Genomic DNA, 121789 nt, shown 5'->3' on the forward strand with positions numbered 1-121789 from the left:
CACCGGCTCCATCCTCACCTCCTTGGGTCAAGCTACAACAACAAAAAAAAAAAAAAAAAAAAAAAAAAAAAAAAACTCATGGCTGAGCAGAATCGTTGGAGTTGGTCTCTGAACACAAGTCCATCTTCTCTCCAGACTGCTGGCTTTTCTGATAAAAGTACTTTCCTTTTCTACGCACACTTCCCCTCAAATTTTTGGTATATGAGGAGCGAACAGCTGAATCTGGGTTCAGCTACATTAAATCCCAAAAGCAGTTAGAAAAGATATTGTCCTAAAAGGAATGACAATTGTTGACTGGAAAGGTACAACCTAAAAGTTGAGAATTATGTTTTATTTGGTGGACAAAACTGAGGACTTGAAGATGGGACACAGCAACTCAGATGGCTCTGAGAGACTGCACTCAAGAGGTGAGGGAGGGGCTGGGATATGTAGGAGTTTTTGCAACAAAGACCAGGTGCTTGGAACATCAAAAGATTATTGGGTTTTGGGGTTTTTTGTTTTGTTTTGTTTTTTGCTTTTTAGGGCTGCACCCGCAGCCTATGGAGGTTCCAAGGCTAGGGGTCGAATCGGAGCTGTAGCTGCTGGTATACACCACAGCCACAGCAAAGCTGGATCCAAGCTGCATCTGTGACTTACACCTCAGCTCACAGCAATGCTGGATCCTTAACCCACTGAGCGAGGCCAGGGATCGAACCCGCAGTGGTACTAGTTGGGTTCATCACCGCTGAGCCACGACACGGGAACTCTGGCAAAAAGTATTACTTGAGATAACAGAGGACTTAACACGGCAGTAATCTCTCCTTCAAGAATTGCTTTAGAGTTTAAAGGCTCATTGGCATTTATTTGTTAAACATCGACTCTCATCACACCCGCTAGGAGGTCGTAGAGGAGGTGTCGCCAGTCCCCTTTTTACAGGAGGTTCAGAGAAGTTAGGGACGTGCCTAAGGTTGCAGAGCAGCAGAACAGATCTTCATCACAGGTTTCCTGACTCTAGGCCCAGAGTTCTCCCAGGTTAGAAAAGAAGAAACCTACAACCTGAGCACTGGAAGGAAAGTGCACTGCAGGGGTGGGTGGAGAACAGCGGGTAGAAAATGCCTGGAGAAAGCTGGGATTGGACCATGGACACAGCGGGGAGGCGAGAGGGCAGGGTGGAATCCAGCCAGTTTCGGAGGGACCGAAAGCCAGCAGAGTTCTGTCTGTCTTGCATGTGCAAGAAGTTTGCAGGAGGCCGTGTGCCTCGCCCCCCACGCCCCCCATGAAGCTCGACTTGGGACTAGAACCCTAGCGCTGAGAGATGCGAGCTCCGCCCCCGCCCCCCAAACCCGCGCACGCGCAGACGCCCACCGCCACGCCCCTGGCTCGCGTGCGGGCGCCGCCCCGTGCACCCTCCACGCAGCAGCCAGACGGTGGGCAGGCGCGCTCTCTGATGTCCCCCTCCGCCGTCCCCACCCACCTGGGTCGTTAGCCGTCCTGCCTGAGATCTCCTCCAGGTTCAAATTCGACTGGGTGAAGGTGGACCACAGGAAGACAGAGGCTCAGGAAGGACAGGTCCAGGAAGGCAGGAAGATTGAGTTCTTTTGGTGCGAAGAGGAGAAAGGCTCTGATGTGCTCAACTGAACAAGGATGGGGGGGCACGGATACAGACAGGGTGGGAGGCGAGGATCAGATAGATGGGCAGGGGACTTAGGCGGCAGGGTAATTGAAGGTAGGGAGGGACAGCTGCGGATTGAGCCGGTTCAAATCTCTTTTGGAAAGAGGTGGGGGTTGGTGGTCCTGGTTAGGAGCACGGGCTGTGGAGTTAGACCCCCCCCCAACCAACCGCCCCCCACCCCCACCTCCCCCACCTCCCCCTGCGGCGGTCCCCTCTGCAGCTGCCGATCAGATCAGCAGTAAGGCTTTGGGCTGGCCAGGTAGGCTCTTTAAACTCATCTCTAAAACAAGGGACCTACCTCTTAGCGCTGTGGGGCAGATTAAAAGACAGGATGCATCCTAAAGGCTGCCCGAAGCTTTGCACCATCCAGTCACTATTTTAACACGATATGCAGTCCCTGTTGTGTGCCAGACACTGCTTACTCGGTGTGCTGTGATCCACAGGGGAAAAAGGAGGCAGTGGCTCACAGTTCACCAGTCTGTTAGGTGGTGATAAGTCATGAAGAAAAATCCTGCCGAGAAAGAGGGGAGGGAATGGGGAGTGTGCTGGGGTGGGGGTGGGGGTGGTCATGGAAGACTGAGCAGGAGGAAGGAGGGAGGGAGGGACAGGGTTCTGGGTGGAGGGAAGAGCAAGTGCAAAGGCCCAGAGGTGGGAGCAGGCACTGCATTTAAGAAGTACAGAGGTGGCTGCTGTGTTCAGAGCTGAGAGAGCAAGGGGAGGGAGTGCAGGAGACAGCGAACCTTCTTTAAGGCCAGGAGGGAAGACCAGGAGGGTAAATGGATGCAGCCACACACAAGCATAACCAAGCAGACGGGGCTGCATTCTGACCTAGCTTTGTGCTTAATACATAGGTCCCTTGGAGTTCCCGTCGTGGCTCAGTGGTTAACAAATCCGACTAGGAAGGATGAGGTGGTGGGTTCAATCCCTGGCCTTGCTCAGTGGGTTAAGGATCCGGCGTTGCTGTGAGCTGTGGTGTAGGCCGGCCCCTTGAGCTCCAATTAGACCCCTAGCCTGGGAACCTCCATATGCCTCAGGTGCGGGCCTAGAAAAAGACCAAAAGACAAAGGGAAAAAAAAAAAAGTTTCCTGAGGTGGAGCTTCGAAGCCTTGGTTGATTGAGTGGGTTGGGGAGCTTCTGGGGGTGTTTGAGTCAAGTCAGGACACGCTCTGATCTCTGTTCTCAGTGTCACTCTGCCCTCTGTAGGGAGGAAGCTGTCTGGTGTGGGGACAAGGACAGAAGTGGGGAGACCAGTCAGGAGGCAAGAGGGGAGGGTAGCTTGACCCAAGGAGGTGAGGATGGAGCCGGTGAGCAGGGGGCTGATTCTGGGTATTCTTTTTCACTTTGGCTTTTTTTTTTTTTTTTTTTTTTTTTTGTCTTTTTGTCTTTTTGCCATTTCTTGGGCTGCTCCCTCGGCATATGGAGGTTCCCAGGCTAGGGGTAGAATCGGAGCCGTAGCCACCGGCCTACGCCAGAGCCACAGCAACACAGGATCCGAGCCGAGTCTTTGACCTACACCACAGCTCACGGCAACGCCGGATCATCAACCCACTGAGCAAGGGCAGGGATTGAACCTGCAACCTCATGGTCCCTAGTCAGATTCGCCAACCACTGCACCACGACGGGAACTCCTGGCTTTTTTTTTTTTTTTTTTTTTTTTTTTTAGGGCTATACCCACAGCATATGGTGGTTCCCAGGCTAGGGGTCGGATTGGAGCTGCAGCTGCTGGCCTACCCCACAGCCACAGCAACGCGGGATCCTTTAACCCACTGAATGAGACCAGGGATCCGACCTGCCTCCATCCTCATGGATACTAGTTGGGTTCATTACTGCTGAACCACCACGGGAACTCCGATTCTGGGTGTCTTTGGAAGGGAGAACAGATGGGGTCAGCTGATGGATAGCTCGTGGTGTGAGGGAGCGAGGAGGCAGGATGTCAGATGGAGCTGCCCTTCTGGGGGAAGCGAAGGATGAAGGCTGCAGGAGAAAGGTCAAGCTGAGGCCCCCTGGGGGTGGGTGCCAGGGAGTAAAGGGGCCCTCGGCTGAGCCCGGAGAAGAGGAAAAACCAGCAGAGGAGATTAGAAGGAGCCCAAAGGCAGGAGGAGGGGAGGAAATAGAGGTGGCAGCCTGGAGGCAGGAAGGCAGGGCCTCAGAGGGGGCCAAGTGGCCACTGTCCTGCCGCTGCCTCCTAGGGCTGATTATGGGGCTGGGGCGAGCCAGGCGCCCCAGGAGGTCACCTGGGGGGGAGCAGCTCTGGGGTGAGGGGAGCCCGATTGCGCTGAGGGCAGCAGAATGGGGTAAGTTAGGATTCGGGTGTGATAAGAAGGGGCGAAATGGCCTGAGTCCTGGAGCCTCAAGAGGGGCGTGGAGCTTTTTGTTCTTGTTTTTGTTTTGTGGTTTTGCTTTTTGTTTTCTCTTTGTTTTTTTGGCCACCCCTGTGGCCTGTGGAAGTCCCTGGGCCAGGATCAAACCGGAGCCACAGCAGTGACAACACTGGAGACTTAATGCCAGGCCACCAGGGAATGCCTTGCTGTTTGTTTTTAAAGAAGGGAAAAATAAGCACTTGTTTTAAGTGCTGATGGTCAAGAAAGAGGAAGTGTTGCTAATGGGAGAAGTGACTCTGGAGCGGGGGCAGGGCCCTGGCACCTCAGAGCCTGTGTCCTGCCCCCGGGGGCTGACTCAGCTCGGGGCTGAGTCAGCTTGGGGCCAGGGTGCTTCTCCTGATTCACAGAATGCAACTTTGGAGGCCGGGGGTGGCCCTGGGCACTGGCCTGGGGCAGGGGAGATGGGGTGACCCCCAGGGCGCAGAAGGGGGGCCAGACTGGGGTGGGACCCCAGGGAATGGGGGAGGGGCAGGAGAGGCTGTGGGCATGAGGCTGGCAATGGGCAGACCCATGGCATTTCTCTTCCGTCCTATTTGGTGGGCTAAGTGAGAAGCAAGATCGGTGCAGGGAGTGAGCGGAGTGGAGGTGGCAGAGGCGTGAGGACAGCAGAGAGAGTGTGAAGTAGCCTCTAGGAGGGTGGAGAGGACGGGACCAGAGTCTGATTCTCCAGCAGCCTTTGGGGTTCCTTGAGGTCCCTTGAGATGGAAGGTGGGAATTCCTGAGCAGCGGGGCCACCGTGCAGTCCTGTGATTTTCTTTAGTCACTTTAACCTGCATTGTGATTTTGCTGAGTGGGTGGCAGAGGGGGGCTGTTTATAATGCTGAATGGTTAAACTGCCAAAGGGGGCGGGGAGCCATCAAGGGGCTGGGGGCAAAGGGTGGTGGGGGCAGAGGGTCGGGTCTCATGGAGGGAGGAGCTGGGGCACCAGAGGGAGGGGCAGGAGAGATGGGCGCTGAAGCTGAAATTATGGGGGTCAGTTATCAAGGATAACAAAGTCCCCAGGGGGCCCTGGAATCAGGAGGTCGGGTGAAGGAGAGGATGATGGGAGGGAAGAAGCTCAAGGACCCACAGGCCGGGAATTGGAAGGATCGACCATGTGGATGGCGAAACCACCCAGAGCTTAGCAGGTGTGAGCTGAAGAAAGTGACAGTGAGCCAGGAGGTGAAATTTTTTTTTTAATTAATTAATTTATTTTTGGTCTTTTTTTTTCTAAAGCTGCACCTGAGGCATATGGAAGTTTCCAGCCTAGGGGTCCAATTGGAGCTGTAGCCACTGGCCTACGTCACAGCCGCAGCAATGCCAGATCCGAGCCGCGTCTGTGACCACAGCTCACAGCAGCACTGGATCCCCCGACCCACTGAACGAGGCCAGGGATCAAACCCGTGTCCTCATGGATCCTAGTCGGGTTCATTACTTCTGTGCCATGACGGCAACTCCAGGAGCTGAAATTGTCAAGGGATAAGTGATAGGACTTTCTTCCTGGCCTTCCTGGAGCTTGGAACCAGAGTGTTTTAGAGAAGAGGCGGGGAGAATGGTCAAGAAGTGGGGACAGGGCGCTGAGAGGGCCCCCTCCTTCCTGGAGGTCTGAGAACAGGACACCCCACACCCCACCCCCAGGCTGTGTGGGAAGGAGAGTCCTTGGGATCTGCCATCAGTGTTAGGAGTGGGTGCTGGAGGACAAAGGAATTACAAAGGAAAAGGATGGTATGGGGGGTGGGGAGAGGCAACCCCAAGGGGCCCTGAACAGCAGTTGAGGGGCTGGACATCCGGGCAGCCAGGGATGCTGGTGAAGGGTAGGGGTGGGGCCGGGGCTGGGCATGGCTGGGTAGGATCATAGCCTCTCATCAAACAGGACCACCAGCTGCGGTGCAGACCACAGACACTGCTGCCCTGGCTTGGCCTTGGAGCCCATGGAGCTGAGACCTGACGCCAGCCACAAGGAGAATGTCCTCCTGAGGCTGGCCACCCCCCTGAGGCCAGGCAAGGGGCGCAGGGGGTCTGGATCAGAGGTGACAGGAGCCGGGTCCTCTTGGGTAGCAGTTCTGAGCCCCTTTCCAGGGCCTTGCTAATTCCAGAGACCAGGTGTCCAGGGCCACCTGGGCCAGCACAAGGTCTTCCCAGCTTGGGGCCCGAGGGAAGCTCAGGAAGTGAGGTCAGGAGAAGAGGGGACCAGGAGTGGGCCTTGCTGGGGCCCCCTGGCTGGGGGGCTGGGGCCAGCAATGGTGAGCTGAGGAATCTCCCTGCTCAGGTGTCTGGGGCTTCCAGAAGGCCAAAGAGCAGGTGCAGCCAAGAGTGAGGGCAGCTTGAGAACAAGTTCAGATTCCCGTTCACATAGCTTCTCTGTGTTCTAGCTGTGTGACCGTGGAGCAGGTTGCTTAACCTCTCTGATCTTTAGCTCCTGTCTACAAACGTTCATGGCCCACACCACCTGCCAGGCCCTCCCAGGCATCTCAGCAGCTCCCAGGAGGCCTTGTCGCCCAGCTGTGGAATGGCCTGTGGGAGCTGGGGAGACCAACGGGGTGGGGGGCTCTTGTGTTCACCCCAGGTGCTGCCCCTAGCACCTCTTTGCTCCAGCCAGACCCCAGGGAGTTGTCCTGGATCCTTCTCCTTCCTTCACCGGCTTCTGGGCCTCTGCCTCCTAAGCTGATCTGATCTGTCTCCTCTCCACCCTCCTGCCACCCCTGATCCCAGCAGCCCCATCACCCCTGGGACCCCCTCAGCGGCCTCCCAGCTACCTCCCTGCTTCCTTCTGCCCCTGCCCTTCCCTGCCCCTTCTCTGAGTCCCTGCACTGAGATGATCAGGTCGCTGTTCTTGCCCAAGACCCCCCAGGTGTGTCCACCGGTCCGCCCTGAACAACAGAGCTGACACTGGCTCTCTCCTGTGTGGGGCCCTGTCTCTCCCGAGCACTGACCACCCCCAGGACATGACTGTCTGTCTTCTCTTTAGAGCAGCGGAGACTCCAGAAGAGCCTGGATGTCGGCCTGGCTAGTAGACATGGCCGGTGGGTGCCCAAGTGCCAGGCCAAGAAGGGAGGGCCTGCCGCCACACCCTCCCCGGGGGCAGCACTCCACCAGGATCCCTGGAGAGTCCAGAGCAACCTGGCCAGCACTGGCCCTGGCCCTGGCCCTGGCCCCAGCCCAGGCCTCGCCCTGATGGACACCACCGGCCGGCTGATCAACTCACGCTTCCAGCAGCAGCGCAATCTGCAGCCCCTGGGCGGGAGGCCCCAAGGGATAGCCCAGCAGAGTAACCTGAGCCTCAGGGGGACCGACCCCCACCTCTGGTCGGAGCCCCAGGAGAGCTTCCAGCCCCATGTGATGCCCTGGGGAAGCCCCCTACCCCAGTGGCCACTGGTTCGTCCATCCGCCAGCCTGAGGCGGTCCCAACTGCTGGCCAAAGATACCCCCTGCCCAGATGTCATGCCCAAGGCAGGCCTGGCCCCTCTCAATGGACACACATGGCCAGACCCCATATCCCGGTGTGGCCTGGGGAGCTGGACCCCTAGGCTCGAAGGGGAACCCCTCACCCTGGAGGATCTGGCCATCCCCACCCAGAGCCAGGCTTGGACCCTATCCCAAGCTGCCATCCACCAGCTGCTGGCCTCTGTGCGACGCCTGGAGCAGGAGGCGGTCCGTCTCAGGTGCTGGGCATCCCGGGAACCTCCAGCCCCCGCACGGCGGGGGCCCTGGACTAGCGGTGGCCAGGCACTCCCTGCTCGCCCCCAGCCCAGCCAGCCTGGTCCTGCTTCCTGGGATGAGAGGAAGAAACATCGCCACGCTCTCAGGGAAACTGCGGGTTTCCTGGGGATGCCCCGGGTCCAGGGTGGGCTCACAGACTCTCCGGCAAGCAGCAAGCCTGCATCACTGGAGACCGCTTTGGGGATGCTGACTGGGGATGCCCTTGACCCTGAGCAGGGAGTCCTTCCTGCCCACCCCCCAAGGCGCGGAGAGAAGTGCTCCTTAGGAACTGCATACGGCAGGTGGCAGAGGGGTGACCCCCTGCTCCCTCAAGGGGCGGGCAGCAGTGAGGCCAGACTCTGCTCTCCATCCTCCTCCAGTTCAGCCCCCGGCGTCCTCCAAGGGCAGGAAGGAGGGGAGGGGACCCCGGGGGAGCAGGTCAGTAGGGAGGAAGAGAGACCGGCTTCCTGTCCGCCAGACACGGCTGCTGTGAAGAGTGTCCTGCAGGTAGAAGCCAGATGGGTCTGGGAGTGGGAGTTGGGGGGACTCGGGGTCAGGGGGAGGGGTGCCCCCTCCTAGGAATTTTCACTCCAAGTTGCTCCCCTGTTACCTTTCCTCAGAAAGGGAGACCTTGAGGATGCGGGTTAAGGTCAGCAGATTAAGAACTCAGCTAGCATCTGTGAGGATGCGGGTTCGAGCTCTGGCCTCACTCAGTGGGTTAAAGGATCCAGTAATGCCGTGAGCTGTGGCGAAGGTCGCAGATGAGGCTTGGATCTGGCCCTGCTGTGGCTGTGGCTGTGGCTGTGGCAGTGTAGGGTGGCAGCTGCAGCTCCAATTTGACTCCTAGCCTGGGAATTTCCATGTGCCATGGGTGTGGCCCTAAAAAGCCAAAAAAGAAAAAAGGAAAGAAAAAGAAAGGGAGATTTTGGACAGGGGCTTGGCAGGGGCTGTCCAGTCCCGATTCCTCCTCGGCCTGAGAGCTATGTCGTGTCCCTTTGCTTTCCAGAACAGAGCCGGAAGCACTGCGGACCCGGAGTCTGAGCCAGCTGGGTGAGGCCACTGGCTGTGGGTTGGGGCCTGGGGCCACACTCCTGGGACGGCTCCTTTCCCATTTGTCTGGGGACAAGGACCTGGTGGAGAAAAGGCACGCGGGATTTGAGAGGGAGGACCCTCCTGGCCCCTAGGATGGGAACGTGGGGACTGCTGCTCCCAGGGATCTTCAGCTTGTGAGGCTGCCCCGCACTCTTGGCTGTCAGACGGGGCATCCTCCTGCCTCCAGGTGTGCTCTCGTCCAGGATTTCCCAGGCTAGCCATCCGGAGAGGGAAGTTCTCCCGCGTCCAGTCCAGCTTGCCCTCCTGCCGCAGTGTGGGGCAGCCCCTCCGTGCTGAAAGGCCACGTGGGTGGTCCCGAGCCCCTGGCAGCTCCCTGGGGCCGGGGGTCCAGGCCCATCCCCCTGATCGACCAGGTCTGTCCCCAGCCAGCAGTGGCCGTCCAGATGTTTCAGAGCATGGCAGCACTTGGTGCAGAGGCGGCGGGCAGTGGCTGCAGCTGTGGCGCTGGGCCGCCGGCAGCTGTTGCGCAGGGGCCTGCAGGCACTGAAGTGGGCGCTGTGGCTCCGGGAGGCCCAGCTAGAGGTGGCCTGGGGGCGACACACGCAGGCCCTGCTGGCCCGGACTTTCCAAAAGGTTAGGAGCCTCCAGGTTGGGCCACGGGGAGGTGATGAAACACCAGCGTGTCTAGGAAGGAGGCTTTACCAGGGCGCAGGCTGTACCTCCTGAGTGCTGGGTCCTGGGATGGGTGGGTGTCAGCTCAGATGCATGAACGAGCTCTGCCTGAGCTCAAATTCTGTCTTCAAGACTTTCTTTTTTCCTACTTTTTTTTTTTTGTCATTTTAGGGCCGCACCCACGGCATATGGAAGTTCCCAGTCTAGGGGTTGAATTACAGCTGCAGCTGCTGGTCCTCCGCAGCCACAGCGACCTGCACCACAGCTCACAGCAACGCCGGATCCTTAACCCACTGATCGAGGCCAGGGATCGAACCTGCATCCTCATGGATACTAGTCAGATTCGTTTCCTCTGAGCCATGACAGGAACTCCTTCCTACATTTTCTTGCTATGTGACCTTGGGCAAGTTACTTAATCTCTCTGTGCCTTAGTCTCAGTAGCTCTAAAATAGGATAATAATAGTATCTATCTCTCAGGGCTGTCATGAGGTTAAATTAATAAAATACAAGGGGAGTTCCCAACGTAGCTCAGTGGAAACCAATCTGACTAGTATCCATGAGGATGCAGGTTCGTTCCCTGGCCTCACTCAGTGAGTTAGGGATCCAGTGTTGCTGTGAGCTGTGGTGTAGGTCACAGACACAGCTTGGATCTGGCATTGCTGTGGCTGTGGTGTAGGCCGGTAGCTGCAGCTTTTATCCCCTAGCCTGGGAACCTCCATATACCATGGGTGCAGCCCTAAAAAGAAAAAAAAAAAAAATTCAAGGAACTCAGAACCCTGCCTAGCACATAGCAATCCTTCTGCTGTTTAAGAAGTTGCTATTTTTTTCACTAGCAGTTTGCCAGCCAGGCCTGGGAAGGCCCTTCTGGATCCTTTCCTCCTTGAGAAAAGTGCTTTAGGAGGGCTCAGCTCCAGGTTTTTTTCTCCCAAGGAAAACTCTGCCTCTTGGGCTCCATCTCCCCGTTCATTCATTCATTTGTTCATTCATTCATTCATTCTTCATTCGTTCATTCGTTCATTGATTCATTCATGCATTCTTTCATTCGTTCATTCATTCATTCATTCGTTCAGTCCTTCATTCATTCATTCACTCATTCATCCCCAAAGAGGTAGGAGAGTTTTAATGGTCAAGACCACAAACTTTGGAGTCTGGCCAAAATGTCTGACTCCTGCACCTGCCCTTCCTGAGGCCCCCTCTCGGGCACATTTGGGGCTGCAGCTAGCATCCCTCTTCCCCATCTCTCTTGACCCAGTGGAGAAACTTGATTCAGCAGCAGAAACAAGGGCAGCCTCGCGTCCAGGCTGGGCCAGGACCCTCACCCTCTGGGGGAGGCCAGGACCGAGGCCCCTCTGTAAGAAAACCAGCAGTGGACATCGCCCAGAGGAGCAGGTAGTTTTGGACACCCCGGTGGGGGTCCCTGTGGCCTGGGCAGTGCTGGTGGCTTTCCCTCCTTGTCTCCCGTTTCCCCTCCCCCACAAGAGAAGGAAGATGAAACCAGTAAGTGTGGACAAAGATTTGTGCAAAGAATGTCCATCCCAGTGATACTTATACTTGTAAAAATGTCAAAACAGGGAGTTCCCATCATGGCTCAGTGGTTAACCTGACTAGTATTCATGAGAACGCGGGTTCAATCCCTGGTCTTGCTCAGTGGGTTAGGGATCTGGCGTTGGCATGAGCTGCGGTGTAAGCTGGTGGCTATAGCTCTGATTCCTAGCCTGGGCACCTCCATATGTCGCGATGACGGCCCTAAAAAGACAAAAGACCAAAAAAACTCCAACAAACACTTGAAAGCAGTCGAAAGACCCAGCTTTGAGTGAGAAAATTGTAGTTAAATCATGTGATGAACATTTGGCAACTGTTCAATGTGATGTTTGTCACTGTTTTAAAAATTCCTCTCTTTTTCCTTTAATTTTTGCTGCTGCTGCTTCTTTTTTTTTTGTGGCTACACCTGCGGCATGCAGATGTTCCCGGGCCAGGGACCGAACATGAGCCATAGCAGTGACAATGCTGGATCCTTAACCACTAGGCCACCAGGGAAGTCCAGTTACAGGAGTGTTAATTAAAGAAAAACAGAAGGATAAGAAATCATATCCAAGATAAAGTTCCACAAACGTTAACAGTGCATAGAAAAAGACTGGAAGGAAAAATACTAAAATGTTGCCTAACAACGTGAATTACCACCACTGGACTGTTCACTTAAAAATGGTGACCATGGTAAATCTCACGTGTATGTTACCACCGTTAAAAATAAAAATAGGTAGGAGTTCCCGTCGTGGCGCAGTGGTTAACGAATTCGACTAGGAACCATGAGGTTGCAGGTTCGATCCCTGGCCTTGCTCAGCGGGTTAAGGATCCAGCGTTGCCGTGAGCTGTGGTGTAGGTTGCAGACGTGGCTCAAATCCAGCGTTGCTGTGGCTCTGGTATAGGCTGGCGGCTACAGCTCCGATTAGACCCCTAGCCTGGGAACCTCCTTATGTCGAGGATGTGGCCCTAAAAAGCAAAAAATAAATAAAAATTAAAAAATAAATAAGAAATGGAGTTCCCGTCGTGGTGCAGTGGTTAACGAATCCGACTAGGAACCATGAGGATGTGGGTTCGATCCCTGGCCTTGTTCAGGGGCTTAAGGATCCAGCGTTGCCATGAGCTGTGGTGTAGATTGCAGACATGGCTCGGATCCCGCGTTGCTGTGGCTCTGGTGTAGGCTGGTGACTACAGCTCCGATTCGACCCCTAGCCTGGGAACCTCCATATGCCTCGGAAGCGGCCCAAGAAAAGGCAAAAAGACAAAAATAAATAAATAAATAAATAAGAAATAAAAATAAGGAGTTCCTTGGTGGTGAATTAGATTAAGGATCCAGTGTTGTCACTGCTGTGGCTCGGATCGCTGCTGTGACCAGGGTTCAATCCCTGGCCTGGGAACTTTTCCATGCCATGGGCAAAAAGAACAAACAAAACCAAAACAAAAGTAAATAAAAATAAATAAATCTCATTTCCTCTTCCCCTCAAAAAGTTAAAATAGCAATAGTGCTTATCTCTGGAGCAGTGAGATTAAAAGTTATTTTCATTTCCTCAATTTTCCACTCCAATGTATTTTTTTTTTCTTTTTATGGCCTCACCTGCAGCATATTGAGTTTCCAAGGCTAGGGGTCAAATCGGAGCTATAGCTGCCGGCCTACACCACAGCCACAGCAATGTGGTATCCTTAACCCACTGATAGAGGCCAGGGATCGAACCCGTGGCCTCATGGATATTAGCCAGATTCATTACCAGTGAGCCACCATGGGAACTCATTGTTTTGTTATTTTTAAATAAAAAAAAGTGTTTAAAATGATGATTTAAATAGTATTTTAATACATGTTTGTTGTAAAAAAAATCTGAACAGTATTGAAGGGAATACAGCAGGTGCAGAACCCTTCCCCTAAGTCATGTGCATGCGGGCGGATGCGCGGCCAAGGGCAGGGCTGGCTGGGCTGGGCGGGGTTGGAATGGTGTGCCCTCCCTCGGCCCTGGGCATCAGTTTCTCTCTGGGCACCTTCACTCTCAGCCCAGGGAGTCTGAGGGAGGAGCCAGGAACCCAGCTGTCTGCACTGCGTTCTGGGCGGAAGCCAGATGGAGGAGACAGGGGAGTCCAGATCCCGCAGCCTCTGCAAAAGCTGGCTGGTGAGATGTGGGGCACTGGGAAATGGCGGGGGAGGGAGTAGGGCAGGGCCCGGGCCCCCACACTGGGCAGGGCAGGGGGTCCTGAGTGAGTATTTATTGCATGTCTACTCTGGCACTGTCCCAGACACCATCTCCTTTGAGTCTCATAGTGACCTTGGCACTATGGCCTGGGAAGGCATTGTGCCTATTTTCCTGATGGGGAACTGAGGCCCCAAGGGAGTAAGTGACCAGCTCAAGGACCCACAGTATGAGAAGTGCACATCCTGCCTTCATGTGCTATGGATGCTGGTATAGGCCAGGCAGAAGCTTGAGTATTAGAATTAGAGAGTTCTTAGGAGTTCCCGTTGTGGCACAGCAGAAATGAATCCGACTAGTATCCATGAGGATGTGGGTTCATTCCCTGGCCTCGCTCAGGGATCCGGCGCCACTGTGAGCTCTGGTGTGAGTCACAGATGGGGCTCCAAACCCGCATTGCTGTGGCTGCGGCATAGGCCAGAAGTTTCAGCTCCAATTGGACCCCTAGCCTGGGAACCTTCCATATGCTGCAGGTGTGGTCCTAAAAGAAAAAAAAAAAGAATTAGAGAGTTCTTAAACATGACTCCTCACAGAGTAACTGAGGCCCAGAGATGGACCGTGACTGGCCAAAGGCCACACAGCCTGGCGTCCCGGGAGTCAGCGCTCCCTCCCAGCCCTGAAGCACCCCTCCTCTCGCTCTCCTTCCTCTTTCCCTCCTTTTAGTCTTCCTCCTGGAGTGCCTCCAGAAGGAATGGGCCAGGCGGGAGAAGGGGGTCCCGGAAGAGGCCCCTGGGGCCAGGCTGAGGACCCAGAGGATGGAGAGGCCCCCACAGACCTGGCTCTCTCCTGCTGCACATGCAGCCTGGGCAGCCCCACTGGACCCCCAGCAGCAGAGAGCCTGGCTCTGCAGGTAGGGGGACATGGAAAAGTGGGCAGAGGGTGGGAGGCAGCTGGGAGATGCCCTTTAAGTCAATTTTTTATTTTACTTTTTTTCCTTTCTATTGAAGCGTAGTTGATTTACAATCCTGCATTCATTTCAGGTGTTCAGCAAGCTGATTTGGTTATACAGATATATATTATATATATATATATATGTACACAAATATATTTGGTTGTAGCTTATATATATAAACTATACATATACATACATATCCTTTTTTTCATTCTTTTCAATTGTAGGTTATTACAAGATATTGAATATAGTTCCCTGGGCTATAGAGTAAATCCTTGTTGTTTACCTATTTTGTTTATTTTATTATTATTTTTTAGGGCGACACCTGTGGCATATGGAGGTTCCCAGGCTAGGGGTCGAATCGGAGCTGTAGTCCCCAGTCTACACCAGAGCCACAGCAATGCGGGATCCGAGCCGAGTCTGCAATCTACACTACAGCTCACAGCAACACCAGATCCTTAACCCACTGAGTGAGGCCAGGGATCGAACCTGCAACTTCATGGTTCCTAGTCGGATTCGTTAACCACTGAGCCACGACAGGAACTCCATCATACTCCTAATTGGTCCCTCCCTCGGGTCTGTGAGTCTGTGTAAATAAGTTTTTTGTTTTTAGATTCCACATGTAAAGGACACTATATAATGTTTGTCTTGGTCTGACTTCACTTAGTATGAGAATCTCTAGGTTCAGTCCACTGGAGGATTTTAGCAAGAGAGTATGGTAATTTGATTTGAGATAGAGAATATCACTCTAGTTGCCGTGTAGGAACTGACGTGAGCAGATGCCACAGGAGACTGTTGAGGCCATCAGGCACCCAACAGTGATGTGTGTGGCCTGGGCAGATTACATGCCACACCATCCTGCTAGCAGCCCCATTTCACAGATGAGAAGGCTGAAGCGCAGAGCGGTGAGGGGCTTGCCCAGGGCCTCAGTGGTGGAGCTGCAGTCATTACAATTAGCAGCAGCTCTTTCTCTTGGCTCTCCAGGTGCTTTGGGGCCTGGCAGCGTTTCGTGCAAAGAGGGACGCGGTATCGGGTCCACGTGGCCAACCGCCAGGCGGGGACCCTGAGGATGTGCTTGCAGCGGTGGGTGCGGATGAAGCAGCTCCGGGCCTCAGATGGGGCGAAGGTGACCCAGCTGTCCCTTTGCCAGCCAAAGGCAGGTGAGCAGGTGGCAGGCCAAGGGGCTCCCTTTCCCTCCCACCCCAGCAAACAGCATTACTTAAGCTCCTTCTGCAGTTGCCTCCGTTGACTTACGGATTCTCATGGTGGGAGGTGATGAGATTGGGAGCTTTCTCGGGGCGCAGGCTGGCAGGCCTGGGAGGGTCTGGAGGGGTCCCTGGAGGAGCAGACCTTGATGGGTCTTATCCTGACCCCTGTCGTGAGCTCTTCCAGGCGAGAGGTCTGTTCCATCCTTCACCTGGAATGGATGTAACCTCTGTTCCCGACCAAAAACTGACAGGGGAAGATGGGACCTTTGAGGTGTCCCGGAGGGGAGGGTTTGGAGGCGGGGGGAGGGGGGCAGTGCCCACCAGGGGAGAGGTCCTCAGAGGCCTGAGGCAGCAGCCACCAATGGCTTTGAGCAGAGGGAGGTCACTGATTCATCTCTCGCTTGTTTCTCAGGGACCGTGGTTCTGCTCAGCTCAGCTGCTGCAGAGGCCACAGCCCTGGGCCTGGGGATGGTGTCTCAGGCCCAGACACTGCCCCAGGACCAAAGCCCTGGATCTCTGCAGGAAGTCTGCCGGAGACGCGACCTCCACTGGGCACTGCTGCTATGGAGGACAAGGCTCTCTCAGCGCCAGCAGGCCAAGTAGGTGTCCATGAGCTTGTGACCTGGGGCTGGGCCTGGGGCGTGGGGTGGTCATGTCAGTGCAAACTAGCCGGAGTGTCCCATAAGGGAAAAGGCCACATCTTGCTCCTCCCTATGGCCCTAGCATGGGGCTTGGTCCCCTGTGGTGCCCAGCATGTGTGGGGCCGTGGGGGGGGCAGGGACACCGAGACAGCTGTGGGGGCCAGGGAGTGGCCAGGGGCACAGGCACAGAGTCCTATCAAGGGGGCTGGAACCTGATGTTGAGGTTGGTTTAATGATCCCCTTGCTCCCCAGAATCAGGACCCACCTCTCCCCGGCTAAGTGGGAGCCTCCCGGTGGCAGGAACCACGTCTGTCTCCTCACCACTGCCTCCCAGCATCTGGCAGGTGCCCGGCCTGCCATAGGCACAGAATAAATACTGTAAATGAATAAGTGGGTTAGCCAGTTTCCCCTGCCCCCACTGGCCGTCTTATACAGCTAGAGAAACTGAGGGCTAGAGGGGTCGAGCAGCGTGCTCTAGATCCCACTGCACATCGGGAGCAAGGAGTTCCCGCTGTGGCTCAGCGGGTTAAGAACCCGACTTGCATCCATGAGGATGTGGATACTAGCTGCAGCATAGGTCTCCAATGTGGCTTGGATCTGGCATTGCTGTGGCAGTGGCGTAGGCTGGAGGCTACTGCTCTGACTCAACCCCTAGCCTGGGAACATCCATATGCCGACGGTGCTGCCCTAGGGAAAAAAAAAAGAAGAAGGTCCCTATAGTGAGAGCTTTGTGGTGATGCTTTTGTACAAGAGGGTCGCTGCTGGGATTCAGAGCCAGGCTGATGGCGGTCAGGAGCAGCCAGTCTCACTGATGGGATATCAGGAGGAGGGTGAGGCGGCAGCTGCAGGGTCAAGAATTCTGTCCTTGAAAGCTGCGTACCTGGCATCCATCAGCCTCACACACGCTTGGTCCACTTGGACCCTCAATTTCTCTCTCTTTTTTTTTTAGGGCCGCCCTCTCGGGATATGGATGTTCCCAGCTCCCAGGCTAGGGGTCAAATCAGAGCTGCAGCTGCTGGCCACAGCAATGCCAGATCCAAGCTGTGTCTGAGACCTATACCACAGCTCATGGCAACACCAGATCCTTAACCCCCTGAGTGAGGCCAGGGATCGAACCTGCGTCCTCATGGATACTAGACGGGTTTTGTTACCACTGAGCCACAACGGGAACTCCCCTCAGTCTCTCTTAAGGCTCCCCTGGAACTCTAAGGAGACTCAGTTCACCCTGATCCTTCCAAGGGTAGCCCTCCCTCCGCCAGTCTCTCCTCTGGCCTTTGGGCATCAGGGTGCAGCTGTATTTCCCCGCAGCCTATCAGGGCTGTCCCGTGGCCTGAGATGAGTACTTGGAGATGAGGGCTGGAGTTTGGACATGTCCTTCCCCCAGGCATCCGTTTCCCCAACTTAATAACGGAGCGAAGGCAGAAATACTGGGGAGGTTAGACACGTGGGCTCTTGAGTCTTGGGGCCCTGAGCCTGGGCCCAGCTCCACCCCTCCTCAACCACGTGGCCCCTGCCCCCCAGGGAGTGTGGCGGGGATCAGCCAGGTGATCAGCGCAGGTAGAGCTGTAGCCTAGGGTCACCCCAGGGGCTTTGGGAAAGTGTGGAAGCCCAGGCCACATCCAGGCCATTAAATCAGAATCTCCGGGGGATGGGACCCCAGTGGGCATCAGTATTTCTTAGAACCCTCAGTGATCTCAATGTGCGGCCCGTATAGGAGGCAGCGTGCCAGCTCTGGCCCCGTGGCACCCTTCCAGCACCCCAGCCAGAGGTGAGGGGGCCCTGCACTCACCTGCCCCTTCCTGTAGCTCTTTCTTCCAGGACGTGCAGCAGCGGGCGCTGTGCCACATCCTGAGGGGGAGGCGCATGAGGACACAGGATCCCGGCACCCTTCCCAGGACCACCTTGGCCCCCGTACCGCTGGGCGGCATCCTGGGAGGGGAGGCCTGGCGGGGCTGCAGCTCACCCCACAGCTCACTGGAGAAGGTGAGGGGCCGAGGGTGGGGAGGAGGGCCAGGAGTAGGAGGGAGAGGGTGGAAGGGCCAGGGCTTATCACAGCCCAGAAATTTCTGAGAAAAGGACTCCACGCCTCCTTCCCCAGGCTTCCAGGGCCCCCGCTCTCCTGGAGACGCTTCTGGTGAAATTTCTGTGGACAGCTGGGCAGCGGCAGCAGGGGCGGTGCCTTCTGCTCTGGCAGGCGCGGGCCCAGCAGTCCCGGGGCGCAGCGAGATGGCACCTGAGCACCCTTCAGAGGCGGTAGGGACCCCTCCCAGGATGGACCCCTCCCCTGTGGACTTCTGTTTCCCGTGGCCCCCTGCCCATCCCATTGGGGTCCGCATCCCAAGAGGGCTCCCTCTTATACCCCAGACTCAGAGCTTTTCCTGCCTTCCCAGGATGCCCTGCTGAGAGGTGGGGGTGGGGAAGCCACTCTGCAAGGTGATCATTTCTCAGAAATTTCTGGGCTGTGATAAGCCCTGCTTTGCTGCTCACTGGCTGTGTGCCCTTGGGCAAATTGCTTAACCTCTCTGTGCCTGTGTCTCCTGCTCCACTGCAAATCCACGAGGTGGGGCACGTGCATCCCCCAGCCAGGTGCCTGGCATTGGTGAGCACTCAGCTGATAGCAACCTTATCACTAGGGGCTGAGCACAGCACCTGGTGTTGGGGGTCTGGGTCCCATCGTCTCCTGGCCCCCTGTCATTGTGACCCTCAGAGTAGCATTTAAACCCTCCAGCCCCCTGCAACCCACTCTCTCCATAATGGAAAGAGGGTGAAGAGTCAACCCAAGCCCCTCCCTGCTGCCAAGGGGAGGGCAGGGCCAGGCTGGTCCAGGGTGGCAGTGACCTCCTGAAGGTGGACACTCCATTTCTCAGCATCTTCCTTGGCTGGAGCCACTGGGCAGCAGCCCAAGGGGCCCGGAGGGAGCTGGCTGCCCGCTGGGCCCAGGATCGGTGCTGCAGGGCAGTGCTGGGCCTGTGGTGGCGGCGGCTGGTACAGCAGCGGGAGGCAGAGCAGTGGGCCTGGGAGCGGAGCCGGAGACTGCAGCGCCGTGCCCTGGGCCACTGGCATTCCTGCTGGCAGAGTGAGTTGGGGACTGGGACGGGGCCTCAGGGGTGAGGGGACACCCGGAATTCCGAGTCTTCTAATAGAGTCCAGTGATGGGACCACCCCTGCCCTCACAGGGCCCACCCAGAACCAAGTGGCAGAGCAGGGGGTGTGGACACCACAGTCCTGGGTTCGCGTCTCCGCTCCTCCATTCCCTGACGGTGTGAGCTTTAAACAAGCTGCTTAACCTCTCTGAGTCTCAGCGTATCTGGAAAATGGGGATAAAAGTGGAATCCCCGCTCCCAACACACACACACACACACACACACACACACACACACACACACACACACACACACACACCGACTGTGGGGATTCTCACCTGGCCTTCAGCAGCCACAGGGCTGACAGCTGAGTCACTGTGCCCTCAGCCCAGCCCAGAGTGCAGGGGTCACTGGGGGTCATTTTGGAGGTTTCCCACTACTCCAACATATTCTATCAGTGGGCTGGCTGGCAGGTGGGGGCTTGGTTTTTCTGGAAGGCTCATGCCTGACCCCTGGGGACAGATGCTTCTCCAGCCCAAGGTTGCCCAAGAATGTTGGCCCAGTGTTGCCAGACCTTCATTTTTACAGAAAAGCTGGGAATCTATATTTTTTATGTGAATTCTCTTGATTCCCAACCATCTTCAAGAACATTTTTAAAAACTTTATCAGTTGGTTGGTTTGGTCACCAAGTAGGATCCCTGCAATGGAAGGTCTAATGTTAACCCAGGCAGTTGGGTGGCCTCCGCTGTTGCCACTTGGGTAGAGGCCCAGGCTGGCCGAGCGGGGGCCCATGGTTTCTCAGGGCCCTGGAAAAGGCTAGACCTTCAGCATCTCTCTGGTCACAGGGCAGCAGCTCCTGCGTGAAAAGTACCAGAAGTGGGTGCAGGGCCGCCTCTGGGGCCTTCGGGGGGCCGTGTTCCGGGGCTGGCGGCAGGTGGCCGCTCATCGGAGAGCCACGGCAGCCAGTCCAGAGCAGGTCCTGAAGCAGAAGTGAGTGGGCCTGGGGGTGGAGAGTGAGGGGGTGGGAAGCTGGGAGGGGGCCCCTGCAGCTCCAGGGGCAGGCCAGGCTGGGGGCCTGGGACCCAGGAAATGGGGGCGCGAAGGGACCCCCAGCTTAGAGTCGTAGAGCCATGACCACCAACCTCCCGTTATCTGTGCTGATCAGCAGGTGGGGAACAGCAAGCCCCTAACCCCACCCGGTGCCCTGACAAGTCCAGGACTCCACCTTCTGGCCGGGTCAGCCCTGGGGTTTCAGAGTGTTCACAGTTAAGATGGGGACACGGGAGTTCTCCTGTGGCGCAGCAGGTTAAGGATCTGGCGTTGTCACAGCGGTGGCCTGGGTTGCTCCTGTGGCACAGGTTCAGTCCCTGGCCCGGGAACTTTCACATGCCTTGGGTACGGAAAAAAAAAAAGGACGGGGACATCAACTCCCTGAACAGCCACCATAATGTGTGCTCCGATTCACATGCCATTTGGGTCACAGCCCAGGGGCTCCGTAGACGGTCAGAGCAGAGACCATCCTAAATAGAGAAGCTGTAGTCAAGTGTGTCTACTGTTGCCTGATGCCCCTTTTGAAGCAGAGGGCACGAGTGATGCTTTCTCCCAGGGTTGGTACAGGATAAACTCGCAAGCCTTCACAGGGGCCCCACAGGGACAGCGAGCCAGAGTGGCTGGCGTTTTCTTGGCCCCTCTGGGAGTGAGGGTCCGTGTCCCCCCTCACTGACCTCGTGCCCCAGAGTGGCCCCAGAGGGGCCGTCAGGGTGTGGCTGATCCCTGTTGGAGGGGGCCTGAACCTGCAATGGCTGGGTTTCCACCCACCCTACCCCCGCCACCCCGGGCAGCCCCTGACCCCCTGAGCTCGGGGGCGTGTGTGCCAAGGTCCCTAAATGAAAGCCAGAGCTTTCACCTCTTACATATCAGTCCACACAATTTTTTAATCCTTGTTTTTATGTTTGATCTATACATTTTTAAGGACTGGGCTGTATATGTGAAACTGTATATAACCTGTGAGGATTTGTAGGGAATTTTGGGGTGTAATTTTTTTTGTTTGTGTTTTCCTTTTTTTTTTTTTTTGTCTTTTTGCTATTTCTTGGGCCGCTCCCGCGGCATATGGTGGTTCCCAGGCTAGGGGTCGAATCGGAGCTGTAGCCACCGGCCTACACCAGAGCCACAGCAACGCGGGATCCGAGCCGTGTCTGCAACCTACACCACAGCTCACGGCAATGCCGGATCGTTAACCCACTGAGCAAGGGCGCAACTTCATGGTTCCTAGTTGGATTCATTAACCACTGAGCCACGACAGGACCTCCCTTTTCTTTTTTTAAGGCCGTACCTGCACCATGTGGAAGTTCCCAGGCTAGGGGTTGAATCGGAGCTGCAGCTTCCATCCTACGCCACAGCCATAGCAACACAGGCTGCATCTGTGACCTACACTGCAGCTCACAGCAAGGCTGGATCCTTAACCCACTGAGCAGGGATCGAACCAGCATCCTCATGGATACTAGTCAGGTTCTTAACCCACTGAGCCACAACAGGAACTCCTGGGGTGTGATTTGGAATAAATGTGACTTTTGACTGTGAAGCCAGCTGTGCCCCTCCTCTGCATCTGTTCTGCAGCCACTTCCAGGCCCGGGGTGGATTCGTGAGAGACATAAGGACCCTCCAGGCCACATGTGCAGCCTTCCAAGATGGCCTGAGACAGGCTCCAGGGGCCACATCTGCCATGTGGTGGGAAACCCCAGTGGCCGCAGCCCGGCCTCAGGCACAGCACGTGGCTCGGGCCTCCTTCTCCTGGAGAAGCCACGTGCAGGGACGCCAGATGGACGGGCAGCTGAGGAGGGCCTGGGCACAGCAGGCCTCTCTTGCAAGGTGAGTGGCCCCGGGCCAGTGCTACGAGGCTTGCCTGCAGACAGCGCCCAGGCCCAGGCCCTGTGCTAGACACTGTGGGTGCTTGAGTCCTGCCTACGTGGACTCAGCCGAGCCCATACTGCTAGGAAGCTGAGCGCCAGGTGGGTGCCCATGGCCTGAGGGCAGTCTTGCACTGGGCATCCAGCTCCGGCCTTGGGCTTATTTTTGGCTGCCGTAGGTAGAGGGTGTTTGGTGGCCGGTGCCAGGGCTCAGGGGGCTGGGGGTGACAGGGAGAGGAGATCCTGGTCATCGCAGCTGGTCCTAAGGTCAGATTCCAGCTCTGCACCTTGCAGCTGTACCACTGCCTCTTTGAGCAAGTCTAACTTTGAAGGTAAAAGGAAGATAACAGGCCTGCCTTCAGGGTTGCCGGGGATCAGGATTAGAGATATAACGTGGGCTCAGCTCGGCCCAGAGGCACAGCAGGTGCTCAGTAAACTGGGGGTGGGGGTGGGGAGGATGGGAAGGAAAGAGCAGTTGGTGGGCCTGCTTTATCTCTGTCCCCTAAACAGGATGCCTGTCCCCATCGTGTGAAACCCTGCTGCTCCCCGTGCCCATTTTAACCTGATTTCTGCCGAAGAGGGATGGGGGAGGAGGAGCACAGGCACAGGGCTTTGCCAGGTCCCCACCTGCAGAGCACCGGTGAGGGCAGAGAAGGGCTCCCTGCAGCCCTCTGTGGAGTCCTGGCCCTGCCCTGATGGCCTCCTCCCTGCCCCCCACCCCACCCCGCCCCGCCCCGCCCCGCCAGGGTCCTAGAGGCCTGGGCCCAGGCAGCAGCCCAGGGCCGGGTCCAGAGAGCCGTCATCATCCAGTTCCAGCAGGCTGGGCCCAGGCGTCTCCTGCGAACCCACTGGGCCCAGGGGAGGACAGCGCGGCTCAGAGTGTGGCTGGAACCAAAGGCGGAGGCCCGCACAGCCCAGCCCTGGCCCAGGGCTGCCCTCGGGCACTGGCCCAGGTTGGCCACCAGAGGGCGCCTCCTGGTGCTCACGACCCCTCCAGCCCTGAGAAAGCAGGTGAGGTGGGGCCCTCCTGGGGTGGGAAGCCCCAAATTACCCGAGGGCCAGTGGCCTCAGCATCAGTTTGATTCAGCCCAGGTGGCAAGGGTGGTTGGATGCTTTTCCAGGACCCCAGTGGCCTGTGGACACCCTCCCTACCAGTTCTCAGACACTCACCCTAGTCTGGCAGACAGCCAACTATGGGTCCATCAACAAACATTCACTGAGCACCTACTGAGGACCAGCCCAGTGCCAGTCCACCACAAAGATGTGCCCTGGGCCATGTTCATTAGGGACATGGGCACCTGGACTCTTAAGTCATGGTGCAGCCTAGGATCAAGATAGGTGATTGGAGTCAGTAGAAATTTTTAAGTTTTTTTTTTTTTTTTTTTCTTAATGGAAAATGGAACGTGCTCACTTCAGAAAAATCAGAAAATGTAAAGTAAAAAAAAAACTCTTTAAAAACTTGCTCTAGTTAGTTCTGACACCAGCAAATGGTGACAAGAACTTGGTGGCTTAGCAGGAGGGAAGAGGCCACAATAAGTTCAGGTGCAAGGAGTGACACTGCATGGCAGCCAAGAGACAGGCTGTGTGTCATTCCAAGACACAGCCTGAGTTGCTGGCAGGCCACATAGTGTCCCTCAAGGTGAGCTGGAATCATCCAGAATCCTGTTTCAGGCTGCCAGGAAGTAGGTGGTAGACTCTAGAAACGTTCTAAGAAAAGAGAAATAAAAATTTTATTGTAGTTGATTTACAGTGTTATGCTATAAAGTGGTTCTTTACTAATAGAATTGAAAGTCACAGCTTTGGTTATTTGCAGAATCCACGTATGCACATTCGGCGGGGCTGTGGCAACTGCAGATTTTGGGGTCTCAGGGTCTTTTATTTCTAGATCTGTGCTTCAAGACAAATTTGTTTTCGGAGCATGTTTATAAACCCTTTCATGCCATTCCTGTCCGCAAAGGCAGGCAGGGATTCGCTTTACCAATGGAGGAACTGAAGCTTGTAGAGACAAAGAAATGCCAGGAATGGTAAATGGTAACCAGAGCGTTGAATTCCAGGCTTCTTCCTACCACGTGCACACACGTGCCCAGGCAGCCTGCACCTGACAGTGGGAGTAGGCTTTATGCCATTTCCCAGTGGCAGAGAGCCCCTTAGGGAGCCAGGCCGGAGCGGGAGGGTGGGGGTGGGGTGCAGCCTCAGGCTCTGGGGTCAGACAGCTCTGGAGAGGTGGGGCCTCAGGCAAGGAATTTAACTGTGTAAAGCATAAGCAGTACCCGCCCCACAGGCGGTGCCTGGCCCAGGCAGGCGCTCCCTGGGTGGTAGCCATCACTGGTCCTCTCATCTGTGGGAGGAGGAGGAGGAGGCAGAGGCCTGTGCTGATGGCTGTCACTACTCTCAGGCACCTTCTGTCTCCTCTGGGAGCCTTGGGGCTCCCAGGAGAACCTGAGATGCACACGCAGAAGGTGGGAGGGCAGGGCAGGAAAGGATGCCTGCAGCTCACCTGGACCCCTGGAGGTCCAAGCCCACTGGTTCAGGTTTTCCTGTCTGGCTGTTCCCTCAGACCCGCAGCTGCAGGCCACAGCCCGCAGGGCCTGGGCTGCCCAGCCCAACCCAGCACCACAGCCCTGGTGGACAGAAGCAGCAGAAAGCACCGTCCTGGGCTCAGAGTAAGGAGATCTTCCCTCCTGGGATAAACAGTCTGAGGTGTGAGCTTGGAATTAGCTTCAGGCTCCTCGTGAACCAGTTTGATATATTCACTCTGTGTTTCCCCGTCAATCTCCTCTTCTGGATTTTTTTTTTTTTTTTTTTGGTCTTTTCAGGGCTGCATCCACAGCATATGGAAGTTCCCAGGCTCCAGGTCTTATCGGATCTGTAGCAGACGGCCTACACTCCAGCCACAGGCAGGAGGGATCTGAGCCGAGTCTATGATCTACACTGAAGCTCGTGGCAATGTCTAATGCTGGATCCCCAACCCACTGAGCAGGGCCAGGGATCGAACCTGTGTCCTAGTCAGGTTTGTTACCGCTGAGCCACAATGGGAACTCCTCCTCTTCTGGAATATTTTACCATTTGGAAAAATTCCAATTTTTCCTGTCTCAGCTGTTACTGCTTTTGGGGCCGCAGGCGGCTTTGGCAGATGTGGTGGAAAGAGGGACACAAGACTTAACTCACTTGATACCACATTTTTTTTTTGGCCTACCCATGGTATGCAGAAGTTCCTGAGTCAGGGATCAAACCTGTGCCACAGCAGTGACAAGAGACTTCTTAACCACTAGGCCACTGGGGAACTCCCCAACACCATTTCTTGTTCACCCTCTTCCTTATGCTCCACTTCCAGGGGCACCAGGCGGAGTTTGCCCTCCTGAATGACAATTTAACCTCTCCCCCCTGGACTCTTTCCAGGAGACAGAGACCCTCCCCTCTGCCCCACCTCCCAGCTCCTGCTGCAGCAGCCCAGAGACCCCAAGGGCAAAGGCGAGGCCAGAAAAACGTGGCTGAGGTAGGAGCAGAGCCTGTGTGCGGAGAGCAAGGGGCAGGGGTGGGGGCCAGACCTGGGCCCATGGTCCTGCCCTTTTTCCTGGCTGTGGAGGTGCCGTGACATCCTTGGCCATCAGGATGCACAGCAGGGCCTCTCCCCCCAGAAGGAAGTACCTGCAGCGCTGGCGCCTTGAGACACTACTTCGGAGGCTCCAGGGCTCCCAGCAGGCCAGGTGCCTGGCAGCCACATGGCAGTGCTGGGTGGACGCTTGGGAGGCAGAGCAGCTGGCATGGACACTGGTGAGTGGGGAGGCCCCTTCCAACCCTCGGGTTGATGTCCCATCTCGCATTCCCAGACCTAAGCTCTAGAAGTGTCTCTCAAAAGTAAAGACCTACCACGCCTGAAACCTTGGGCACAGGCGCAGGAGTCTGCATCACTAACATGCCCTTGTCACATCCCTTCCACTTGGTGCCACAGAGGTGCAGGTGGGAGAGGCAGCAAACGGGCTGGGAATACTGGGGGCAGCAACAGGCCCAGCTCAGGGTCACCGACTGTCCCCATAGCTCAGGCAGTGGCACCTGAGACGGGCCTGGCGATTGTGGCGGCAGCGGGTCCTGCGGCTGCAGGTGGCTCAGCGTTTCCAGCAACGGGAAGACAGCTGGGTTCTTTCCCAGGTACTGGGGGGCAACCCCACCCCCTCGCAGGCCCTTCCAGAACAGTGAGACCTGGACATCTGGAGCTCTGGCCCTCTCTGATGGCTGCCCCCAGAACCCTTCATTTTCAGTTGGAGAAAACACAGCCTGGCTTCCCAAGCCTGTAATTCAGCTGGTGATGATGTCCTCAGCCCGGTCCCACCCTGTTGATGGTTTGGGAACCAGGCTTGGCCTGTGGCACTGCAGCTGCTCACACCAGCCCCTCCTTATCATGCCCTCAGATCACAGCTTCCCAGACCTCAAGTCCCCTCTATTCCGAGCCTGTGCATTTGGCCTGGGGCAGAGGGAAGGGCCTCCTTTTCCCTGGGGACAAAAGGAACTGGGCCCAGGTGTTAGCCCAGTGCCGACAGCACAGGCCCAGGAGGGAGCCAGAGAGCCTGCCCTCCCCCGCCCCATTCCAGGCCTTTGAGAGGTGGCACCAGCGCCTGGCAGCCAGGGGCCTGAGGAGCAGAGCCAGAGGAGCAGCCGGAGGCCTAGGATAAGGCCGGGAGCAGACGAAGCTGCCAGATCCTCTGCCTGTACTGGCCCCGGCGGGGAGCAGGGGGCCCAGCTGCAGCTGTAGCTCAGGCCCAGGGAAAGAAAAACAGACCGGAGCCCCACCCATCTGGGGAGCGCCGCGGGGCACTCAGGCCGAGAGCTCTGAAGGACAATAAAACACCCCTGGTCCCAGTGGCTCCTCTCTGTCTCTCTTGCTGGCCCTGCCCCGGCCAGCCAGGCTGTCCTGGCACTGAAGGGCACACGGCTCTGACCCACTTCCTCTGCCATCAGGCCGCTCTTTGGATGCCCACCCCCTCCTCCCCTGAGCCACTGAAGACGGGCAGGGCCATGCGCAGGGACCGGCCTAGCACCTCTGGGCGGCAGGGCTTGAGGGCTGCTTCCTGGGGAGCAGTGCCAGGCAAATTCCGGGATAGGGTGCCCCGAGGGGAGGGGGCAGCTGGCAGGAGGAGGTCTGGCCTGAAAAATAAGCCAGGAAGTCCACCCTGCTCGAGCAAACCTCACCTGCGCCCTCCATGGCAGCAGGCAGGGCACCCTTCAGCCTTCGCGGCCAGGGGAGAAGGCAAAGGCCACGGCTCCGACTCGCACAGGGATTCAGACACCTCTGACCCTGAAGAGGTGCTTTCTTGAGCCACAGGAACACAGAGACAGCTGTGTGAAAAAGGCGTGTAGAAAAGGAACAGTCCAGCTGAGCTCTCGGCCAAGAGCGGGCAGGGACCGTGATCAGGTTTCAGCCCCAGGTCCGTCCAGGGTTCGTGCCCAACGGGGCGTTGGCAGGCAGTGGTCACTCCTTCAATCGCAAGCGGGGGTGCTCGGCTGCCAACGCCTTGGAGGCGGAAGGGTGCGGTACCTTGACTTTGTCTCCTCCGCAGTGCCAGCAGTCCCACTGTGCCTGCTGCGTGCTTGGTGTCCCCATCCCACAGGCCCCAAGAGCAAGGTCACCGCAGCCCCAGGCCAGCTCCCAGGGGCTCTGTCAGCAACACCCCTTCTCAGGGAGGACGGCATTCTGCCCACAGGGGTCCTTTGTGGGGGTCGGGGGGCTGCTCCCCACCAAGAGCCCAGACTCGGCTGAGCGGGGAACACCAGGCTCCCATGTGGGGCGGACTCAGGTCCAGCCAGAGCCGGAAGCCCCCCAGTCCAGCTGCCAGCATCATGGGGGGAGGCCAGGGCTGGGAAGAAGCGAAGAACAGGAGTCCCCAGAAGAGCCGGGACGGGGAGGCGGAAGGTGGGACACGGTAGCCTCACGCGAAGGGTCTCAGGGCGCAGGGTCACTGGCCTCGGGCTCCTTCTCGTTGTGGGGGGGCCTGTTGAGAAGCTCAAATGTGTCCTCCACCACCTGCCAGAGGCAGTTGTCCAGCGGAAACTCGTTGTCCACCAGGTTGACCAGGAAGTAGTTGTCGTGGATGTACTGGATGAGCATGCGGGACGGGGACTCCTCCTCGTACAGTTTGCCCCACTGCTCGATCCACAGCGCGAAGGCCTCGTCCTGCATGTGCGCCACCCAGGCACGCAGACAGGCACACGCAGAGACGCACAGAGACAGAGGCTGGGTGAACAGGGTTGCCCCCGGGCCAGGGCTCCATGCCCAGCACCCCGAGGGCCTCTGCTGCTGCCCAGCAGGATGTTCCCCAGAGCAGAACGGGGCCCCCCAGCCAATGCCACCCCCGGTCCCCAGCCCAGAAGGAACCACCATGAGTCAGAGTCAGGGTGCTGTTCAGCCCTGGTCCCACACTTGGGACCCAGCCCCACGGCCCACCCAAGGCCCCAGAGGGGGGCAGGGCAGGCCTACCCCCGGCCCCCTTACCTTCCAGAACATGAAGCTGACCGGGTCCACCACCGTGGGCTGGATGATCTCCCGTCCAGGGAAGATGCCCCAAGTGACGGCATTGGGCTGCAGCTCGGGCGCGTTGGTGATGTTTTCACCCTGGGCGGCGGTGAGGGGGTGGTTGGGGCGGCTTGGGGTGCAGGCAGCTGTGGTGCTCTCACCGGGAGTGCACGCAGCCCCACCCCACCCCGGCTCTGCAGCTCTGTGCCACTCTCCCTGTGGCCCCAAACCCAGAGGTCATCCTGGGCTCTTCCTCCGCCCTATGCTCCAATCAGCTCCACATCCGGGGGCTCTGCTGGCTTCCTCTTGTGTCCAGCCTCGTGTCTCGCCTGGCCAGGCCTCGATGCTCCTCCACCAGGCCTGCCCTGACCCTGCGCTGCTCACAGTGTCCACTGGGACCTGTCCCAACAAAACCTGGAGCCCGCCTCCCTCTTGCCCATGGGGGAAGACCCAGATTCGAGGCAGCACGGGGAGACCCCTGGACCTGGCCCCACTCACACCTGGGCCTCACTCTGACCCCATTTGGCAGCAATGCCTTTGCATGCTCTCCGCTTTCCCCAGAATGCCCTTCTCCTCCTTGTCCTTAAAGACGCAGGCCATGGAGTTCCCATTGTGGAACAGTGGAAACGAACCCGACTAGGAACCATGAGGTTGCGGGCTCAATCCCTGGCCTCACTCAGTGGGTTAATGACCTGGCGTTGCTGTGAGCTGTGGTGTAGGTTGCAGACACAGCTCGGATCCTGCGTTGCTGTAGCTGTGGTGTAGGCTGGCAGCTGTACCTCCGATTGGACCCATGGCCTGGGAATCTCCATATGCCGCAGGAGTGGCCCTAAAAAGCAAAAAAAAAAAAAAAAACATTCCGGCCACACAGGGCCCCTCCAAATGCTTCCTCTGACCTGGCTAATTAGACATCCCACCCCTGGGGCCCCGGCCTTTCACACGGAACTTTACTGTTAGAAAGTACACTGCTGGGAGTTTCTGTTGTGGTACAGTGGTAATGAACCCAACTGGTGTCCATGAGGTTGTGAGTTCGAACCCTGGCCTCGCTCAGTGGGTTAAGGATCTGGTGCAGCTGTGAGCTGTGGTCTAGGTCGCAGATGCAGCTCAGATCCTGCATGGCTGTGGTTGTGGCCAGCAGCTGTAGCTCCAATTCCACCCCAGCCTGGGAACTTTCAAAGGCTGCAAGTGCAGCCCTAAAAAGCAAAAAAAAAAAAAAAAGAGAAGGAAAAAAAAAGCGCACTGCTTACACCTGCTCATGATTATCCACGAATGGCCTCTCGTGCCAGGCTGGGAGCTCTCAGAGGGCAGGGGCCTGGCTCTGTCTGCGTGTCTGTCTGGCACAATGCCTGGATTGGCGGGGCGCTCCGTGATTGCCAGATGGTGGCATAAATGTGGCGCCCTCGGACCCGGTGACCCAGGCTGGCCCCTACCTTCACATCCACGATGTGATAATTCACTCGGAGCTCATACTTCTTCAGCACCTGCAAGAGCGCCTCCACCGTCTCCCGGGCAGTGAAGAACTCCAGGTAGGCCTGCGGGAGGGAGATGGGCGCCTGTCATGGAACCCACCCTTTGCTGGACGCATCCTCTGGATGCTGCTGAGCATCCTGTGTGCTCCCACACCAGACATCTGCTCTCCTGACTGTCCCGGGAGGCACCCATGAGGACACATGTGGCAGGACACATAAGGTGTTGGGCGAGTTCCCTGGTGGTGTAGTGGCTAATGAACCGCTGTTGTCACTGCTATGCTGTGACATGGGTTGGATCCCTGGCCTGGGACCTTCCACAGGCCACGGATGTGGCCAAAAAAAAGGCATTGGGAACAGCGGTGGCCACTAGCTGGAGCTGGCAAATAACTCAGCAAAGGGGAAGGAAGCCGGTCTGGACGGGTCCAAGGGATGCCTGCCACCCTCCGTCCAGTTGGGGAGGCTCCGTGGAGAAGTCTTTTCTGAAGCTGCACAGGGCACCCAGGTTGGCAAATATGGCGAGACAGACACATCCCACCTGCCCATCTCCATCAGGGATTAAGCCGGGTTCATTTAAATCCATCTGCTACAACCCTCATACAACCGCAGGGAGGGCGCTGTCAGCCCCACTTTACAAATGAGGAAACAGAGTTCAGGGAGGTTGAGCGACTTGCCTGCACTGATGGTAAACAGCAGAGCTGGAACAAAAACCCACATCCTTCTAACCCTAGGGCCCTGGCGCTTTAGAAGGTAAAGTTAACTGCAGCCGCCCTGGGTGAAAAGCGTCCACAAGGAACAGTGACAAGAGCTCCCAGTTAGGGGATGCGCCCCAGGTGCAGAGTGCTTTGCAGGCTTTGTCAAGTTTCATCCCAGGACACGTCCCCATTTACAGAAGAGAATGCTGAGGCTCAGCGTGGTCATAGGCTCAGCCCACCCAGGTCTGCGTGACTCTGAGCCCGAGCTCCTGTCCACCCCGATCCCCTGCCACTCAGAACAGAAAGCCCCAGAGACGAAGAGCCTGCAGTCCCCATCCCGGGGGCGCCCGTGAGTGCCAGTCAAGAAGGGCCACACCTTCTGGAAAACGTAGCCCCCGCTGGGGCCCCAGCCCACGACAGGGTCGGAGGACGGCTTCCCGTTGATGTTGGGCTGGGAGTTGATGGTGAGGATGCCCCGCCGGTTCACCCGCAGCAGCTCCTCCTTCATCAGGCTGGTCTCGGCCGCCAGGGGCTCGTCATTCCAGGGCAGGCAGGTCACCTGAGGAGGGGGAGCGGGGCTGGGGGTCATGGCCCCATCTGGCACCCTGGGCCCCTCCCTGTCCCCGTCAGAGACCCAGCTTGGCTCTGCCCCCATGAGCCCCTTCCAGACACCCCACATGGGGACTCCCCAGCTCACTTTCTCCCTCTGCCGAGATGCCGAGCCTCAGGCTGGGGCCATCACAGCCCTGAGGTCCGGCCCACGGGGCGAGGGGAGGGGACCAGGGAGCCGCCCCAGCAGCACTCACTTTATAGCCATTCTGGTTCGGCTCCCCCGAGAGGTAGTGGGCAAAGACTTCAAAGACGCTCTCTTCGCTGGTCAGCTCCTGCCCCCACATCTTCAGCAGCTCTTCCTTCGGGGACTTGCTCTTCAGGTAGAAGAGGTAGTAGTCCTTCAGCTCCCCAAAGGCGGGAGAGGAGGAGTTGCCCCTGGCAGAGCAGGTGCCAAGGTCAAGGCACACCCTTGACCTTGACCTCCAGACAAGACCGTGACAGCATCCACCCGCCCCGGGGTCGGGGAGGGGGGCATCCCTGTGAATCCTGCTCCAGAGGGTGCAACCATGATCTGTGTCCCCCACCCACCCCCGCCAGGAAACAGTTCATCCAAAGGGACTCACCAGCGGCCGTTGGGGAATTCATCCCACTCCTGGGTGCGGTAAATGTAACTCTTGGGTCTGGAGGCCCAGAAGATGGGACGGACATCTTCCTCCCGACGCTTGGGGTGGGCGCTGACAGCCCAGGGCAGGGGGCGCCTGGGTGAGAACCAAGACAAAAAGCCTCAAGGAATTGCCCTTGGGAGCAGTGGGGAGGGGGCACCACCGAGCCTGGGTTCTTCCATTCAACTCAGATACATCAAGCTGGATGTGGTGTTCCTGCTGACACCGGAGCCCCAAGGGTGCCATCAGCCAGGGTGGCTGGCGCTGCTAGGGCGAGCTGCTCGTTCTGCGACCTCTCCCTGACTTTTCTGCCCGCCTGACTCTCCTCTGTGGCTCCTGGGCCTGAATTTGGGGCCCCTGGCCTCACCTGGGGTCCTCGATCCACAGGCCCAGACGCTTCAGCACCTCTGTGGTGGCCACCTCGCGGTTGAGGGTATAGAAGTGGAGGCCCGGCACCAGGCCACTGGCCAGAAGCTCCTGGCACAAGCTCACAGCCTGCTCGATGCCATAGTTGCGGATGGCGGCGTCATTGTCTTTGATGGGCTCGATCACGTCCTTGATCTGCTGCGGCACCTCCAGCTTGGACAGCTTCACGAGCTGCCGGAGGGAGTGGTAGCCCTGCCCGGGACACGAGGGGGCAGTGGGCGCCATCTCCCAGCCCATCTCTCACCCCAAACACTCATCCCCCACCGGGTCTCCTGGCCCCCGTAGTGTGACACACCGTGACCCAGGAAAGTCAGGCCACATCGTGCGAGGACCCGCCTGGTCCTGCTTTTAAACTCTGCAGAGGACAGACCTACAGCATTCCTGCCGTTGGTCTGAACCAGCCCTTCGGCCCCTACACGTATTTATCGATAACATGTGGTCACCTGAGCCAGTGGCTCCCCATCCTCACTGATGAGCGGATCACTATGTTAAGAACTAACGTACAGGAGTTCCCGTCGTGGCGCAGTGGTTAACGAATCCGACTAGGAACCATGAGGTTGCGGGGTCGATCCCTGCCCTTGCTCAGTGGGTTAACGATCCAGCGTTGCCGTGAGCTGTGGTGTAGATTGCAGACGTGGCTCGGATCCTGCGTTGCTGTGGCTCTGGCGTAGGCCGGGGGCTACAGCTCCAATTGGACCCCTAGCCTGGGAACCTCCATATGCCGCGGGAGCGGCCCAAGAAATACAAAAAGACAAAAAAAAAAAAAAAAAAAAAAAAAAAGAACTAACGTACAAATTCCCAGGCTTCACCCTGAGAAACTACTAACTCAGAACCCCTAGGCAGAGGATCTGGGAATCTATCTTTCAAAAAGGCTTATGAAATGATTCTGGAGACAGCCAAGTTTGGGAAATACCGATTTTAGCAACATTTATGAGCGTTATAATCCCTTTTAGTGACTCTGACCCGTAAGCCCCACCAACAGGTACTGTCGCTATCTGGGGGGACATCAGAGTTGATCAACGGGGTGGAAAGACAACACTTTGCCAGGACTGCGCGTCTGTCTGACGAAAATCTAATGGGCATCCAAGAACTCTGGCCTGTGCCGGGACAAGGGGCCGGAGGGAGTCCACTAGCCCTCCCGGGACCCTCACCTGGATGGGGAAGATGCCCGGGAGGATGGGGCAGGTGATGCCCATCTCGGAGCAAGCCTTCAAGAAGCGGAAGAACGTATCAGCCTCGAAGAAAAGCTGGGTGATGATGAAGTCGGCTCCTGCCGCCACCTTCTCCTTCAGGTGTTTCAGGTCGGCCTCGAAGCTCTCTGCGTCGGGGTGGCCTTTGGGGTAACCTGCCAAGAGGGAAGACAGTAGCGAGAGGCTTGGCTCCGCCTGCCTAAGGTGGGTGATGGAGAAACGAGAGAGCGAGGAATGGAGAGCTCCAGACTCGTCCCTTCCAAGCCCTGAGCAGGGACGGGCTGAAGTGACGGCTGGGCTCGTCTGACGGCCCCCTCGACCTGCAGGTGACCCTTGGAGGGAACCGGCTTAGAGCCACCCCAACCCCGAGAGTGGGGGCGGGGTGTCCCCAATCCCCACTCTGCCCTGCCTCACAGCCCCTGCCATCAGCCAGGCCAATGCGGCCTGCATTTTGTGGCCTCGGAAAAGAGAAAATGCTACATTTAGGCTGGCTGGGCAGCCCTGGGGGAACGGGCTTGGCTCTAGGTACTGGATTAAAACAGTGCCTTTAATTTCACATAAAAATTACTCATCACAGTAAATCAACTATACTTCAATACAACTTTAAAAAATGAAAAAGAAAAAAAAAAAAAAACCTCTAAAAACCCTAAATAAATAAACAAATAAAATCACTCGGGTCCAGGTCAGTGCCAAGTCGGAAAGCGTGTTACCCAAGGAGACGTGAGGAGGGTGGAGACGGCCCGCTTGAAGAGAATAGCAGAGGGGGTTCCCGTCACGGCACAGCAGAAGCGAATCCGACTAGTATCCATGAGGTTGCAGGTTCGATCCCTGGCCTCACTCAGTGGGTTAAGGATCTGGCATTGCTGTGAGCTGTGGTGTAGGCCAGCAGCTGCAGCTCTGATTTGACCCCAAGCCTGGGAACTTCCACAGGCCATGGATGCGGCCCTAAAAACACACACAGACATACACACAAAGAACGGAGAGAATACGGCTCTCTTTTTTTTTTTGGCGTGACCACGGCATGCAGAAGTTCAAATCACCATAGTAGTGACTTGAGCCACAGCAGTGACAATGCCGGATCCTTAACCCACTGAGCCTCCCAGGAACTCTAGGAACTGTTTTTAATTTCCCAGGTCTGTCACTGGGAAAATGGAGTCACTTTAGTCGCATTTTCTATTAGTCGGAGTCTGTGTTGCTCCAGGTGGCGGAACCAGGGTCAGTGTCAGAGGGCTGCTGACAGTGGAAAGAGCAGCCCCACTAAGTAACAGACTCCTGGGGTGTGAAAGCACTGGGGCAGGGGGACAACCAGCTGTCCCCTGGGTCCTCATCAGCTCCAGGAACTGGGTCACTGATTCCCTAAGGACAGAACTTAGCAGTGGCCCTGCCTGCACAGAAGACTGAGGGCACAGAGTGCTGGCTTCTTCAGCTGAGTCCAGGGCAGGACCCCAAGTCAGGAAGGGGCAGACCCGCACCCACACTGTTGGGCAGCCAAGCTGCTTTGCGGTGATTAGACAGTTTCGTGCTTAAGAAACCCTGAGTCATCAAAAATGGATATAAAAACTACTGTTTCAAGGATAAGGGGGTGGGGAGTTTAAACACCAGAATTTTATACTTTCAGTAACAAGGCTATTTTTCCAGCAGGAATTTTAGAAATAAGTGTTAGTAGCCAAAACACTATAAAACCTCAACAGCACCCAACCAATCCAGCAGCTGCTGACACCCAGATCTCACTCAGCTTTACTGCGTGCTTGTCCAAGCACAGCCAGCTGGGGTGCCGGCTCCTCCACCATTTCCCTTCTCCACCACTTTCCCAGAAGCAAAGCTCCAAACCGCTTGGCAACCGAGTGCTCATGGCTCTGTGGTTTCCACTCTTGAGCACCCAAAGCCCACTGCCCATGGGCACCCTCCGCAATCAACTGACTGTCTTGTCGAGAGCAACGACACTGAATTCCTACTCCTCTGGGCCTCCCACACCCATCCACGTCAACACCCTCTTCTCAATGCTGGGAAGAGTACGGGGCCTGGGGACTAGCCCAAATCCCGTAACAAGTGATTTCCTTGCAGCCCTTTGGTTTTGTTTGTTTTGCTTTTTAGGGCTGCACCTGCAACATATGATAGTTCCCAGGCTAGGGGTTGAATCGGAGCTGCAGCTGCCGGCCTACACCACAGCCACAGCAACCCGGGATCTGAGCCGCGACTTCGACCTACACCACAGCCCATGGCAATGCCGGATCCTTAACCCACTGAGCGAGGCCAGGGTTCGAACCTGCATCCTCATGGATCCCACTCACGTTCATAACCCACTGAGCCACAACGGGAACTCCCAAATGCAGATCACTCTGATTTGGTACTCCACAATGCAGTCATGTATGTTTTCATAAGGAACAGTATGATTTTCTCCAAACTACCTGCAAAAAATGTTTGTGGCAAGATGATGTGTCAGACTGATCCCCGGATCTCTTGTGTCCCTGGCACATGCTGCCCCATTACACCCAAGCCCCTGGTTGGGAAGCTGAAGGCCCAGACCCCCTGAGCCAGGGCAGGAGGGAAAGCCACACCATCTGGTTCCAGCAGGTGAACCTTGTCTCCAGGCTGTGGCTGAAGGAACTAGAGCTGAGCCGATCTAAGCCTCTCTCCTGAGGATTTGGAATTGACAGAGGTCTGTCAATCAGTCCGGGCGACAGTGAGGAGCCAGTGGCAGGTCAGGGGTTTACCATACACACCGGGGACAGGAAGAGGGCACCTGTCAGGTGTACTGAATGAGGCGTGGAGCAGCGGGAGGCAGACGCGGGGCCCTGCGGCTCCAGAGGGGATGAGGGAGGGCCTCGACTCTGTCTGCCTCCTGGTTCCAGGGCTTAGTGAGGTCCAATGCCATTTCCTGACCTTGTCCTGAGATTCCTGCCCCCAGAATCTTGATCCATATACCCCTTTTGTGCTTTAAAAGTAGGGCTGGGAAACAGATGAAGATCAAGAAAAGGCAGAGGAACCAAAACTTAAGGGGCGGGGGCGAGCCAGGGAGGGGAGTGGAGGACAGAACAAGAGGACAGATGTCACCGCGGCACCTCCCTCACCTGAACTGAGTACCTTTCACCCTGCCCCTCTCCGGCCCCACCTGCTGGGACGCCCCGGCCACTCACCTGCCACACAGACGTCGAAGTAGTCACCAAACTCGCTGCGGATGTGCTTCACCAAGTCTGCAGCGTAGCTGAAGCCTCCTTCCTCTGCTTCCCACTGGTCACCTACAGGGTCTGCAGGGTTGGAGGTCTCGGTGCTGGGTCTCACTCGCCCTCCAGGCAGCCTCTCTGGTCCTTCTCCCCACCCACACCCAGGACCATGAGCGCTTCGAAGGCAGAGCCTTCCTGTGACTTTAAGTTGGTGCCTCTGCCTTCTCACTGAGGATCTGGTAAACTGGGAGGAAGATGGCAGCCAGCCTATCAATCGCGGAGTCCTTGCTCTGCGCTGCGGGCTGCAGTGGCCGACAGGGAGCAGCTGCTGCTCTCCATCCAGTCTGGAGCACCAGAGACCCGGTCCCTACTCAGACCTGCCTGCGTCCAGGCCCCCTCACCCAACTCTGCAGCTCCCTCTCCCTGCCCTTAGAATCCTTGTCTGCAAGGGGGTATCTCCCTCCGGTCAAGGGGGGAGTGGTCTTTGGGGCGGGGAGCCTGAGACCACAGGTTCCCACCAACGGGCTCCCATGTCCCAACGTTTATGTGGCCCACTGACAGCAGGGGCCAGAGGCATCGCCGGCTCTTCTCAGTCCTGGGACACAAGCCAAAACTGAGCTCTCTGATTGGGCCAAAACCGGCTGCAGCCAGCGATCTGATCAATGAAGCTGCGTAGAGTCAGGACAGAGAGTTATCAGACGCCAGCCCAGTGCAGACTCAATGCCTAGAGTGAGGTCAAGAGGTCAGGAGGTGGCTCCATCTGTGCCGCCCACGGTCCTCCCGACCATGATGCCCATGGATGCTACCGGCAGGGATGGGAGCCTGCGTGGACTCAGTGTGGGACACGGAGAAAAGCAAAGGGCCGTTTCAGGGACAGAGGAGGTCTTCGGGAAAGCAGAACCCCAGAGGGCCGCGGGTGGGCTCCGCACCTCCCCTCAGCGCCAAGATGTTTTTCAGGCCCAGCCGCTTGGCCTTGTGCAGGTAGCCCGTGACCTCCTCCCGGCTCTGATGGCAGCAGGTCATGTGCAGTATGGTCTCCAGGCCGCAGTAGTTCACGGCCGTGCTGGCGATCACCATGGACGAGGTCTCCTTGTCCGAGCCAGGGTCCCCTGCTGGGTGCCAGGTCACATCTATGAAGAGAGGGCCGCCTGCCCCCATCCGGTCAAACCTGCGGGGAGTTTCTTTCTGAACAGGGGCTCCTGGGGGCGCACCACCCTTCACCCCCTTCCCGTGGGCTCTGGGAGTTAGAGAAGCATCCGGTGTTGGTTGGAATCCGACTGACCTGCATCCACAATAATAAATAATAGAAATAATAAATAAAAATCAATCAATCTGGCTTTGGTGCTTATAAGCTGTGTGACCTTGGGAGAATTACTTAATCTCTCTGAGCCTCAGTGTCCTCATTTCTGCAAAGTGGCAGCAGCCAGTGAGTGCCACATTCATAAAGACACTCTGAGGATATGGTGCTAGCTGGCTCTACAGCTCTTGCAGTGCTGGGTACGCAATGAACGTGCAACCAGGGTGCTATGACTCTGGTGACTTACTGTGGACGTGATATATGAGAACAGCGAGGCCACTCTGTGCACAAGCAGCACTTTGGACTTTTCTAAGTGCTTGCATGTTTATTACCTCGGGCGAGTTAAGACATTTTGATGGTCAGGTGTTGGGGAAATCCTCAGAGGGGCAAGTGAGGCCTCGTTCTGGGGACAGAGAAGGTCCACAGACACAAGTTTCTTTCATGCTGCCCCCTAGTCCCGGTGCAGGGGCCAAGAGTCCTGCAGGCCACATTTCCAGACCTGGAATCAAGAGCTACGACAAGCCAAGCCGACTGGATTACATTAGCACTTCGAGAATCGCATGAGAAGCACAAGTGGTTAAAAGCATGAACCTTAAAAAAGGAACTGCGATTCGTGAAGTGCTAACGTAATCCAGTCGGGCGTTTTTCGATTTCACGGGAATAATCCAAATTCCTAACTGGCTGCAAATGCTCTCCAAGTCCCCAGTTTGTAACTTCCTACAATCTACTCAGGATCTGGCCCCAAGTTCCGCTAAAGAATGCAGTCAGGGAGAGTCAACATTTTTTTAACCCATTGAAGAGCGGGTCTAAACATTCCAGGTGCTTGGAGGGACTTTCACAAACAACAGAAGCTGCGTATATCGAAGGATCTACCCTGGCTTGGCTTTTTTTCCACCTCTTTTTTCTGCCGGGTCAAAGTGCAGCCCTGCCTCAGGGCTGACAGCTCACATTCCCCCCAACCCACGCCTCCATCCCCAGCTCCTTATCTTACATCCACTCACCTAGAGATGAGATTGACGGCGCCCTGAGCAGTTCGAGGAGGGAAGAATTCTAGGGAGAACCACTTGTCACCTGACTCCATCCTCCGCTTCATCTTCTCCCTGAGCCTCTCGTGACGCTCGGGGTCCAGCCCCGGTGTAGAGCACCTTGAGCTCTCCTTGGAGCTCTCGCTGCCACTGCTGCTGCCCTCACAGCGGGGGCCGGGGCCGCCGTTCCCTCTGGGTTCGTTCACCATGGCTGAGCTCCTGCTGCATGGGGTGAGGGCGGGGGTGTGAGACGGCAGGCGGGCAGCCGAGCCCCAGAGTAGCAGGGTCAAGTGAGAGGCGCTGCATTTCCACGCAGGAAGAAGGCCGGAAAGGGTATGGGTGACAACGGCCCCACCCAGTGGCTCCACGAGCCACCGTCAAGGTTGTCTGCGCAGCCTCGCTCCAAGCTTTGCCCTCCGCGGCTCCCCGACTCCATATAGGGCTGCCCCCACCCAGCACAGACACACACTCCTTCAGCCCCTGGATCCTCCGTGACCGCTACCTGATGGCGGGTGGCACAGAGGACCTCGAGATGCCAGCCTCCAAGGCCCGCACTCCTAGAGAGGGGCAGCACTGCCCAGCTGGGAGGCCCTTGGCTTTTGGACGGTCCATTTCTGCTAGTTTAGACTCAGACCCCAGACCTCTGGGGAAGAATCCGAGGAAACTTCCCCAGCGGGTGTGTCCGACTGGGCGGAGCTGTGACAAAGGAAAAGCTCAGAGCTGTAGCTGGGCCAAGCCGTGCAAGGGGGCGGGGGCAGGGCTTCCAGGCCAGCGGGAGAGCTGAGGCTCTAGTGGTCGAAGGCGGATGGAAGGAGGGGGATGTAGGGCTGGAGGCAGCCGGGTTTGGGCGGAGATGGGGCTACAGACAGATGTGCACTGGATCACTCCAGAGAAGGAATGGCTCAGCCACGGAAACGCCTCCTGCTAGTGCGTTTCTATGTACACAGGATGGAAGGGGTGGGGGTTTGACAAAGCAGCCAGATTTCTCCTGAGTGTGTGCTTCTCCAAAAAGACCATGGATTAGACTTGACATTGGCTGGGTTCCAAAAGTAGCCAGACCCAAGTTCAGTCAGAGCATGGATTTACATCCAACTCAGAACAAAGGCTGTCCAGTCTGTGCCTGCCTTCCAGGCTGTTCTTATACACACCACTGAAGTCAAAGTAATTAGAGTGACGACAGAGCCACCAGAGTCGAAGCCCTGAACCATGGCAACCACAGGCAGGCCGACAGAGGGCACAGTGCCACTGGGCAGTTTGGTGGGGAAAATAAAGACAGAAACTTTCTAAGGAAACGCTACTCTTGTACAGGAAGGTGCAAGCACATAGCAGTGAAAACCCAGGGGATGGGGACATGGAGCACTAGAGGGACAACCAGGCCAGGTTCATGCCTTTCAGGAAATGTCCACTGCTAAGCCAGTGTTCTTAACCATTTTGGGGTCCTAGACTCTTGAGAAACAGGTAAGATCAATTGCTCCTCTCCCCTAAAACACACAACAAGTGCACATAACACACACTGGTCCCTCCAAAGTCAAGGAGTTGAGGGAGTTCCCACTGCAGCAAGTAGGTTAAGGACCTGGTGTTGTCACAGCTGGGGTGTATGTAGGTCACAGCTGCAACTCAGATTTGATGCCTGGCCCAGTGTGCCACAGGCTCCACAAAAAAAAAAAAAAAAAAAAAAAAAAGTCAAAGAGTTGAGCCCAGACCACGCTTTCCATCCCTAGGGAAGCCCATTTTGATTCTGACCTAAAACTCCAGTTTCTCCGTGGGGATTAATGTCAAGAATGAGAAAGGAGAGAGCCTCAAGATCAGCCTAGGCTGGTCTTTCTCTGGAATTCAAGAGAGTGCCTCATTAATTGCTGGAACAAACCAAGAGAGGGGAAGGAGGCTGAACCACAGACAAATCAGAGCCATGGACAAACTATCTATCTGCTCTTTGTTCAATAAGGACTTACCTCATTCCTAGCATGTGCCAGGCACTAGCCTTCTTTCAACGTTTTTTGTGTGCTACCACCTACCCATTTCAAGCTAGGGTCCCATCGCACCCAGGGCTGTAATTGTGGGCTCACAGGTTTGCCTGCGCTCCCTCTTCTCAGTTCTCTGAGACCAGGGCAGGGTATTCTGTCCATGGTATCTCAGTGCCTGGCATATGGCACTAACAGCCAGCACTCCTGAGCACCGACCCACCAGGCACTGTCACTCTGTTCTCAGAATAATCCTTTACCATCTGCTGAGCACTTACTTAATCAGTGCCGAGCAAGGGGCAGTGGGGAAATACGGAGGCCACCACTCCCAGAAAGGTCGGGTGGGCACCCGTGCGCAGCCCGATGCAGTGGACGCCGGAAACAGGGCCAGCGGACCACCGCCCTTCTCCAGGCGCTCGGCGGGGAACCGGCGAAGAGTCTTTGGCGCCCGGGTGGCTCGGGGGCAGTGGATCAATTCACCGGGTCACCGGCTCATGGTCGGGGTGAAGAAATGAAGGCCCAGGCGCAGTCCGGCACGGGGACACCCCGACTCAGGGCCGCCTCCGACTAGGCCGGGAAGGAAAGTGAGTCTTCGCTTCGCTGCTGGGGGTCGTGCAGGAGGCAGCCATTGAGGATTACATTACTCTCTCGGAGGACGAGCGAGGAGGGGGCGGGCCGGCCGCTATCGCTCTCTGCCCACAGGCAAGAGCCCGCCCCCGGGTGGGTGGTCCCCAACTCCTTGGTCTCCCTCCCTGGCAACCCCGCGACTCGCTGTCACTCACCCTCTGGTCGCGGATGACTCGGAAAGCGTGCCCGCCGCAGCTGCGTGGACGCTGCGGGGCCCGCCGGAGGAGGGGGCGGGGCACGAGTGGGGGGCGCGGCGCAGGTGTCAGGTTGCTAAGGGAGGTGCGAGCAGAGGGCGGAAACCACCGACCCAGGCGCCCGGAAGCCCCGCCCCCAGCATGGCCGCGCCCAGAAGTCTCTTTGGAAGCCGTCCCTCCGCCGTCATGTGACGCGAGCCCTCGCCCCACCCGTTTGCAGCCACTCCCAGTCTCCGTCCCCAAGCACGAGAGGGCCACGTGACACTCCCGGAGCCAGTCACGTGAGGCGCGGATCCTGGGCGGGAGGGGGTTGCCAGAGGGGTCCAGGGTGGCAGTAAAGGAGGAAGATGGCGGGGTGCAGGGGGTCCCTGTGCTGCTGCTGCAGGTGGTGCTGCTGTTGTGGTGAGCGTGAGACCCGCACTCCCGAGGAGCTGGTGAGGAGCTGGCGGAGCGGGGCTGGGCAGGGGGCGGTTGCTAAGGGACCGGGGAGAGGCGTTGCCGGGGGTGGGGCCGGGCCGAACATGGACCGCAGGTGGCAGCGGGTGGGGCGTGGGGACAACAGCCTGGGCTCTGGAAGCATCTGCCGGGCTTCACGCGTACAAATCTGGGCTTTTGTGTGTGTGTGTGTGTGTGTGTGTGTGTGTGTGTGTGTGTGAGTGATCATAACCCTTGCCTGGAATCTGAGGGAGAATCCAGGCCTGCTCCAGTGCATCCCGTCCTCATATGCTTTTATTTCCATCTGAAAGGAGTTTTGAATGAAACAAGCGTTTTCAGAAGGAGCTCCTCCACTGGAGTTTGTGCAGATCATGCAGCTGAGATTCTCCAGCCCTTTCTCTATTTCCTCACCTTTTCTGGGTCACTGATATTCCAGCTTCCATCTGCAAAGCACTCTGGGAAAACTTGAGTTATGTCCCCAGAGTTGACAAGTCCCTCCTGGTTTCAGACTTGGCATGCTGTCAGGTGGAACCTGAATATTTTCCACCTTAAGCTGGCAAGGGACATCTTTGAAGTGTCCTGAAGACGAGTGATTATTTGGAGAATGTTCTGTAGGGATGAAGAGCTCAGTTGGATGAGGGTAGATCCCCACCCATGGGTAGAACCCCACCCGCTCCACCCCCATCCCAAAAGGTTGTTTTTCCGTCTAGTTCCCATTTGAAAATGACTTCAGATGACTTAGAAACTAGCAGTTGATTTCAGTACATATTTCTGCCTCATTCCAATTTTTTTTTTTTTTTTTTTGCCTCATTCCTCTTTAAAAACCATTAAGGAGTTCCCATCATGGCTCAGTGGTTAACGAACCTGACTAGTGTCCATGAGGACATGGGTTCGATCCCTGGTCTCACTCAGTGGGTTAAGGATCCTGCCTTGCTGTGGCTGTGATGTAGGCCGGCAGCTACAGCTCCGATTCTGCCCCTAGCCTGGGAACCTCCATATGCCTCAGGTGTGGCCCTGAAGAGACAAAAAGACAAAAAAAAAAAAAAATTAAGAGGGTCTTCCTTCTGTGGATCTGTTCTTCTAGACCATCCTTGGAGAAACACAGGAAGAGGAGGATGAGATCCTTCCAAGGAAAGACTATGAGGTAAGATTCTTAGATGCTGTCTTGGGTACCAAAAGTAGTGAGTGACCTGCTCACTTCAGACCCAAGCATTAGGATTCCAACCAGAGATGCTCTTTGACCTTTTCTCCCAGGAGATGAGTAGGTAAGAGGTAACTTCTTTGTGGAAAGGAGACTGTTTAAAAAGCCCTTTTCTCACCTCAACCCCAAGCAGGGTCTGAGTGTGTCTCCATGTTTTCGTGGATCTGTGGTACCTTAATCTGGGTAGAGTATGTGTTTGCTATTAGATGTTTTCTTTTACAACCTGCAGAGACCCAGAGTCAAAGCCACTGAGTGTGTGCTCCTAACACGTGAGGACAAGAAGACTTTGCTTCTCTTCTGAGTGAACTGAGTTTTCAGATGATTGTTTCCTGTCTAAGCAGCTTCTCTCAGAAATGTTAATTCTTGAGTGTAGTTCTCCATTTCAGGCATGGAATTCAGAGAGGAGGGGAGTGTGTGTGTGAGTGGGTGTCTGTGTAGTAAGGCCAGGCCAGTCCTGCGGAATGCTTTTCTATTATTTAACCAGTTCACGATGACATTTCTATGACTTTTGCAATGACAAACACAAGCCACAGTTGTGATAGAGGATTTGTAAATGATTTACAAAAAGAGGCTAGAGAAAAACCCACAACCCTGATCATTGAAAGATGATTATTCACTAACAAAACATCCTTTTCCATGTTTTTTTTTTTTAAGTAGCAAAGTAAGATTCTACTAAATACTCTATTTTAACATATTTTCTCCCTCCACTGGGTGACAGTTTTTATATCAGTAGCTGCTTTTCTATAATATCTTTTCAAATAGGGGAATGGTATTTCCTTATGGCACAGTTTCTTTAATCTGATTTTTCTATATTGTGAACTGCATGGTGGGGGCCATCCTTTCTAGATCATCTTTAATTGGTTCTTTAGGATTAATTCCAAGGAGTGGAATTAATCATGTCTGTGTTTAATGCTTTTTAAAAATATGTTGTGCAGACTTTGAAAATTCAGTATTCTAAAACAATAACATACCCAGGCTAATTTTCTTTTTCTATTTCATCTTACTCATGCTGTAGAATTTAGTGTAAGTACTAATGATTTGTAGTGTAACATGGAATTTTAAAAACCTTTTATTCTAAAGAATTTCAAACATAGACAAAAATGGACAGAATAGTAAGAGAAAGCCCCTGTACTCATCACACAGCTTCACACATCATTCAGCTCATGCCCAGCCTTGTTTCGTCTATTTTCCCATCCACATCCTCCTTCCTATATTATTTTGAGAGAAATTCTATACATCACATCATTTTGTCCATAAATAATTCAGTGTGAATCATTAGTGGGTAAGGGCTTTCTTTTTAGCGTAACCCAATACCATTTTCATACCTAAGAAATTGACAATGATTCTTTAAAATCAAATATCCAGTGTTGAAATTTTCCAGTTGTCTTATAAATGTCATGTACTTTTTAATAGTTTGTTTGAATCAGGTTCCAAATAAATGGTCCTCACATTCATTTGTTTGATATATCTTTTTAAGTCAAGTGTATTTAAGATGAAATAGGTTCCACCTTCATCTTTTTTTTTTTTTTCCTTGCATTTGACTTGACAAAATAATTTGAGGACTCTGGAATTTGCCAGGTGGACCACAATGATGTAGTTTAACCCGCCTCTCTGATGCGAGTGCTTTTAATCAATCAAAAAGCACCGTATTTTCTCGTATTTGTTAAATACTTGTTTGCCTGTGTGTAGTCAAGAGATTTACGTGAATTAGTATAAAATGGTCCATATCATGTGGTCAGTTCGAACCCCCTCATTGAGCCTGATGATATCCTATTACCATGACTGACGCAGTCTCAGCCTTTATGCTTCTCTTGGGAGCTCAGCACAGCATCTCTGCTCCATTGACCTACTGTTCCCCAGGCTCCTTTCTTCCTTTGACTAAATTGCACTCATATTTGTAATGCATTTCCTTTCAGCTGATATGCATATTTATATAAATTTTATGGGTTAATATTCTTTTTTGTGAGTCATTAGTATTTCCAAGTAACCATCTCTGTGTATGAACTCCCTCAGAGCATTTGCTGTGTGTAAGAGCAAATTTAGCTAGGCACTTAATCAGAAAATTTGCTTAGATTTTATTTACGAGGAATCAGCTAGAGAAACCTGTTGTACATCTTTCTAAAATGTGCTCCTTTTGTCTTAGTGAAAGTTCATTGCATATCCTTGACTCTTTCTCTGAAAAGTTGGGGGTCTTACAAGATGTTAGACTCCCATTTTGACATCCAGTCTCCTTATAGGTGGCTTGAAAAATAACAACTCCCTATGTGTGGGAGGGGGTAGTTAGCAAACACCACTGTTTTTGTGCAGGTCACAGAGCCCATAGTGCTCATTTGAGTTGGAAAAAGGGCCCCTCAGAGCCAAAGACTTCAATAAAAGGCTATTGCAGCACCCCCAACTCAAGGCCCATTGGCAGTGCTCTTTGTGTGAACCCTAAGGTGCCTGTCCTTCCTGGGGGAACTTGGGCTACATCTCAGGCCCCATTTCCCCCATAGCCCTGTGCCGTATTTGCTCCTTACCATGGGCAGCAGCCCTGCAGGCCACCTGTACGAATTTCAGTTTCTAAAAAGTTGTTAGTCCTTCAAAGCAAAGAGCAGCATATACAGCAGAAATAAAGGAAAGTTGGTCATGGCAAAGAAGTAAAAATATCTGGGGATTTTTGATTGTTTCTTTTTAAGAAAGTTAGACTTTAGCATCTCCCACTGTAGTGCAGTGGGATGGGCAGCGTCTTAGGAACCCTGGGACTTTTTCCTTGCAATTTACTTGACAAAATAATTTTAGGACTCTGGAATTTGCCAACTGGTTCGATCCCTGGCCTGGCACAGTGAGTTAAAGATTCAGGGTTGCTGCAACTGCAGCTTAGGTCATGACTGCGGCTTGGATCTGATCCCTGGCCCAGGGGGTCCATATGCCATGGGGCGGCCAATAAATGGAAAAAAGAAAGAAAAAAAAAGAAAGTTAGACTTTATCCAGATTTTATTTTATTTATTTATTTTTCATTTTTATTTATTTATTTTTTTGGCCACACCTTCAACATGCTGAAGTTCCCAGGCCAGGGATCAAACCTGCACCACAACAGTGACCTGAGCCACTGCAGTGGCAACACCGGATTCTTAACCAGCTGTGCTACATGGGAAGTCCAACAATACCTGCTTTTAATAACAGATCGTATAGTTCATTGGTACTTGTTTACCAAGTGTCAAACTTTCAGCTAGTATTTTTTGTTGTTTTTTTTTTAAGAGAAATGATTGGTCTTTTTGGGGGGTAACTGTTACTAAATCTTCCTCTTAACAGCTTTATTTAACTGTAATTCACATTCTATACAGTTTACCCATTTAAAGTGTACACTTTTTTGGAGTTCCTGCTGTGGCGCTACAGGAACAGTGGTGTCTTGGGAACCCTGGGACGCAGGTTCAATCCCCGCCCGGGCACAGTGGCTTAAGGATTTGGCAGCTGTGGCTTAAATCTTGACTGTGGCTCGGATCTGATCCTTGGCCCGGGAACTTCATATGCCGTGGGGTGACCAAAAATGGAAAAAAATAAATAATAAAGTGTACAGTGTCAGTATATTCACAGAGTTGTGCAACCATCATCAAATCGATTTCAGGACATTGTCATTCCCCAGGAAGAAACCATACACCTGTTAGTAGTCACGGCCTGTTCCTCTTGCCCCTAACTGTGGGCAGCCACTAATTTGCTTCCTATCTCAGTACCTTTGCTCATTCTGGACATCAACAAACCTTTTATTTTTTTAATTTTAATTTTTAAGGCCACACCCACAGCATATGAAGTTCCCAGGCTCAGGGTTGAATCAGAGCTGTAGTCGCTGGCCTACACCACAGCCATAGCAACACCAGATTGAAGCCACGTCTGCAGCCTACACCACAGCCCACGGGAACACCGGATCCTTAACCCACTGAGCGGGGCCAAGGATGGATACTAGTTGAGTTTGTTACTGCTGAGTCACAATGGGAACGCCAGCAAACCTTTTAAATGTTTATGGAGCCATACCCTTATTAGAACCATCAAGCAAATAATTAATTGGTTGGTAATTTTTATACGTATTTGGTATGAAAGATCGTCATATTTTTCAACGTGTTAATTTTTTTCCCTGTTTGTTCCTAAAATGTGATGTCATTTAACTGATTAAAAGATATATACGTGTGTGTGGGTATACATAGAGTTGACCCTTGAACAACATGGGTTTAAACTGCGCAGTTCCACTTCTATGCAGATTTTTTTTTCCCATGAATATAGTGCCTATATTTTCACTTTACAGATTTTTAAATTAAGGGGGGGGAGGTTTGTGTTCTCTTAGAGATTACAGTATATAGAATCAGAAGAACTAGGGTTTGAATCCTGATGCTCTCCAGACAATTTCCCCTTCTTGCCCTTGGATGAGTCATTTATCAATTCCTTCATTTTCGAGGCAGAAATAGTGAAGTGCAGGTTCTCAGCTGCTGAGAAGTCACTTCCTATAACCACTGCATTGTTCGAGGGTCAGCTGTACATTTGTATGTGTGCAGAATACATGTGTGCACATGCATATAAATATACGTTATGTATGTGTTTATTTATTTATTTTGCTTTCCAGGGCCGCACACGTGGCATATAGAGGTTCCCAGGCTAGGGGGCAAATAGGAGCTACAGCTGCCAGCCTACACCACAGCCACAGCAAGGGGGGATCCAAGCTGAGTCTGTTATCTACACCATAGCTCACGGCAACGCCTGATCCTTAGCCCACTGAGTGAGGCCAGGGATCAAACCTGCAACCCCATGGACCCTAGTTGGATTCCTTTCCACTGCGCCACGACGGGAACTCCTACATATGTATTTAATCATTCATGGATCGGTCTAGTGTCCCAGCGGAAATATTGTGTACTGATTTTTTTTTTTTGTAATCAGAAAAGCAATTTTTTGTTATAAAAAGTGCATGATGTTTGCTGTGAGAATTTTAACCAAGATCCAGATGTGAATATCTTCTAAAACATCACCTCCGAGACAACCACTGATAGCAGTTTTCTCAGATGTTTTGCATTGTATACTGACGTACAAATAATCTCAGTTTTGTTTAATCAAGATAGGATCATATACATTTTATTCTGCATCTGCCTTTATTTTGCATCTCGCTGTTTTTACTCAGTTTTCTCACATTTTCCACCTCTGTCTACATAGACCTGGCTGCATAGTCTTCCGTAGTTGGGTGGATGATGCTTGATTTGATCAGTCACTTGTTGAGACTCTAGGACCTTTTTAAAAGAGGAATTTGGACTTTGGGTAGTCATGTAAATGGAATAAATTGTCACATGTCACACCTGTGTTTGGCTGACTGTGAGCCCCTGCCTGGGAGTGTGGCCACCAGGCCAGTGTCCAGTTTGTTCACTCGCTGACGTGTAGGTAGCAACAGATCATGGGGAGAGAGAGCACATGGCAGGCTGTTTTCCTTTGGTGCCTTTGCTTCTCACGCAGGACGCAAAAATAAAATAATTTCCTTTGAATTGTTTCTCCAAATGTCTCTGGCACACCTGCACATTGTTTGCAGAAGAGCTGTGTTCTGTGTTCTGTGAAGTTTAAGGAGCTGTTTTCGGAGCTGGGCTGAATCTGCCTCTTCCTAACACAAACTGAAAGTTTTTTATATAGTCTCCATGTTTGGCTCATGACTAATCTCTTTTTCGTAGATATTTACTACAGAAGAAAATTAAAATTAGACTTTCTAAATCAACTGTGCTTTAAAAACTGTGAATAAATAAATTGGGAGTGCCCGTCATGGCTCAGCGGAAATGAATCTGACTAGCATCCACGAGGATGCAGGTTCGATCCCTGGCCCTGCTTAGTGGGTTAAGGATCCTACATTGCTGTGAGCTGCGGGTAGGTCACAAACTTTGATCGGATCTGGTGTTGGCTGTGGCATAGGCATAGGTGGGAGGCTACAGCTCAGATTCAACCCCTAGCCTGGGACCTTCCATGTGCCGCAGGTGCAGCCCTTAAAAAAAAGACAAATAAATAAATAAATCAAACTTTCTAAGTTGATTTGGTTCTGGTTCCTGAAGCTTTTATTCATCTAATGGAGTAAGTTGGGTAATACTAGTGATAGTTGAAGGTCTTCTAATGTTTGGCAAAAACATGCCATTTTAAAGTATATAACTTGGAGTTCCCGTCATGGCGAAGTGGTTAAAGAATCTGACTAGGAACCATGGGGTTGCGGGTTCTATCCCCACCCTTGCTCAGAGGGTTAACGATCCAGCGTTGCCGTGAGCTATGGTGTAGGTCGCAGACGTGGCTCAGATCCCTCGTTGCTGTGGCTCTGGCGGAGGTTGGTGGCTACAGCTCCAATTGGACCCCTAGCCTGGGAACCTCCATACGCCGAAGGAGCGGCCCAAGAAATGGCAAAAAGACTAAATTAAAAAAAAAAAAAAAGTATGTAACTTAAAACTTCCTAAAGCATGAATTATGCACCTAAAGCGGTACTGCTGAAATATCCCTGTAAAGAAAGTACAGACTTCAATACGGCAGGTCTCAGGGGTCTGCGATTCTGTGTTTCTAACAAGCTCTTCTCGGGTGCTGCTCTGCCCATCTGCCCTCTGAGTGACAAGAATCGGGAGTTTTATCCCCTTCTGGGTTTTGGTAATTCTTCCTTTCTGGTTGTGATTTTTTTTTTTTTTTTAACCCACATGTCCCTCTTTCAGAGTTTGGATTATGATCGCTGTATCAATGACCCTTACCTGGAAGTTTTGGAGACCATGGATAATAAGGTGAGTCCCTTATTGATCTCTTGGGACTAACTAGGCCTTATGACAGCTTCGTTTTCTGTTCTAAATACTCCGGTAAGTTTCTTTACCCCCTTGGCCTCTTAACCCTTTCCCCGAGCTTCCTGCATGGATTCCTCAGTCCTCATCCTGCCAGCCGTACCCACGATCACTGCGCCTGGCCCAGCCCCTTCATATTTTTCATTCTTGCACGTTGCAAAGCACCCGCCATGCCACCCATTATCACCAGGCTTCTGTCCATATGGGATGGGATCTAAACCCGGTTAGCCAACATGTTTTCCTTCCCTGCTGCCAACCTACCCCCGTAGTCAATTGAGTCACTCTTTTTCTTTGTGAACAGAAAGGTCGCAGGTATGAGGCGGTGAAGTGGATGATGGTGTTTGCCATTGGAGTCTCCACTGGGCTGGTGAGCAGGTGGCTCGGGGAGATGGCGGGCCAGTGGGTGGAGGGGGTCAAGGGGCAAGCTCCAGCTGTTTGTCATTATAACAGAGACTGCCTCTTCCTTGTTCCTTTTTTTTTTTTTTTTTTTTTTTAATTAATAATCCTGACACTTTTTCACACTTGCTTTCACTTGATGAAATGAAAGTGAGCCGTGCAACTCTGATGCCCTTTAGAGCACTCGAAGCCTTGGTCAAGCCTGTCCCTTTGAGTGTGGTCCCATCAGATAGATGGCATAGGGGGTGGGGAGAGTGCTCAGTGGATGTTGAGGTCACTCTGTCGGGAAAAAGCAAAGTAATGGGAACAAGACTGTGGCCACGATGCCCTTTCCTTGAGCACAGCGTGCCAGTAAACAGGACACCCTGATCCCATCATGCTACCCACCTTCCCTGCAGGTTGCTCGTTTTGCCTAGAAGGTAGTGGCCTCTGCTTGAATGCACAGGGTTCTGGGTCAGTGCGTTCACAGATGAAACTGCAGGCAGGAGGAGATTAAGACACATGGCCAAAGATTGTCGTAGCAGCAGTTGGGGACTGTAACTGCTGACTCCCCACGCCTAAACCTGGAGAAGAGAAGCTGGAAAAGTTAGCAGCCAGTCTGAGTGACACATGTCAAGTCTGACTTTCTATCAGTACAGCATTAGAAAAGGGCATTGTCTTAGTGCATTCAGACCACTGTAACAGAAACACCATAGACTGGGAGGCTTAGACCTCAGACACTTATTTCTCACAGTTCTGGAGTCTGGAAGTCCACGACCAAGTGCCAACAGATTCCATGTCTGATGAGGGCCCAATTCCTGGTTCACAGGTGGGCACCTTTTTGCTGTGTCCTCACACGGCCGGAGGGGTGAGGGAGCTCTCTGGGATCTCTGTAGGGCACTAATCCTCTTCACAAGGGCTCCACTCTCATGGCCTAATTGCCTCCCAGAGGCCCCACCTCCTAACACCATCGTATCGTGCAGTAGAATTTCAGCATAGGAACTGAGGGGCACAGGGGACAGAAACAGCAGTCCATCCCAGAGTTTGTATGTACCCTTCAGCAGTAGCCCCTTTATACCACCTTTCTCAAGAACTAACCACAGGTCTCCGGCTTCATTCTCCATGATCTACCCATTAAATGTAAACATATATTTAAATGTAACATGGCCCATAAGGGCTGACCACAATTTTTATTTTCATGGCACTCGTCAGATTTTTACTGTAGTGTATTCAGAGGTCACGGAACATCTTACTAGTTAAGATTAATGGCAGGTGGGAGGCCTCTGTAACATTCTGATACCATTGTGGGGGCAGCTGGGGTTGATGTCATTGTTTTATTGAAATTTCAGAGTGTGTTTTGCTCGATAGGTTTCTGGTTGCAGAGTTCCCCCTACTAAGTATCGTCACTAGCCATCTGCTGTCGGTTTACCTGCTACTTTCCCATCCGACTCCTTGGAGCTGCCATTTATCAGTACCAGCAACTTTACAGAGCACCCTCACCTTCTAGGAAGGCGGACCTGCCTTCATAACATAGCAGCCAGCTCTTCTTGCTGCTGGCTCTCTTATTCTTTGATCTGTCATCATTTATTGTTTCAATATTTAAAGGCCTCTGGGCATTGGCCTGAGGCAAGGCCATAGTTAAAGGCACAAAGCCTTTGATCCTGAATCCATAAAATCAGAAATCTTTGTTAAGTCCAGAGCTTGGGCTTCTGAGAGTGGAATAGTGGAATAGGAGTGGTTTTCTCTTATTTTCTTACTTACCAGGCTAACCGTTGGCTATAAGATGGTTATAAGTCAAAATTGTGACTTATGAAATATAAAATAGTAACAGATATGCAAAAGCTGTATGCTACACCCAAGTGAATGTTGTTTTTGAAAGTAATCTAAGCTCCTCTGCTTATCCAGCTCAGCATCACTGAAAACGTGATTGGAATTCTGCTTGTGAAATTGCCCTTGGAAAGAGTGGAGCAGGTCCTCACACATCTCTGTACTGTGCCTCTCTAGTCATCAGCGGTCTTCCTTGGTCTCAGATTTCTTCTGGCATCCTTTCCCGTCTTCGTGTTTATTCTCCTCCTGTCAGCTTAGCTGCGCACCCGCTTTTGTCCTTAGAGGGCCCGTGCTTAGGTGGGGACCTTCTGTAGCCAGGGCAACTCAGGAAAGCCCATTCATACACGGTCTGTTGGTAACTCGGGAGCGTGTGGCCAGGCAGAACAGGCGGGGAGGGGGAGGCGGTGCTCCGAGGGGACACCTGGGGGCTGGCTTATTTTTCACAGGTGGGTCTCTTCGTGGACTTCTTTGCGCGCCTCTTCACCCAGCTCAAGTTCGGAGTGGTGCAGGCCTGTATCCTTTTCACGGTTCTTGGTGTTCCCGGATGTCAGCACTTGCAGTCTGCTTTCCTGTGCAGAAATGAGCTTACCAGTAAATATGATCTCCGAAGAGCTATTTATTCACCATTTGGGTTTCAGGTATTTCATTATCGTCAAAGAACACAAGGGAAGGACTTTCTTTAATAAATAGAGATGCACTCATAGTCATGGTTCGTAAGACACAAAGCCCAGATACCTCTTTTGCCTAATTTATAAATTCAGTGTGGTTCCAATGAAACCTCCAATAGGGTTGTTCCTAGACTTGGAAATTCTCTTCTTAAATTTGCGTAGCAAAGAGCCCAAAGTAGCCAAGGCAGTTGTGAACAGCAAATTGAGACTGGCTGTATGAGAGGTCAAGACTTAGGTGATTTAAGATACAGTTATTGAGGAGTTCCCACTGTGGTGCAGCAGGTTAAGGATCTGGCATTGCTGCTCCCATTCGGATTTAGTCCCTGGCCTGGGAGCTTCCATATGCCATGAGTGTGACCAAAAAAAAAAAAAAAAAAAAAAAAAAAAATACAGTAATTGAAACAGAATCATGTTCGTGCAGGAACACCCAGTTAGTCCAGTGGGAGATAATAGAGAACCGGAAGCTGGCTCATGCATGGAGAGGGATGCTGTGGATTGCAGAGCTAGTGTCAGACATCAGTGAGAAAGGATGGGTTAGTTAATAAAAGATGATGGGACATCTGGAAAAATGCAAATTTAGCTTCCTGCCTTGGAGTATAAATTAATTCCAGACGGGCCGAAGACGTAAACGGGGGAAGCAACATGTGAAGAGGCGCTGTCAGGTCAAAGAGTAAGGAGTGCTTCCATAGGACTCCAGAAGGTACGGCGGGAAGGGGAGGGTCGATAAACTCGACTGCCTTGAAGTAAATATTCTGTTTTTACAAAAAAACAAAACCGCAAACAACAATAAAACACCATAAAGAAACCGAAAAGCAAAGTCTTATTCCCTGTGCATCTAACAGAGAAATAATTCGTATCCAGAATATAAGGAGAACTGCATCTCAATAAGAAAAAAGACTAGGAGTTCCCGTCATGGCGCAGTGGTTAACGAATCCTACTAGGAACCATGAAGTTGCGGGTTCGGTCCCTGCCCTTGCTCAGTGGGTTAACAATCCAGCGTTGCCGTGAGCTGTGGTGTAGGTTGCAGACGCGGCTTGGATCCCTCGTTGCTGTGGCTCTGGCGTAGGCCAGTGGCTACAGCTCCGATTCGACCCCTAGCCTGGGAACCTCCATATGCCTCAGGAGCAGCCCAAAGAAATAGCAAAAAGACAAAAAAAAAAAAGAAAGAAAGAAAAAAGACTAAACATCCTCAAAGAAAACTGAGCAAAGGATGTGATCAGGCAGTTCTCAGGGGGAAACATTAGCCAGTCAGTAAACCTATGGAAAAGAGCCGCCTTCATACCAGCAGGGAAATGCAAGTTAAATACGTAGGCCGGTACGCCTTCCTGACTCTGGAATTTCTGTCCTGGAAGCAGCCCTCAGACGTGCTCAGAGATGGTGACTGCAGCAGCTCTGTGACTGCGAAAGGTGGAAGTCACACCACAAGGGAGGATGCGAAAATCGATGTTCATATGATATAATTTTACTCGGAAGTTAAAGTAAATGAACCAGAGGTGTTGTATCAACCTGGCTGATGCTCAGAATGTGTTAAGGGAGAGAAAAAAGGACATTGTAGACCATGCATGAAAGGCACTGCTGTTGTTTTAATTTCAGAAACACATAGAACAGCGTGGATGCAAATGGAAACACTCGGGCGAGGATGTGTGATCCTTTCCGGTCAGTGGTTTCTTCCAGGGGAGAGAGGGAAACACAAAGGGTTTTGTTGTTGTTGTTAGTGGTATCTAATGTTTTCATTAACAACAACAACAACAACAACAAAACTCGGGAGTTCCCGTTGTGGCTCAGTGGTGAACAAACCCAACTAGCATCCATGATGACGTGGGTTCCATGCCTGGCCTCGCTCAGTGGGTTCAGGATCCGGTGTGGCTGTGGCTGTGGTATAGGCCGGCAGCAACAGCTCTGATTGGACCCCTAGCCTGGGAACCTCCACATGCCTCAGGTGCAGCCCTAAAAAGACAAGCCAAAAAAAAAAAAATACTTGGAGCAAATATGATGCAACACTGAGGTTTGTTAAAGCGTGCGCTATGGGGAGTACAGGTGTTTGTACGTTATAACGTTTGAAGTATTTCATCATTTAAAAATGATTCCTTGGGGTTCCTGTTGTGGCTCAGCAATAATGAACCCTACTAGTATCCATGAGGAAGTGGGTTCGATCTCTGGACCCGCTCAGTGGGTTAAAGATCCAGCGTTGCCATGAGCTTTGGTATAAGTGGATCCCGCGTTGCTGTGGCTGTGGTGTAGGCCGGCAGCTGCAGCTGTGAGTGGACCCCTAGCCTGGGAACTTGCGTATGCTGCAGGTGTGGCCTTAAAAATATAAATACGTACATATATACATAAAATGGTTCCTACTCTAGGAGACATCTCAGGCAGCTGGGGTTTTTTATAAAGTTTATCTACAGGGACAGAAAGATGTGCAGTAAGCAGCCACCATGCTGCAGAAGAGAAAGGTGATGGCACGACCTTCCCCGTGGCGGACACGTTTTTCCTTAACCCAGTGTCTGTAGCGGTGGAGGAATGCAGCCAGAAAGGCTGCCTCGCCCTGTCCCTCCTTGAACTCATGGGTTTCAACTTGACCTTTGTCTTCTTCGCCAGCCTTCTTGTTCTAATCGAGGTAAGTCACTGTGAGGGTTGTCTTCTTGCTTATGAGGTTTGGGATTCCGGCGCTCACTTTTCCCCATCTCCATTTCCCAAGTGTCAGGAAACTGAATTAAACATACTAGAACAGATTCCTGGAGTTCCCATCGTGGCTCACCAGTTAATGAACCTACTAGCATCCATGAGGATGCAGGTTCAATCTCTGGTCTCAGTCAGTGGGTTAAGGCTCCAGGGTTGCCATGAGCTGTGGTATAGGTAACATACGTGGCTCGGATCCCACGTTGCTGTGACTGTGGTATAGGCCTGTGGCTACAGCTCCGATTTGACCTCTAGCCTGGGAACTTCCATATGCCGCAGGTGCGGCCCTAAAAAGACTATCTATATGTACATGTATGTATATATGAATCTATATGTATATCGATTCCTGTGGAACAAGCAGCCTCTCGTTCCCTTAGAGGTGTTTCTGAAAGTCAAGGTCTCAGCCTCTGGTGAGATTATAGAGGAAAAAATCGAGATTAGGAGGGCAGTTCTCAACCTTGGCAGCACATCAGAAATACCTGGCGAATTCTTAAAATGACTTCAAATAACTTTCAAATACTTCAAACTTAAATACATTAAACTTCAGAAACCTTTAAAATAACTAAAAATGACTGCCCAGAGGAAAGAGGCGAAAATCTCAGGAAGTGAAGTGCCTGCTCTGATGGTTGAAAGGCCCCCAGGTGATGTGAATCACTGGGAATGTGTTAGGAATGCATCAGACCTCCTGAGGCAGGAACCCCGGGGGGGCGGGCAGCATCTGGTTTAATGGGCCCACCGGGCGTTGCTGCTGCTGGTGAAGAAGCTCAGTTCATCCTCTTAGCGGGGCTGTCCAGGGTGAGCCGTGGAGCTGGTGGATTCTGAGTTGTGGCTGCACCTGCTCTCCCCATCAGCCAGTGGCTGCAGGTTCTGGGATACCCGAGATCAAATGCTACCTGAATGGTGTGAAGGTGCCGGGAATCGTCCGTCTGCGGACCCTGCTCTGCAAAGTCTTCGGAGTGCTGTTCAGTGTGGCTGGAGGTAAGGAGGTCTTTCTGACTTTTTGTTGTTATTACTCAATGAATTTTACTATATTTATAGTTGTACAATGATCATCACAACAAAATTATAGCATTTCCATCCCAAACCCCCAGTGCGTCCCCCCACCCTCGAATTTGTCTCCTTTGGAAACCGTAAGTTTTTCAAAGTCTGTGAGTCAGTGTCTGTGGTACAAAGCAGCTAGCTCATCGCGTTCTTTTTTTTAGACTCCACGTGTAAGCGACCGCATGTGATGCTGGTGGGTCTTCCTGACTTTTATCCCTCAGGCATCCAAGGGGCGAAGATGACAGGAAGCGTTATGTGTGTACACGAGCTGGATGTGGATTTGAAGCCTCGCCTTCAAGTGGATCTCTGTACCTTTTATTGATGGGTTATTTTTAAAATGCAGACGCTGTTAATAAGTTACCATTCAGAGATATCTGAGCAACACACCATTGAGTTTTGAAGTCTAGTTGGTTTGTGGTGTTGGCTTTTAGCAAAGTCAACAGGCTTTTTGTGTAAAATGCCAGATAGTAAATATTTTAGGCTTTGTGGGCCAGGAGGCAAAATAGGAGCCATTAACTTAAACTTATATAATCACTTATTAAATGTATCCATGTGAAAATGTAAAAACCATTCTGAGCTCTCAAGCTGTGCAGAAACAGGCAGCAAGCCTATCTTGGGCCACAGGGCATGGCGTGCTGACCCCCAATTTAGACTTTCAAGATTATTTGATGGGCATCTCCTCACTCTTTCTCTTATAAAGTCACTTGATCATCTCTGTTTTACAGTTGTCGAGAGAAGGGTCAGTGTGACAGAGGCCTCCTGACCCGAACTGTTCTGTGCTGACTCATGGTCTCCCCTTTTCCACCTGTTCCCAGGGCTCTTTGTGGGGAAGGAAGGCCCAATGATCCACAGTGGCTCGGTGGTGGGCGCTGGCCTCCCGCAGGTAAGGGTTGACGGGAGGGAAGTGGGGGTGTCCCTCAGAGTGGGCTCCTAGTTAGGGGCCCGTCTGTGGTTGAATTTGGGAAAAAATCTGTTGGGAGCAACCTAACATGGCTTTGGAATCTGACGTGTCAGTTTGGGCTGATATGAAAATGATGTGGTCTCTTTCCCTGGAGAGCAGGTGGCTGGTACCTCGAGGTTTTAACGAGGTCCTGCTGAGTCCCAGGAGCAGACGTGGGATGTAGAGGAAGTCTGCTCAATAGGAAGTCACCTGCTGCTCCCACAGCCTTTGCCGGGCACCTCTGCCCAAGGTCGTTTGTGGAGCATCCCAGGGCTGCCAGATCCCTAGAGGCTGGAAGCCTTGGCTGAGATGGTTTCAGGCACAGTCTGTGCTGGTACCGCTGGAGGCAGCAGGAGGGTGATGGCTGTTCCTTGTCAGGTGCTGTCTCGGCCAGCCCATCTCTATACCAATTCCTTTCTTCAGAGGTACCTTGAGGGTTTTGTTGTCCTGCTCATCGTCATCCTTTGATGAGGAGCTGAGGCTCGGGCTCCCTGACTCCCATTCTCCTGGGCTATTCCACGTTGAGAGGTCTCAGTTCCTTGTAAACTGTCACTTACTGACATTCGCATCTCATGATCTAGGAGCAGGGAGTTTCCTCCCTCCCTGTGATTGTGAGCAAAGGAGTGGAGGCCATCTTTTGATCTCTCTCATTCCTGCCTCATCTGGTCCACATCCAGCACCCACCTCCCGGAAGTGAGCTAAGAGGTGGAAAGAGGCCCAGCTTGGACAGGGCAGCAGCCCGAGATTTTGTCGAGCCATTGGAAGGTTGGCCCTCCTGGCCCTTCCTCTGCGGCTGCCCTAAGCAGAGCTCACAGTATCTTCTGCAGCAGCTTTCGGTTCCTACCAACCCTTTGCTCAGCTGTTTCCTCGTTTTCTTTCTGACTTGTTGACTGTGTACACAATGCAATTTCTTTCTTTTTTTTTTCTTTTTTGCCTTTTTAGAGCTGCACCTGCAACATACAGAAGTTCCCAAGCTAGGGGTCAAATCAGAGCCGCAGCTGCCAGCCTACACCACAGCCACAGCCACACGGGATCCAAGCCACAACTGTAACCTACTCCACAGCTCACAGCAACACCAGATCCTTAACCCACTGAGCAAGGCCAGGGATCGAACCTGCATGCATCCTCATGGATACTAATTGGGTTTGTTACCACTGAGCCAAAATGGGAACTCCCCAAATGCAATTTCTGAAGAGCCTAGAAATTGGGGGCAGAAAAAGAACTGCCTCCCCTGGAGTTCCCTGGTGGCTCAGTGGGTTAAGGATCTGGCGTTATCACTGCGGTGGCTCTGGTTACAGCTGTGGCGTGGGTTTGATCACTGGCCCGGGAATTTCTACATGCTGCAGGCACTACCAAAAGAAGAAAAAAGAGGGGCCTTCGTAAAGTCACTTCTCGTTTTCCAGTCGCGGTCCTTGACTCCTTGCGGTGTGCTGCCCAAGTGCCCTCAGGCCCAGCAACTCCCAGCGCTGAGACTCCTCAGCTCTGACCCTCTGACTCAGTTTTCTCTCGTTCCAGTTTCAGAGCATCTCCCTGCGGAAGATCCAGTTTAACTTCCCCTATTTCCGAAGTGACAGGTATGGGAAAGTTAGGAATGTTGTTTTTTTGGAAACAACAAGGTATTCATTTGCTGCCTCTCAGACCCTACGCTTGCTCTCGCCCGGGTCACAGCCTCTCCTGCGGGGCAGGCGGTACACGAAACCCGACCCTTAGGAAGCAGGAGATGGGCTTTGAATTATTCTTCTGAAAATAAGGAGCACGAGGGCCAAGCAGACCCAGTGGCTTCTCTCTTTGTCCTAACATAGGGCCTAGAAGCATCTCGGACAATGAAGAACATGGTCCAAGAATATACACGTGACCAAAAAAGTCCTCGAACTTGTTATCGAGAATGGAGTTTGTTGGCTTGGTCAGCTGCCTCTCGGGGTTGGAGGGTCTCTTTGGGGTACCCTTCACCTTGCGGGGTTTGCATGGGTTACGTGCACACCAGCAAGGCCCTCGCAGTCAGGGGCCCAGGGTCAGGGTTGTGGTCTCCCTTCCTGCCTCGGTGTTCCTGTGGGCACTGTCGCCTGCTCCTCTGCCGGCGGCCACACTTGCACATTTTCTCTGGCGCTGGGCTTTCTGGAGCATTTAGAATCTACCAATGTCAGGGAGCCTGTGCTCCTGCTGGGGCTCCAGCGGGGAGGGCGTTTGGGTCATAGGTGAACCGTGTCCTCCTCCGCAGAGACCTGCCCTTCACGAGCCCTGACTGTTCGTGGGTCTGTGGATGCTAAAACGTTGCTGCATGAGAGAGTGAAAAACTGCCTTTTGCAGCCCGAGAGCTGTTTCTCAGCTACACAAACCCTCTCTCTCCTCAGGGACAAGCGGGACTTTGTGTCAGCAGGGGCAGCCGCGGGAGTCGCTGCAGCTTTTGGGGCCCCCATTGGGGGTACCTTGTTTAGTCTGGAGGAGGGCTCGTCCTTCTGGAACCAGGGGCTCACATGGAAAGTGGTGAGGCCACACCCCCAACGTTCAACTGGGTATCTCCTAGTCCTTGCGGTTACTGGCGGTTTTTCCCCCACTTTCACTGGTTTTAAGAGACATATTTTATATACAGTATAAATATCTGAAAATAAAAGGAGCTGGAAAGGGATATCACGCAAACACTGACCAAAATAGGGCTGGGGAGGAGTTTATTAAAGTTAAAGGGGACTTTGAGTCTGGCGGGGGAGGGTTGCTAAAATGAAGGACATTTCACAGTGCTAAAAGGAACAGTTTAGTCCTTCGTTTTTTGGGTTGTTTGTTTGTTTTTGACTTTTTAGGGCCGCACCTGTGGCATATGGAGGTTCCCAGGCTAGGGGTCAAATCGGAGCTGCAGCCGCTGGCCTACGCCACAGCCACAGCAACACGGGATCCAACCTACATGACAGCTCCCTGCAGCGCCAGATCCTTAACACACTGAGCGAGGCCGGGGACTGAGCAAGGCCAGGGATCGAACCTGTGTCCTCATGGATGCTCGTCAGATTCATTTCCACTGAGCCACAACAGGAACTCCTAGTCCTTAGTTTCAGTTAACCAGTAGTTTTGATGAGACCAAGAGAATTTGCAGTATTGGAAACTCACGGCTGCCGGCCCACACCACAGCCACAGCAACGCTGGATCTGAGCCGTGCCTGCGACTTACACCACAGCTCATGGCAACGCTGGATCCTTAACCCACTGAGTGAGGCCAGGGATCGAACCCACCACCTCATGGTAACTAGTCGGATTCATTTCCATGGCACCACGGTGGGAACTCCAGACCGTGGACTTTGTGTCCCTCCCCTGGTGATCCCCTTCCTGTCCTGTCACACTGCTGTTATCCTCTCCAGACGAACCATGGCCCCTGAATTGTGGGCCGGCCGTGGTCCTGAGGCGGGTGGTAGCAGAGCCACACGCGAGCCCCTTCTCCTCCCTCGGGGAGCACATCTTCCCCTGGTCCTTATTCTTCTTGGTTTGGCCCAGGGTCTGGTGTGTAATAGGCTATAAATCGAGTAGTCCTTCACGGTAGGGTCTCTGGGAGTTCTGAAACCACGAGAGGTTAAGAATCTGACTGCAGCGGCTCAGGTCTCTGCAGAGGCACAGATTCAACTCCTGGCCCCGCACAGTGGGTTAAAGGATTTGGCATTGCTGCAGCTGTGGCTCAGATTCAGTCCCTGACCCGGGAACCTCCATATGCTGTGGGTGAGGCCATAAAAACAAGTAAATAAACCAAAAAATAGGCTGCCTGAATGCAAACTTCTTGCAGCCTGCTTTCCAGCTCCTCCCCCTTGAGGTGTACTTGCTGCCATGTTTCCCAGGCCCAGGGTTTGCAGGTCTCTCCTTGGAGCAGCAGGTTTACGGGGACGTGTCTGGCAGAGAGCAGGGCTTGTCACTCTTCAGTGTTCTAGTGGGAGCTCCCCAGTGGCCTAGTGGTCAGGACTCTGCTCCTTCACCACTGTGGCCCCGGTTCAACCCCTGGTCTGCAAACAGAGATCCCACATCAAACAGCTGCGTACGGTGGCTGAAAAACCTAAGGCAGAAATGTTCTTGTTTTTGTCTCCTGTCCTCTAGCTCTTTTGTTCCATGTCTGCCACCTTCACTCTCAACTTCTTTCGTTCTGGGATTCAGTTTGGAAGTTGGGGTTCCTTCCAGCTCCCTGGATTGCTGAACTTCGGCGAGTTTAAGGTACGTGTTGTCCTTGCCCCCAGAATTTCTTTCTTGACCCGTGAAAATTGCTCCTAAGTCAAGTGCCAGGGAGCAGCAGTCGGAAGGGTAGGTGCCCGTCCCTCTCTCGGGTCTCCCGCAAGCCTCTGCTCACCAGGGCCGCTTCCAGCGCTGCGCCGGCTCCGGTAGAGAGCAGGCGGCCTGGCCTCTTGTCTCTGTCTCTCGGCTCCTGTCCCTTCCTGTTCTCATGGGCACTCTGGTTTTTCTCTCTCCCTCCCTCGCCCCTTCTCTCAGTGCTCTGACTCTGATAAAAAATGTCATCTCTGGACAGCTATGGACTTGGGGTTCTTCGTCGTGATGGGGGTCACTGGGGGCCTCCTGGGAGCCACATTCAACTGTCTGAACAAGAGGCTTGCAAAGTACCGCATGCGAAACGTGCACCCGAAACCTAAGCTCGTCAGGTACCCGTGCAGCGCCTCCCCCGCCTGCTGCAGCTCCTGAGCCCCATGTGGACCGGGCCGTCTCTCCCGAGGAACGGACCCCGCTTTCCCAACCAGCTTCGATGTCGTGTCCTTGCCCGAGATTCCTCAGACCGGCCAAAAGGCCGAGGCCGAGCTTAATTTGTATCCAAGCAGCCGGCTGGCCCCCGCCTCTCTGGACTTGGCCACTAAGATGCCTGGCAAGGCAGCCCTGGCCCCGCCGAGGGCCGAGCTCTCATGAGCCTCCTGCCTAGCCCTGCAACGGAAGGCCCTGCCCTTCCTCGGAGGGAGACGGTGTGGCCACAGCAGCCCGTGTTACTGGCTCGTCACGTTTCACGTACGCGTTGCCAGCCGCAGCCAGTGGCTGATGAGTTCCGCACAAGCGCTGACTGCCCGGGGCTGCTGGGCCGGCTCTTGGGGGAAGGGCGGGTGGGGGTAGGCCGTTTTTGAGTCCCCAAGACCTGGTGACCTCTCCTCTGTGGTAACACTGTGCGTTGCCCCTAGGGTCTTGGAGAGCCTCTTGGTGTCCCTGGTGACCACCGTGGTGGTGTTTGTGGCCTCCATGGTGTTGGGAGAGTGCCGACAGATGTCTTCGGCGGGGCAAGTCGGCAACGACTCCTTCCAGCTCCAGGTAACCCCAGTGCAGCCGCTGCCTTCATCCTACACCAGAAATGTGGGACCTGCCACTGTTTAGAGCTGGTAGATGTGTTGGGGTCCTTGTTCCACACATGCATCATCAGATTGCTGAGAGGATGTGCAGCGGATCCCCACTTTTTCACTCTTGTGAACAATCCTGGGCGTCGAGTTCCCATTGTGGTTCAGTGGTAACGAACCCAAGTAGTATCCATGAGGACGTGAGTTTGACCCCAGGCCTCATTTACTGGGGTGGGATCTGGTATTGCCGTGAGCTGTGGTGTAGGTGGCAGGTGTGGCCTGGATCCCTCATTGCTGTGGCTGTGGCGTAGGCCAGCAGCTGTAGCTCTGATTCGAACCCTAGCCTGGGAACTTACATAAGCCGCAAGTGCAGCCCTAAAAATCAGAAGAAAAAAAAATCCTGGGCATCACAGAGGAGACTCCACTCCTTCCCGCCCCGTCTCCCCGCCCCTTGGGAAGCTGACTGTCTGCTCCTCCTCCGAGCCTCAGTTTGCTCTTCGGCTCCCTCCACCCCTGAAATGTGCCCACCAGCCTGGCCTGGGAGGAAGGGGTGCCTGTCTCAGGGCACATGTCTCTTGGCCCTTCCCTCATCTTCTGGTTCCTGCTGGGTTTAGATCATTTACTGACATACTTCCTTTTTGTGTTTCTCCTTTTCCTTCCTCCAGAGTATACATTATTTTCTACAACTTTTCCCTGAAGAGCAGGGTCAGTGAGGCAGACATTGGAGCTTACATTACCCTGTGTTTTTCGGTCCAACCCAGTGAGCCTGAGAGCTGGCCTCTAGAGTGGAGGCTGGAGGTTCTGCCACTTGGTGCTCCGAGCCCCCTGGGGCTTTGGTCTTGAATGGCTGCCAAAGGGAACAGTCAGTGAACATCTAGGATCCGAGGTCAGCAAATTGCAGCCTGTGGGCCAAATCTGGCCCTTGGCAACTGCTCGGTTTTGTTCAACCCCCAAGCTAAGAATGGTTTTTACATTTTTAAAGGGTTGGAAAGAAAAAAGAAAAAACAGTAGGAGAGTATATGACAGAGACTGCATATGGCCTGCAAAGCCTAAAATATCTGGTTCTTTACAGGCAAAAAAGTGTGTTGATCTCTGCTCCTAGCTGTTCCCCAAGGCCACCTTGTTACTAGACCAGTTTTTTCCTGAGTGTGTTCTGAGGACCACTGATACACATGATGCAGGAGGAAAAAGGTTCCATGATCAGGTGTGTAAACCAGAGCTAAGTAGGTTTAATACAGGACTTCCCAGGACCTTTGAAATTCCAAGAAGTGGTATGAATGTTTGGGATGTTTGTTGCTGCCAGGTGTTCCGTCAGCCCTGCCCACACATCCCCACTTGATCCTCACCACTGCCATGTTGGCCAGTGTCACCCCCATTTTACCGATGAGAAAACTGAGGCAAACCAGGATCTTGCCCAAGACCCCTCAGCTGGTAATACAGGCACACGGTAGGAGCTGTTCCCATTTCGTAGATGAGGAAACAGAAGCTTCGCAAAATGAAATAACCTTTCCTAAGGTCCCCAGATTGTGGAAGCCGGAGAGTCCAATCCATCTGATCATGGAAGCTGTTCTCTGCTCTTTGCAGACACTGATTTCCAGCAGGCGCTGATACTTCTGTCCGCGTTTGACCATAGGACTCTGCCGAGCCCCTTCAGGATGGGGGGTCCTGCAGACGTAGTTTGGGGAACACTGCACGTGTTTGTTTTTCAGGGGTCCTCTCGGCTTGTCCACCCTTCACTCTTCTGCCCACACGTCCCCTTTGCCAGCAACTCCCTGCCAGGCGCTGCCGGTAGGGGGCGCTCTTCTATTTCCTAGAGCAGCCTTCACCCGGCTGGTAGGGTTACACAAGCCCAGCACCTTGTACCATTAGCAGTGTTCACATGAGGGCGTCCTTCCAGCGTCACTGAGAGAATCGAATGCAGGAGCAGTCATCTCCCTGGGTAGCTTGGCAGTAACATTCCAGTTGTTGGCCCACTGGTAGGTACGAGGTCCACCCCCTGTGTTCTTGGAAATCACCAGCCAGAACACAAAGACCTCTGATGAGTCCAGCAGTGCCAGGTTCTCGCCTTCCCCCAAAGTGATGAGGAGAACGGGAGGGCTGGAACGCGGAGAGAAAAGCTCTTTTCCCAGCTGGGGTTTTGTTCAACCAGGTCGCGGAAGCCGTCAGGAGCACGGTGTCCGCAACAGGCCACGTGTACGTGGGTTTTCCATTCAGAATGATGTTGGGGCTTTAGGTCAAGCTGTACCCTGGACACTCCTCCACAGACACCTGTCCACTCCCGGCCACTTGTCAGTCCCTCACCTCGTCCTCCACAGTCCCTGGTGCCCTCGGGCCGGACTTCCAGCAGCACTGCTTACAGAATTGGTGCTGGGAGAGGAAGCAGAGCCAGGCCTATGGTGAATCAAAATTGCAGTCACATTTTTGTTATGAATGTGGATGAACAAGAGCCCTCTTCCTAATTCTCTCATTCTCAAGGTGCAAGGAGCACAGTGTCACAGTCGGCTGCTCTTGGGTATTAATCTGGGTATTTTTGTTTTGTTTTGTTTGTCTTTTTAGGGCTGCACTCACAGCATATGGAAGTTCTCAGGCTAGGGGTTGAATTGGAGCTGTAGCCACTAGCCTACACCCCAGCCACAGCAATACCAGATTGAAGCCGTGTCTGTGATCTACACCACAGTTCACGGCAACGCCAGATCCTTAACCCACTGAGTGAGGCCAGGAATCCTCAGGGATACTAGTCAGATTTGTTTCCACTGCGCCATGACGGGAATTCCTCCATCTGTTTTTAACTGCCTGTTTAATTTATGGGTAGAGCTTGCAAGCCAGACTCTTTGGACCGAGCTGGAGGCATCCCCCTTGAAGTCTCACGTGCCCTGGTCAAGGGCCCTTACATTAACTTTTGGATCCTGCCCCTCAGGTCACATCAGAGGATGTGAATTCAAGTATCAAGACCTTCTTTTGTCCCAACGAGACCTACAATGACATGGCCACACTCTTCTTCAATCCCCAGGAGTCGGCCATCCTCCAGCTCTTCCACCAGGATGGTGAGTTTCTGGGGGATTGGGTTTTTTGGCAGGAAGCAAATGATTATTCCTCTGCCCCGCCTGTGGATCCTTAGATGCAGCCAGGCTTGCTCTTGGTTCTGAGCGAGAACAGGACTTTTAATTTGTAATCCCAACCCAGACAAGATTCGGGTTTCTGCCTCTGGCACTGCAGGTGAACCTCGGGGAGCCGAGGCAGCCGTCTTAGACTCTGTCGGTCTGTTCTTGCTTTGCAGGTACTTTTAGCCCCATCACTTTGGCCTTGTTCTTCGTCCTCTATTTCGTGCTTGCGTGTTGGACTTACGGCATTTCTGTTCCCAGTGGCCTTTTTGTGCCTTCTCTGCTGTGTGGAGCTGCTTTTGGACGTTTAGTTGCCAATGTCCTCAAAAGGTACTCTGTGTGTGTGTGTGCGTGCATATGCACGTGTGTGACCCGTCCCCCCCCAGTATGATCCTAAGCCACCTTCTTGGTTTCTTTCTTCACCAGCTACATTGGACTGGGTCACATCTACTCCGGGACCTTTGCCCTGATTGGCGCCGCAGCGTTCTTGGGCGGGGTCGTCCGAATGACCATCAGCCTCACGGTCATCCTGATCGAGTCGACCAACGAGATCACCTACGGCCTTCCCATCATGATCACCCTGATGGTGAGCACGCCCCTCCTGGCCTCTTCCAGGTCCAGGGCCAGGTCTGACACCGTGACTGCTCGTCAAGGCTGCGCTTTGCGTTTCAGGTGGCCAAGTGGACCGGGGACTTTTTCAACAAGGGCATTTACGACATCCACGTGGGCCTGAGAGGCGTGCCGCTTCTGGAATGGGAGACGGAGGTGGAGATGGACAAGTAAGGCCGTGTTGCCTCATCATGTCCTAGTTCCAGGGTTTACGGCTTTCGGGCCCAGGCGTGTTGCCATAAAGTAGGGAAGAGTAAGTCAGAAATTCAGGTCCTGGGTTGGAAGAAGGTGAAATGGTAAATAGCAGCAGGAAGGTCCTTCCAACAGCAAACACGTCTGTCCCCAGGCATGTTCGGGACAGTGGAGCGGCCCCATGTGGCTGGGGCCTGGGGCGGGCGGGGTGGCCCTGTGGTTTGTCTAGCCGCTGTGGCCTTGTGGTTAAATAGGTGTTAGGATCGAATGTGTAAATTAAGGGTCTGAGCCCTGTGAGTCAGTCACCTGCCTCGTGTGCGCCCGGTGAGGTGTCGTACCGTCAGCGGTGGTGACTCGGGTGGAATCGCCAGCCTCTCCGTTGGCTCATGGATAGTTCAGGCCTCCCATGCTGGGTAGCATGCAAGGCGCCTAAAGTCTAACATAGAGGTCAGTCACCTTCTGGAAAGGGCCAGATAGTAAATGTTTTTTGGCTTCGCAGGTCACATGGTTTCTGTCACAACTAGTCTGCTCTGCTGTCATAGTGCAGAAGCAGCCATAGGCAGGATGTAAACGAGCGAGCGTGACCAGATGGGACCTATGGCTGACAGTTGCCATCCCTGGTCTCAAGGGACACCCAGACATTACTGTGTTAATTCCAGTATAAGGAGCAGTTCAGCGGTCATTCATAGCATGTGCTCCGGGGGCCTGAGGAGGGCTGGCCAACACCCTTTGCACCCAGCAAGTGGGTGAGAGGACCTTTGCATTGAGCCGAGGGCCTTGGGCCACCCACCTGCCGAAGCGGGGAAGGGAATTCCAAGCATGGGGAATGGCATGTGCAAAGTGGGGGAAGTGCCAGGGAGCGCTTGTGTTCAAAGATCCGCTAGAGAAGGTTCAGAAGAGGGGCTGGGGGCCGAGGCAGTGCAGGAGAACCAGCGCAGCCCCATCACCCCTCCTTGTCCGGGTGCCGTGGGCTCTGTCGTGAGGCTGGACGGCTTCCCTCCCTCCCTAGACTGCGAGCCAGCGACATCATGGAGCCCAACCTGACCTATGTCTACCCGCACACCCGCATCCAGTCTCTGGTCAGCATCCTGCGCACCACGGTCCACCACGCCTTCCCGGTGGTCACGGAGAACCGGGGCAACGAGAAGGAGTTCATGAAGGGCAACCAGCTCATCAGTAACAACATCAAGTTCAAGGTAAAGAATGCAGCTCCAGCGGAGAGGTGAGGGGTGGACAGGTGGTTCCTCGATGCTTATGCTGATCCCCGGCCTGTCGCACCCCGTAGAGGGGCTGGCCCTGCCTGGCTCCCGTGGAAATCAACACTCTTCTCATTGTTTGTGACAACAAGTACCGACAGGCGAGTAGAGAGGTTGTGAGGCCATCCGGACAGTGTTCGTTCCAACTCCAGTAGGCACGGGGATAGATTGTTGTTTCAGTCAGTGGTCTTCAGTATTCAGCGCGAGTTGTATCGGCGAGGGTTCTGAGTTGCCAGCAACAGAAATGGACTTGGACCTACTTAAGAAAGAAGCAAGTCCGAGTTCACTTCATGGTTCAGTGTTAATGAACCCAACTAGAATCTATGAGAATGTGGCTTTGATCCCTGGCCTCGCTCAGTCCGTGAGCTCTGGTGTAGGTTGCAGACGCGGCTGGGATCCTGCGTTGCTGTGTCTGTGGTGTAGGCCGGCAGCTGTAGCTCCAATTGGACCCCTAGCCTGGGAACCTCCATATGCCGAGGGTGCAGCCCTTAAAAAAAAATAGGAGAATGGAGATCCCGTCCCCAAATCAAAGGAGTGGAGGTGTTGGGCTGGCCAAAACCTTGGGCTCTGAGAGGTTCCTTTGAATCACAAGCCTCTGAGCCACCGTGAGGATTTCTTGGAGGTCGGACACGGGCCTGTGCCTTGACCCTCGCCGTCCTCCAAATTCTTACCTGAGTGGACACTCAGGTGCGGCCATGCCCAGCCATCTGCCATCATGCCCCTCCCACCCACAGAAGTCCAGCATCCTCACCCGCGCCGGCGAGCAGCGCAGGCGGAGCCAGTCCATGAAGTCCTACCCGTCCAGCGAGCTGCGGAACATGTGCGACGAGCACGTGACCGCTGAGGATCCGGGCGAGAAGGAGGACCTCCTGCAGCAGATGCTGGAGCGGAGGTGAGGGAGGGAGGGAGCGCGGCTGCTGGTCCTGCCCCCGCTGCCTGCAGGGCCGGCTGCTCAGCCCCCGCCCCCTGGGCGGTCCCTGGGGTCCGGGACGTGGATGGGACGCGATCCTGCTGAGGGTGCCCTAGGCAGCGTCTGGTTTTTGTGTAACAGATACACTCCCTACCCCAACCTATACCCTGACCAGTCCCCGAGTGAAGACTGGACCATGGAGGAGCGCTTCCGCCCGCTGACCTTCCACGGCCTGATCCTGCGCTCGCAGCTCGTCACCCTGCTCGTCCGAGGAGTTTGTTACTCTGAAAGCCAGTCGGTGAGTCTCCACTCCTGTCCACACTGCGATTCTGGGAGGCTCGGGGTGGCAGGAACAATCCCTGCGTCTACTGTCGAGCAGTGTGTGTGGTCCCACAGCCCAGCACAGGCAGGGTCCCTGGGGGGGACGCCAGGCGGGTGTGATGTCCCCTCCGGTGCTTCTCCCCTTCGTCTCTGCCCCTGATGCCGAGTGTCCCTTTGACCAGCAGGCTTTCAGTATAATTTCTACTCTTTAATCTCTGCCATGCGTGAACTTTGTCACATGTTACATCAAAAAAAGACCGTTCTCATTAATTCCCCTGTAGTTTCCTTTTTCACTTTTGGGGGTTTTGTAGCAATAGTGGGGCTGGGTAGGGTGTGTTCAGAGTGTCCCTGTAGGGACCTGCGACATACTTTACCCCTTTGGCTGGAGCTTCGAAGAGGAGACTGGAAAAGTCCCCCTGGGATCTAGTGTCCGAAGCGACCGGCCTAGTCTGGGTCTTGCCCGTGGGCGGCCAGCCTGAGGTCACTCAGTCTGACTGGCCTGCAGAAGAGACTGACGTGGGCAGGACAGGAAGGGCCATGGGTGGAGTTCCAGTTGGAACGGGGTGAAAGTCGTCTGGAGCGTGACGTGGGCCGGACCCCACAGGGCCCTGCCTGCGTTCAGAAGCTGGCCGGAGCTGCCTGGGAGAGCACAGGGTCAGCAGTTGGATGGGCAAGGCTGTGTGCATGGGGAGTTAACGGGGCAAAGATTGGGGCAGGCCAGTGACACCAGCACTTGTGGTCGCTGTGCCCAGCCTGAGAGTTGGTGGTGGCAACCCAGGTGCCCAGTGAAAATCCAGAAGGCTTGGGATGCGGGAGCAGTAGCAAAGCTGCTGTGAGTTTCCTGTGGCTGTCATTTCACCACAGAGCAGGTGGCTTCAAACAACAGAAACTTACTCTTTGACAGTCAAGGCCACGGACAAGATGCAGGTGTCCGCAGGGCCATGCTCTCTCTGGGGGAGGGTCCTTACCTTGCTCGTTTGTGTGGGTGCCAGCTGCCCTCGTGTTCCTCGCTGTGGGCACATCGCTTGTGTCCAGACCCTTGTCACACGGCCCTCCCTGTGCCCTCTCCTCAAAGGACACCAGTCACAGGGCTTAGGGCCCAGTACAAGCTCAGCTTAACTTGATTACATCCAGCAAGGCCCTGTTTCCAGTGAGGCCGCGGGCCCAGGTACCAGGCGTTAGGACCCAGGCATCTTTTGGGGGGACACAAGTCAACCCTCGCAGGTACTGCTCTTCTCACTGAAACTTTAGAATAAACGTCCACTGTTTTACTGCTGGGTGGCAAGTTCAGAGACATTAGGAGCCATGCCTGGGGGAACACAACTAGGAATTGGCCGAGAACTGGCTTTGGATGACCAGGTCTCACTTCAGAGCACCTGTTCGGGCCCCTGCTCTGCCCTGTCGGGCTCTCAGACCTGGAGGGGGAGGGGACTCTGCATGGACTCTGCCAGTTGCCACCTTCAGTGCAAGGACAGTGTCTCGGTTACGGTTGCAGAGCGCCAGCCAGCCGCGCCTCTCCTACGCTGAGATGGCCGAGGACTACCCGCGGTACCCTGACATCCACGACCTGGACCTGACCCTGCTGAACCCGCGCATGATCGTGGTGAGAAGGGCTTCCCTCTGGGGTGGGGCTGGGCGAGGGCGGCTGCATGGTCCGCGGGTCACCTGTGTTGTCTCCTCTGCAGGATGTCACCCCATACATGAACCCTGCACCCTTCACTGTCTCCCCCAACACCCACGTCTCCCAAGTTTTCAACCTGTTCCGGACGATGGGCCTGCGGCACTTGCCCGTGGTGAATGCGGTGGGAGAGGTGAGTCCGAGGTGCAGGCTGGGGACGGAACCCGTGTCCCTACAGCCACGCCTTCTGGGAGGAAGCCTCTGACCACGAGGCTGTCTGTCCAGGAGGCAGGCTTCCCACCGGGAGGAAGCAGCAGAGTCCCACGGGGAGGCTTCTCAGCCTAAACCCGGCCCTGCTGTTCCCCAACCCAGAGCAAGGGGCAGCGGGGTTGAGAGCGGGACTACTGGGGTAGCTCTGCCTCCTGGGTGTTCTCCTGTGTGGCCAGCAGGTGTCGCACTGGCCTTCCTTTCTGTCGGCCAGAAAAGCTTAGGGCTGGCTCTTCATCCTAAAATGTCCCTCTTCACCCGTGACCTGGTGGCGCCTCCTTGAGGAGGGGTCCGTTCCCCATGTGCTAAAATAGTAGTCATTATCACTATGATTTTTTTTCTTTCTTTTTTTGTTTTTATTTTGTTTTTTTTTTTGCTTTTTAGGGCTGCACCTGCAGCATACGGAGGTTCCCAGGCTAGGGGTCGAATCAGAGTTGCCTCTGCCGACCTTTGCTACAACCACAGCAACAACACAGGATCCGAGCCACTTCTGCAACCTACACCACAGCTCACGGCAACACCAGATCCTTAACCCAGTGAGCGGGGTTAGGGATCGAACCCGCAACCTCATGGTTCCTAGTAGATTCATTTCCGCTGTGCTACGACAAGAACGCCTCTGTTTTTTTCTTACTAAACAAACGTTTGATTGTAGGAAGATATGAAAATATAGATAAGGAAAAAAAGAAAGAAATGCCAAACCTCTACAGAAGTAGCCGCATTAACTTTTCAAGGTCTGTTTTTTATCTCTGCATCTAGGAATAGATTGTATATATCAAGCGTTAATGGAAACACTATTCCTATTTATAGTGTTTAATACCCTAATTTCTCAATTAATATGTAGGAAATGATTTTCCATGGCAGAAAGTTTTCAGTTAGGACATTTTAACATTTCAATAGCATTCTATTATCCAGTCACTCAGTTGTCCTGTTGTGGGATATTCAGTTAAAATTTCACTTTCGTGGTCACCGTTTTTAAAATTTTATTTATTTGCTTATTTATTTATTTTTGCTTATTATGGCTGCACCCGTGGCATATGAAAGTTCCCAGGCCAGGGGTTGAATCAGAGCTGCAGCCACTGGCCTACACCACAGCTCATGGTAATACGGGATCCTTAACCCACTGAGTGAGACCAGGGACCAAACCCGCATCCTCACGGATACTAGTCGGGTTCTTAACCTGCCGAGCCACTATGGGGACTCAGCTAAATTTGTCCCACTGGCCTCCAGCGTGTGACCCCAAGTGGTCTGTCCCACTCCATCTAGAAACCAGGTAGCCTTTGAAGTAAGTGTCCTGATCATGTTGGCAGGACTGTCCCAGTCCTTCTAGGACCAGATCCCGTCCACACCGCTTGTTGAGACAGTCCAGGGGAGTGCTGTTCACTCCCGTTCTCGTCCCAGTGGTGCCACTCTGCAGGTGACTTGGGTTTTTTTTTTACCTCGTCCTAGATCGTTGGGGTCATCACGCGACACAACCTGACGTACGAGTTTCTGCAGGCCCGGCTGCGGCAGCATTACCAGACTCTCTGACGGCCCGGCTTGGCCTCGCCACCACGTGCAGGCCTGTCCCCTCCGGGAGCCGCCCGGGGAGGCAGCAGCTTGTGCTACGTCGTGGCCGGCCGGGCAGGCTGTCCCCAGCACGGAAGATTCCCAGTCTCCCACCCGCTTGGAAAGCCTACAATCATCGGACATTCGGCCGGTCAGAGATCCTGGGGCAGCACTGGACCACTGGACTTCAGACCTGTCTGACTTCTCAGCAAGTACCTTCCCGTCTCCTCCTCCCTGTGTCCCCACCGTCCGTGGTGGCGCAGCCCCTCCTCCCCGCCGCACTAAGACCCACCCTACTGGAGGGTGACACTCTGCTGCTTTCCTGGGGACCCAGCTGTTGCCTTACACCGTCATGGGAGGGACTCTGACCAAGGTAAACACTGGGGGGACGCCAGTCATAGAATGAGATGGGTGACTGAATTGAGGACTTGGGCCCTGAGCAGATCACCCGTGTTCCAGGGAGGCCCCCTTCCGTGGGGCTCTTAAGTTGGCCTCTTCATCAGTTCACTGGAAGGGAAGTTCTGCTTCTGGGTGTGAGCCGGTGGTCTGGTCTCACCCCGGCCGTGTGACTCTCCTTAGAACCAACACCCTCCAAAGCACAAAGCATTCAAATCCCACTAATAATCTCTCAGCAGTGAATCTGACCACGGGGTCAGGTTTGCCTCTGCCCTTGTTTCGCCCAGCATTTCGGCTTCCTCTCTCCATTTTCCACATTAACGCTCGGCCTTCTGGTGCCACGTCTTCACCTGGTCCTTTTCTCCTCCATCGAATTATCAGACTTTCCTTAAGTTCTACCGACATCCTTCTGGTGAAGCAGCCGCAGCCCCAGAGGGTCTTGGCATCAGCCCTAAGAGCAGGGGACCCCTGGGTAAAGCTGCTTCACCTGAGTCTGCGGAGTGGCAGTTATTTGTAAGATGGAAAGGCGAGAATCCTGACCCAGTGACCACTAATGTACATGATGTGGCCTAAGAAGCCAGCGTGTGACATAGAACAGTTCTTTATTCCAGGAAGAGCGTGTCGGCCCTTCACCAGCATCTCCCTCCCCTGCCGCTGACCATCCCCAGGCTTCTGAGAGGCTCAGCAGTGGAAACTCCTGGGATTGTGCCAGGGAGGGGAGATGCATCCTGCCAGCACGCGCCCCAAGGCTTTAGCATCAAACATAGGAAGCCTCCCTCTCCGTTTCAGTGACTAAGCTTCCCCCCGCTGGCTGGTCCTCTCTGAGCAGGCACCCAAAGTAAACATGGGGGTGGCAGGCCTTTGCACCCACTTGGCTCTTCTCTACGCACCGGCAGCACCTTAGGCCCACGGAGCAGCCCTGTGGCTGATGTGCTTCGAGACTCACTCCTGTGAGTGTAGTTAGGTTTCTTCTCAGACACAGACGTTGGCTGAGGGCCTCCGTGCCCGGCCCCGCAGAGCCGTCGTTCCCTCCCTCAGTCTCCCAACTTCTGATGCCCAGACTCCCTTTCAGCCCGGGCGTGGGCGTCAGCCGGCTTTGCTGGCTCAGGTCTGTGTTCCACGCCATCTCGGGCCCTGCTCTGCCCACGCCAGAGCCTGCTTCAGCGTCCTTCCCAGCTGACGCGGGCCCCTCCGTTCTTCGTGTTTTCTTATCTCTTTGACCTATAAAATTTCCAGCTTCCGTGGGTGGACCTGAGTTACAAAACGGAGATGAAACTCCCAATAAATAGTTTGAGAATTCACATGGACCAAAAAGGCAAGGCCTTCTAATCGTGATTGTGTTCGGCCGGTTGCCACAAATTTTAAGGCAGCATTCAGAGCTTGACCACCGTATTTTTTCTTTTAATTAAGAAGGAAACCAGGAGTTCCCATGTGGCTCAGCAGGTTAAGAACCCGACTAGTATCCATTAGGTTGTAGATTCAATCCCTGGGCCTCACTCAGTAGCTTAAAGATCCAACATTGCCGCAGGCAGCAGGGTAGGTCACGGCTGTACCTTTGATCTGACCCCTACTCTGGGAACTTCCTTATGCTGCAGGTGCGGCCCTAAAAGGCCAAAAAAAAAAAAAAAAAAAAAAAAAGGAAGGAAAAAAAAGGAAGGAAACCAATTGCCCAAATCAGGCAAATGGCGTGACCACCCATCCCAGGAACCTGCTCCCCGCTTCCCCCACGCTTCCCCTTCCTAAAATTGGCAGAAATGAAGTCCTGCAGGGAGTCCCACCTTCAGGGGGCAGGGTCACAGGCCCTGAGTGTTGGGATTTATCCCTTCTGCATATCACGCTGTGTTTAAGTCAACAGCTATTGTGTCCCCATCCGTGTGGCCCAGAGACACGGCAGAGTGCAAACGCCCACTCCCCCAAGCGGACCAGACGGCCGCCAAGGACGACCCCACCCAGCCGCCACCCCACCCCCTGGGAAAGATGCCTTATTTCCTGTCCTCTTTCGGTATCTGCCCTTCCCAAACAAGCCCAAAGACAGCCACCAATCCACCGGGAACAAAGTCCCCGTAAGCCGCTCTCTTTTGATTTCTGCTGGTTAGAAACTCGCATTTCCACAACTCACCTGTTACCAGCCCAGTCACCTGCCGGGGACACGGCACCTCAGTAAGCAGAAGCCTGTGGGGCTGGGTCTAGGGTTGGCCAGCGGTGGTTTTCTGTTTCTCCAGCTGAGGTGAGGGGGACAGGGGTGCAAGAGTGGACCTTTGTGCTCTGGGGGTGATGTGCTCATGACCTCGTTTAATGGACACTTGCCTGCTGGACCCAGCTGACCAGATGACATATCTCTTGCAAAGTCACATGCTGATCTGGCCCTCCTCGGTGACAAGACAGATCAGACGCCCCCCCCCCCCGGACCCCGCAGTATTGACAGGCAGTAGTGCCCCCAGCTTGGGGACCTTGGTCACTTCGACAGTAGCAGCTTCCTCTTTTTTTGTTTGCACTGTTTGTTTATACAGTAATGTTAGCTAATTCCACTGTGTATATAAATTGTATTTTTTTAATTTGTAAAATTCTATGTGTATTTGACTGTTGGAACTTGGAAGTTCTCGTTGTAACCGTAACACATCAGAATAAAACGTCTTCATCCGTCTCCGTCATCCTCTGGGCTCCACGCGCGCTTTCTCCAGGGGCTGCGTGCTTGGTTTTTATCTCACCCCCCTCCTCTCTAAGATACAGAAATTGCCCCACTGAAGAGGGGCTCTCCGCCTCCGGTCTCCATAGCTCCCAGCAGGACTCTGTTTGAGAACGACTTTGGTCCTGTGGGTCTGAGCCAAAACCACGCTGCCCGCCCTCTCCCACTCCGCCTGCAGATGGACAGTGCTGGGCCGTGGGTACAAATCCTCACCTCCTGCCGCCCCCTTGGCCTCGCAACCACTGGGAACCCATTCTGATTCCTGACCCCTACGGCGTCCTGACGGTGCTGCATTTAGGAAATTGCCCCAAGGGCAGGTTCCCCTGATGTCCAACCAGAAGGGATGGACTCGGTGCAGGGTTGAGACCTCGACGCCCGCTTCTGTCACTGCCATCTGTCATTGCTCTCTGCTCACGATGGGTTCTGCCAGAAACAGAAGTTTCTTGGTCTCTGGTTGATCTGCTTCACATCAGGTTCCCATCAGCAGCAGAAATGGCCTCAGGGGACTCAGGCCCCTCCACCCAGCCCCCACCTACTCATTACCTCCTCCACCCACCCCACCCCCCCGCCCCGCTCATCCCCTCCTCCACCCAGCTCCCCCTCCATGCATCCCCTCCTCCACCCCCCCTTCCCCCCACCCCACTCATCCTCCACCAGGCCCCCCCCTTCCCTCATTCCTTCCACCCAGTGCCCACCTACTCATTCCCTCCTCCACCCAGCCCTCCCGCACACCATCCCCCCCACCTCACTCACTCACCCCCAAGTGTCCTCTGGGTTCTGGGGTGTCTCCCGTGAAAATCCGCTGTGTCATTGTGACATCTTGGCGGCAAGCCCAGCTCCCAGGCCTCCCCTCCCAGCAGCTCCACTCCCCCAGCACCGGACCTCAGGAGCCAGCTCTGGACAGAAGCTTCTTCCTTCCTCTCCACCCTCTGTTCACAGTCCACATAACATTTTTATTGACGTAGTTACGTTAGAGTTCTTCGGCCAGCTCCCTCCCTAACCATCCTTCATTTCCCGCCCCCCCTTCCCTCCACCAAGAAGCAGATTGCTACTTTATCTCCTGTTTTCTCAGTTTCTGTACAAGATCAGGAAAATTGGAGCCTCCGCCGTGCCAGGGGCTGCTGAAGGTCCTTTGCCCTCAAGGAACTTGCAGTTGAGGGGCACGTACACAATTGCACATCCAGGCAGAGTGTGGTGTGTGGTGTGTGCTGATAGTCATATGATGGTTGTAACATGCTGCCAGTGAGGCACTTTGCTTCGTCCTGGGTATGTGCAGTCAGGGAAGGCTTCAGGGAAGAAGTGGCGTTCTCCACGAGCCTTGAGGAATGACTAAAATGCTCTTGGGGGCACTGGGTAAAGGCTGTTCTAGGTGAGGGGCACAGCATAAATAAGGGCTGGGAAGCGAAGGTGGGGGGAGGCATAGAATCTGATCGGAGAATGAGGTGTTGGGGGGGAAGAAGCGGGCAAATGGGTCAGCACCGCTCCCCATTGTGGGTGAGCCCAGGACCTGGCGTGTAGGCAACACCCCTTTCAGAAGCAGGCACAGAGAAATGACATCTCCTCCAGTGGCCCCCACCTCGGTAAAATTTCCAAGTCCAAATGCTTTGGACCCGAATTTGGGAAAGCCGGTGGCTAATCTTTCAATTTAGTGCCCAAAAGGCACATGAACTTGCAGTTGGTCAGCATAACAACATTTCTTTCTTCATCTTGCTGTTTTTAAACTCAAATACTCTGCTCACTCTTCTTAAAACTAAAAGTGTGGAGTTCCCTAGTTAAGGACCCGGTATGGCCACTGCTGGGCTCGGGTTCAGTCCCTGGCCCCAGAACCTCTGCATGCCTTGGGCTTGGCAAAAAAAAGAAATAAAAAGTAATAATAACCAGGGGTTTCCATCGTGGCTCAGTGGTAACGAACCTGACTTGTATACATAAGTACTCGGGTTCAATCCCTGACCTCCTTCAGCAGGTTAAGGATCTGGCATTGCCTTGAGCTGTGGTGTATTTCTCAGACTAGGCTTGGATCCCAAGTTGCTGTGGCCGTGGTGTAGGTTGGCAGCTACAGCTCTGAGTCAACCCCTAGCCTGGGAGCTTCCATATGCCGAAGATGTGGCCCTAAAAAAAGAAAACAAAAAAACAAAAAAATAAATAAATAAAAGTGCCATTCACTCAGCTGCAGCACTAACTGAAAAATGTGTCGGAGAACAGCTAGGGTTCTCTTTTTTTTTTTTTTTTTTTTTTTTTTTGCTTTTTAGGGCTGCACCTATGGTATGTGGAATTTCCCAGGCTAGGGGTCGAATCAGAGCTACAGCTGCCAGCCTACCCCACAGCCACACCCATGCTGGATCCAAGCTGCATCTGTGACCTACACCATAGCTCATGGCAACGCCGGATCATTAACCCACTGAGCGAGGCCAGGGATCGAACCTGCGTCCTCATGAGCACTAGTCGCGTTCCTTTCTGCTGCACCTCAATGGGAACTCCCAGGATCCTCATTTTAAATATATTGTCTCTAAAAAAAAAATAAATAACTGAAACCAAAAAATACTAGGTGCAAGAACGATCTATCAAATACGAGCTACTTTAGATGTAATTAGAAAAAAAAACCTAGGTGCTCCTGTTGTAGCCCAGTGGGTTAAGAACCTGACATAAATGTTCGTGAGGATGCAGGTTCAATCCCTGACCTCGCTCAGTGGATTAAGGACCCAGAGTTGCCACAAGCTGAGGCATAGGGCACAGATGGAGCTGGAATCCCACGTTGCTCTGTCTGTGATGTAGGCTGGCAGCTGCAGTTCTGATTCAACCCCTAGCTTGGGAACTTCCATATGCCACAGGTGTGACTATAAAAAGAAAAAAAAAAACAAAACAAAAAAGCCCTGATATTTGTAACTTTTCTTTTTCAATAAATAAGTACCCTAAATGTGAGCACATCTGAGTAAAGATAAATACCCTTTGGGTCTCCTGGGGATTTTTCAAGATCCATGGTGAGGTGGCAGTGAGCATGAAGGCAGGTTAAGAGCTGTGTTTTGAGTCCCCAAGCCCTAAACACACACACACGCAAACACCCATACACAGAGGAATGAAGGGAGCCCAAAGTTGTGCAAACCCATTGAATATACACCACTAAGAATGACCTCTCTGTGAACTGTGGACATTGGGTGGCTCTGCTGTGTCAGTGCAGGTACGTCGATGGGAACATATGTCCCACTCTGGGGGGGGATGTTGATAATTGAGGAGCCCGTGCATCGGGGGTGGCCAGGGTTACATGAGAAATCTCTACTTTCTGTTCAGCTTTGCTGTGAGCATAAAATAAAACTGCACCCCAAAATAATTTTCTTATTTTTTACAAAGGAGGGGGAAAGGAATTGAGCATTCTTTACTCTGAGGAAAGGTAAAATGACAAGGAATAGCAGACTAAACTCCTTTCGGGAGTTGAAAGAAATCAGACCAACCACAGCCTTCAGCGTCTGTCCGTGGTGCTGAAGTTTATTGGTTTTGAAACCAATGTCATTAACAGGTGACTAAAATTTAACGCAGGAGTGGGAGAGGTGGAGAAGCCGCAATGAAATCACTTTACATTTAGCCTAAAATGTGAGACATGTTGACAGGAGGCTGCCCCTTGAATCGGGTGCTCTTCACACCTCAACTTGACAGCAACGAGACAGGACAAAGATGAGAGAGAGACCCCAGGGGATGAGGGTCTCTCCAAGTCTGGCCGGGGCCTGGCTCGCCTTTTCCTCCCTGGGGTTATCTTCGGTACTACAAAGAGAACAGAAACGTGTTTGGCTTGGGGACCTGGCTCTCCTGGAAAAGTCAGCTTCACAGGACAATTCTTACTTCCTCCGGCCCCCTCTCTAGCCCAACGACTGCCTGAGTTGCATGAACTGGTAAACGAATTGACATGAGGAGCTAGTAAAGTCGATCCTGGTAAATTTCCATTTTGGGGGGACCTGACAATTTGGGGAGGAGCATAAAATGCCAATCAGCCGGAAGAAGGTGAATTTTTTAAGTTCCCAGGGCTCATGGCAAGGAACTTCTTTTTTGCCTATCATTTTCTCAGCAGGCTCTAGCTGAGGATGACGTCATTGTTCCGAGAGTCACGGAGCTCCCACCCAGCTAGCGCAGAAATTTCAAAGAGAATGTGGTTTTTTGGTTTGTTTGTTTGTTTTTGTTTTTGTTTGTTTGTTTGTTTGTTTGTTTGTTTGTTTAGTGCTGCACCAGAGGCATATGGCGGTTCCCAGGCTAGGGGTCGAATCGGAGCTATTGCCACCAGCCTGTGCCACAGCCACAGCAACGCGGGATCTGAGGCTTGTCTGTGACCTACACCACAACTCACGGCAACGCTGGATCCTTAACCCACTGAGCAAGGCCAGGGATCGACCCCACAACCTAATGGTTCCTAGTTGGATTCATTCCTCTGCGCCATGACGGGAACTCCCCAAAGAGAATGAGCCTTAATGCTGATCCCTCTCCTGCTGAGGGCATCCCTAGTGGTACTCTTTCACAAGGCCTGAACATCAATGAAACCCCATGTCCTTCCTCCCCGTCCCATTTCCACCCCTGGTTTCTCTTACCCGGAAGCTGTTGCAGCCCAGTCCACTCTGTGCTCCAATCCTGTCCATCCTACCCCCGAAGCAGCTGGACCTCCGCAGGCTCCGAGGGGCAGCAAGCAGTGCCCTCAGCTTGCTCTTCAGAAGGGCAGATCTATCGGAAGCGTCCCAGGGGCCCCGCCCCAGGGCACCCCCATCTCTCTGGGCTGGGTTCACCTCCCCGGTCCAGGGAGGTACCTCCAAAAGGGGGCTGAGAGGGGCCCCCACTTCCTCATTCTGCTCGCTTAGTACTTGTGGGGGCATAGCCTCATCTTCTAAAGGCATCTTGTCCTCCAAGTGGTCCAGCAAATTCTTGATAAAAGGAAGAGCGGGAAAGGGAGAGATCTCACTGACGGGCACCAGGTCCCAAAGCCCCCTCACCCCAGACTGTGCCCCTTTCCTGGCCCTACCTTGAAATCCATCAGGTCTGCATTGGACACGGAGCCGTACACAGGGTTCGCTCTGGTTTGCCCTGGGAACTGAAACACCAGAACGAGGAGGAAGCTCACGGTGATGGTGGAGGAGCCCATGCTGGCGTCGGTCAGGGAGTGGTCTGCCACTTGCTCCTCTTCCCTCTCCTTTCTGGTTTCCCCCTCCTGGCTTTCGTCCGTCTCTGTCTTCCAGCTGCCCTGAGCCACCTCTTTTATAGCCCCCAGGCTCTCCGAGAGCGCAAGAGGGATGGAACCCTCCCCATTCTGTCACTTGCAGTGATAAAGCCGCTGAGTGAGGAGCCAGCAGAAGATGCCCTTTTAAAGTTATCAGTCCAGCCAGCTTGTCACAGCCCCTCCACCTTGAGCAGCCCCAACAACCCCCGGGACCCTCAGCTGCAAGAGCCACATTCTTGTTGATTTGCCTCAAGAGGTTCCCACTTCAAAGGTGTGAGAAGAGCGAAAAAGAGTCCTTGGTTATCTCCCAGCGATGCCTCGGGCTTCTTTCTCCTGGGCAACGGGACCCAGGCAGGGAAGCACAGGGTGACGGCTGGCTGGCACCCAGCTCCCCTGCTGGTTTGCGGCTCAGCTGTCAGGGGCTCCAAATAAGGGCGGGAGAGGAGGAAATGGCAGGCAGCCAGCGGCTAGGGACAAATTAGTCCAGATGCTCCAGCTGACCTCACACCTGACTCCTGGGTGGGGAGGGCAGGCCTTTCCCTCCACAGGGCTGCCCTTGCTCCCTGGCTGTCACTCTCAGCCATCAGGTGAAGACAGAGGACTTTTTTAGAGTCCTAAGTCAGCCGGAACTAAATGTGACAAATGTCCCAAGAACCCTGCTCCCAAATACAAACACCCAGAAGAGTTTGGGGAACGTGGTCATCGCTCTGCAAATCTCACCCCCGCACAGCTCCCTCCGAGGTGCTGCAGGAAATGGGCCCTGAGAGGATGCTGGCATTTGCCTTTTTTTTTTTTTTTTTTTTTTTTTGTTGCTTTTAAGGGCCACACCTGCATCATATGGAAGTTCCCAGGCTAGGGGCTGAATCAGAACTGCAGCCGCCGACCCATAGCCACAGCAACACCAGATCTGAGCTGCATCAGTGACCTACACCACAACTCACGGCAACAACAGGTCCTTCACCCACTGAGCAAGGCCAAGGATCAAACCCGCATCCTCATGGATAATAGCTGGGTTCATTGCCACTGAGCCACTGTGGGAACTCTCCGGCATGTTCATCTGGAGAAGCTCAGCCTCTGGGTTTGAAGCATGGAGGGCCTCACACCTTCCAGGCAAGCTCCCAGGCAAAGTTGGCTGATGGAGTGAGGGTGGGAGACAACCAGGGTCCATGCAGTTTCCCTTAACGCCGCCCACGTCCTTCTCTGAGGCTAAGAAAGCGATAAGCCCCTGAGGCCTCCATTTCCGCCCCCACCCCCAACAAGAGAAACACCAGGGGGTGAGCTTGTCCACGTTTAAGGAGGGGCCTCCATTCACTGCACTCAATGCTGCACACTCTTTGATGCAACGTATCCTGGGGGCAATCCTGCACTTGAAGGGAGGAGAGCCCAGCAGTGCAGCCCCAAACGCGGCTCCAAAGAGCTATGAATAGGTGAGCAAATTCTAAAGTGTGAATTACTATCTAATTGCATGGCGCTCACCACGGTTGTCTTTATTGGTTGGGTGGAATGTGCCAGACACTGGGCTGAGAGCTATATGTGGATTCTCTCCTTTTCATCACCAGCTCCGGGATATGGTCCCCATTCACAGAGGGACAGAACTGAGACGGAGAGGGTCTGTTCCCTGCCCAGCGTCACTCATCACCGGGCAGAACCAGGACTTGAACCCTAGGTCTGACACTGGTGTCTTTATTCTCCACCCAGTTCACAGGCCCTGCTGCCTCTTTGTAGGATGCTTCCTTAATAAGCCCTTTAGACACAGTTCCGATTAAACCCTGCCCTCGTCCCGGCCCCTCGGGATGCCTCTGTGCACCTCCTCACTTTCCCCCGACCTGGGGCTGTAGCTTTGCGTGCTTGGCAAGTGTGTGAGTATGTGGACTGGCTCAGGAAAGCACCACGCCCAAGCTCTACCACCTATTCTCACACCTGACATGTCTCAGTCTATCCCGCAGAAACCCAGGAAATGCGGGTGGAATGACCAGCTCTGTCCCGGCCAGACCCTCCCCTGGCTTTGCTCACTCCCTGGTACAGTGAGAGGGCAGGGAATGGGGCACTATGTGGCCAGAGGCCACCTGGGGTGTCCAGGGATGTTCTATTCTAGAGGAGAAAGGCGCCCTCTTTGCTAACTGTTTGGGGCCAAGCAAACTCAACGTGAAATCTAAAATGGGTGCCATTCTGAGTAGGGGCTCTGGGGGCTGAGAGCCGCCGTCTCCGGATGCGCCTCTGGAATGTGCTCACAGCTTAATTGCTCTGGCACCGGCAGGGTTATTATTAGCAGAGGATTCAGTGAGCAGGCGCCCTGGGGAACTGATGCTCCTTGCCACATGCGTCACACAGCTGGTCCCCTGGAGATGCCCTTTGAGAGGCTTTGATGTGGGCATGACTTCCAAAAGGGCACCCTGATGGGTGCCCTCTGCAATGGCTTGGCCTATGAGGGCTGATGCTGTTCCTGTGTCCTGTGTCCTGTGTCCTGAGCCACGCCTTCTGACGCCCGTAGGTGACCCAAGAGAAAGCAGAAGTCCCATCCAAGGTTCCAGAAGGAGAATTTCAGAATTCTCCTTAGCTTCTTTCATTAAAATTACTTTTCCTCAGAGTTCCGTTGTGGCTCAGTGGGTTAAGAACCTGACTAGTATCCATGAGGCCAGTCAATCCCTGGCCTCGCTCAGTAGGTTAAAAGGTCTGGCATGGCCATGAGCTTCGGTGTAGGTCAAAGACGTGGCTCGGATCTGGCATTGCTGTGGCTGTGGCCTAGGCTGACAGGTGCAGCTCCGATTCGACTCCTAGCCTGGGAACTTCCATGTGCTGCCCCTGTGGCCATAAAAATAAATACATAAAAATTAAAAGAATAAATTATTTTTCCTCTTCCAGAGTGAAACTGGAGTGGGACACGAGTGTCGTTTATTGAGTTTCTTCTATTGGCTTTGGTTTTTTGGCAGAGGGCGTGTGGCAAGAAAAAGAATGTTCAGGTTTGCTGCCCTGCGGGCTTTGTATATAGCCAACACCACCTCCTGCGTTAACAGGGCCCAGGGAAAACACAGACAATTCCCCAACACACATGCTGCCCCAACCCCCCAACCTATTAACTACCCCAATCCTATTAAAGCCCTTGATTTGAGCCTGAAATGAGTAACAGCTTCATTTCCGTGCCCATGCTCCCCTTTGGGGAGAGTGTGTGTGAGGCGGTTGATATTTAATAGGGTGCTTAGAAGCCAGCCTGTAGGAGTGAGAAAAAAAAATGTAGCTAAAGGCACAGAAAACCAGATCCACCTCCCACCCCCACCTCTCCCACTTGGCTGAAAAATCAAAAGCCTTTTTTTCCTTCCTTATTACTGGAAAGAAGTGGTCTTAGTCATATGAGGAAATGAAGATTGCAAATGGGTGGGAGAATCCCAGAACTGGGGTGTCTCCAGTTTCCAGCCGAGTTGGGTTTCATGACCCTCCATGAGGATGCTGTGGGCTGCTTCATGGAGCCATGAGGGCTCAGCCATGTCATGCATGTGGCAGAACTGGTATGGAAAACCCATCACATTCATGGCAGGAGTCTCTCAGACCTCAACTGTCTAAAGCAGAAGCTCCCGTTAGGAAAAATGAGTAGGACACTGGAACATATTTAGGGGTGGTGGCTTCTGACTTTGAAAGTGATGTTCAGCGGTTCCTGTTGTGGCTCAGCAGGTTAGGAACCCAACATAGTGCTTATGAGGACATGGTTTCAATCTCTGGCCTTGCTCAGTGGGTTAAGGACCTGATGTTTGCTGCAAACGGCAGTATAGGTGGCAGATGGGGCTCAGATCTGGTGTTGCCATGGCTGTGGCTGTGGTGTAGAGAGCTGTACCTCCAATTCGACCCCTGGTCCAGGAATTTCCATATGCCGCAGATCCGGGCATAAAAGAAAAAAAGAAAATGATGTTCCATTTCTTTGGTATGATGTGGAGGTCACTAGAACTGGAAAAAAAAAGGCCCAAGGCAAAAGTTCATTTGCTAAAGTTTTATCAGGGTTCTAGTTCAAGAAAAGCAAGAATGAGGGGAAAAGGAACATGAGGTAGTGTATTAGTCACCTATCGCTGGGTGACAAACTACCCCAAACTCTAACAACCTAAAACCACACACCTTAGGAGTTCCCACTGTGGCTCAGTGTTAATGAACCTGACTAGCCTCCATGAGGATGATGGTTTGACTCCTGGCCTTGCTCAGTGGGTGAAGGATCCGGCATTGCCGTGAGCTGTGGTGTAGGTCGCAGATGCAGCACAGATCCTGAGTTGCTGTGGCTGTGTCTGTGGCTGTGGCTGGCAGCTACAGCTCCAATTCAACCTTAACCTGGGACCCTCCATATGCTGCAGGTGCGGCCCTTTAAAAAAAAAAAAAAAGATAAAACAACAACAGCACACATCTGTTATCTAATAGTTTCTGTGCACCAGGAATCTGGCTCTGCTTGGCTGAGTGGCCCTTGCTCAGAGCTCGCATAGGCTGCTATTAAGATGTTAGCCAGGGCTGTGGTCCTCTCAAAGCTTGGCTGGGTACCTGTTCTCAAGCTCGCCCTCTGTCTGGTGATGGCCTCAGGCCCTTACTGAGGCTGGAGGTGTCAGTTCCTCGCCACCTGGGCCTCTCCATGGCGATGCAACTGACTTCCTTTACGTAGAGAGAGACTGTACAAACCACCACCTCTGTGTAGTCTTATCTTGGAAGTGAGTCACTAGGTCCAGCCCATGCTTAAAGGGAGGGGATCACCAAGGGCATGAATACCAGGAGGTGAGCATCCCTGGGGTCGGTCTTAGGGGCTGCCCACCACGGGAAGGAGAAAGAACAACCACAGAGTGTTATGTTACCAAGCTGGTCATAGCTTTGCAAAACAGCTTAGTGGTTATTTGGTTGGTTGGTTGGTTGGTTGGTTGGTTGGTTGGTTGGTTGGTTTACTGGTTGGTTGGTTGGTTTACTGGCAGGTCATGCTGGACATCATCAGCGGACTTCATGGAATCCAGCACCTTGGAACAGTCTATGAGGAGAGAAAAGGATGAGGGTTCTTCACTGGATCTTTAGGGCTGGTATAACGAAATACCACAACCTAGGTGTCTTAAAACAACAGAGTATACTGTCTCCCAGTTCTGAAGGCTAGAGTTCAAAAGCAGGGTGTCAGCATGGCCAGGCTCCCCCTAAACCCTGTAAGGAAGGAGGCTTCCTTGTCTTTCACAGCTTCTGGTAGCTGCCGGCAACCCTTGGCATTCCTTGACACGCAGGTGCATGGCTCCAGTCTCTGCCTCTGCCATTAGATGGCCATCTTCCCTCTCTGTGTTTCTTTGCTTCTTACAAGGACACCAGTCATACTGGATGAGGAGCCCACTCTACTTCAGCCTGACCTCATCTTAACTAACTACATCCATAGCGACACTGATTCGCCAACATCCCTGCCAGCACAACAACCAGGGACATACCTGAGTGCCCACCCCTGCACCTTGCCCTCCCTGGAGGCCTACGTGGAGGGGGAGTCACCCTCAGGCTAAGGCATGACGTTCCTGCTCTCTCCCCCTGATGCAGGGAGAACCAGATTGGAGAGCCTGAGCCAGGGAGGCCAGTTAGGAAGCTGATGTGCCAACATCCAACCTTGGCCTAAGTGGTGAGGGAAGGAGGAGTAGACATACCTGCCTGGGTGGTCCAGCCAAAAAACAGAGTCAAGAAAGATTCCAAGGGCTGACGTCATCAAGGGTGGAGCCCTGGGAGAAGGTTTACTCATTCAGGTGTGTCTCCGTTTGAGTTCTCCTGAATCTGAGACAAGTATTTGAGCAAAGCAGTTTGTTTTGGAGACAATCCCAGGCAATATTGGCAGGAGAATGGGGAGCTGACCACAGAGAAGGTGTTTAGCGATCACTGTGAGCGGTTCGAGCTTAACTCCCCACCCCACCCCCCAGAGAACCCTGGGCACCAGCAAAAGAGGCACACCACCTGTGTGGGCTGAATTCTGCTCCTGGTCCATGTCAGTTCCCCAGCACTTTCTGTCTGCCCTCAGGAACTGGGCTCCAGCTTCCAGAGAAAGTCCTCAGGCAGGAAAGGACGATGCTCTGGATGGAATTAGGGCTGGTGCACCCTGAAGCATCGAGGGCAGGGGCTGTGCTTGGCACTTCTGGAGAAAGGACACCAGAGGCACAAGACTGGGAGCCAGTGCCATTTCTCAGAAATGTTCCAGGATGCCCAGGCAGCTGTACAAGGACCTGTCTTTTCACTCCATGGGGAAAATGGGCCATTTAGTGGAAAAGCACTGATTGCATGAAAAATCCTCCAGACAGGAATTGAAGGCTAAGAACTGCAACATGAACAAAGGCACAACACCAAGTTCATGATTTTGTTTAGACCTAGTTCTGCGGGAAAATAAAATGCATTTCTTTTTCTTGCCTCGAATCCTCCACAGAAGGGTCAAAGCTGCCACAAGCGGGGTAGAGAGAGAAACGCAGAATCATCAACATGAGGTGGCATGTTCAGGCCATCAGTAATCTCGACACTGGAGACCCAACAAAGCCAGTTTACCCTCTGCTGAAGCTCCTTCCCGCTGTGAAGCCATGAGTTTGGTCTTCTTGTGTCTGCGTCCACCAACATATCTTTCTGTGTAGATAACTCTGACAAGCATCCACTGAGATACATAATCCAGCAGCGTCTTTGGAGGACGAGGTTGATGATAGGGAAGTCAGGGCGTTAAGGTCATGGCTATAGCTACACGGGGATATATTTGAAGGGGTTAGGGTCAGAGATTAGGGAGGGCTGGTTTTGGTTGTTTTTTTTGTTTGTTTGTTTGTTTTTGTTTTTGTTTTTTTTGCTTTTTGGGGGCCACACTTGTGGCATATGGAGGTTCCCAGGCTAGGGGTGGAATCAGAGCTACAGCTGCCGGCCTACACCACAGCAACACAGGATTGGAGCCATGTCTGCAAACGACGCCACAACTCACAGCAACGCCAGACCCTTAACCCACTGAGCAAGGCCAGGGATCGAACCTGCAACCTCATGGTTCCTAGTCAGATTCGTTTCTGTTGCAACATGATGGGAACTCCCAGGGAGGGCTGATTTTAAAGGGCATCCAGAGACGGTGCAGGTGCCACAATGCTGCCCACAAACACCTAAACACAGGGGGAGCTCAATGTCACGCCATTGGGTACATCAGGCCACCCACTCTCCACCCTTCAGAAGTCACATCTGGTTCCTTCACAGGTTTTTGTGGGGTTTTTTTGGGGGGGTCCTCTTTCCTGGACCTTTGCCTGGGGAAATAGTCTTGCGTAACAGGCTGTGTCTATAGCATACACACAGACTCTACCACCTGAGCCCTATTTAAGGAAAAGCTGGACTCACCTAGAAGAATTCTGAAGTGCTGGCTGGGTTTGTACAGTGGGTGTTCTGGGAGGGGTCTATCTTCATCACTTGAGCCAGAGGAGGGGAGGGGACTCTGTCTTCACCTGCCGATAGGCAACAGCCACAAATTGCAAATGTTGAACTGAGTGACGCCATTAGCAGGGTGACCTTGCCTCCCACCAGCAGTCCTAATTCACTGACTTGGGAGAGGCTGGGCTGTGCAGGGGTTGGGGGCCTGGGTGCTGGACCAGCATGTGTGGGCTTGAATCCTGGCTCTGCCTTTTTTTTTTTCTTTTTAACTGCGTGACCCTGAGCAAGTCACCTCACTTCTCTGTGCCTCGGTTTCCCCGTCTGTAAAATGAAAGATAATGAGTTCTTTCTCAGAGTTGTGAGGACCAGTATGAGTTCATGGAGCTGTGCCTGGGACATAATGTGGCCTTTACAAATGTTAACTATGCTAATTACTCATTGCTGCCCTGGGTCAGAGACACTAGGCAAAGCTGGCTCACACTTACACTGGACAGTATGTTGCTCCCCAAACCTTCTTTTTTAAGTCTTAATCTCACTAGATATCTGTAATCTCTGACGCACACTGGGTTAAAATGACCCACTATTTCTGGCTCCCTCTCAATCAAAGAAACATCAAACAAGAACAGCAGAAAGGCTGTCACATGCAATTACGGCCAGCAGCACTGGCCCACGAGTCACTGAGTCTCACTCCAACCCAGCGCTGGCTTTTAGCAGCTGTATGCTTTCAAGTAACATGTTTCTCTTTTCTGGGTCTCAGTTTTCTTATCTGTAAAATGGGGAGATCAATGGTCCCATCCTTTCTGCTGAGCTGGGATCTTAGAAGACATTCTAGGCAAAGGGAGTGGCATCAGCTGAGGCCTGGGAGCCTGAAAGCAGGGGCACGTTCAGCAGCAAGACCTGGGATGCCTGGAACCCAAAATGCCAAAGGCGCAGGACCTTGGGGGGACAGAGCAAGGACCCTGACCAGGACTCCCCACTGATGACGGCATCACTGTTGGATTCTGGTGTTGTCCCCTTTTCTGCCTGAGAACGAAGGTCTTCTCCCTCTAGGTAGAGGGGGAGTGACAGTGTGGGGGCCCAAGGGAGGAGCACCCCAAAATGCTGGACCTCTTATCAGACACTCCCGAACTTGCAAGCTCAGAAAATGAACATGCTTTTCAACTCAGGGTTTTGAAGCTCCTTTCCAATATGACATTAGGAATTGAAGGTTTGAACCTGAGGTTTGGGGCAGGATGGGGGCTCGCCTCCATCAGGAATGCAAATGAGCCAATGTGTGGGTGTGTCTCTCCCTCTCTCTCTCTCTCTCTCTCTCTCTCACACACACACACACACACACACACACACACACCCTGCCCCAATCTCTGAGAGCTTCGCTTAGGCCTTCTGGAAACAACAAACACAGGCAGAGTCCTTTGATGGCAGAATTCCAGGCAGAGGAAAGACAGATTCCTTGACACACACCCTCCTCTCAGAGGGTTACACCAGGGCCCATTCACCTCCCAGGGAGAAGCTGTCAGGCTTTGCAAAGCAGTTTCTGGGAAGCGGCTCAAGTGTTCCATTACTTAACAGATATTTTAGAGCAAGAAAAACCCTTAAAGAAAAAAAATTCCCCCCACCAGCTGCTTGACCGGCCCCTGAGGCCGTGTCCCCACCCTGCCATGAGGACACCTTGGGGACCTTCGAGAATTCTGATTGCTTCTTAATGCTGGATTCTTTTTCAAACACGGAGGCAAGTCAGTTTCAAAAGACAGAGCTCTAATGTTGACTTTATTTCACCATGGAAAAAATGTGCTCACAAATAAGAACCGTCTTATATACAACCACCAAATAAATAAATAAATAAATACATAAATAAAAACAGGAGTTGCTTTGAAGGGGAGCAGGGGAGGGGCGTTGGAGAAGCGGACACAGAGGTTGTCAGCCAGGACTTCTCAGTACCTCCTGAGCACTGTGGGGGGGAGAGAGAGGGTGAGGATGACATTAGGGTGAGAGGCAGGCAGGACCTGGGCTTCCCCCCACCACGTGCCACCCCTGCCACCCGCCTTCTTCAGCAGAACTGGATGTTTGGGGCTTTGGGATAATCCATCTCTCTGGACCTGAGTTTCCTCCTTGTAAGCTGGGACTTGTCATCACCCTGGTGATCCTGCCCTCTGCCTTTGCAGCCACAGACAGTTGAGGGGAAACCAGGGGGAAGAGGTTTAGTTCTCTTTTTGCTCCCAGGAGCGGCAGCCAGGCAATGACAGAATTTACATCCTAAAGTAATTCTGCCGCCTTGGGTGAGAGAGGCAGGGGCTGGCGAGAAGGTGGGTGGGGACTCATAGTCATGCTAGTGAATGCTGTCCAAATTTAATTTTTCCAGGAAGGCGCTCCTTGGCCTTGAGGACTGGCAACAAGAAAGAGTGATATCCAGGTGTCCTTTTCTCGGAGTTTGGTCCCCAGAGACATCAAACCCAGAAGTGATGCTAACCGGGGCGTGCAGTGGGAATGGGGGTGGGTGCTCACCATTGCAGCCCAGGCCGCTGAGGGAGCCGATCCGGTCCAGCCTCCGCCCAAAGCAGCCAGAGTCACGCATCGTCTTGGGGCTGCGTATTCCCCGGAGGACTTGGAAGATGCTACTGCGGGGCCCAAGAACCCCCGTGGGGGCTGCTTCCCTCGCCTCCCAGGCTTCTGTGAGGCCACGGTCCTGCCGGAGGGGCTCCAGGTCCGTCCGCTCCGCCTGCAGCTCGGAGACCCTGTCTCGCAGGCGGTCCAGCAGCTCCTGGGATGGGTGGGGGAGCCCGAGCCTCAGGAACTCGCACCTGGACCCATCACTCTTGATGGTGCTGAAGCGAACCAACTGCCTTGGGAGCGGGGTCCTCACCCCCAGCCTGGCTGCCTTCTAACCCCTTATCACTAGTTCCCAAAGGAGGTTAGAGCCCTCTTGGAACAGTAGGTGGGGACCCGTTAGTTGCTGCTGTCCGCGCCCTCCCAGCCAACCAAGTCTAAGCAGTTCATCAGGGCTCACCTGTATCCCTGGCAGTTCTGAGGCCAGGCCAGCGCCACCCAGTGGATAGGAACGGCATCCTAGCAGCAACAGGTGCAAGAACAGGAGCAGGAGCACGCGGGGAAGCGCCATCCGGGGGCCCATGTGGCTGGAGGAGAGGATAGAGGCTGCTGCCTGCTGCCGCTGCTGCTGCCGCTGAGCTGGGTCCAGGTTCACTTTTCACTTCCTAGCAGCCTGCAGGCGCTCCCCTGGATCCTCCGGCAATCACAGCCTTTTATTCCCTGTCCTGGGAGCTGGGCCGGCCCTGCCCCTTTGGGTTATCTCTGATTTATCGGCCACATTCCGGCTGGGCCCGGTGAGCTCAGGGCGGGGGAATGCACCTCTCCGCGCCGAGGGGTGGAGGCTGGGGAGAACAGGCCTTGTATAGGAAAGGGCCTGGCCGGGGGCGGGAGTTTGCTGCAGTGGGGGAAGGGGGGGATGCGGGGATGCGAGGTGGGAGGGAAGGGGGCGAGACACCTCTCTTGCTTTCTCCTTTCCTGCAAAAACCTTAGGGCCTTAGCTCCTTCCTCTTTCCTCCCCACCCCTATTCCTGGAGAGGGCAGAGAGAATTCCAGCTTTCTGAGACCTGACGCAAATGCAGGGTGCACTGGGTGACTCAGAGGGAACAGCCCCAGCCAACACCCCACCACCGCAGTGCGTCTTCTCGCCCCGCCTGTAGCAAGACACCCGCCCATTACTTTCTGCAGGCTGCCTGGCTGCGCATCTCCCAGGCTCCCTGACCGCTGTCCGTGGTTCTGATCACTCTGCTCCAACAATGCAAGAGGTTTCACGCACCTCAACCCAGATCTCACCAGAAAGACAAGCCTCTGGCAGGAGCAAGAGAAAGTCTGACACCCCCCTACCCGCCCTCTCACACTCTCCTGCACTAGGATGCTAATTCTCCAACGTCACCTGATTAAAAAGTCTGGGTATGACAAGGAACTCCTGGAATGCTGACCCTTCTTCCATCTCCTAAAGGGTCGAGTTGATTTGACAGGAATTTTGAGAGGCAAAGCCCAGAGATGAAGTCATTCAGGAGTGCCTTCTGTCACATTGCATCCAGGTGCCAACACCTCCTCTCTCCCACCAAGCCGACACAGGAAGGAAAAAGCAAGGATGGCTGGAAGATGGTTATCTCTTTGGTGGGACGCCAGGGATGTGACGAGTTCCTTCCACAATGCCTCCTTCATCTGGTCATCTGTGATCTAATTCCACTTGCTAATGGTCTGAGCCTCTTGTCTGTGATTACAAATAGGGTTCCAAAGCGGGGGGAATGGCTCTGGGAAGAGACACAGCAGATTAAATCCCCTCTAAGGTGTGCATGACTGATGTCGCCACCCCTTCCAGATAACTTGTGTTGGCGAGCACCAGGATGAGGGAGCAGGACTGTTTAGGAAGGGAAATGTGTTGTGACAGAGGTGGAGAAAGGGACATCGAGGAGCAGAGGGGGGACCGCTAGGCAGATCTTCCCCCAAAAAGAGCATCGTCCAGGTCAAGTGAGGAAAGTACTATATGGCTCCTCACTTTTCAGATAAGGAAACTGAGCTCAAAGAAATTAATCTGCTTTCTTTTCTCTTTTACACCTAAATTGTTAATTTTGGTTTTTTATTTGTCATTGACATGTAATGGATTTATAACATTATATTAGTTTCATGAGGACAACATAATGATTCGATACTTTTCTAGGTTATATCCCATTTGAAGTTATGATAGGTGTTCCTGTTGTGGCACTGTGGAAATGAATCCGACTAGTATCCATGAGGATGCCTGTTGGATCCCTGGCCACAATCAGTGGGTCGGGGATCCAGCATTGCTGTGAGCTGTGGTGTTGGATGCAGATGCAGCTCAGATCCCGCATGGTTGTGGCTGTGGCTGTGGCTGTAGGTCGGCCGCTGCAGCTCCAATTGGACCCCTAGCCTGGGAACCTCCACATGCCACTGGTGCAGCCCTAAAATATTATGTGTGTTCCCTGTGTCCCACATTACATCTTTGTGTCTTATTGTTTTATACCTGCTAATACATCTCTTAATCCCTACCCCTATCTTGTGCCTCCCCCACCCCCTCCCCACTGGTAACCACTAGTTTGTTCTCTCTCTGTGTTTCTATTTTGTTGTATCATTCATTTGTTTTATTTTTCCAATTCTACATATAAATGAAAATATACAGTATTTGTCTTTCTCTGTCTGACTTCTCTCATTAACCACTAATGCCATTCACGTTGTTGCAAATAGCAACGTTTCATTCCTTTTTATTATATATATATATACATACACATACATATATATATACATATATATATATATACACACATATATATATACATACACACACACACACACACACACACACACACATCTTTTTTATCCATTCATCTGTCAGTAAACACTGAGGTTGCTTCCATAACTTGGCAATTTGTAAATAATGCTGCTATGAATAGTGGGGGGCGTATGTCTATTTGAATTAGTGGTTTCATTTTCTTCAAATCCACACCTAGGAGTGGAATTGATGGATCACACAGTAAGCCTATTTTTAGGTTTTTGAGGAAACTCCGTACTGTTTTCCATAAGAGCTGCACCAGTTTGTGTTCCTACCCATAATGCATCGGGGTTCCCTTTTCTCACATCCTTACCAACATTTGTTATTTGTGGTCTTTTTGATGATTGCCCTTCAGACAGGTGTGAGGGAATATCTCTTTGGGGTTTTGACTTGCATTTCTCTGATGATTAACAATGTTAAACATCCTTTTGTCTATGTGTTGGCCATCTGTATGTTTTCTTTGGAAAAATGTCTACTCAGGTCTTCTGCCCATTTTTTCTTCTCTTTTGGTCACACCTCAGGATATGGCATTCCCAGGCCAGGGATCAGATGAGAACCACAGTAGCAGCCTATGCCACAGCTCTGGCAACGCCGGATCCCTTAACCCACTGTGCTGGGCCGGGGATCGAACCTGCATCCTGGCGCTGCAGAGAAACAGTCAATCCTGTTGTGTCACAGTGGGAACTCCTCTTCTGCCCTTTCTTCAATTGGGCTTTATAAATATTGACTTGTATGCACGGTTTATATATTTTGGGTATGAACCCCTTATCACACATATCATCTGCAAACATTTTCTCCCATTCAATAGATTGTCTTAATATATTTTCTTAAGGACCCACAATTGACAAGTGGTAAAACCTGGCTTGCAGCCCAGGCAGTCTGATTCCAGATCTGAAGCTCCTAATCACTGCCAGGGTGATTGAAAGGTGTTTTTCCTAAAAGAATATGATTAATCTATTGTCATCTCTACAGAGAGCTGTGCGGTGAGGGGTGTGCAAGTCGGGGGACTGACACAAAGCCTGGCTAAGATGAGCATTCTGCAGATGAAGATAAAGGAGAGGTAAGGGCTGTGTAAAGATGCCAGTCCTGGGAATATTCTAAGGGCCAGGGCCCGTGTGTGTGTGTGTGTGTGTGTGTTGCATTCACGTGCTCACCCCAAGAATATCCAAAGATTAAATGGCAGAGAGAGAGAGAAAGAACAAAAGCCAGCCAAGAGCAGAGCTGAAAGGCTGGGGCTGCTGGGGGGATAGGAATCCCTAGAGCTGGGTGTCCTGAGATGAAGAGTTGGGAGCAAGGCAGAGTCCATCAACCAGCACTGATGGAGAACTTACTCTAGCCTGAGCCTCACTTTACTGTTCTGCCAAATGGACATGTGCTCCTTCCTTGCAAGAACTAAAAGGGAGAAAAGGGTGTCCATGAAAGCCCAAGGCAGTGGAAAGAAGAGCCAAAGAATTCAGAATCCAAATGAGAGTTCATCCTTGGCACAAAGGAGATTGTGTCTCTCTCAGGAGAAGAGCCCCCCAGGGAAAAGGATTAAGTGCTGAGCATTATGACAGAGGCTCATCTTCCCCTAGTGGGGGGCATTGGAGGAGAAGACTTTGGGGTAGACACAAGACTGAATATATACTCCAGGGCCTTCTGTCCAGGGAAGGGGGGATGTTCTAACACAGCGTCTCCACAAATATTTACTGAGTGCCTACTACATGTCATGCACTTTCCATTCCTATTTAATGGAGCTAATCATACTATGACACAGCATTACCACCCAAGGATTAAATGAGATGGTATATGTGGTAGGCTGAATAATAGCCTCCCCCCCCCAAAAAAAAAGAAGTCCATGTCTGAATCCTCAGAGCCCATGAATGTTACTTTCCATACAAACTGCTTGGCAGCTGTGATTAAGCTAAGGATGCGGAGGTGGGAAGATTATCATGGATTATCCAGGAGGACCAGACAGAATTACAAAGGTCCTTATAACAGGGAAGTAAGAGGATCAGGACTAGAGAGAGAAAGCAGAAGGATGGAAACAGAGGTCCCAGGAGAGTGGCCATTACCCTGGTGGCATCTGTGAGGATGGCTGTGAAGATGGAGGGAGAAGCCACAAGCCAAGGAAAGCAGGAGACCTCTGGAATTTGGAAAAGGCAAAGAAATAAGTACTTAATTACAGCCTCCAGAAGGAGCACAGGCTGTCTGCCAACATCTTGATTTTTTAAAGATAGATTTTATTGGAGTATAGTTGACATAGAAAATTGTGTTAGTTTCAGGTGTACAGCAAAGTAAATCAGTTATGCATATACATGTATCTGTTCCTTTTCAGATTCTTTTCCCACCGAGATTATTACACAGTATTGAGTGGATTACCCTGTGCTATACACTAGGTCCTTGTTACCCATCTATTTTATATACAGTTGTGTGGACCTGTCAATCCCAACCCCCTGACTTATCCCTCCTGCCCCACACTTCCCCTTTGGTAACCATGAATTTGGTTTCAAAATTTTTGAGACTGTTTCTATTTTGTAAGTCCTTTCTTATCTTTTTTTTTTTTTTTTGGCCTTTTAGCACCTCACCTGTGGCATATCGAGGTTCCCAGGCTAGGGGTCCAATCAGAGCTACAGCTGCCGGCCCTCACCACAGCAACACAGGATCTGATCCATGTCTTCGACCTACATCACAGCTCAAGGCAATGCCGGATCCTTAACCCACTGAGTGAGACCAGGGATCAAACCCACATCTTCTTGGATACTAGTCGGATGAGTTTCTGCTGAGTCATGACAGGAACTCCCTGTATCATTTTTTGTTTAGATTCCACATATTAGTGATCTCATATGCTATGTGTCCTTCTCTGTCTGACTTACTTCACTTAGCACGATAATTTCTAGATCCACCCATGTAGCTGCAAATGGCATTATTCCGTCTTTTTATGGCTAAGTAATATTCCATTGTATATATGTACCACATTTTTATCCATTCATCTGTTGATGGACATTTAGGTTGCTTCCACATCTTAGCTATTTCGAACAGTGCTACAATGAACACTGAGGATGCATGCATCTTTGTGAATTGTGGTTTTCTCCGAGAGATGCCCAAGAATGGGACTGCTGGACTGACACTTTGATTTTAACCCCACAAAATATATTTCAGGCTTTCGATCTCCAGAAATGTAAAATAACTTGGGTTGTTTTCAGCCACTAAGTTTGTGAAACTTAGTGGCTGAAACTTTCAGGAGAAATAGGACACTCATACAATATGTGTAAAATAGAGAGCACATTGCGTGGCACTTAATGAGCCCCCAGGAAAGGTGGCTGTGGTGGTAGTGTGGGTTCTCACCAGTGTCAGACCTTAGTGGGGTGCTTGGTGCTGGCCGTGCTGGCTCCAGAGGAAGAAAGAAGACCCTTATTTCCCTCAACAAACTTTCATTGAAGGTCTGGCCTCACAGCGGTCCGGAGTCCAGTCTCTGGAATCAGATGGCCTGAATTCAAGCCCACCTCAGCTTTTTGCTACTGATCTGACCTCAGGCAAGTCGCTTCATCTCTCATCCTGTTTTTTCATGTCTTACCTCATAGGGTTGCTCTGGAGGTGAAATGTGACCATGCAAGTAAAACCAAGCTTTCTGCTGGGAGGTGGGGATATGGACCAGACTAGACAAATCTCACGTTTGTGGAGCATACAGTGTGGGGAGGGAAACCGATGCAGCCACAGGCCCTCAGGGTCACCTGGTCACTGATGCAGCAGTGAGACCTGGGTGCATGGCAGGAATGGCAGGAACGTGAAGTTGAGAAGAGAGCTTCCTGGAGACGATGCTTCTGGGCTAAGGCCTCAGCCATGAGAGGAAAGATGAGGAGGGTTCGGGACAGAGCCAGGGGCAGGTTAACTGCTCAACCACCACCTCGAGCATCTTATCCATTCAGGCTGCTGTAGAAGAACATTGGGTGGATTAAACCACAGAAATTATTTCTAGGTGCTAGGAGATTCGGTGTCTGGCCAGAGCCCCCTCCCTGGTTCATAGGTTCTTTTCACTGTCACCTCACATGGTAGAAGGGGGAAGGGAGCTTTCTCTGTTATTTTATTTTATTTTTTTTAATTTTATTGAAGTATAGATGATTTACAAGGTTGTGATAATGTCCACTGTACTGGAGTCTCTGTTATAAGGGCACTAATCATATTCATGGGGACACCACCCTAATGACCCCCCAAAAGCTCTGCTCCTGAGACCATCACCTTGGGGGTTAGGTTTCAGTGTGTGAACTTGGGGGGGACCACAAACATTCAGGTTATAGCAGAAGAAAGATGATGCAGAGAAGGAAAGTTTTGGGGCAGTTGGGCCCATCAGGGGAACTGGTGTAGCTGCAACTGGGCTGAGCTACCTCTCTGCAGCTCCACCTCTTATCCCCATCTCTAGCCCAGGCATGGGAAGCTGTGGGGCAGCCTAAGAGCACTGGACAACTGGAGAAAGGGGAAGGAGGAAGCAGGGAGCCCTGCCCAGGGAGTCAGCAGGTAGTAAGCCTCTGCCCACTGCTGCCTCACTGAGCGGCTTCATGCAAGTCCTCTCTCTGCTCTGGGACTCCACTTCCCCCTGTGAAGGAAGAAGGATTTTTTTTTTAATTTTTGTCTTTTTAGGGCCACAGTTGAGGCATATGGAAGTTCCCAGGCTAGGGGCCAAATTGGAGCTGCAGCTGCCAGCCTACACCACAGCCACAGTAATGTGGGATCCAAGCCCCGTCTGCAACCTACACCACAGCTCACAGAAATGCCAGATCCTTAACCACCAAATGAGGCCAGGGATTGAACCCACATCCTCGTGGATACTAGTCGGGTTCATTAAAGCTGAGCCACGACGGGTTCTCCAAAAGAAGGAGACTAGGAATTCTCCTAGGCAAAAAGCCCTATTATATGAGCTGCCCCTTGTTCATGGTTAGGTCTGCTTGTCAGCTCCCAGCCCCCAAGAATACATTTATTTTCTGGGACCCTTAGACTTTCTTCAAAATACAGAAACCAGCAGCAGAGGGGCTGTCAGATCCTTCAGATCCTTCGCAGCTGTGGCAGGCGTGCACACGCACATGCCTCTGTGTGTGTGTGTGTGTGTGTGTGTGTGTGTGTGTGTGTTGGGGGTGCTTTAGAAAACAGTCTCAGTGTGTAGATCTTCTCTGCCCTTTCCTTTTTTTCTTTTTTCTTTTTATCTTTTTAGGGCTGTACCCTTGGCATATGGAGGTTCCCAGGCTAGGGGTCCAATTGGAGCTATAGCTACAGGCCTACACCACAGCCACAGCAACATGGGATCCAAGCCATGCCTTCAACCTACACCACAGCTCACGGCAATGCCGATCCTCAACCCACTGAGTGAGGCCAGGGATCAAACCCGCTACCTCATGTTTCCCAGTTGGATTCATTTCTGCTGCGCCATGACGGGAGCTCCAACTTTATCAAAATTTTAAAAGTTCATGCATCAAAGTACATGTCAAGGAAATGAAAAAGACAGGAGTTCTGTCATGGCTCAGTGGTTAATGAATCCGACTAGGAACCATGAGGCTGTGGGTTTGATCCCTGACCTCGCTCGGTGGGTTGAGGATCCTGAGCTGCTGTGAGCTATGGTGTAGGTTGCAGATGCTGCTCAGATCCCACGTTGCTGTGGCTGTGGTGTAGGCTGGCAGCAACAGCTCCGATTAGACCCCTAGCCTGGGAACCTCCATATGCCAAGGGTACAGCCCTAAAAAGACAAAAAGAGGAAAAGAAAAGAAAATGAAAAGCCAACCCACAGTTGAAAATGTTTGTGAATCATACATTTAAATGTCCAGAAAAGAACTCTTACAATTCAGCAACAAAAACACAAAGAGCCCCATTTTTTAATGGGCAAAGGATTTAAATAGATGTTTCTTCAAAGATATACAGATGGCCAATAAACACATGAAAAGATGCTTAATGTCATTAGTCATTAGGAAAATGCAAATCAAAACCACAGCAAGATACCACTTACTGGATATGATTTTTTTCTTAAAGGGAAAATAACAAGAGGTGACGAGAATGTGCAGAAATTAAAGCCCTCAAATGTGGCTAATGGGCATGGAAAATGATGCAGCAACTTTGGAAAGCACTTTGGTGGTTCTTCAAAGAGTTTTACAGAGTTATCCCAAGAGCCCATCATTCTGCTCCTGGTTAGATACCCCGGAAAAAAGAAACATATGCCTGCACAAAACTTACATGCAAATGTTCACAGCTGCTTTATTTATCATAGCTAAAAAGCGAAGACAATTCACACGTCCACCAACTGATGAATGGATAAATAAAACATAGCCTAGCCATTCACCCAAATGTTATTTATCCATAAAAGGATAAAGTACTAATACTTGCTCCAGCATAGATGAACCTTGAAAATATCAAGCTAAGTGAAAGAAGCAGACACAAAAGACCACCTATTACATGATTCTATTTACACAAAATGTTCAGAATAGGCAAATCCACAGAGACAGAAGGTAGATCAGGGAGAATGGGGAATTGCTGCTAATGGGTACAGAGGTTCTTTCCTGGAGGATGAAAACCTTCTGGAATCAGTCACGATGGTGGCACAACCTTGTGAACATTTTAAAGGTACAGTTAAAATATGGAGGGTGAATTATGTCAGTAAAAACAACGGAAATTTTCCCTTAATTTTCTGTGTTCTGAAACACTTCACGGAGCCTTGGGACTGTTTTAACTCTGCTGTAATTCTTTCCCCCTTGAAAGCATGTGGGACTGTTTTTTGTGGTGGTTGTCATTTTCTTTGTTGCGTTTTTGGTGATTGGGTTTTCTGCAGGGGTAACTGGTGGAAAACCTTTTCTGCCTCTTCTGTAGAAATAGATCTATTTAAAACTTCATTTTAAACGAAATAATGCCACTTGCGGCAACATGGATGCAACTAGAGATTATCTTACTAAGCTAAGGAAGTTAGAGAAAGACAAATACCATGTGATATCACTTATATGTGGAATCTAAAATATGGCACCAATGAACCTATCTACAGAACAGAAACAGACGCACAGACTCGGGTCACCGCCTTGTGGTTGCCAAGGGGGAGGGGGAGGGGGGTTGCCAAGGGAGTGGGATGGACTATGAGTTTGGGGTTAGTAGAAATAAGCTGTTACATTTAGAATGGAGAAACAACAAGGTCCTACTGTACAGCTCAGGGAACCCTGCCCAGTGTCTTGGGTTAAACTATGATGGACGATAATTTAAGGAAAAGAACGTATGTATGCCTAGGATGGGGTCACTTTGCTGTACAGCAGAAATTGGCTGCTGTAACATTATAAATCAACCATACTTTAATTTTTAAAAATCACAAAAAAAAAATTTTTTTTTTTTTTGCTTTTTTTTAGGGCTGCACCTGCGGCATATGAAAGTTCCCAGGCTAGGGGTCGAATCAGAGGTGTAGCTGCCAGCCACAGCCACAGCCACTGCAAGGCAGGATCCAAGCCACATCTGTGATCTACACCACAGCTCACAGCAACGATGGATCCTTAATCCACTGAGAAAGGCCAGGGATCAAACCCGCAACCTCGTGGTTAATAGTTGGATTCATTTTCACTGTGCCACAATGGGAACTCCCAAGAAATAAACTCTCATTTGATCTCAGTCTCAGCCAATTTTGGAAAATCACATTTCCCTAATAATTTATCTATTGGATCTAGAGTTTCACATTCAGGTGCACAGAGGTGTACAAAGGAGAATTTTTGATATTTTAAACTTCCTCTCTGTCAATAGATATGATTCTTCCACCCATATCCCCAACTTTGTTCTAGTTCTTGCTCTGCATATAAATATACTAAATGCTCACCATCAGCCCTTTAACCCAGGTCTCTCCAATTACCTCCTGGTTGGATCAAGTTCATTGTCTAGTAGATTTCTCCAAAAGGGCCCCTGTGAACTATATTCCTTGAGTTCAAACCTGTTTTTCAAAGCCCTTGACATTTGAAGGACAACTTAACCAGATGGAAAGTTCTTAATCCACACTTTTTTCCTCAAGTCTCTTGAAAATGCCGCTCTGCTGTCGTCTTGCTTTATGTACGTTGCTCTTGGAATGTCTGATCGTAGCCTAATTTATTACCCTCGTAAATAATTCAGTATATATTTTTTTAGCCTGGGTGACCAGATAATTTTTCCTAATAATTTTATCAGCCTATATATGTTAAAGTTGAGAATTTCAGGTCAATTTTTCAGTGTTCTGGGAATTTAAATCTTCTCTTTTTTCAGAAAGATTTTCTTTGCACTGTATTTTCAATGTTAATCATGGGAGTTCCCATTGTGGCTCAGCGGTAAGGATCCAGCATTGCCCCAGCATTGCCCCAGCGGTAATGAACCTGACTAGTAACCATGAGGATGCGGGTTCTGACTCTCCCACACTGTTGGTAGGAATGTTATTTGGTGCAGCCAGTATGGAAAACAGCATGGAGATTCCTTAAGAAACTAAAAATAGGCGTTCCCGCTGTGGTGGATTGGGTTAATGATCCAGCTTGTCTTTGTGGCAGTGCTGGTTTGATCCCTGCCTGGCACAGTGGGTTAAGGATCCAGTGTTGCTACAGCTATGGCATAGGTCGCAGCTGCAGCTAGGATTCATCCCTGCCCCAGGAACTTCCATGTGCTGTAGGTGTGGCTAAAAAAAGAAAACAAACAATTAAAAATAGAGCTACCATATGACCCAGAGAAAACCACGATTTGAAAACATACATGCACCTCAGTGTTCATAGAACTACTGTTCACAATAGTTAAAACATGGAAGCAACCTAAATTTCCATCAATAGAGGAATAGTTAAAGAAGTTGTGGTACATATATATAGTGGAATATTACTCAACCATGTAAAAGAATGAAATAATGCCATTTGTGGTAACATGGATTGACCTAGAGATGATCATACTAAATGAAGTAAGTTAGACAGAGAAAGACAAATGTCATATGTATCACTTATATGCAGAATCTAAAAACAAATGATACATGAGCGAATAGATTCAAATGAATATTTAAAAAACACATGGAAGAAAGGAGGGAGAGGGAATAAAACAGAGAGGTAAAAAGGGGAAAAGTGATTGAAATTGAGATGGGAGAAGAGACTCCAACATAGAGATAACTGTAGTCCGTGAAAATGAAAACAAAACAATGCATCATGATTAACATTTTTGTTTTGTTGGTCTTTTTTTTTTTTTTTTTGTCTTTTTGCCTTTTTGCCTTTTCTAGGGCCACTCCCGTGGCATATGGAGGTTCCCAGGCTTGGGGTCTAATAGGAGCTGTTGCCGCCAGCCTTCACCAGAGCCACAGCAATGTGGGATCCGAGCCGCATCTGTGATCTACACCACAGCTCACGGCAACGCGGAATCCTTAACCCACTGAGCAAGGCCAGGGATCGAACCCGCAACCTCATGGTTCCTAGTCAGATTCGTTAACCACTGCGCCATGACGGGAACTCCTTCTGTTGGTCTTTTTAGGGCTGCACCTGCTGCATAGATGTTCCCAGGCTAGGGGTCAAATCGGAACTGCAGCTGCCAGCCTACACCAGAGCCACAGCAACGCCAGATCCGAACTGCATCTACAACCCACACCATAGCTCATGGCAATGCCGGATCCTTAACCCACTGAGCAGGGCCAGGGATCAAACCTGCATCCTCATGGATGCCAGTAGGATTCGTTTCCACTGAGCCACACTGGGAACTCCCATCAACACATAATGTTTTTGACCTTGAGTGCTTGTTCCTCCTGGTTACGGCTGTTGTGCCTGATCTTCAGACCATCCCCAGAGTTTGTCCAGGTCCAGGCTGTTTGAGCTGAGCCCTGGGTGCGAAGGAGAGGAAGCCATTTCAGGCCTGAAAATGGACCGAAGAAGCCAGAGCAGTCACAAGGCCCTGACAGGGACTTATTTTAAGGCCGGCCCTTTGGCCTGTCACCTGCTCTCAGCCACTATCTCCCACAAGGTTTCCAGGACCTAAAGTCTGGGAGGGTGACGAGTGACACACATCCTCTGTACTGAGCTCTCCTCCCAGCCTGGCAGGCTCTGGCCCATGTGGCCCAGGAAACCACACTCTTCCTGCTGGATGGGGCCAGAGCGGGCTCGGAGGCTCTAGCTGGCCGTGGGTCAGGAGTGACTGGCCAGGCTCCAGGTCTGTCCAGGACAGAACAACCCCAGCAGCCTGCTTCCTGTAGGGCAGGGAGAGGCAGGGAGGGCAGGCTGGGCCACTCGAAGGTGGGTAGCCATACGCTCTTTTTATAGTAGCTGCATTTAAACTGGGCAAGGTTCTAACTCACTCATTCATTCAACAAACATTCATGGAATGCCTGCTCTCTGCTAGGTGCTGAGGATGCAGCAGTGGCCAAAAGAGACAAAAGCCCTATCTTTGGGAAGTCTATGTTCTATGGAGGGAGATAGACTCAAAAACCAAATAACTAAAATATGTAGTGCATTAGAGGGTGATGATTCCAGGGAGGAAAATAAAGCAGAAAAGGGAGTTCCCTTGGTGGCTCAGCAGGTTAAGAACCCAACTAGTATCCATGAGGATACAGGCTTGATCCCTTGCCTCACTCTGTGGGTTAAGGATCCAGCATAGGTTCCAGACGCGGCTCTGATTTGGTGTTGCTGTGGCTGTGGTGTGGGCTGGCCATTGCCCCTCTGATTCAGCCCCTATCCTGGGAGCTTCCACTTGTTCCCGGCGTGGCCCTAAAAAAGGAAAAAAGAAAAGACATCAGAGAAGAGGGAGGGCCGTGCTCAGGGGTAGTTGGGTATTAGCAGGAAGCTCAGGAGGAACTCACCAGGGAGGTGATGGTAAGCAAAGGCTTAAAGAAGGCGCCTTGAGGACATTTAGGGGACGGGTGGCTCAGGCCAGAGAACAGCCAATACAAAGACCCGCGGCGTGTTGGAACGTCCAAGAATGGCAAAGAGGCCAGTGTTAGGAAGCAGAGGGAGGGGGGAGAGATAGGAAATGGGGTCAGAGAGATAGTGAGGGCTGGACAGAGCAAAACCTTCCAGTTAGGACTTAAGCTATCTTTATCCGAGTAGGATGGCGCCATCAGCACGTTCGAGGCCAAAGAGGGAGGAGATCTGATGGATGACTTAACGCTCCGTGTGGCCACGCTGCTCCGGAGGGCTGGCCCCAGGTCCCTCTCCTGCTTCCTTTCTGTTCTCAGATGTCTCGGTCCAAGCCCTTCGGGGCTCCTCCTCCAAGCTTCCAAGTCTTTGTTTTCTTTTGTTTTGTTTTATGGCCACAGCTGTGGCATATGGAGGTTCCCAGGCTAGGGGTCGAATGGGAGCTACAGCTGCCGGCCTACACCGCAGCCACAGCAACTTGGGATCCGAGCCGCATCTGTGACCTACACTACAGCTTACGGCAACGCTAGATCCTTAACCCACTGAACAAGACCAGGAATTGAACCCAAATCCTCATGGATGCTAGTTGGGTTTGTTACCACTGAGCCACAGTGAGAACTCCCAAGCTTCTAAGTTTTGGTTTGGTTTGGTTTTTGCCCACCCTGAGGCACCTGGAGCTCCCAGGACAGGGATCAGATCTGATGCTGCAGCTATGGCAAGGCCGGATCCTCTAACCCATGGTGCTGGGCTGGGCTGGGGATCAAACCTGCACTGTCGTGCTGCAGAGACACAGCCGGTCCCATTGCACCACAGCGGGAACTCCCACGCTTCTAAGTTTGAATCATCCCAAAGCTTTGTTGTGCTGGTCCGGGGCAGAGGTTCTTGCTGTGCCTCTCTCCTTGCCAGCCAATCATCTCTGGATTTTCATGCCTAACTAAGAATTTATATGTTAAATTCTCTCTGTTAAAATAATTGGCGTGGTTCCATGGTTCTGGTCCCCAGCTGGCCCTTAGCCGGGCCCTCCGTGGTGGGTTTTCCTCTGCGAACAAGACCTTGTCTCTAGCTTCAAGGATGCCCCAAAAGTGATGGGAAGGAAATACCCCCCCTCATATTTTCCGCAGCCTGAGTTTCCCAGAGCTGCCTACACACTTGACCCCAAATCCCTCAGTTTGAAACCACAAGCATTGATTTTCTCACCATTCTGGAGACCAGAAGCGCAAACTTGCGGTGTATGCTGGGTCTGGCTCCTTCTGAAGTTTCTAGGGGTTAAAGCTTCCTGGGCTCTTCCAGCTTCTAGAGGCTCCAGGTCTTTGTTCCTTGGCTTGTGGATGCATCGCTCCAGTCCCTGCCTCTGTCTTCACATCACCTTCTTCCCTCTGGGTCTCTGGGTCTCAAATCCCCTTCTCTCTGTTTTGTTTTGTTTTGTTTTTTCCCCCTTTTTAGGCCTGTACCTGCAGCATATGCATGTTTCCAGTCTAGGGATCAAATCAGAGCTGCAGCTGCTGGCCTACGTCACAGCCATGGCAATGCCGCATCCTCCTCCCTGTGGCCACAGCAGGAGCTGACACTTTTATTTTACTTTATTTCCTTTTTTAGCTGCCCCAGGGCATATAGAGTTCCAAGCTGCAGCTGCAACCTAACCCTTAATCCCCTGTGCCCAGCGCTCCCAAGACACCTCCGATCCCGATGCACCACAGCGGGAACTCCAGGAACTGACAATATTAGAACATTTTCATCACCGGAGAGAAATCCATGCCCTTTAGCCATTATCCACCACTCCCCGTCACCGCCTCTAGCTCTAAGCAAACACCAATCTTCTTTCTGTCTTCATAGATTTGCCTATTGTGGATATTTCATACGAATATGGCATCATAAACTATGTGACTTTTGTGTCTGGCTTCTTTCACTTAGCGTAACGTTTTCCAGGTTCATCCACGTGGTAGCATCCTGTATCAGTACTTCATTCCTTTTTATAGTCAGATAGAGTCCATTGTGGACATATCACATTTTGTTTATTCATTCATCTATTGACGGACATCTGGGTCGCTTCCACCTTTAGGCTGTAATGAACGATACTGCCATGTACCTCCATGGAAAAGTTTTTCCGTGGATAGCAGTGGAATTGGTGAATCATATAGTAATGCTATGTTCAATTATTTCAGAAATTCATACACATAATTATATAAAATATTAACATATAATTTTTTTTGGCCACCCTGCAGCATAGGGAGTTCCCAGGCCAGGGATCAGATCCAAACTGCGGTTGCTGCAGGATCCTTTAACCCACTGGGCTGGGCCAGGGATGAAAGCTTCATCCTGGCACTGCCTGGACACGGCCGATACCAATGCACCACAGCAGGAACCTCCATGTACATAATTTTAGCATATTTCTCTATGTTGCTAAAGAGCTAGCCTCCTTATCCTTTTTTGTTTGTTTGTTTGTTTGTTTTTCAGTTTTTATTTTTAGGGCCGCACCAGCAGCATATGGAAGTCTCCAGACAGGGGGTCAAATCGGAGCTGCACCTGCCAGCCAGTCACAGCAATGGCAGACCTACAAGGCAGCTTGCAGCAACACCGGATCCTCAACCCACAGAGCGAGGCCAAGGATCAAACGCACATCCTCATGGATACTAGCCTGGTTCTTAACCTGCTGAGTCACAGCAGGAACTCCATCCTTACACTTTACATGGCTGTTTTTTAGTTCACTGAATTTAATGTTCTGAATGTAATTAACTATTTTCTAATTTAAGAGTGCCTAGATTTTTTTTTGGTTACTTTAAATAATGCTGCTGTAATAATTTTTATGTAGGGTTTTCCTCCATTCAGATCAGGGCTCCTCACCCTCAGCCCTGTTGACACTTGAAGCCCGATAATCCTTTGCGGGGCCGAGGCCACTGTCCTGTGCTGTGGTGACCTTAGCAGCATCCTTGGTCTCTATCCCCTCACCCAAATCGTGACAACCAAAAAGGTCTCCAGATGTTGCCGGATGTCTTCTGCGGGCCAAACTGCACCTGACTGAGAACCACGGTCTTAGATATTTTACCCAAGATGAAGACCCGAGAATGATTCCTGGAGTTCCCGTCGTGGCGCAGTGGTTAACGAATCTGACTAGGAACCATGAGGTTGCGGGTTCAGTTCCTGCCCTTGCTCAGTGGGTTAACGATCCGGCGTTGCCGTGAGCTGTGGTGTAGGTTGCAGACGCAGCTTGGATCCCGCGTTGCTGTGGCTCTGGCGTAGGCTGGTGGCTACAGATCCGATTCGACCCCTAGCCTGGGAACCTCCATATGCCGAAGGAGCGGCCCAAGAAATGGCAAAAAGACAAAAAAAAAAAAAAAAAAAAAAAAAAGAATGATTCCTTAAACAGACAAGAGGAAAGTTCAAGACATATTCTCGTTTTTCCAGAAAGGAAAAATAAAGGCATTCAGAAACTCCTTGGAAGACACAGAGCTAAATTGCAAGTTTATATTCCAGTTATGAAAACTAAACATGGTATAATTTTAAGCAATTATAAAGCAGAAGAAAAAAGAAACTATTTGGTATTGATACTTGAAATATGTCTCTCCAAGCCATACACACCTAGTGACATAAAATTATACAGGCTTTCTTTTCTTCTTCTTCTTTTTTTTTTTTTTTTTTTTTTTTTTTTTTTTTGGTCTTCTTGCCATTTCTTAGGCCGCTCCCACGGCCCTACTCCAGAGCCACAGCAATGGGGGATCCAAGCCTCGTCTGCAAACTACCCTACAGCTCACGGCAATGCTGGATCCTTAACCCACTGAGCAAGGCCAGGGATCAAACCTGCAACCTCATGGTTCCTCGTCGGATTTGTTCACCACTAAGCCACGATGGGAACTCCTTTCTTTTCTTCTTATGGCTGAGCGGTATATGGAAGTTCCCAGGCTAAGGGTCAAATCAGAGCTGCAGCTGCCGGCCTACACCACAGTCACAGCAACATGGGATCCAAACCAGATCTGTGACCTGCATCCTCATAGAGACTATGTCGGGTTCTTAACCCACTGAGCTACAACGCGAACTCCTGAATTATATATTCTTTCCCTACATATTCAATAATACAATTAGGTTCTATAGTGAACATGATCTATATAACCAAAATATTTTAAATAATATTTACTTGAATTTCAACTTGGAAATCAGGCATAGGATACTTATTATGGCTGTAGAATACAAAAACCTGACAGTGTAAATATAATGATACAGATGCCAGAAACTGGCAAATAAAACAGAAGACAAACGGGGGGGGGGGGGGATCGGGGGAGTTCCCATTGTGGCGCAGTGGAAACAAATCCAACTAGGAATCATGAGGTTTCGGGTTTGATCCCTGGCCTCGCTCAGTGGGTTGAGGATCCAGTGTTGCCCTGAGCTGTGGTGTAGGTCACAGATGCGGCTCGGATCCTGCGTTGCTGTGGCTGTGGTGTAGGCTGGTGGCTACAGCTCCGATTCGACCCCCAGCCTGGAAACCTCCATATGCCACAGGTGCAGCCCTAGAAAGAAAAGAAAAAAAAAAAGAACAGAAGACAAACTGAGTTCAGGGGTCCTAATTTCCTCATTTGATTTAGTTGAGGAGTCAAGACATGGCATAAGGTTGGATTTCTTTTCTATACATTACTTTTCTGATACATTTCTAAATTATTAAAAAATACATTGTGTCAATAAGAATAAATATGCCTTTTTGGAGTTCCTATTGTGGCTCGATAGGTTCAGACTAGTATCTTTGCGGATGCGGGTTCAGTCCTTGGCCTTGTTCAGTGGGTTAAGGATCCAGTGTTGCCATGAGCTGCAGTGTAGGTCTTAAATGCACCTCGGAGCTGGTGTTGCTGTGGCTGTGGTGTAGGTTGCAGACACGGCTCGGATCCCACGTTGCTGTGGCTCTGGCGTAGGCTGGTGGCTGCAGCTCCGATTCATCCCCTAGCCTGGGAACCTCCATATGCCTCGGGAGCGGCCCAAGAAATAGCAAAAAAAGACAAAAAATAAAAATAAAATAAAATTATTGGGAGAAAGTCATCATTTAATACCTTTATTGAATATGCACTATGGCAAAACATTGTCCAAATCACGGTGCTTTGGTGTTTGGGGCCTCGACCCATTGGTTGGTCATGGAATCAACAGTGCGTTACGACCAGCTCCAATGACATAGAAAAAAATGACATCTCTGTAGTACCAAGACTCAGATTCAGTCCTCAGTCTGGCACAACGGATTAAAGGACCTGGCAGTGCCGCAGCTGTGGCATAGGTCACAACTGTGGCTCGGATCTAATCCCTGGTTCTAGAATTCCATATGCCTCTGGGCGGCCAAAAAAGAAAGAAAGAAACTATGAAAGTCCACTGAACATAGTAAGAATTTGAGAAATATTTGGTTGCAAAACTTATTCTTATGTGAGTAAATTCGTTTGTATGGGGTAAAATATATCTATTCGTGGGCGGAAAAAAAGGCCCAAGAATGAGATTCACTGACTTAAAGCTATAAGCTGATGCCAACCCAAGGCCAGCCCTCCAACAGGACTGCAGCAGGTCACAGCTGTCACCAGGGTCAGGGGACCGGGGACTGGGATCAGGGATCCTCGTGAATACCCATGAAAGAGCAGACCTTCCACAAGGGACCACGAGCAGCTTCCCACTGCTGTCTGCACACCTGCAGGGGACGCATTTCGCAGCCGGTCCATGGTGGGCTTACTGTCAGGAAAAAGCACAAGGTGGCTTAGATCCTGCAGCTCGGAAGCAGAGGGAGAGGGAGGGAGGGAGCCGAGAATAAGAGAGCGGACACAGGAGAGAGGGAGGGAGCCAGCCCAGCCCAGAGGCTCACACTCATGAGTGGCGTGGGGTGGGGGCTCATGTGCGGCCGAGCTCATGGGTGGCCACATGAGGGATATTAACAGAGCTGTTCCAGAAGAGGACACTCTGTGCTCGGGGCAGGTGGGACTCAGGAGCAGGCCCTGTGATAGCTCCACCGTGGGAAGTGGGGGAGGCGCTGGCAGGACACGGATGTTGTTCTGGCCGGCTCTTCTCTCCTGATGTTACCCACCTGGGGTAGCCGCATCCTCCTGGATGTGGCCAAGACCTGGAGCTGTGCTCCCCCATTGAAAAGCCTGTGCGGAGCGATGGGAGGGACCAGGAAAATCAGAAAGGAGCTTTGTTCTGTGTGAAACAACATCCCCTAAAATTCAGACCTACCCTGAACCACAGAATGTGACCTTATTTGGAAATAGGATCTTTGCAGAAGTAATTAGTTACACCAGACCATCCTGGAATAACATGGGCCCCAAATCCAACATGACTGGTGCCCACTTCAGAAGAGAAGAGACACAGATGCAGGGAGAAAGCCATGTAAAACCAGAGGCAGAGACTGGGGCCCTGTGTCTACAAGCCAAGGATCACCAAGCATTTCCTGCAGCCCCCAGAAACTAGAAGGATCCGAGAGGCTTCAGAGAGATCGTGGCCCCTCTGACACCTTGATTGTGGATGTCCAGCTCCCAGAACTGTGATAGCATGAATTTCTGTTGTTTTAAGCTCCCCAGTTTGGGGGCTTAGTTTCAGCAGCCCCAGGAAAGAATGCAGGCATCTTGTGTTTGCAAAGGGTCTTTGATCTGGGCTCCTGTGTTCTTAGGTTTATGCCTTAGGCCTCTAGGGGACTTGGTCTTTAATGGGCTGACACCGCACAGCAAAGCAGAGATTGGGGTCCAGGAGTGAGCCTGCCGATGCTCAGCTTTCAGTCCCCCTCTCACTAGTGGGGCAGGTTGAATCTCCACGGAGGTCTGCAGGATCCCCCTACCCTTCATGCCCATCTCAAGGGGACTTTGATTCTCCTCCCACTGAAAAGTGGGTCCATGTTCCCTCCTCTTGAATCTGGACAGGCTCTGAGTCTGGCGGAAGCGATGCTCTGTGACTTCTCAAGCTGGCTCATAAAAGATGAAGAAGGAGTTCCCGTTGTAGCTCAGTGGGTTAAGAACTCAACTAGGATCGAGGATTCGTGTTTGATCCCTGGTCTTGCACAGTGAGTTGGGGATCCAGTGTTGCCACAAGCTGCAGCATAGATCACAGATGTGGCTCAGATCTGGCAATGCCGTGACTGTTGCGTAGACCGGCAGCTGCAGCTCTGATTCAACCCCAGCCTGGGAACTTCCACAGGTCACGGGTGTGGCCCCAAATGCATGCATACATGCATACTCAATTAATTTATGTAATACTCTTGGGATTTTCTTTGTGGCACAGTGAGTTAAGGATCTGGTGCTATCACTGCAGCAGCCTGGGTCACTGCTGTGGCACAATTTGATCCCTCACTGGGGAACTTCCACATGCCACAGGTGCAGAAAAAAATATCCATATGCAATCCTGAGGCCCAGAGAGGTGAAGCCAGGGTCCAGATCACACAGCCAGTTTCCTGCCTCCCTCTCCTTCTTCCCTTCTGTGCTCAGACCCACCTGGAGCCTTGTGAACCCATTGACTCTTCCTGGGCATGTCTCAGTAAGAAGCATCTCATTTTCAGGAGGATGAAGCGAGCAGAGCTGGGTACTGCAGGACAGTCAGGGAGATGACAGGGCAGTGGGAAGGAGCTCAGGTCTCTTCCTGGTGCATCTGTCCACCCCTTCTCCCACTCACCCCCTCCTCCAGTTTCGCTAATGCATCTGACACTCTGCATCTTTAAAATAATTTCACTTGTTTTGGTAAAATAATTGTACTTGGTTTCAGCTTTGAAATGGTGCACACATTTTTTAAACTCTTGGAAGGGAGAAAAGTGGCAGGGGCGGGGAAGCAAGCCCCTCTGATCACCTCTTTTTCTCTTTCTCCCCTCCCTCCTCTCCTCTCCCCTCCTCTCCTCTCCTCTCCTCTCAGCTCTGCTGCTGCACCTCGCACCTCCCGCCCTTAATGGGAACGCGAGGCCCTGAGCAGAAGCTGCGTCCACGGAGATCCTGGCTGTCAGCAGCCTCGGCCAGCAGGATTGTTGCAAACTCTGTCACTCTCACGGCTGATAAAGCCCCACGACCTGCCCGTCTAGAGCCTGGGCTTCTGGTCCTGATAAGTTGGGCCTGTCAGCACTATGTCCACACCTACTCCTGGCTCAGCCTTCCTGAGCCCAGCCCTGCTCTGGGCTTCCTGCTGCCTGTTTACAGCTAAGCCCTGGCCATCGTGCCTAGGCCAGGCTAGAGTCTCCTTGGGATGTGACCCCAGGGAGCTAGGCTTGCAGCAGAAGGTCTGGAAAGGACAGCTCACTCAGGACACGGAGTGGGTCCTCCGTGATGGAGATTTTCTGCCCCAAGGGCTGTTCGGGCCTCTATTTGCAAACGGTTCCATGTGGGATTCTAACCAACCATACATGGACATTCAGCCACAACCCAGCCATTCCTCGGGCAGCCAGTTAGACCCAGGGGTGATCTTGACCCTGAAAGATACCTGTCAGTGTCTGAGACACTTCCCTTGTCATAACTAGGGAGGGGTTGCTACCTGCTTCTAGTAGGTAGAGGCCAGGGAGACGCTAAGCGGGCTGCAGCGCACAGGACAGCCCCACAGCCAAGAGGGATCTGGCCCCAAATACCAACAATGTGGAGACTGAGAGACCTTGAGCGGGCAACACAGGGGCAAGCCTGGAAGTGGGGCCCCAAATGCCCACCCAGACATGGAAAAGCCAGTTCCCTGCGGAAGTCACACGGGTGATCACACGCAGAGCGCAGAGTGTGAAGTGCTGTCAGCAGCTCCGCCACATTCCTGGGATTCTTCAGCCCCTGGTGGGACCCGGGGGAGTGTGCGGTCTGCTGAGCGCCTGGGCTGCTGTCACATAGGAGGGCTGCCCCATCTTCCCACGCAGAGCAACCTACTCCCATCTCACAGCCCAGCAGCTGCTCTAACCGGCCTGGAGCTGCCTCCACCAGAACCCCTCCCTCACCAGATGGACCGTATCTGCTGCCCTGGTTGGAAGGACAGCCAGGGACCAACACCCTTAGAGATCCTCAGGACTGGGAGACCTGCTGGGTCCTCCTCCATCCCCAGGACTCAGCAAACATCTGTTAATACTGACCATGATCCTGACACTCTGTTGGCCAAAGACGACCCCGAATGTCCCTGATTTCAAGGAATTTGTAGTCGAGACAAAGGGAAAGATCAATGCATTTTTTGGTTGTAGTTGACTTCACTATATGCTACTACATGCAAAGGCCCATTCCCTCGTGGCTCAGCAGTTAAAGATCCAGCCTTGTCACTGCTGTGGCTCTGGCTATCCCTGTGGCAAGGGTTCGATCCCTGGCCTGGGAAATTCTGCCTGCCGCAAGCAGGGTCCCAAAAAAAACCCGACAACCGCAAAATACATGCAAAGGCCAGATCTCACAAAGTTTCCTGCCCAAACCCAGAAATAAATGATAGGAAGATAACAAAGGAGAAATCCCCACACCATATAATAAAACGTGGGAGCACAGGCCAGGGGAAGGGGGTGAGGGTGAGGGCAGAAGGCGGGGCAGAGGCAGATGACCAGCCCTTGATTTTAAATTTATAGTTAGAGAAAATGTAACACGTGTTCACAGTAATAAAAAGGAAATCAAGGAGTTCCCATCTGTGGCTCAGCAGAAACAAATCCGACTAGGAACCATGAGGTTGCAAGTTCGATCCCTGGCCTCCCTCAGGGGGTTAAGGATCCAGCATTGCCGTGAGCTGTGGTGCAGGTCACAGACACAGCTCGGATCCCAAGTTGCTGTGGCTGTGGCTGTGGCTGGCAGCTGCAGCTCCGATTGGACCCCTAGCCTAGGAACTTCCATATGCCGTAGGTGCGGCCCTAGAAAGACAAAAAAAAGACCAAAAAAAAAAAAAAAAAAAAAGGAAATCAAGCTTTTGAAAAGAGCACTTCCCTTCCGAACTCACACCTCATTTCTACTCCCAGCACTGGTCCAATTCTTCCGTGTCCTTCCGTGAGAGCTCCTCTGCACACAAGGGCACACACGTCTGCATCTGGGTGTGCATCCAGGATTGGCATTTTTCTGCCTGTTAACGTCAATGATTAAGGCATCAATTACGAAGTTAAATTATCTTAGAGACGATTCTACATGAACGCAGATGACCCGATGGTAACGTGAGGTTCAAACCAGGACGCGTCTGAGCATCATTCAGGGGGGTGTTGAACTGGGTGATGGATGCAGAGCAGCCATCCCTGTCCTAGAAGGAGTCATGAGCGGGATCCAGTTAAAGCCAAGCTGAACTTAGATCAACAGCTGAACTCATCGTTTCTGAGTGTTTTTGAAGGTTTCCAAGCAGGTGACAGGAGGCCTGGGAGTGGAAGGTGCCTGGGGCCGGGCTCTGAAGCCCCGCAGGCTCTGAGCCATCAGTCTCCACATCGGACAGGCTCCTGGGGACACCATAGGAGTTCAGAGGGGACGAGTGGGCCGCGCTTTGGGAAAACTCAGGTATATTCGTTTTCTTCACGGCTTCCTCCTACTCGTGCTTTGAACGTTCCAGGGGGTCCCTGAGGGTCGATTCAAACCCCGTCAGCTTGTCTGCTCTAGTCTTTGAGAGTCTGCAGGAACCCCGGCTGGAGAGCAAAGACAGGGACAGGCAGGTCCCTCGGGCCGGCCGGTAGGTGATGAGTGAGCCCTGAGGACACGTTCCAGCTGCGCCATCCCCCACGTCCACTTCCGGCCTTCCTGGGGACCATTCCTCCTTTGCTGGGGGCTGCGGGGCTGCAGAGGGGCAGAGCCACTTCCCCAATGTCTAGGCCCCTGTCGTCCAAGAGGGACCAGGGCTCTGCCCTCTTGGGCGCCACCTCACCTCGACTGCATGTGTTTCCGGCACCTACTCTGGAGTCACAGTTGGGAGAAGTCCTGAGCCTCAGGTTTTACACGGGGCTCCCATCCCGGTGGGGCCACAGGCTGCAGGCGGGATGAGTGGCGGCCACGGGGAGAGGGTCCCGAGAGAAAGGAGCCTTGACCAAGTGTGGGACCTGGGCAGGCCTGTCTGAAGAGGTGACGCTGACATTGAGCCCGTGAGGCTCAGCGGGAAGGAGGGGAGGCTGGCAGGTGGGCAGGCCTCACCAGAGGGACTTGGCGAGCTGGAAACGAGAAAGGCTGAGCAGCCGGGGGTGGGGTGAGAGGCAGGGCTGGACCTCAGGCCTGTCCCATGAGCCGTTGTTAAAGGAATTCAGACAGGTGTGGTGACGGGATCTCGTTTACACCCTCCCTGCCCCAGCAAACAACCTGGGACCAGAGCGAGGGCAAATGACCGAGTTCTGGACCCCAGGCCAGGGCTCTGGGGAGGGGGCATCTCCCCCCCAACCCCTGCCCACGTCCTCATCAGCCATGTCCCTGAGGGCTGAAGTGAGGCCTAGGGATGGAGGCAGGACACAGGAGAGAGAGCACAGGGGTGGGGACTGCCCTGACCTGGGGCCCGGGCCCCTCACCAGCTTACACTCCAGCCCAGGCCCGGGACTCCCAGGGCCAAGGTGGTCGCTGCATCTGAGCAGCCCTCCCCCTCCCCCCATGCACACCCCCAGATTGGAGCAGAAAGAACGCCCAGGAGGCAAAGGGACAGTCAAAAAAGGAAAACCGTAGCCAGACTGGGCCGCTCTGCCCCCCTCACCTTCCCACACGCGCCTGGCGCAGACAGACAGGAAGCGGTTGGAACTAACTCCAGAGTTTTGCAGGCGGGGGGCTGGGAAGAGGTGCCCATGACTGCCAGCCACAGCGCTGCCGTCGGGCCCACAGGCTGACCTCACTGCCCAGGCCCGCAGAGCCCTTCCTGGGGTCACATTCCGCGCTGAAGAGTCCCTCTCCAAGGCCTTGGTTGGCGCCAATGTCTTTTTAGGAACCATGGGTCTAATTTTAGTGTCCTGGCCTTCGACACCTTCCCAAAATAGCGCCCTGTTTTCCCTCCGGTCCCTGCCCCTTGAAGGTGAACCCCTGCCATCCCCGTGATCCGGGCTGAGGAGTGCAGCCCACGGCCATACCGGGCCTTGTATGGGTCTCCGGCGGAGGGACTCAAGTCTCTGCAGCGAGCTCCCCGTGACTGCCACCCCCCGAGGGCTCTCCTCGGGGAGGGCAGCTCAGTGCCCACCATGCCACCCTGCCACCATGCCATGGGTCCTGCAAGCTCACCCCCGCCTCCTCCCCGTCTATCTGCCATGCACAGGCAGGGCACACACTCCTGTGACCCAAATTCAGGTCTCCTCCCCACTGGAAATCAAGCCTGCGAATCCCAGCCTCTGCCTCCTTTGGGGATTACGGGTCCACTGACACCTTGAGCCAGGGGAGCCTCTCTTTTCCATTCTGTACATTCTTTTTTTAATTTTTTTAAATTTATAATTTATTTATTTGTTTATTTTGCTTTTTAGGGCAATGCCTGCAGCATATGGAGGATCCCAGGCTAGGACTTAAATCGAGGCTAGGTGTCAAATCGGAGCCACAGCTGCCCGCCTACACTACAGCCACAGCAACGCTGGATCCTTAACCCACTGAGCAAGGCCAGGGATCGAATCTGCAACCTCCTGGTTCCTAGGCAGATTCATTTCCGCCACGACGGGAACTCCCCATTCTGTACATTCTGTGCCATCCTTGTAACCACAGTAACAATGACAGTATTTTCTGAGCACTTACTAATGGTGCCAAACGCTTCTCACGCTTGATGTCATTGAATCCTCTCAACCACCCCACGAGGTGGGTACTGCTATTGTCCCCAGGGTGTAGAGCCACCTAGAGGAGACCTGAGGTTCCAACTCAGGAGCTCTGACCCCCAGCCCGCTGCTTCATTGTTCAGCTGGTGTCACTATTTAACACATCCTTGGGTACTCTCCACTATGGCTCAATGGGTTAAGAACCCAACTAGCTTCCGCGAGGATGCAGGATCGACCCCTGGGCTCATTCAGTGGGTTAAGGATCTGGAGTCACCATGAGCTGCAGTGTAGTTTGCAGACGTGACTCAAGTCCTGCGTGGCTATGGCATATGTAGGCTGGGAGCTGCAGCTCCAATTCGACCCCCAGCCTGGGAACCTCCATATGCTGCAGGTGTGGCTCTAAAAAGAAAAAAAAAAATTTTTAAAGCGGGATGAACACCTCTTTGGACCCTGACAACAGACCTCTCCACTGCCTTCATCCTAGCCCCCTGCCGGGAGCACTCTATCCACACACTTCCAGGCTTCCTGGCTTCTAGCAAGCCAGAGAGGCCGTCTTGCTGCGTGAAGTCACACAGCACACTGGTGGTGGATGGAGACCTAGCTCCAGAGTTCTGAGATCCAGGCGGCATTCCTGGAAGGAGGCTGCACCTCCCCTAAGAGAGACAGATGAGTCAGTCACATCTAGACAAACAAGGTGGTCCCAGGACCCAACCCAGCGTGAGCATCTGGGTCTGGGAAGCCCTGGCTAGCAGCCCTTCTCTTCACTGGCCCCTGTACTCAGCAGCGAAAGGCTTTCTAGAGGGGCCACCAACAGGCCGAGGGGCTGAGGGCTGGGGGGACACGACTCAGCAGGCTCTGGGGACACTGCCCATGAGAACCCAGGGTCCTACTGGGAAGTGGACAAGTCACAAAGGAGAGAACCTGACATGGGCCTTCCCCGGCCACCTCCTGCTGCAGCCAGAGCCCAGACCCCACACCCGGGGGGGCTCCCGGAGTGACCCTGAGTGGCTGTCGCACCCTCTTGGGGCTCCGAGGCCCGGCTCCTGCCGTGGGTCCCTGGCCTGCGTGCTGACCATGCTCACCAGCCGCCAGAGTGGGATGCAGGGAAGACAGAGACATGGGTGCAGTGAGCCAGAGGGGAAGAGAGCATGCCGGGGCCTCGGGAAGCTTCTTCAAGCCCCACACTACGTAGCTTCGTCCAAGCAGCCTTTGGCTGAGAGAACAGGAAAGTGTAACTTATTTCTGAGTGGATAAAGAGTCACCCTTCTGAAAGAAGCCAGAAACCAACAACTTTCCTAAATGCCACCACCCCAGAGTCAGTGCCGGGGGGCAGGCAGGAGGACACACACCCAGGGTTTGACGGAGCAGCAGGGAGAGGGGGCTGTACCTGAGGGGCCAAGCCTCAAAGTCATCAGCGGGACAAATGATCCATCACCTATGGGAGCCAGAGGGTGATGTAAGGAGCCAAGCAGACCAGGTGACAAATGGGACCTGACCCTTGACCCAGGTATTGAGGACCTAACAGGGCACAGGAGGGCTGGAATGATCTGGAGAACCCTGCCTGAAGGAGCAGCTCAGCCTGCTGAGAGCTCTCCTGGGGTGGGATGGAGGCGCCGGGGGCACCTGTATGGTCAGATGCAGAAGTAAATTGAAAATCTTCTAGAGTCCCCAGTGGCTCAGCAGGTTAAAGATCTGGGGTTGTCAGAGTTCCCGTCGTGGCGCAGTGGTTAGCGAATCCAACTAGAAACCATGAGGTGGCAGGTTCCATCCCCAGCCTTGCTCAGTGGGTTAAGGATCCGGCATTGCTGTGAGCTGTGGTGCAGGTCGAAGATGCGGCTCAGATCCTACGTTGCTATGGCTGTGGTGTAGGCCGGCGGCTACATCTCCGATTCAACCCCTAGCCTGGGAAACTCCACATGCCATGGGAGCGACCCAAGAAATGGCAAAAAGACCCAAAAAAAGGCAAAAAGACAAAAAAAAAAAAAAAAGATCTGGGGTTGTCACTGCCGTGGCTCTGGTTACAGCTGTGCCTTGGGTTGGATCCCCAGCCTGGGAACTTTCACTTGTCCCCAGTGTGCGCCCCCGACCCCCTGCCGCCAAAAAAAAAAAAAAAAAAATCTTCTGTAAAGATCTGATTCTTTAATCTTGGCCAATTTTTTTTTCCCTGTTGAGAATTCTAGCAAAACGTGTCTGGGACGTTCCCATTGTGGCACAGTAGAAATGAATCCGACTAGTATCCATAAGGTAGTGGGTTCGATCCCTGGCCTCACTCATTGGGTTAAGGATCTGGCATTGCCGTGAGCTGTGGTGTAGGTCGAAGACGCAGCTCAGATCCCACCTTGCTCTGGCTATTGCGTAGGCTGGCAGCTGGAGCTCCGATTTGACTCCTAGCTTGGGAACCTCCATATGCTGCGGGTGTGACCCTAAAAAAAAAATAAGAAAAAGTGTCTGCAAACTGTATCCAACTATGGAGAGGGCTGAGGAGGTGGCACTTGCTGTGTGATGGTGCTTTCATTGCTGACAAAGCACATTGGTCTTGTGTAATCGTCTCCCTGACCTTGTGAGCAGCCGGGGCAGGTGGACTGTGTGCACCTGACAGATTTGGGAACCCGAGGCCCATGTGAGAGGAGCCCTTGGCAAGAGTCACCCGGCAGAGGAAGGATGTAAGCTCAGGTCTCTCTGATGCCCCAAGGGGTGAAGGCTGTGCAGCGAGGGGAGGGGTGCCACCACCTGAGGGAATGGAGAGCTGACCCCATCCTGTCACCCTGACCTCAGCACCCTGAGCAAAGCTAAAGCATGGAGATAAGTTTGCCGAGATGCTGATGGGGCATGTGACAGGAGGATTTTTGCAGCTCCAAAGATGGCCCCGCCTCCCTGTCTGGCTGGAGGAATGCAGAAGAGAGAGTCAGGTGATGGACGGGGTGCCTGTGATGGACAGACTCCAGTGTCAATCCCAGCGGCTCTGGCGGAAACCTGTACCATTGCGATACCACCTCCCCCTCCGTAGGTTTTCTGTGTCTGGCCAGCCCTGGCTCCTCTCCTTCCAAAGAATCCTTGCATCACTGGGGCTGACCTGCCTCCTGGGGTCCTGTAGCCCGGAGCTCCCAGACACCCTCCCACTGGACTCCTCCGTTCCATGAGGCAGGAGCAGACACGTTTGCTGTGAATCCTGCCTTGAGACCAGGCGGCATTCCCAGTGCCCTAAAGGAGACCCCAAAGAAGCTTTGTTAACAGGAGGTTCCAGCCTCTGAACACCCAAGATGTCAACAAGTGGAGTTCCCGTTGTGGCTCAGTGGGTGAAGAATTTGGCTGGTATCCATGAGGAAGCAGGTTCAATCCCTGACCTCACTCAGTAGGTTAACCATCCGGTGTTGCCGAAAGCTGCGGTGTAGGCAACAGACGCGCCTTGGATCTGGTGATGCTGTGGCTGTGGGGCAGGCCTGCAGCTGCAGCTCCAAGCCGAGCCCTAGCCTGGGAATTTCCACAGGCCGAGGGTGCGGCCCTGAAAAGACAAAAAAAAGACACAAACACATTTGAGAAACATGCATTTAGCAGTTTCCCTGGCCCTGGACTCCTGGCGCTTTGCCCTCCCTTCCCAGTTTAATCACTCCCTGAAGCTCCTGGGCGAGGGTCTGTTGCAGGTTCTCTCACTCTCCTGCTCTCCCCTCTCTGGGGGCTCTGGCCAGGCCACTGACATTCTGCTGCCCCTGCTCAAAAGCAGGCCTCAGGCACAGGGGTTCCCAGTAGGGCCAGACCCAGCCTTTTCAAGGGAACTAAACTGTACCCTCGCCTCTAAGACTGGATTTTATTGTTGTTTTTCAAGAAAATCCCTGGTCTTGTAAACTTCATATATTAACATTATGATGTTTGCCTGGCCGGGATTTTTCTAGAGAGAAATTATTTTTGAAATAGAATTTTTCCCTCCAGCCTGTTGTCAGAGAAGCAAGAGTTATTGGAAAGTCAGGGCCAGGCACCAAGGTCTCCCAAAGTGGGGGACACACTCGTGTGGCTGATGGTGGGCTTGAGGAAGCAGCAGCGGACTTGCTGTGCCCTGCCCCTCGGTCCTGTCTGACCAGGAGCCCAATTCTGTCCTTGCTCAGGGAATGGTGTCCAGTAGTAAGAAATACGGCCCCCAGAGTTCCCGTCCTGGCACAGCGGAAACGAATCTGACTAGTATCCATGAGAACCAGGTTCAGTCCCTAGCCTTGCTCAGTGGGTTAAGGATCTGGCCTTGCCGTGAGCTGTAGTGTAGGTCGCAGATGCAGCTCAGATCCCATGTTGCTGTGGCTGTGGTGTAGGCCAGCAGCTACAGCTCTGATTCAAGCCTGGGAAGTTCCATGTGCCTAGGGTGTGGTTCTAAAAAGACAAAAGAAGGAAGGAAGGAAGGAAGAAAAAGAAATACAGCCCTGGAGTTCCCATTGTGGCTCAGTGGTTAAAGACCCAACATTGTCTCTGTGAGGTTGTGAGTTGGATCCCTGGCCTTGCTCACTGGGTTAAGGATCCGGCATTGCTGTGAGCTGTGGTGTAAGTTGCAGGTGCTGCAGAACCAGTGTTGCTGTGGCTGTGGTGTAGGCCAGCAGCTGCAGCTCCCATTCAACCCCTAGCCTGGAAATGTCCATATGCTGCAGATGCGGCCATAAAAAGTAAAAAGAAAGAAATACAGCCCCATGCTGGGCTCTGA

The 121789-nt window shown here is 52.7% G+C and overlaps 5 protein-coding genes across 36 annotated transcripts; 2 read left to right on the plus strand and 3 right to left on the minus strand.

The window, feature by feature from the left end:
* The first annotated feature begins 1356 nt into the window (after positions 1 to 1356).
* C6H1orf167 (chromosome 6 C1orf167 homolog) lies at positions 1357 to 26759 on the plus strand. Of its 14 annotated transcripts, XM_084962793.1 has the most exons (23): positions 1403 to 1548; positions 1872 to 1910; positions 4579 to 4668; positions 5885 to 6012; positions 6980 to 8217; positions 8717 to 8760; positions 9189 to 9396; positions 10688 to 10824; positions 12979 to 13094; positions 13833 to 14019; positions 15046 to 15221; positions 15682 to 15868; positions 17716 to 17893; positions 18009 to 18163; positions 18778 to 18986; positions 19839 to 19983; positions 21610 to 21861; positions 22646 to 22910; positions 24457 to 24562; positions 25299 to 25395; positions 25538 to 25673; positions 25938 to 26048; positions 26489 to 26759. In XM_084962793.1, exons 4-23 carry the CDS (start codon positions 5943 to 5945, stop codon positions 26567 to 26569), a joined length of 4098 nt encoding a protein of 1365 aa, XP_084818919.1. In that variant the 5' UTR covers positions 1403 to 1548; positions 1872 to 1910; positions 4579 to 4668; positions 5885 to 5942; the 3' UTR covers positions 26570 to 26759. The 14 variants fall into 14 exon arrangements, 13 of the variants coding, with proteins under 13 accessions (XP_084818923.1, XP_084818916.1, XP_084818918.1 ...); XM_084962790.1 differs by lacking the exon at positions 1872 to 1910 and having other exon boundaries at positions 1362 to 1580; XM_084962794.1 differs by lacking the exon at positions 1872 to 1910 and having other exon boundaries at positions 1382 to 1580; positions 6985 to 8217.
* MTHFR (methylenetetrahydrofolate reductase) lies at positions 25064 to 41689 on the minus strand. Of its 14 annotated transcripts, none has more exons than XM_005664996.4 (12): positions 41628 to 41689; positions 38861 to 39103; positions 37492 to 37730; positions 36536 to 36646; positions 33360 to 33553; positions 32150 to 32400; positions 31744 to 31878; positions 31375 to 31555; positions 30945 to 31127; positions 29838 to 29939; positions 28387 to 28506; positions 25064 to 28068 (listed from the first exon to the last, which is right to left on the minus strand). In XM_005664996.4, exons 2-12 carry the CDS (start codon positions 39091 to 39093, stop codon positions 27838 to 27840), a joined length of 1980 nt encoding a protein of 659 aa, XP_005665053.1. In that variant the 5' UTR covers positions 39094 to 39103; positions 41628 to 41689; the 3' UTR covers positions 25064 to 27837. The 14 variants fall into 14 exon arrangements, with proteins under 14 accessions (XP_005665053.1, XP_020951005.2, XP_005665052.1 ...); XM_021095346.2 differs by having other exon boundaries at positions 37492 to 37844; XM_005664995.4 differs by having other exon boundaries at positions 38861 to 39106.
* A 292-nt stretch (positions 41690 to 41981) lies between these two features.
* Positions 41982 to 75785, plus strand: CLCN6 (chloride voltage-gated channel 6). 5 transcript variants are annotated; one of them, XR_014807059.1, is made up of 24 exons: positions 41982 to 42100; positions 43186 to 43245; positions 49986 to 50051; positions 50407 to 50472; positions 52754 to 52820; positions 55480 to 55586; positions 56500 to 56626; positions 57505 to 57572; positions 59145 to 59203; positions 59981 to 60113; positions 61694 to 61807; positions 62081 to 62247; positions 62770 to 62896; positions 65837 to 65963; positions 66197 to 66350; positions 66447 to 66606; positions 66693 to 66799; positions 67831 to 68017; positions 68812 to 68969; positions 69129 to 69285; positions 70804 to 70911; positions 70994 to 71119; positions 72640 to 73476; positions 73613 to 75785. XR_014807059.1 is itself a non-coding variant. In XM_084962803.1 (24 exons), the coding sequence occupies exons 6-24, from the start codon at positions 54615 to 54617 to the stop codon at positions 72718 to 72720; spliced, it is 2400 nt and encodes a 799-aa protein (XP_084818929.1). In that variant the 5' UTR covers positions 41982 to 42100; positions 43186 to 43245; positions 49986 to 50051; positions 50407 to 50472; positions 52754 to 52945; positions 54569 to 54614; the 3' UTR covers positions 72721 to 75785. The 5 variants fall into 5 exon arrangements, 2 of the variants coding, with proteins under 2 accessions (XP_084818929.1, XP_005665054.3); XR_014807061.1 differs by having other exon boundaries at positions 69163 to 69285; XM_084962803.1 differs by adding an exon at positions 54569 to 54631 and having other exon boundaries at positions 52754 to 52945; positions 55364 to 55586; positions 72640 to 75785.
* A 3488-nt stretch (positions 75786 to 79273) lies between these two features.
* On the minus strand, positions 79274 to 81128 carry NPPA (natriuretic peptide A). Of its 2 annotated transcripts, none has more exons than XM_005664986.4 (3): positions 80814 to 81128; positions 80389 to 80715; positions 79274 to 79573 (listed from the first exon to the last, which is right to left on the minus strand). In XM_005664986.4, the coding sequence occupies exons 1-3, from the start codon at positions 80931 to 80933 to the stop codon at positions 79562 to 79564; spliced, it is 459 nt and encodes a 152-aa protein (XP_005665043.1). In that variant the 5' UTR covers positions 80934 to 81128; the 3' UTR covers positions 79274 to 79561.
* Positions 81129 to 90108: 8980 nt separating this feature from the next.
* NPPB (natriuretic peptide B) lies at positions 90109 to 91578 on the minus strand. Its single transcript, NM_213846.1, has 3 exons — positions 91363 to 91578; positions 90861 to 91116; positions 90109 to 90306 (listed from the first exon to the last, which is right to left on the minus strand). The coding sequence occupies exons 1-3, from the start codon at positions 91483 to 91485 to the stop codon at positions 90290 to 90292; spliced, it is 396 nt and encodes a 131-aa protein (NP_999011.1). The 5' UTR covers positions 91486 to 91578; the 3' UTR covers positions 90109 to 90289.
* Positions 91579 to 121789: the final 30211 nt, after the last annotated feature.

The sequence above is a fragment of the Sus scrofa genome, chromosome 6 (genome assembly GCF_054392235.1).
Source record: "Sus scrofa isolate SSC_HxYL_T2T_F1_AM1 chromosome 6, Sscrofa_HxYL_maternal_Yorkshire_Landrace_v2.0, whole genome shotgun sequence".
Lineage (NCBI taxonomy): Eukaryota > Metazoa > Chordata > Mammalia > Artiodactyla > Suidae > Sus > Sus scrofa.

Bases quoted from the DNA above. Each gene is read 5' to 3' on its own strand.
- MTHFR (XM_021095342.2), bottom strand. From the start codon at position 39,496: ATGGACCGTCCAAAAGCCAAGGGCCTCCCAGCTGGGCAGTGCTGCCCC. The intron at 31,879-32,149 runs GTGAGGCCAGGG...GTTCTCACCCAG, and splicing joins CTGTGGATCGAGGACCCCAG to GCGCCCCCTGCCCTGGGCTG. The intron at 31,128-31,374 runs GTGAGTGCTGCT...CCCCCTCCTCAG, and splicing joins CGAACCAGAATGGCTATAAA to GTGACCTGCCTGCCCTGGAA.
- CLCN6 (XM_005664997.4), top strand. From the start codon at position 42,014: ATGGCGGGGTGCAGGGGGTCCCTGTGCTGCTGCTGCAGGTGGTGCTGC. The intron at 42,101-43,185 runs GTGAGGAGCTGG...CTGTTCTTCTAG, and splicing joins CCCGCACTCCCGAGGAGCTG to ACCATCCTTGGAGAAACACA. The intron at 56,627-57,504 runs GTAAGGAGGTCT...ACCTGTTCCCAG, and splicing joins GCTGTTCAGTGTGGCTGGAG to GGCTCTTTGTGGGGAAGGAA.
- C6H1orf167 (XM_084962797.1), top strand. From the start codon at position 5,943: ATGGAGCTGAGACCTGACGCCAGCCACAAGGAGAATGTCCTCCTGAGG. The intron at 14,020-15,045 runs GTAGGGGGACAT...TTGGCTCTCCAG, and splicing joins CAGAGAGCCTGGCTCTGCAG to GTGCTTTGGGGCCTGGCAGC. The intron at 25,674-25,937 runs GTGAGTGGGGAG...CTGTCCCCATAG, and splicing joins AGCAGCTGGCATGGACACTG to CTCAGGCAGTGGCACCTGAG.
- NPPA (XM_005664986.4), bottom strand. From the start codon at position 80,933: ATGGGCTCCTCCACCATCACCGTGAGCTTCCTCCTCGTTCTGGTGTTT. The intron at 80,716-80,813 runs GTAGGGCCAGGA...CCTTTTATCAAG, and splicing joins CAGACCTGATGGATTTCAAG to AATTTGCTGGACCACTTGGA.
- NPPB (NM_213846.1), bottom strand. From the start codon at position 91,485: ATGGGCCCCCGGATGGCGCTTCCCCGCGTGCTCCTGCTCCTGTTCTTG. The intron at 91,117-91,362 runs GTGAGCCCTGAT...CACCCATCCCAG, and splicing joins CAGAACTGCCAGGGATACAG to GAGCTGCTGGACCGCCTGCG.